Source organism: Fringilla coelebs, assembly GCF_963513975.1.
Source record: "Fringilla coelebs genome assembly, chromosome: 10".
Taxonomy (NCBI): domain Eukaryota; kingdom Metazoa; phylum Chordata; class Aves; order Passeriformes; family Fringillidae; genus Fringilla; species Fringilla coelebs.
Genome location: NC_140036.1, coordinates 18744213 through 18867025, shown reverse-complemented (window position 1 = coordinate 18867025; position 122813 = coordinate 18744213). Strand labels below are relative to the sequence as shown.

The 122813-nt window shown below is 39.6% G+C and overlaps 1 protein-coding gene across 3 annotated transcripts; it reads right to left on the bottom strand.

The window, feature by feature from the left end:
• Positions 1-7394: 7394 nt before the first annotated feature.
• PEX5L (peroxisomal biogenesis factor 5 like) lies at positions 7395-103346 on the bottom strand (the record flags this gene model as incomplete). Of its 3 annotated transcripts, none has more annotated exons than XM_084212107.1 (14): positions 7395-7599; positions 8216-8373; positions 8759-8924; positions 10237-10434; positions 11206-11276; positions 12051-12194; positions 13113-13229; positions 19589-19684; positions 24798-24894; positions 25402-25528; positions 26596-26805; positions 28599-28710; positions 39928-40032; positions 103326-103346. In XM_084212107.1, 14 exons carry the CDS (start codon positions 103344-103346, stop codon positions 7395-7397), a joined length of 1827 nt encoding a protein of 608 aa, XP_084068233.1. The 3 variants fall into 3 exon arrangements, with proteins under 3 accessions (XP_084068233.1, XP_084068235.1, XP_084068234.1); XM_084212109.1 differs by lacking the exon at positions 103326-103346 and adding an exon at positions 38563-38601 and having other exon boundaries at positions 39928-40011; XM_084212108.1 differs by lacking the exon at positions 26596-26805.
• Positions 103347-122813: the final 19467 nt, after the last annotated feature.

Here is a 122813-nt window from a genome sequence, read left to right as displayed (position 1 = left end):
CAGCAGTGCTGTGTTCCTGATCTGGAGCACATAACCAGAGGATTTTCCTGCTGCTGCTTTGGCAGTGCATTTCAGCACAAAGAACTAAACTAGCCTTAACATCTCCCAGCAAAACACACCAGTGTCAAGAGCCCATGGTTAACTTCGTCCTAACCTAAGGGTTGGTGTGGTTGTTGTGTCTGTTCCCTTTTGTTCCTTGATGGAAGGTTCTGGTTAAAGCCATAGGTTTTAGCCAGTTGTTTTTTTCTGACAGAGCTTTCCTTCTGCAGGCAAACCCTGGCTGTGTGTTCTGTTTGTATTTCTGGAGCAGCCTCCATGTCCATGGAGAGAATCCTGCTTTTTCCATGGCCCTGTGCTGTCACTGTCCCAGCCCCTCCTTGGCTGTCAGCTTTTCTGTCCACAGCAGCACACAGGAATTTTTATCCCTCGTGTCTGTGCTTCTGTTGGTGTCTCACAGCACAAGCACAGAGCAGGAATGACAGCAGCCTTGTCAGCACTTCCACCTCATCCCGTGAAGGACAGAACTGGAAAATGCTGAGAGCCAACTCCAACAGTGGTATGTGGGAAATTGCTTGAGTAGTGATTTCAGTCACTGCATGTTGGCTTTGCTTGTCATAAAGGTTGGTTTGGGATACTATTACTTCTGTTTTAATTATTGCACAGTCCTCAGGAAAAATTCTTGTCTACTTTTTTCCCATTTTCCTCATATGGTCTGTGTGTGCAGAACCCTTTGGGCCGGGCCTCAGCTGGTATAAATTCCAGTTGTAAGTATAATTGAGCAACATGTCAAAATAAAAATCAATTCTAAAAATAACTCTGCCTCAGAGAAACAAGGAATTTAGGAAAAATGATAACAAAAGCATATTCTGGACTTAACTTTTAAGCAAAGAAGCATGTTCAGATGGTAAAGAACAGAATAGAATAGAATAGAATAGAATAGAATAGAATGGAATGGAATGGAATGGAATGGAATGGAATAGAATAGAATAGAATAGAATAGAATAGAATAGAATAGAATAGAATAGAATAGAATAGAATAGAATAGAATAGAATACCTCATTGAAAAAATCCTTTCAGTTGGAGGCTTAGATCCCTCCTTTCAGTTTAAATAATTGAAGTCAAGAGCCTTTCAAGTTGAAAAGAGATTTTGAAATATTTGAAGCCACAGACAAATTTTATTTTTAAAACATATTTAAAAATCGCACAGTTATAAATACAATTAATAAATACAATTTAATATGTGGAAAAGAACCCAAGGAAGGCATGCTTCCATTACAGTACAAAAATACTACATTAAGTGTGGTGCTTTGCAAATAGTCATCTATGACCTTAATAAATTTAACACATCCAGTATGCACATCATTCTTTTTCGAGGAAATAGATTATTTTAAACAGCAGTGCAGGGAAACACCAAATTAAAGCATCAGTAAACTATAGTCTGTGTTTAATATTATACACAGCTGATAATGCACTAAGCATACAGAGGCAGAGTTACCTGCAGTAAGAAACTGACCTTGTACCCCGTATGTTCTTACATTCAGATTCTGAATCTGGGTCAGTGTGAGCCTTTGTAAGGGAATGTAAACATTCAGGTGTGGGGCTGAGCTCCCACCTGGGCAGTGCTGCCCAGCCCTGCCCTGCACTTCCCCACGGCCACCAGGAGTTCAGGGAGCTCTGCAGGGCTGTGCAGCAGCAGGGCTCTTCAGATGGCCCAGGTGAAAGTATCTGCCAACCCCAGGATCGCTTCTTTCCTCTATGTTGGCTTAAAAATAAAGCCAAAAGAACTGATGCAAGATTACAAAGGTTTTCAAACAGTTTACAGCATATAGAAGAAGCCACACAGAATGCCTCTCAAAACTATATAGTTTTATTTTACTCTAGATATGTTATACTCTGATATATAAAATATATTTATAAATTTTTTTTATTTTTCTGAATTTACAATAGCTTACTGATATTAAAAAGGCTATTTAAATTAAAGGTTCAGCCAATGTCAATGGCATTCTGTAAATGTAGAAGGGGAAAAGAGATCAAAGCACATCAAGTCTTGACCATGCAAGCTTGCTCAATGGGCTGTCACATATTGCAAGCATTTGTAAAGTTACAGCATATTTTAGGAAAATTTAGATTCCTTCTGTCTCTTTACCTTGCCTAATGCCTGCTACTTTGTGGGCTGAGCTCTGAAACTTCCCATGGATTCTCTGAGATGCCTGTTTTTCATTTTTCCTACCTTTGTTCAAAGAGTCAGTGATCTCTTCATGCATGGCACTCCTGTTCTCTGATTTATTTCACCAGTCCAAAAATCAGTAGAACCATAATGCAGGAATCTGATTCTAGCCTAGGTAAGGTTTGAATAGTAGATAATACTGTATTGCATATCCACCATTTTTTTTTCACAACGTGCAGTGCATTTTGTCTTACCATTTTTGTGAATACTTGGTATATTATTAACATTTATTACATAGATTCACTGTACAGACTGCTAAGCTGACAACACTGGTGACCAGAAATCACATTTTTTCAACTGTGCAGGTAATTCATGCGAAAATAACTAATATGTCTCGTTTTGCAGATGCAAGTTTGGGCAAAAGAGATCTACAACCAATTTATGCTCTGCTCCATTTCTCACTGCTCCAGCAGACAATGATTTAGGCCTCAGGCTCTGGCTGTGCCAGTCAGGACAGCAGTTGTTATTATTTCTGCCATGGAGGCCTGTGCTCTGTGGATGTTCCTAGGATACCTGGCTGCTCTGTGGTTGAGACTAGAGATGAAGATGTGAAAATCCAAACAACCCAGCTTCACTGTGAAAGCTGTGCAGATTTCGCTTTTTAATTCTTGAGAGGGTCCTGCTCTCAGGACTGAAAAGCAGGACTAAAACATGTCTGCAAAAGCTGTTATACAGATGTCTGTTATTAATTAAACACTTGCAGCAAACATGAAACCCACAACACAAAGTGAATTCTAAGGATGGGATTTTAAACGGGCTCTGTGTTTGGTCTGGCCTGTTCCAGGTAATATGAACAGCTCAGATTTGAGTCTGGCAGATGCAAAGGAGGTGTAAAATGTTCCACAGATGATAGGAATCAATAGTTTAAGAATACCCTATGAGTGAGCCTTCTGCATGCATTCTCTAAACACATGCTCAGGTAGCATTGCTGCATGCTGGGGGTTAATATTGCATAGTGGTTACTGGTTAATGCAGTTGCATGCAATATTGTCACATGAGGTTTTGTGTCATTTGAACCTCCCCCTCGATATTTTTACAAGTGCTGTGATTTGTCAGATCATAAGAAAACACCACTAGCTATAGGTATGTTTATGTGTGTGCCTAAAAGTCAGTTTGGTTCTTCAAGCTGACAGAAAGCAGTCTGTGGCCACAAGGCTCCTGTGGCCATCCCAGTTTAAAGAGGTCAGCAGCCATGAGCCTTTTGCCTCCATGGCAAAGCCTCCCTCCCTCAGCAGTGCTTGCAGTGCCTGTTCAGCACCTGCAGTGGTACCAGAGCCAGCCCTCTCCTGCAACACCTGCATGTGAACTGATCATGCAGAGTGCTGAGCACTCCTGTGCAGACTCCAGGCTTACAGGTTCAGCAGCTTGATGGATCAGGCTTCTAGGTCATAACTATTCCCAAAGGTTTGCAGAGGATAAGGACAGTCCCCAGCTGGGGCTAGGAAAACTTTTTTTTTAAATTGCATGAAATATAAAATAGAAAAAAAAAAGGTTCAAAAACTTGGAATCAGTTGCCTGGCAGTGATAAATCACCTCTGGAAAAAGAGAGGAGTAACGAGAAAGGGAAACAGGAGTAGGACATGGTGATACACCATTGCAGCACTCCAATTGGGCCTCACCTCACAGATGCTCTACAGCATCCTGAAATGTCTGAGTCCTCCTCTGCTGAAATCAGTAGTTTCTGTGTGGAACTGCTTCCCTAGACCTGAGCAACCTTGTGTTTGTGTCACATTCCTGCCCAGGGGAGGGGTGACCTGGCCCCTGCAGTGTGAGGCAGTGATTCTCCCCTGCTCCCAGGTAGTGCCAGGAATGCTGTTCCCCATCTTCCTTCCTTCCTTGCACACCTGAGCAAGTCAGGGATGGCAGGAGGCTTTGACTTGGTCGAGCTCCCAGGGAGTGCTGAGAACAGGACCCAGATTTGCTGTCTCTCACTCTCAGGCTCAATCTGCTACTGTTCAGCACCCGCCTTATTTATCTTTATCCTGCCTCATGCTTGGTTAGAAGCACAAGTAGATGAATTTTCTATTCAGGTTGTTAATATGCTGCAGCCTCCTCACATGTTTCCTCTTGCTGTTTCAGGCAAATATACAAACTTGTCCTGAATATTTAAGGAAAGCCAAGAGGAGGTCAGCTCAAAGCTGTATCTAATCCTGTCTGCTGCACTGACAGTGCTTGGCAGAGGGGGCTAAAGGAGGATGATAAAGCCCAGGATCCTAAGGAAGTGCCCAGAAGTCCCAAGAGTTGCCGGGCCTGACCTGTTAGAGTGAGGTGAGCTCAGTCTCCAGCCACTCCCCCACACTGACCAGTCCAGAGCTGTGTGAGATGTGTTACCATCCTCTGTCATCTGCCCTGCTTTAGCCTCTGTCAGTGGCACATCTTTGACTGGCCACAGGCTGGCTGCAACAGGAGAGAGCAGCTGGGATCATCTGCAAGGCTGTGCAGCTCCCTGGACAGGCTTTGGAGCCGTGTCCTGTAAGCAGAGCTGACATGGGCTGGGGGCTGAGCCTGCCTGGGAGGCCAGAGTCCAGCCCTGGTGAGTTGTCTCAAGGCTACACACACAGCTCCTGCCAGTCCCATGGGTGTGGACATATGTCAGCAGATCAATGTAGTTTTCAGCAGTGCATCCCAGGATAAACCAAAAGCTACCTGCTTAGTCTGTTCTTTTTGGAGAGGCTTGGACTTGCAGAACATTTTCCTAATGGTTTCTGTGTTACTCATCCACAGGCTGGAGGAGATGTTTAGTGAACTGCCACAAGAATCAAATACCCCTTGTCATTCTGACTCTGAGAATTACTTGTTGTTGTTTTAATTTCAAAAATACAAAAATAAAGTCCCTGAACAGCTAATTCCTCTGCATAAGCACTGATTATCCTACACCACAGCACAAAGGATATCCTAGAAGAACTTGTGTGATGGCAGGGCATCAAGCAAAACCTAAGCACATATGCCTTTGCTTTACAGCCTCTTCTCAAAGCTGCCTCCCTTCTCTCTTATCACTTCCCAGATTCAATTGCACTGCACCTTCTGCTCTGCCTTATCAATAAAGAGCTGTCATCACACATCGCTGTCAAAGCAAAAGAGCAAACTGTTGTCAGCAGATATGCACACAGCAGCCCACTTAGCCAAAGTGACATTCCCAGGCAGTCCCATCCTTAGAGGAAGCTGCAGGAATCAGTTATGAAACACCTGATAGGTAAACAGGAATATATGTGTAAACAAGGAATTAATACAGCACTCCTAAACATTTTTTGTTGCTGTTTCATCATTTCTGCTCAGTGGGAGAGAGTGAGGGGTAAGCCTTTTATTTTTCTAATGACAATTATTTTTATTTAACAACCTATAGATTGTGATTAGAGGCAGTGATTACACTGTCTTACATGGAATTTTCCTTTAAATGGTGGCTCAAAATAACAGGCAGCTGCAAGAAAGTTTAGGTTTGTACTGGTGAAACTGTCCAACTCCCACAGAGCATCTTTCTCCATGATCTGTGCAGTTGGATTTCTTTTTTTATCCTTCTGAGCTGGATTTTTCTTCTAATGTTGTTTATAGGAAATGTGCTATTTGTCCCACTTTAACACATTCCCATAGCTACTCTGCAAATTGATTTCCTGACCACGGATCAACACATCTAATAACACTTTTTATCTTTTGCTATTCAGGAAAAATATTTAAAATATCAGCAACTGAAAATCCCCTGATAAAAATTTCTCTTCCTTCTTTGATTGACACATTCACCCTGAGCTAAATGTGTTTGATTGTAGCTGAATCAATCCATTCACCAGGGATTGGTACTGCCCCAACCTTGCTCCCCATTCATCCAGCAGGGAAAATGAAAATAGTGTGTTTATACACACATTTGTGAGCAGCTACACATCCTGGTGTTATCTAAGGATTTTCTCTGGTATCCTGGAGGTCGTGGAGACTTTTGCTGCTGTTTGCCATGACAGCAGGATCAAGTCTTGATCTCAATCCTACAAGCATTGTACAGACCAATTTCTTTAGGGAAAGTTTTGCCTTGAGCATGGTCTGCAGGCAGTAACTCCTACAAATATTTTTCTTCATTTGCAATGAAGATCTGTAGCTCGTTATGTTCTGAAATGACATCATTTGCATACAACATGTATGTGCATGCACATGCATGTATATGTGCAGTACCTGATGGATGCATATAATACCCTTCTAGTTGTTAATGCAGTTTACACTGTATTTGCATTTTTAAACATAAAATTATTGATAACCCTCTCGTTACATTTCAGGAAATTATATTTGTTCCTCTCTGCCAACAAGGCCATCCTGTACATTCCACTGTTGGTGACTAAAACAAAAGCATAGCACTATTTTACAAAAAGAAAGATTAAAGTGCATTAAGTACACAGAAAGGTGCAGACCTTGCCGTGATCTCCTTCAGGCTGCCCCAGATCAAGGACAGCTGGTTTGAACAGCAACAATTCCAGTGCAAATTGCCTCTTCTGCTGGCAACACCTGGCTTCCCCAAATGTCCCTGGCCTCATCCCATGGCCCTGCATGGACTGTGTTCCTCCTGACATTGCACATGGCTTATGAGCCTGCAGAACTGGGCCAAAAATAATCCAGGTACCTTTGGGAGCAAAACATTGATTGCCAGCTAATAAATACATTCAAAACAAAACACATCCCTTTTACATGCATCTATTTTCAGAGCTGTGTTAAAAATGGACCTTGGGAAGATTTTTTCATCAAAGAAACCAAAGGATAAGGAATCCCCACCGTGGGGCAAAGTGGTGTCAGCATAGTGCAATGAGCTACTAAGCAGGTTCCTTGGATGCACTGCTTGCCATTCTAAGGTGCAATAACCATTATCTAGGTTTCTTCTTAAGATACTTTTCTTTTTATGGCTGTATGTATATGGAGAGATATAGCTTGCATGGGATGGAGATTCTTCAGAAATTGCTATTTCATCTAGTTCAGGGCTTTGTCCGATTAGCCACAGCTCATTTCAACCCTTTGACTTTGAATTTATTTACACTACTTTTGTGCTTTTGAACTTTCCCTTTATGGATAATGTTGGAAGGAATCCCCCTACTGATCTACAGTCATGATCTTTTGGAAAATGTGGTCATCTGGGGATGAGTAATAAAAAAGTTCTCTGTTTCCTAATACAATTTAATCGATTTGTGAATCCTTTTTATTACGGCTCTAGATTAAAAGCTCTTAAGAGAATGTCTAGATCACCCACATTGGCAGCTTGAAATAGTTCTGGCTGGTCCATCATAGACAGAGCAATCCGAAGTGCTGCCCAAATATTGCCTGATAGAGCAGGGTGGGGAACGTGCTGCTGATTCCTGCTTTTTCTTTGCAAACTGAGAGCAGTGAGGAAGTTGCTGACAGCCTCTCTGTAGGGAAAAAAAGAAAAAAGAAACAAGCATTTGCTTAACAACAACAGGCAAACTTTCTAAGGTTCCATGCCAGGCTTAAATACACAATTTTACAATGTAAAATAATACAATGTGTTGTTCTTGCTCGATTTTCATCAAGCAGGAGGGCGTGGCTTGGGGGGTAACACAAATCAGTCTACCCAAACATTTGGGGGTACTCTCCTCATTGCAGCAAAGCTTCCCTTCATCTTCTCTGTCTCAACCTGACAGATAGGACCCTGGAATATCACCTTCATTCCTGAAGGAGCTTTTTTGATGGCATGAACTGCTTGAAGCAGTTTAACTCAAGTTTCCCTTTAAAAGACAGGCTCTTACATTTTCTTTTACAAAGGCTCTTAAGAGCAGGACTATTTTAAGGGCAAGAACAATCCCACTGATTATAAGAGTACTTGCACTTAGAGCTACAAAACTGCTTTTCAGTCCTTTGTAAAAAGTTATGACAACATTTTACAATAGCTGAGATTATTAGCTATATTCTGATTATTTTTTTTCTTAGATGCCTCCAGCTTGAAAACGAATCTCCACATGGCAGTTGTGATGCCTGACTCTTTATTCACACATCTTTTATGCTCACCTGTATGCCCCCAGGTTGATGCAGCTTATCCCCAGGTTGTACCTGGACCTGATGAAGCCAGGCTGGAGTTCCAGAGCTCTTGTGTAGGCTTCCACAGCCTCTTCACTGCGGTCCCCGTTTGCCAGGGTTGCCCCAAGGCGGTTCCACAAGGTATAGTCCTGGGGAGAAAATGACTTTTCTACTGCAGGTGTCAAAAACCAGACATAATGTCTCATTTTTGCTTGCAAAGGAAAGAGGACTGCATAAAATAGTAGTATTGCATGTTAATTGACAAGGAATGGGAGGTTCTGACTCATGATCAAAGGCAATTTAATGTATTTAATACCATTAATCAGCACTCAGGTAGGAATTGGACATGCATAAATCTGCTTCAAAACAGAAGAATTATGATGTTAATAATGTTTTGTAATTAACATTTCTATTTTGGGTCTTAACATTTTAATGGCAGAAGTGGCATGTCATTAATAATAGTCTGATCCAGAGAGGAAAGAGGAAATGGCCTGTAAAGCTAAATTTAAAAAAATGTAAAAGTTTAAGATGTACCTCTGGTCGAACAGTCAAAGCAGCACTAAATGCATCTATTGCTCTGTTAAATTCTCCATTCAGGTGAAAAAGAACCCCAAGTCCTGTCTGCAGGTCGGGGTCTATCATATCACCATTCTGGTGAGCAGCCTCCAGGTACAAATCCTTTACTTCTTCAAGTAATGAGCTAGACAAGGGAGAAAAATAACTTTAAAGATCCATCATACAGTTATTTACAACAATTTCAACATTGATTGCATAGCCTGAAATTAAAATCTTTGTAGTGGATTGATCAGAAGTGTTATGTTCCTAAAATTTGTGAATGAGCTTCTTCATCATGGCAAAGGTTTACTTCAGAGTGCTGTTGTAAACTCAGGTCTGAAATAAAAAAAGTTCATCTGTGAAATGAGGTTGAAATACAGCTGCAAACCCAAGTGGAATGACATGAAGGTTTATAAAATCTATTCAAATTAAATGAGTTTCTCAGACATAAAACAGTTCTTTACTGGCAAAAATAGTTGTAGTTTTAAGAGGAATAGTTAAGGGACCAGCCAAGACCCTTGAAGAAAGATGCCAAAACATAGGACTTCTGTGCCCACTGTAGCTTCCTAAAACCTTTGCACTGACAGCACCAGTTGTCAACAGGATGAAGCCAAAGTAGAATAACACACTTAGCAATTAAGCAGAACCTGCATATTTTATTTTTACTCACATGAAATTATCTTGTCAACCCAGGACTTGTAAGTGATGAGGGTAAAACATAAGGCCTGTCTTCAAAATGACAAGCAGTGAGATAGCCTGAGTGTTTTGGTTCTCTAAATCATGTTTATGCCTTTAATGACTTTATTATGCATCTCACAGTCCAGAGGTACTTGTTTATTGTCCTCATGAAATCATGATGAAGGGCTGCCAAATCATGATTTTTTTTGTTATTTAAGATGGCCAAATAAATCAAATGGCTGTGCTGTCTCTTGGTTAGAACCACAACAGCTTTTAAACAAGCAGGTGCCACCTCCCAATATTCTCAGAGAACTCATGTTGCACTGCAAAATGGCTCATTCCTGGATTCTGTTGGGCTAGGATATGGGAAAACAGCAGGAACAGTGAACAGTAGGAAAAACACGCACACATAGAGCTGGGTAAAGGCTCAGTATGGATGTGGAAACAGCTGAAGGATGAGGGGGCAGGATGTGGGAATAGAAAGGCAGGAGACAGGGATGGAGGAAAGGGATGGGAGTTGAGGAGAAACATCCTTTTTAAGCTCTTTTTTTTTTTTTTGGCTATTTTGGCTTTTTTAACTTTCAGGGATGGCATAAAAGACAAAGCCTTCAGTCATTAAATCAAATGTTCTATGTTAGCTTCCCTCTCCTGCTATTAGAGACATGTTCTTCCATCACAGAAAACAGGCTGGACTTCTACAGAACAAGGGACACAGCAGCCACCATCAGTTCTAGGGCTCTCATTAGTATTTCCCCTTTGAGGATTTCCACTTCATTTACCTTTCATCTGCTGTCTTAGACATCCTCCTTGTAAGTGCTGGGGACCCTTTTTTGCTTCTCACTATGTACTTGTATTTTGGGTTTTGCTTTATCCAGTTTCTCAGGGCCTGATAGGCCTCTTGTTGATGGCCAGTGTTGGTGTAACTCACAGCCAGGGCCATCAGAGCTTTCAGGTTGTTTGGCTGCAGTTCCAAGCACCTAGGCAGAAAATAAAAAATATATTGAGATATTTCTGCAGCCAAGCACAATGTTTGAATTGTTCCAAAGTAATCCATGTGAAGAAAATCACAATCATCACTGTTACTCTTTTGAAAACTGGGGATGAGCAAGCTCTTAAATCAGGCCCCTCCTTGGGTTTCTATCCAGGTAAGCTAATAAGGGGCATATAAACAAGTTTGAGTATCCTTTGGTGAAAAAACTTCATGGTTATCAGTGCTGATGCAATTGAACATTGCTTCAAATGGAAATATAAAAACCCATTCCAGAAAGATAATAATAATAATGCTGATATTTTGGAGCTCACATTTTATGTAAAAGAATTCTGTGATCTTCACATCTCCATCAACCTAAAAGTGTTGGCAGTTTAGCATTCAGCAGCTGAAGGGAGCTCAGTCCAATTAAGAAAACCTCTTCATTAGAGGACAGACTACAGAAAATATGCCAAGTGGCTGGAATGTAAAAAAGGCACTTCATTTGCAGCATGCCTAACTCGTATTTATTAGGCAATGTAACTTTTCTTTTGTGCATGTATGCAAATTACTCCATGAAATATTTCAATTATTTAATAAAACAGAACTATTCATCACTAGTTATCCCTCTGAAGTCACTGGGAGTTTCTCTAGCTGTGTCAATGCTCTACTCTGCTAAATAAATGCTTCTCATTCCAAGGTAGGAATGACATTAAATACCCCCAGGTCTCCATTGCCCAACACTCATCAGAGCCCAGATTTAGGACTGATTTCCCTCTACCTTTGGAGGGCCACGATGGCTGCCTGCTCATTTTCATTTTCTGCCTGTGTTATACCCAGGAACTGCCAGGCCTGCAAAAATAATAACCATTTAGTTTGTTACATATATCCAACTGCAAACAGAGTTACAGCCAATATCACTGTTAAACACAGGGGTGAGGAAAAGCAGCAGATATGACCAGCACTAGGGGTATTCTGTCAGTGTATAATCACATGCTGATTTCTTAAATTTGAGTTACTGTACATTTTAAATTTTGCTACAATTTTATGGAAAATAGAGAAGAAGAATTATTTAGTTGCATATTATATATAGGAGGTTATTTTATATATATATTATATGTATATTATATATTAGGGGTTTCTAGGGAGCTTGGGATTCTCTGATTTTTTGAAGTATGCTGTTTAATTTAATGTAGGAGGAGATTCAAAGAGCCCTAGATACAGCATAAATATTTTTAACATTTCACAAAAAACAGACTTTAAATATAAACTAGTCAAAAACAGCACCATTGAAGAAATTTATATAACTTTAAAAATTTTTCAACAGTCTCATTAAATCAAAAATATCCATCTTTTGATAGCAGTGTTTACAAGAAAGTTTGAAAAAATCAGGATGTGAGGGGAAGGTTTGAAATATTTCAAACAACAATATTTCAAAACCAGATTCTCATCCTGTGAAGAACTCATTGTTATCTATTTAAAGACACACACTAATTCATAACCCTTGGAATCCAATGTTTCAGTCAGTCATGCCTGGGACAGGTTTGAGCCCAGAAATCATTCCCTCATTCCATGCTGCAGGGAGCTCCCTTTCCCTTTGCCAGGAGAAGGCACAGCAGGGAATACCTCAGCATCGTTGGGCTCTTGGAGAATTGCAGCCTCCAGGTATAAGATTGTAACAGGCAGGTCACCTTCTTTCATTTTTTTCAGTCCTTCCTCAAAAGCACCAGGCCAGTCTTTGAAGGGATTGTCAGTGTGGAAATAATAACCCTGGAGCAGAGAGATAATGGACCCGTGGTGAATGACAAGTTGCAGGGAATGACAAGTTAAAAAATGCAGTGACTCACTGTTTTCCAAATGGTGTAAACAACCTTTGCTCTGTGGAAATGGCACCAGCTCCCCCCGTGGAACTTCAATGACAAAAAGTGTAAAAAGTCACATCACCAGGCATTTATGTTTCTGCTCTTTATTTTTAATTTAGCTCTGAAGTTGTTCCTACTGGTGCTTATGCTGGGCTCTCCATCACAGTTAATGTCAACAACTCACAGTGCCAAAGAACAGAGCTGAACCTCTGAGCCCAGGACATCCAAAGAGGTGGTAAAGAACACCCCAAGGAGCTGAATCCCTGCAGTGCTCAGAACCTCACAGCTGCTCAGCTAAACTCCTGAAATCCTCAATTAATCTTCCAGAGACACAAGGGTGCTGAAAGCAGCTGAGTTCATTTTAGTATTCCTTTAAGTTTTGCCTTTTTCTCTCGTCACTGCAGTGTAAAGGGTGTGTGGTAATATCAGCTACATAATAGAAATCAAATTAAATATGGAGTGGAAGGAATGAAGAAAGGAGAAGGAATCTCCATAATTTCTGTCCTCAACAGTGTTTGAATGTGCCAGCCCAGGTATTTTTATTTGGTGCTTTTCCTTAAGTGCCTGTCTTCAAAAGTGCCCATAAATCCAGCAGCTGCTTTGTGATCATTTCAGCTGAATTTAGGCTGTGTACGAGCCTAAACATATTCTCACTCTGGCAAGGTCTTCTCCATCTGCCCCACCCACAGGCAATTAAAGAGGATGAGCTCTTTGGGGTACAATTATCTTCCATGTCCAAAGAGTTCCCTTGGGTTCCCTGGAAGAGCTGAGGCTCATCTCAAAGCTGCACAGGAGGGATGTTCTGCAATAAAAAACCTGGTGTTACCTTCTCGATGGTTGAGATGGTGACTTGCCCTGGTGCTTCCTGGTTCTCTGAAATCCAGTTTCTGCGAGCCATTTCTTCCCACTCTGCTTGCATTTTATCCCAAAACTCTGTGTCAGACTAGAAGAAAAGGAGGAAAAGAGAAAATGAACAACAAAAACTTGAAAATAAAGGTGTTTAAAAAAAAAAAAAAAACAAAAAACCTAACAACTTGAATGTCTTTCCACCAGTGGTCTGAGTGTCAATTTTGCTGAGCAGTATTAGTTCTATTAATAATCACATGGACTGAAATGCTACAGCTCCTGTTTGGAATTCCATATAATTAAATCTCATCTCGTATATTGGAATGCATTTTGTCAACAGACCACTCCTTATCTCAGAGGCAGTGTGTCCTGTTTGAAGCAGGATTTGCAGCAGCTTACACTGCATCTTATTGATGCTTACAGCAAATTGTTACATAAAATTTGAAGGCAATCAATGCTGTAAGTCCCTGGACAAAGAAAAGAAAGGGAAAAAAAAAAAAAGAAAAATCAACTAAATGCATATGCAAAAGAATAACAATAGATAAAACAGTTTGAAAGAGAGCAAGCATTGCTTACTTTGGTATATTCAGCATAATTTTCAGCTGTGAGAAAGAGAAATGCCAAGCTTAGACAGAGGGTGTTTGTGCAAGGGATGTAATACAAATTGGGCTTTTTGACATAGTGGAGAAATCTTAATACTGCATTGTATACTCTGCTGTGAGAGGAATCTACAAGAGATTATAGAATCATACAGTAAGATTAATATTCAGCTCAAAGATGAGGGAAAGATGCTCATACAAGGGAGGAGAAATTATGAGAAACAGACGAGATTTAGGACGACGAATGAGATTAGCAACGACCAGAAGGAGGGAACAACTGTGAGTACTAGGAAATGATGCCAAGAAACAGAAATAGAATTATAGAAGGGGAGAAGCCAAATTAAGGTGCTACTTTTTCAGCCTCCACACACTAGTCATGGGACTCTGAGAAGGAGATCCATAGCAGAGTATTTGCAGAGCACTGCCTTTCCAAAATTCTCCAGTTCCTACAAGGACATGGCCAGTGTTTCAGTGAGCTGACAGCACTGGGGGCACAGTTTCTCAGCTTATTTATATCAAAGACAACAGCACAAATAAATCAATTGAGATTTAGACAGAACCATTTGAGAGCAAGGTGATAATCAAAATTAATTGAAGGTTTTATGAACTGGTCCAGATAGTTTTGTGTGAGTCTTTGTTATAAGGCTGACAGCTTTGGTGCAGCTCCCCAGCCAGGCATGACTGGAAAAATAGAGCTTAAAATGTGATTGCATGGCTTGCTGCAAACCTCCTTAGGTGCTGGGGAAAAGAAAAGCATACTGTCCTCCATTCAGGAAGAAATTCAGGATTGTCTGAATCATGCAATTATTGGATCTGTGAAGGTATCTGCTATGTTCCTCTGTGGAAAAGGAAATAAACTGGGAATCATTCACTCTTGGAGAGGAGATTTCACTCCAGGCAATAGCAGTGAACTGCCCCTGACCCCTCTGTTATACCACTTCTGAATTTGCTCTCATTCCAGACTTGAAGAAAATACTTCCATATCAAGAGTTGTGAGATTGTACTGAAATGTCCATTTAGGGTTTGAAAAGGCTGGGAGCATGAATCAGATCCTCTTTAACTCTTAGCAGCCATGACCAGAGGCAACTGAACCCCCAAAAAGATCCTCTTCAACAGATGCCTCCATCAGCCTGAGATTTGTGCTTCTCATTCAGCCCAAATCTGCCCAGCACTGAAATAAAAATTATGTGATCGTGTTTTAACTAGAAGTAAATTTGAGATTCAGCATGAGGTAAAAATGTGAAAATTTCCCTTTCCTTCAGATTAAAATTAATACAGGTACTGAAAACAAATTAGTAATGGTCCTATTTAGCCAGATTAATGTATAGGAAGAATCATATTTATATCTATATATGATATTTATATTAGAATTTTTGCTTGCATTTTTCCCACAAAAATTCCTTATGAATCAATGGTGTGGAAACACCGAATCATATTTCTGCAGATAGTAAGCAAGTGGATTTAGATCTTAAATTCAAATTCTGCTGTTTAATTCTATATTTATAATTCTGACAGAAGTTCACTGTATTGGTACTCCATGTAAAAATCCAGTGAATTACTGTGCACTCAAGTAGCCACCCTGAATTTCCATTTACAGTCAAAGGAGGGGGGGAAATGCAATGAGACCAGCTTTGCTACAGTCTCTCTCAGCTCATCCTGCACTCCTTGGACACAGGGCCCAGAGTCACTTTGCAGTGATAAGGGGAGGTTTGGGCCAGGCTGCAGAATTTGAGGATGTTCAGCCCCAGGGGTTTCTGACACTGCCACAGCAAAGCTGCCCTGAGCACTTGGACCAGGCTCTGACCCAGTGCTGGTACCAAAGTCAACAGCAGAGCAGTTCAGTGTTCTTGAGGAAGAGAATTGTAAACATTACACACATTTAAATATTGGAAATATTACAGTCTTTGCTGGAGGCCTATTTCAGCTGCCACTAGTAGCATTTTTTTCATTGACTTCAGTGGCAGGAGGGTTAAATTAATATTGAGCCTTTCTGAAAACCTGGCTTTGGATCAAGGCTCCTAGGTCTAATTTTAGCTCTATTTGCTACACCACCAGTGCCAATTAACCTCATTTCAATGTTTCTGCCACCTTAAGGCTGGCAAAGTACTTTGGATAAACCAAGAGTTTTCAGCCCAGCTGAACACATTTAACACATTCTCAGATCATCTGCACCAGTTAAGAGGAATGACAACCAGGAAAAATGTTCATACCATCTGACTTCTTCCAAGCAGAAAATTCTGCATTTTGTCAAAGACGCTATTTTTACTCTTAGTATTTAAAAATATGCTGAAGCAGTTAAACAAATGGGAGGCAAAATATTCCCAGGCTCTTTATTTCCTATGATCCAATGAAAGGGGGCAGGGGAAGTATTTATAAATTTACCTATTGTCATAATTTCTAGAAATTTGCCTGTCCTGTATTGCCAAAAATGAATTTGAAATATTCCTCTGACCAATGCATGAGCAAGGTTCTGACATTGTTCTTTGAATCACTGCATTACCATACTCTTTGATGTGAAAAACACAGTAAATTAAACTTGTGTGCTTAACTGGGTAAAATTTCCTTAGCTGATATCTTCTTGAAACAAAATCTGAAAATTTTACTGAGGTTTAGAGGTAAAAAATGTTTATCAAGGCAAAGATTCCCACCATGTTTTGAAAGAGTATCAAATGAAATGCATCTGCATGACTCAAGTTCCTGGTTCCTAATTTAACAAATGGTTTGGCCAGTTTTAGGCCCATCCAAAGAAATGTCTAAATAGTGAGACAGAAATATTGTAGGTACAGAAAGGATCCAACCAGTACTCATGGGAACCACAAAGCTGATGGTCCTGGAATAATTCTTCCTAGGCTAGAACAAATTAATCCCATCTTTTTCCTCCTGTTGTCACATAATTTAGCTGTAATGTGCTCTGATGCTTCAAAGCAGTACATTATAAAGCAGATGGTTCATGTGACATTGTGTTGTAAATAAAATGATGCTGGGAAGGACAGCTCAAAATTTCCTATGCATAAGCTCACCAAACAGTGTGGCATCTGCAGTTTAATCAGAGAAATGTGGAAGAAGAAAATAGCAAACCAGCTTTTTTTCCATCTCTGAGACTTCATTTGGAAATTTTTGCACCTTCTTGCTTTTATTTTTATTTATTTTAACTCATCACCAGTAGGATGGTGGTTGATAATACAATTGTTTTAATGGAATAGAAGTACAGGATGGATCTGAATCCCCATCCTGGCATTTTAAAAAATTCAAAAGTACATATTTTTGGTGAAACAAAGCTAACTATCAGAAAGGTTATGTTAAAACATAGCTCTTATGGCAATTGGAAAATATTGAGACAAAAAAATCATGAGGCAAAAATTAAATCAAATTTCCAAAATAACAGAAAAGGTGGTAAGGTCTGCAAGTACCCAAACACTGCAAGGGAATCTGCACCCTCTCTAGTAAAAAAGCTATTTTACTCACCACTTATTCTTAAAAGATTCCCCAATGGCATAGACATCTTTAAACCTTCTTAAGAAAGAATTACTTCACAAATCTTCATTAATCTCAAAGTTTGATATCTTAAAACCATTCCCAAAGCACTGAGGTGAATACTGGGTGGAGGATAAAGTTTGGTGTCTTCATTTACTGAATTGTTAATTAATTCCTTTCGAACTAGGCCACCAAGAACCTCAGATTTACTTCCTTTTCTTGATCAGTTTTCTGACTAATCTTCCCACTTGGAGCTTTCCCAATCGAAGAATATTACACAGAAACACCCTAAGCCTAAAAAATGAATTTTTGACCTGTATCTATTCTCTGCCTAAGAAAGCACTAATCTTTTTCAGATGGGTTCCAATTTATTTCAATCACTCCAGCTTTCTTACTACTTCATTTTAGCTAGGATGAAAATTCAGCTCTTTTCAAATGCAAATCGAAGTAACTGCTCTGTAAGTTCTTGAAGATTCCTTTCCTTTACATTTTAACTACCTGGCCTAAGGTTCTATTTTAAGCTGAAAGAATAACTTAAGGCTGCCAGCTACTGTTGGGGAAACATTTAATTTGATTCTTTTTAATAGCCATTTTTGAGAGTATTTTAAAGTATTTTAACAACCTGGCTCTGTTTCCTCAGAATGACTTTTTTAGTCTGTAGGGTTTTGGGTTTTTTTTTACAATGTATTCTCCTCCTTACTTCACTCTGCACAGTAATTCAATAATGTCTTGTAATCTGTTGTTGGACTCAACTCATTTCTCTTACTGCTGAGTGTCTGGAAACTCCCCATCACACAGGTTTCTGGCAATTGCAAGAGTTCTGTCATCATTTGCTTAACCACCAGCACTGAGGTGTTCCACACGAGATTCCCTGTGCTGCCTTCCCTGGTCACAGCCCAGCACGTCCCACCCTGAGGATCAGCAAGTAGGAACATCTAAAGCATTTCCAGCAGTGGCAATTTGAAAGCAGTTCCCTCCTTTCCTGCCAGGAGCAAATGTGTGTGTGATGTGTGACACCAGAAACATCTCCTGTGCCCCACCAGTTGTTGATGAAGAATTTATTTGATCTGGAAAGAAAAAATGCCTTCTGTGCTTGGTTTATGAAAGAGCTAATTTACTGATTTTTTCCATTTTAGCCTTGTGTGCTGAGACCAGATTTTTTTGTGTGTGCAATAAAATCCCAAGAAATCATGGTAGAAACCCTGCATTTTACCATAGCACATAATGAAAAACCCCCCTACAAATCAGATTAATTACTTCAACAAGAAATTCTCTTTCTAGCTAGAAGTCAGTATCAGACTTAGCCATAGTTTTGTTTCTCATCAGCCAATATTTATCTAGAAAAGTTCAACTGTCAACACTGGAATTAAATGGTTCTATAACTTGAGTTAGAAGAGTATTAAAATACATTACTAAAATTTAAATCTAAACTCAAACATCCCTGAACTGTTCTAAATGGTTTGGAGACTAATGAGCCTGCAGTGCAAAAAATGCTAAAAATAACCAGTTTTGAGGAACTAGTTTCACAGCTTCATCCTCTGCACCCTAAGAACTCATTTCAGTGACTGTTACATAATTTAGCCTGAAATTCTGTCCTTGCTGGAATGGAGCTGTCTTGGCTCTTTGTGGTGATGGGATTTTGAAGAGCTGCCCATGGAATCCCTTGGAAGATAGTGAAGATAATGATGCTCCAGACCAATGCTTATATCTAATCTTTCATGGAGTTCTGCTAAAAAACCTGTGTTCTACTTTGTGTCTAGGCAGGATCAATTTGGACTAGTGGTATAGGACAACACTCAAGAGATGTTTTAGATGTTGGAAATGTAGATGTCAGTGAAAAAAACCCCCAGAAGTGCAATAGGAGAACTATCCAAATACCTCTAGCTTTTCAAATTGCCAGAAACAAGAATACTCCTGTGCTAAGCATTCTGCCACTGCTTGTAAAAATGTGAAAATGGTGCATGGTGCTTCTGCACAGCTCTGCTTTACAGCAGGTAATTTTGCTGTTCATCAGTGATTCTGAGCTCTGATTTCACAGGTAGACTTGGTTTGTGTCTGGGTGTAAAGAACTGATGGCACACAATCCCCTCTTTTCCTTGTGGTTTGGAATTAGCTACATTTATGGGGCATTTACCCATTTGCTCTGGCAATAAAAATCCAGCTTAAAAACTTGGTTCTCTCTGATGATTTTTAATAGCAAAGTCTTTTGGATTTCCTTTTTTTAAAGAGACAAGCTCCTCTTTTAAATTAATAGCCCCATGAATTGCATCTTTTCTCTGTTTTAAATAATCCAATTCCAACTCTCTCCTCTGCTTGTGCTGCAAGATAAAAAAGAAATCTGTAGAACATCAGCTGAAAATGAAAACAGTAAATGAACTAATACCTCAACAGCTGCCTTTGCTCTTTCAAATTCCTCCTCCAAGGAGTGATTTCTGGAGAGAAGAGGTGTTCCCCAACGCTGCTCCTTACTTGACCGTGCCTAAAAAATAAAAGAATTAATCAGAAAGGGATGATAGACCCTCTGTCACACTTCTGAGTTATTTCTTTGATTGTCTAGAGCCCCAAATGGCCTTTTTCTTGTGTAAAACTACTTCCTTCCCTGCATGAATTCCTCTGAATTCTCTTACAATGTAGCAGAGACCACTTCTCATGGGAAGCAGAGTAATTTATCTTTTCCAAATTTTTCATTTCACTCAAGATGTGTGAAAGATAAAGAGACATACAAGAAAGGGCAATGCAAGGGTTGGACTACAAAAGGAGAGAGCTGACTATTTTGTATAAGACTTTTACCTTCCTTGTTCCTTCTGCATTATGACTGTGGCAATGCTTTCCATTGACTATGAGCCAGAAAGAAAATATTTTTTTTTCCCCTGCACATTTTGTGGGTTTTTTTCAGGTTTTCTTTTGGGATCACATTGGAGAGTCAGGTTTGCCCTGGATACCACTAGAAGGGCAAATCCTTTTTACAGTCAGCATCTCTCTTATGTACCATACTATTGGTCAATCCCACTGGAAGCACTTAATAACTTTTTCCCTGTTCTTTGTCTAAAAAATGTCTTATTGTTTTTTTTTTTTTTTTTTAAAGAAGCACTGTACAAAGCCAAACAATATTTAAGGATGGCTGAAAAAGCACAAAGTGGCCTAATCTTGCTAAACAAGGCTCTGACTGCTAATCCCTTCCCTAGCGTTTGTCAAGAGGTTAAACTCATTAGCCACTTGTGTGCCCGTGCTTCCAATTGCATTAATATCCCTGATTATATTTCTGATGACTGTACTTGTAATATTAAATTTCTGTGAACCACACTGCTAAAAGACTAATTTTGATCACATCAGAATCATTGAGCTGTCTCTGCAAAAGTTGGAATGGGCTCTGCTGGGATGGAACATCTGACACTCATATGTCACGTGTGGTGTATGGTCAAACACATTTCTCTGTACACACATGGATTTTATCCTAGAAAGATGACATTCATTTGTCAAATGACCCCTAGGTTTTCTGTTTTTCTCCTGAGGCTTTGGTCTCTCAGTTAGAGAATGATGAGTGAAATGCACATTCAGTGGATGAAACACATAAGGTAAGAAAACAAGGATACAGCACAAATTCTGTGCAAAGCTCGTGGTGGTGCTGGGCACTGTGAGTGTTCTCCTGTGCTGGCCTCTGGACTCTGCTCTGACAGGAAACTCAGAGTGTGAGGGAATGTCCACACTGAGGATCTATTGCTTCTGCTTTCACATCTTCTACCTCTAGTCCATGTTTGGAAAATACTACTTTCCTTTGGTGAGGCCAGGAAGAGATTTCAGGCTGTCATTGAAAACAAATCAAAACCCATTCCAATACATAAAACAGTTTCTTTACTGATTAATAGAACTTAGGGCAGAAGAGATAACTGGTTCAGATAATTCATTTGTCAGTGGATCACATGATAGTCTTTGTCTCTCAACACCCATGGAATCAAAATTATGTTCTTCAGAGAATAAACTGAGGTTGGAATCAATTTCTTTGAGGAAGCTGCTTGGGTTTAATTTAAAGTTATCAAGAGACCTTAATGTCATCACTTTGTTTGCAATTTGTTTAACTGCCCTCTTTGTTTCTCTTATTAGTTTTAATTTCAGTTTCTCTCTATTACTTCTTTTTTTTCATACTTTTTAATACTCCTTATTTTCTCTATAGAAAGATACTATTGATTTTTTCAGGTTTTATTGATATAAAAGCATTAAAATATTAAATATTCTCAATATGAAGCCCTCAGATTTTAACCTTTTGTTATCACTTTTACTCTCCCTCTTAATTTTCTATAGCCATAGAGACAACCAAGTGAACCCTTTATTCCAGCACCTGTCTTTCTGCTTCTCTATGCAGAAAACAGGAGCTCTCCTGTCTCCCACTAATTATGTTTGCTTCTACAGACTCCTCTTCCCCCAGTACTGCACAGGGAACACTCCTGTTGTTTCAAACTGCCTTCCAGCACAGTGTTGTAAGCAGAGCCTGTGTTCTTGCTCTGCAATGTGTGATTTTCCAAGGGACTGTATTGCAATATGTATTTATACAGTTGCCTTGATCACCAGCTCCTTTTTACATATCCTTTATTTTCCTTTTCTTTTATTCCACTGTTGCATCAAATGGAAATTCTCTGAGGAATTTGCTTGCATGTTTATTTTCAGATCAATAAAACTGAAGAACATTGTTTATCTTTGGAATCCCAGAACAATCCCTATGTGATAACAATTCCTAGTAAATAACTACTGCTCCTGAGACCTCAGGTTGGCCAGCTTTAATCTGTTTAACAACTGCTTTATTCACATTGTGTCGTGCCAATTTTACAAGCAGAATATGACATATTAATTCCAAACTCTTGTAGAATACCACACATCAACATTTATCAACTCAACCTGTAATCCGATCAAGGAATTAAATTTGTTTTTCTTGACACAGGACTCCATTGATAGGCTCTAATTATGTTCCTGGCCTTTCCATTATTTATGACTTGGCTCCTGCAAACAGTTTGATTACTTCTGCTTTTTACACATTTGTTTCCAGTGACTGCCATTCCTTGGGTCAAGGACGATGCTGTAAATGAGGATGCTCAGACTGAGCTGTACTGCAGAAGGGCAGAGTGAGCTTCTAGGGGCAGCACAGAGGGGAAAGACAACAAGAATCACAGAGGTCCCCTCCTCATGCACATGGCACTTAGTCCCCACATCATCCCTAGAGAAACAGACTATCCCCTCCATTAAAATCCCCCTTTCCCCCAAACACTGTAAGACATCTCAGTACCAATAAAAGCATAAAAAGGATCTTTTCAGAATGGCAGATAAAAGAAAGAACAAGGATACTATGGGCCAATGCAGTTTAAGAGTTAATAATATATAAAATATGATGTGAGTAAATGCTGAGAAGCCAAATCCAGTCACAGCCACCAGTGACCACTGTCCTTTACAGCCTTCAAACAAATTTCTGCCTTGTAGTTCAAAGCTTGTCTTTTGGATTTTGTATTGGCACAAGTGCTGGTAAATAAAGGATTTTCTTAAGAAGATTGCATAATTTTAATGAAAATATGACCTAGTTACTTAGCATTTCACTTTGAGGAGCTAAATCTGACATGTCAAAGATGAGTGATGAGGCGATTGGGAAACTGCTGATGGAAAACTGCAGCAAGTTTGACAAGATGAAATCTTTAGGGTATGGCAGAATGTGTTGCATTTGCAGAGGTTACCCTTAAATGAGATAGACAAGACCTGTAGAGGACAAAGTATGGCAAACATATGCTTTGGTAAAAGCTCTAACGTGATTTCTCCCGCAAGCAGATTAAGAATTCGGACAAGACAGATGAGCCTGAGCGCTGGGAGCTGACAACTCTGACAGCCCAAGTACGAGCAGGATGATGCAGGCAGTGAACAAAACCACATTTCCCAGTCACCTACCTAGAATAAGAACACATTCTCACTTCAGGTCATTTCTCTGCATTATTAATTCAACATTTTGTTGCTCAAATGGACAACAGGTTTGAAACAAGCAGGTTACGACAACCCAAAACAAAACATGAAATGTACCAAGACAACAGATAAGAAATTTAGTCTCTGCTTTTTTTTTCAAGTTGGCTTATTCAGCTTCATGGTTTTTATTTTTTTTGGAGCCTCAACTGACTGAACTTAAACTGAATGAAAAAATGTGGATTTTTGCTTCTGCAGTTATTCTAGTGGAAGACAAAAAGGAAATAGACCTTACAAAGTAGAGGTACACTGCATTTGTAATTGCTTTTACAAAAGCCACAGCATTTAAATCCTGTTACTGTCTACCTGGCTTACAAAAATCTTGGTTGAGCACAAATGTCCTGGAATTTAGATCTGCTGGGCTGAGGAACAGCTTCCAAAAAGAGGGTCAGGGTGCTTCAATATGAGCTCAAAGCACATGAGAACACAGCATGCATTTCAAGTGGATGGCATTGTGTAATAGGTATTTTCCATTACTAAGATGTACAAATCTATTGTAGAGAAAGGCAAGATATCATGCATTACAACTAGTGTGAGGCTTTCCAGAGAGAGAAAAAAAAATCCCTGTTTGCACTGTAGAGATGGCAGGGAAGTAAAGAGCATGTTTTTGCCTAAGAAAAACCCCAAAATGGATCTGATAACTGGGTTCTGTTTCTACTTTCCGGAAAAAAAAAATACCAAAAAACCCAAAACGTGTATAATCTCAGGATACACATTTGGCAAGTAGTGCCTCATTTTTTCATTTTTCCATTTTCAAATGAGGCAATTATCTTTCATTAATTTCCAGATTTTCTATCTGACAGAAGGTTTTTGAAGTTCAGGCCTAAAAATAGCTGTGGGAGGTGAGAAAATTATTTTCAACTAAAAGCCAATCCACCAGAAAATTCTCTCTTCCTCCTTCCAGTGGCAATGGCTGAAGTCTTTCAGTTAGAAAGTAAGAAGCAGCAAAGAAGGTGTGTGAACAACCTGATCCACAAGAATACATAAACAAATATTTGTACCTGTCTGTGCATACATCCATGCAACCCTCAATAATCACTTCCAACAAGACCTCTCCAAGACACAATACAACAGTGGAATTGGGCAAATCTACAAACCTTTAGCCCAGAGCCCTCCGTATTAGAGTTCCTTTTCCAGCAGGAAAAAGTCCTGTGACCACACTGCTCCCCCACCTGTGGAGATAAACTGCTAATGAACATTGGTGCAATGATTGCTTCCTGCTTTCCTCAGCAATTTCCCAGATCTGGGGGTTCCTGCCTGACCAAGAGACCTAAAGATAGAATTTAACATGGGTAAGGAACCACTACAAGTCTGAATTTCAGAGCTGGAGGGAGAGGAGAAAAGATGGTGCTGTAAACTGTAGTTTGAAGTTTTTCCTTCTGTACAGGAAGGTCACAGTTCACTGCAGTATTAAACTCTGAATGTTTCAGGGGCTGACATATTCAATTTCATGACCTATTCATTTCAGAGGTGTGTGAAGATATTTTCCCTGATGATCCTGAAAATAGCCCTTGAACAGTTCTCCCAGAGTGTCAGTGGTTAGCCAGTAGGAAGTTCCTCCTTGCCTTTTTATGGTTAATAACTCTACCAAACCCTCTTACCTGTATTGCAGGTGCAAGCTCTAATTCTGATGCTGAATCAGAGTCCAAGGCACTCTTGACATTAGTCAGCTCAGACTGTGATCTGTTTTCTGTGGACCTAGAAATAATGCATTTACACACTCAGCACTAGGACACACTGCCCTGTGTCTTCAGGTTCACAAGCACACAATGATTAATCAGGTTATTTCCTTCAACTGAATTGTTTACCTTGCAGTTATCAAAATTGCCTGGACCTTTCTTTGTGTTCTCACTCTTCTATTTCATAGACAGGGAAACTGAGGCTAGTCAAAGACACAAGTCTGTGCCTCAGTCAGTGTCTAAAAATCAACCACCACAATAAAGGATTTCCCTGCATATCTCTGTAGAATTGTCACCACCATTTATTAAGTAATTGCACCTGCTACTTTCCACAACATTAAAAATTGCTGACAAAATGGCATTTTATTGTGCACTTGCTTGTGATACATTGTCCAAAATACGTGCTTGGACACATTTAATGTCATCATAACAGGTTTAATAATATGATTTGTTATCAAGCAAGCATCTCTGTAAATTAAGAAAGCTGGGCTGGAAATATTTTTTTAAGGAAAGCAAAAAGTTGTACCATAAAATCTCTTTTGATGGAGCTCTGGATGATGATGATGTTCTCTCTGCAGAAGGGTGAGCCTTGCTACTCCTGTCTCCATGAAAACTGACATCATCCCATTTCTCTATCTGTGTCTGAATATCAACTGAAAAACAAGAACAAATATGAATCTTTTAAAGAAACTACTGCTGAGAATTTTATCTCCTCTGTAAAATGCGTGTTACAGAGAAAATAACGCTACCAAAGCCTCTATTTTTATAAAGGTCCAACATAAAGAAATATTGTGCACCTTTCTAGTTGATATGGTGTGAAAATATTTGGAAATCCACAACATTTTTTAAAGTCTGTTAGTATTCATGGTCAGAATGTCAGTGTAATTCTTGACTTCAAATCAGTAATTTGTATGTAATTTAGACAAATTGTAAAAATGAAGATTCTTTTAGAGACTAACATGTAAAAATGACTATGTAGGCAACTGATATTTTTCAGTCATGTCAGACTCACTTTGCAAAGATCAGATGTTCAGCTCCTGTTTGAAGATAAAGGTCTCTAAAAGAATTTCTGTGATGATGAATGGAAAATTTGCTGCCTTGGTATAAATTACATTTACCTTGCAAATTTCTCAGTTGCACTGCAAGTAATTTAGTTTGGATGGAACTAAATCAAATTCACCTTTTCCAAAGCTTGTCAATAGATCAGTCTTGGCAGGAAATTGAGTTGTTTTGGGGATTTTTTTTTCAATCTGTATAAATAGATCTCTCTTGTCAAGAATGGATTTGTTTCTCTCCTATGCATAGATAAAGCAGTATTTACAAATATAAATGTGCATTTCTGACACCTGCAGTTCTGAAAATGACATCAGTATGGCTGTCTCTCCTTAGTGTCTTTTACCAAATCCTCATCACACCCCTACAGATTTTTCTACCATTTTACACACCCTGACTAAATTCCTTTTCCCAGAGAAATTTCAAAACTTTATTAGCACACTTAGTGTCAGCTTAATAGGTATAATGGCAGAGGCAAAATGTAAAATGTGTTCACTGTGTTTAAGGTTTGAAGTGCTTCAGGTAGTTATAATGGGGAGCAAAGGCTACACTGCTGAAATGGGGTGCAGCAAAAATTCTGGTATTGCTCATTATTTTGTGAAAGTAGCCAGGAGAAACTTGTGCTAAGCAGGGCAAGGGAGCACTGATAAAACAGCTACACTCTTACCTAAATCTAGAGAAGACTTGTCTGCAACTCTGGCAGCCTGGACTTTCTGCTCAGAATCCACACTGATCAGGTCAGGATTCTCTGTCTTCTTTCTGTGGGTTGAAGCTTTTATGCCTTCAGTTCTTGAAGGATTCTCTGATTTCTTTGCTTTGTTTTGGGTTTGTAAGACAGGTTCACTGAGATCCAAGAGATCCAGACCTGTTGATAATACTTAGAGACAAAATGTTAAAATTCAGTGTTTGAATTCAAATAGCTCACTTTTAAAGATTTGTTTTAACTGGGGATAAACCCTAATGATATGTTTGCATTTGGCCAGAGTGAGTGTGTATTTCCTGGCTAAAGATGATGACCAGTATATTAAAATCTGCCTGGGGATTTCAAGTGCTTAACTGAATGCAGTTTAGTGGATTTGTAAAAAAGGCTTTTCCTCTGAAAATCTTAAAGACATCTGAGGTCTTATGGCTGGGGCCTTCACAGGTTTTCCTCTTTTGTGAGGGTTCCCTTTTCAATTGAGCTTTTAGATAAGATTTGGTTCAATCTTAGATTTTTTAAGCCCTGGTAACAGCTGCTTAGGGCAGTGCTGTTGTGCCACAATCCATTTGGGAATAGCCCCTGGGGTGGACCTGGGTCAAAAAGGGAAGAAGATGCTTTTTAATGTTTTCTGCTGTTGTGGGTGTTTGTCCTTTTGGGCCATAAATACTGAATATAAAGTCTAATGCCATTTCTATTAAGGACTGTATCAGTATGAAAGAAATGTTCAGTTTCAGCTCTTCTTCTAAAATTTGCCTAAAGAGTAACAGTCACAATTCTTTAGCATGTAAAAGGTAGAAAAACTCCTTCTTTATCATATTACAGGGCAGGTGTTTTTGACAAATCAATTTGCATTACCTCTTGCAGTGCTTTATCTGTGTTCTTGGAAATCACTGAATTTCATCAGTCTTCATAGAATGTTTTTTTATTTTATTATTAAATAAATCTAATTCACACCCCCACCCCAATCTGATAGATATTTAAGGCAAGTGTAAAATTTAAAGGTAAATTTTAAAACAAACACCATTCTTAAACAATCTGAAATAGTTCTATTCATCCTTGTAATATCTTCAGCTCTATTAGGACTGAAAAATTGTTACTTACAATTGTTATGTAATTCAGTATTTTAGCATTTGTTATTACAGACACATTAATTAGATGTGCAGATAATCACTCAGCTGTCAATTATTCATTTAATAATTTGCATGGGTATAAATTTTAATTAAATGGCTTCTAACAAGCCAAGTCCTTTTCTGAGGCAGGAAGAGAGCCCAGTAGTGCTGTGCTGATATTATTGTCTCAGTTGATCTCTCAACAGCATTGATTACCTCTGCACAGATACCAAGTAGGAGTGGGTTGATTTCTAAAAATACTTCTAAATTACAATATACTTCAAATAGAATTCAGAATTCAGTATAATTCAGAAGGTTTTCAGGATTCACTCTTAGATGTTATTACCTTCTCTACCACCTCATTACAGCACAAAGGAGGTAAGAAATGTATTAGATCCTTTCACTAATAAAGTCTGAGCTCAGCCTGGTTAAAGTGTTCTGATACCTCCCCCCTTTTTCTCTCTAACAGCTCATCCAAGATTTCATTTTAAAAAAATCTTCCTAGAGTAAGGAATGAGTTTGATTAAAACCAGACTAAATGTGGGTTTTCCCATAGGTTAAAATTTTGCAAAACCAAATACAGAGAATTGATTCAGACTCATATGTACATCCTGTGAGACTTAAACAAATTGCATTAATTTCAGCCTCAAAGATCTGCTAGAATTGATGTGATTTGAATCACATCAGATTTCCCCTAAAATGTAATGAACAAAGTTTTTCTTCTAACAGGTCAGGCAATTGTAATTTAATACCAGCTTGTGATTTTGTGCATACAGTAACAAACAGAGAAATCACTTGACAAAAATTTGCCATAATTAAAATTATTTTTTCTAGCGAGGGATAATAAAAAATGTTGTTTACCTGCAGTATTTGATGTTACAGGCCTGGCAACAGCTTCTGGCTTAGTTTCACAGAGAAAGTCATCAATGGAGGGGCTCAGGAGGGGTCTGCTCTCCTGTTGCTCATTCACCAGCTAGCAACAAAGAACCCCAGGTCACAGAGTGTTCTTGGGATGCAGAATTTACAGAAATAAAACATATTCTCACAATATCATGTGCTTTATTTTTAATTGTGAGAGTAAGATATTGCAATTAGACGATGCACAAATAGCACTGGGATTAAAATAAAATAAGGTTTAGTTACTCTTTTGGGGCAAAATTATATTGCACTTTAACAAATCACACAAAAAAATAAAGCAGCAAGATGATTTTTCCTTAGCAGTTATTGCATACTATTGCTTACAGGGCTAAAGATACAGGGCCTGATGCAGCTCCCTTCAAATCCATGGTGAAGTTGCCCTTCTTTGTCAGCAGGATGATAAGCAGGGCTTTTTTTCTTTTTTGAAATGGCCTTTTTTCCCCCACAAGTAACATGCTTCCCCACAGAACCTCCACAATAGCATTTCATCTTGCAAATAAGCATTAGGCCACTAAACAATAACCTGCTGAGACAGGAAACACTTCTCTGCCATAAAATGATGTGTGGATGACAGTGGATGGAGCCTGGTGAGTGTATGAACTTCCTGCATGAGTTCTGACTGTGGGAGGACTCACAGAGTGCTTTTTTTTATGAGCAGTTTTCCATTTTTAATTGGATGAATGCACTGGTGTTCTGCCACCTGAGAGAAATGTCTGTATTACAGGCTACTTAATGTATCAGAATTAAAAAGATAAATCTGTACCAATCTCAGAAATAAAAGTCTCCTCTTTGCCATCTATCTCTGATTAGAGGATTAAGACCTAAGCTGAGCTGGAGAGATGTCTGATGGTGTGCCCAGCACTTACATTATCTTAGTATCTTAATTTCTTTATCTGAAAAAATGCTTTCCCGCTGTTGCTTTTGTCTAGAGGCCTTTCAGTTTTATTTTATCCTCTCAATCTTCTGCTTGAACTCTTTTTCCCTTGTTGAATTTTCAAAGTTTTCTCTCAGATATGTTAGAATTTTTTAATTTAGGATGCTAACATGGACTAAAACTGGCCAGAAAGGGTATTTACTCACTCTCATGTTTGTTAAATACTGGCTCTGAGCTACTCCAGCAGCAGGATTATCTCTAAAGTTATTACAACAAACCAGATTAGATTCACTGCTGTTGAGTACTTGATTTCTGTATTGCAAAGCTGCAGCAAAATATTGGAGCTATGGCAATAACAAGCCCACTATTTCAATGGATCAAACATTTAAACTGATATTAAACACTGACTTGCTGGGGTGCAAGTCTTGCAAAATGCATCTGCCCAGGACCTCAGAGTTCTGCACTGAAACACCATGGAAGTTTCCATGGAAGACAGAGGAGTGACTGCCTGCCCAGCTGAGTGCAGCACAACATGCAAATGTGGCAGTGATGCTGTCCCAAACTCCAGATGTGCCAAACTCAGACTGCAGATGCACCTCACAGGGAATGAATCATGGGGGGGTTTAACTCTGGGTTGCTGTCCCATTCAATGCACAGAATTCCTGCTTAACTTGGTAAATCTCAACACTTCTTTGGAAATTGCATTTTTATCAAATGCACACCTTTGATTTCCATTATCCCCTGGTCTACAAATTTACCTAATGATTATATTTAGGACTTAGCAGACCTACATTTTCTTTCTATGATTTGGTGAAAATTTTTACTCATGAATATTTTGAAAAACATGTGGATGCCTTAAAACTACTTTTAGTATTTTAAAATTTTATCCCAATATCAGCAAAAGATGCTTGTATATATATTTTTCTTTTTGCATTTACACAGCATAAAGAAAAGTCCTAGACCATTTGGAGAGGGACAGAAGGAAAGAAAGAAGAGGTTCTGTAGGAATCATGGAAAATATAAAAACTTAATGGGAAATACTCCATTTCTGTGTCTGTAAGACTATCAAAAGGTACATTATCACACAAGAGTCAGATGCTTATCAAGTTTTCCATTACATTCCATGGAAATTTTCTTCTATAGGAAAGAATGGGGGAAGGATGAAATGAATAAAGATTGTAAGAACCAAAGTCCCCAAGCTCACTCATTGCAGACAGTGAAGAATAGACAATCTGAAGACAGCTGGAAAGGCAGTTTATTGCCCAAACCTGCTGCAGAGGTCAGAGGGTAAACTCTGGGAAGACCAGAAATAATGTTAAGAATCAGAGTCATGGAGGGGAAGGAGATAAGACTTAATAAATAGCTGAATTTTACCAAGGTCTAACTGAAGTATGAGGTCTGACAATTTTTTTTTTTGCTTTTCAAAGATGGCTATCATGTCCTTAGTATTTTCTTTATTGTGTTCATTAGATTTATTACATTTTAAAGGAACACTATAAGAATTTGACTTACTTAGGCTAACAAAATGAAGATTGAGTAGGGCTGCAGTTATTCTTCATGCACACATAAAGGGGGAGTGGTCAGATGACACCGGAGGAGCAAAGTTATTTCAGCTATAGAGAAATGCTGGCCCAATAACAGAGTTCTAAACTGGGCAGGAGAATTTCTGGTCTGGGAATTAAAAGAGCTGAACTATCCCAGCAGTGAACTGTATGAACAGTATTTTTTTCTTACTGTAGGGGGACAAAATGCCCACCTATTTAAAATGGCTTTTGCCAAGCCTTCTACTTTGCTGTTTATGATGTGACTGTGACCCAGTGGACCCCTCCTAGTCCTGGGTCCTATGCTCCCATGGCTAAGGACCAGAAGCTGTAGGAATGTCTTATTGAAAGGTTTGTTCCTGTGAAAAATAATCTGCTTTCAACTCAAATATTTTTGTCAAAACAGATTGTAAAACCATGACCACATCTACTAGTTCTCAATAAACCCAAACTACCTATGTATAGCAATAGAAAATATTAGAAAATTACTATTTTGACATGAAGCAGACATCTAATGATGAATTAAGACTTAAGAAGTTAGAGTGCCATTTTTTCTGTAGAGAAGTGGGCAGTGGGGTAGGTTTCTGACATTACTCTGTAAGAAATGCCACTTGTTAAGCCCTTGCTCTCACACTTGGAATTTCATTTTGCTGCCTCATATACTGTACCAAATTTATCCCTTGCTTAATACTGCACAAGTTATTAAGAGTTATATCAGGCATGAATTTGGAGTTGTACATAAAAGATTTATGAGATGAAAACTATGATCTATATTAAACCAATAATTTATGGTTCTCAAGCACCTTTCAGGCTGAAAATCACAGAATGCCTTAAAACATTCATGAATCAAGCCTGGCACAGAGCTGAGGAGTATTATCTCTGTGCTGCAGATGAGGGGAGAAAGTGAAATTAGGGAAGTGACCCAGCATCCCTGGGTGTTGGGGAAGCAGCACTGGGGGCAGGAGCTGATCCCACACTGGATTTATGAGCCCAATATCTGCACACACACCAAGTGGTGCAGACTCAGCCTGGGAAATGGGGGTATCTCAGTACTAATTTAGCCAGTGGGGGCCATAAATTCTCATAATGTCTCTAGGAACTTAAATTCTCTCTGTAAGATTCACTTTAATTAAAGAAGAAGCCCACACACTCCTTTAATTGAAGGATATGTGAAATCTGTGGAGGCTGATATTTCCTACTACCAACACATCTGAAGACACTCATACATAGTACAAGTTACTCCTAAATTCAAATGAGTCTTCTGGGAACAGCGCAGCAGAAAAAGGTGGTTTTTCTACCCCAGTACTGCCACTGTAATTTTTCATTCCAAAAAGCATGAAAGTGGGGCTTTTGGGTGCATTGGGAGAGGTACTGAGAGAGTCAAAAGTGTCTGATATCAGCCCCACTGCTTCAAGATATGCAAAGCAAGGAGCATTTAGCAGTAACTAAGGTGTGGTCCCTCCCTCCCTTTTCATATTCTCTCTTATTGCCTTCCTGATCTTGATCTGTTTGCAGTGCACAAAGCATGCTGATTTGTTTCTTTTTTAAAATTTTACTAGGGCATAACATAATGCTAGTCTTTAAGATAAATTATTTAGACTCTAAATTGGGAGGGTTTCCAGTCAGGCTTGGGCAGCTAATTAGCACCTATGTTTTGAGCACAGAGTGAACTAGTTCTCTTAAATTAAGTGCCTAAATTCCCTCCATGTTCAATAGGGAGAGATAAATGCCTAGAAAAGCTACTCCAGAGGGAGTTTGTGCCTGCCCAATTTAGGCTGTCCCTCAGGAGGCTCTCAAAGGCACCTAGCTTTCCCCCTGCTATATATGGGATTTATTTTAGAAGGACTGGCTCAAAAAGCATCTAAAATTTAGATGTAATTTGCTACTGAAGTGAGTTGGATTGAATTTTGGATTGGATCCATTTTGTTGCCTGAGCCTGATTGAATTACTCATGGCACTAATTTAGGAAACCCCAAACTACTACTGGGCAATCCCCTGTGCAGTTCAGCACCAAAGCTGCTCCTGGGCACTGAGACTTTTTTCCTGTACTGCCCCCTCAGTGTGTGAGAGGGTGGCAGGGCTGCCTCAGGAACATGAGCTGCTCCAGAAGGCTCAGAGTGAAAATGAACATGGGACAAGGCAGGAAACACTGAACTCAGATTTTCTACTGGAAAAATGCTATATTTGAATTTTGCTCTGAGAAACTTGTCTGCTCTTTGGGTGACCCTGGATTGATTCCAGCAGCTTGTAAGTGTTATGCTTAGGCAGAGACACCAGTTAATTTCAATTGCTAATTATTTTTATGATGCACAGCAATGGTTTCCTGACAGACAGGTTCCCTGCACACACCTGGCACTTTGGTGGCACTCACTGGGGTAGGAGGAAAGAAATCAATTGATTGCTATACTCCCTGTCTCTTTCTGAACACTGATAAATAGGAACCCAAACTAAGAATGTAGGTTATTGTTTTCTAGAGCATAACTGGAAGCATTGGCCTGACAGTCATGTCTGGGGATCGTTATCTTGGCAGGATAAGAACTGGAAGAACTCCTTTCCTGGTTGCAGAGAGTGTTTGGAGAGGGAACTCCTGAAAAACTGATTAGTCTCCTGATAAAATTTAATTGCATGAGTTTTGTTTTTCTTTGGACATTTGAATTCATGTGCCAGCTGTGTTGTTTAAAACCTTGGTTTATGTTGCATCTCCATAAAGAGCAGTTGATTTTCTGGGTGACAACTCTCTGTGTCACACCAACACCCTGCCTGTGTCTCTATGTGCTGACCTGTGCAAGTTATGGTGTATTGTTGTAAAATTAAACATCTCACAGCTCAATATCTCCTTCCCTCTGCTCAACCTGGTCTGCTGAAAGGAGGCTTAACATGGCAGTTGTGTCTGGCTCCTGCATTTTGGCCTGGCTCCAGCTGAGCACTTAAACATGCCCTGCAAAACTCAAGGTTAAGCACGTGCTTAACTGTCCTGCTGGATCAGAGCCATGGGGGAGGAGGAGGAGGAAAGTCACTCTTGTCATATTTTAACTGTGACTGACAGTTTGGCCTTTACCCACACAGAAATGGGATTTATTGTAAATTTGCCTGCATGCTCCATGCACTTCTTTAAGTTAAAGGAAGCTGTTATCAAAAATGGAGTGCCTCTCCCTCTTGGGTGTTAGAAGATGTTATTTCTCATTTGGCCATGAGTTTTCTTTGTGGTGTTACCTGGTGATTTCTGTTTTAGCCTCTCCCCTGCCCTATATCATTATCTAGGCTGAAGATCTACAGCAGTGATCCAAAACAACACTTTGTCATCACCATAGATAATTTGAGATCCCTGCTGTATTTTTGCACATGGGCTGTAATTGCTTCAAAACCACACGGATTTTTTTTTTTTCTTATCCTCTCAGTGGATTTTTCTTCTCAAACAAAGTTCTGCAGCATATCTAGAGTTAGGCTGTGGTTTAGGATGTGTTATTGTGTCTGATCATAGGAACCAAATCATCAGCTCTTGTTAAATGGCCTTTCCCTGTCATGGCATGTCTGGTTGCTTTGGGGTGTTTTCAGCAGATTGGAGAGCTTGAAAGTCGGAAGCTGTTAGTGAATTGCAATTCAGAAGAGCAGTTTCACTGAAAAAAAAGCAAGTTCAGTGAATCTACAACTGTAGCACATGGTTTGCAACTCTTTAACAGGGCAGTATATTCACACTTGGAATTTCTGAAAAGTAACTCCTATTAATTAATATCAAAACCAGACCTAAACTTATGTATTATATTAGTCGCAAAAAAATTTTGTCCAATCTTTCTGTCCTTAAGGAATAGTAAGGAATTTTTCAGTTATGAAATGGTATGGTTAATTTTTTCACTTTATTAAAAAAATACACCATTAGTTCCCATGGTAGTTTCACACTAAAATTGTAATTTTGTGAAAAATGTATTTAATTTATGTGACAGAGAGATCTACATAACTTCAGGAAAGCAGCCAATTTATGACTCTTAAGGATATTGTCAAGGCAGTTTTATTGTACTCATGAGAATATTTCTGCTGAAATTATGCATATGTCCCTAAAAGCAGTAAATGCTGAGCAATATTTAACTTAGAGGTAAAGAATCAATTAATATTTGTACTGCTAAGCATGCATTTATTCATTTTTGTATTTCTTCTCTTGCTCTTCATGTATTTATCCTGTGCTAATAATAGATAAAAAAGGGTTATCAGAAGGATTGAGGATGTGTCCTCTGATAGAGTACTCAAAGCTTTTATAATAAATCAGATTTGAGATGTATAGAACATACTGCTAATAAATTTATCACTAATCCTTTAAAAATAATCCAAAAAATAGGATCTCAAGACTAGTTACCCTAAGATCAGTGAGGAAATTGCCACTGTTCTCAGAAGGCAGATTGGAATGTACAATGAATTCTTGCACTCCAGACTTTGATAATGGCAATAATTAAAACTGACATGATTTTTGCCTTTTTACCTGAAAATATTTCACTTGGTTAAAACAGAGTGAAATCTGGTTTAGGTTGGTGTAAAAGAGAAGGGAAGCTAATTGCATCCACAGGAACCTCCCACCATTCTGTTTTAATCTTATTGAGAACACATTTATGGAGTGGGCTGGAAGTCAGTGCAAGCCTAATGCTAAGAAGCTTAGAATGAACATGATTGATTCAAATGGGACTGTTAAGTTTATATGGAAAACTGTGATTATGCAATCAAATCCATGTAGTGAGCCTTTGATACACACATCACAAAATCTACTAACAACATTGGGAGCTGAATATTAGCTATCTTTAATCTGTTTCCTTTATAAAATTGAATGGAAGCATTTAAAAATCTCTTGTTAGAGACTTAAAAAAACCCCAAACAACCCACCAAAACCCACGGAAAAGCCCCAGAACAAAACAAATGTAAGGAAAGCCTAACAAAGCAAGCAAGAAAAGAAAACTAAACCTAAGCAGAAAGATACCACCACCACCAAAATAAGTAAATAAACACATACATACATATATACATACATACAAACATACAAAAAAGCAAATGAAAACCAAAACACCAAAACAGTGGAATTTAGGCAGTGGAAATGTTGGACTATTTTATTCACAAGCCCTTAAGCAAATATAAATGTGCTTAGATTAACTGAGTACTGGCATGCAAATGAAGTTCCCTTAAAAAAAATTATAGTTCCTACTTTGAATACTACCTAATACCTTATAGACCCTAAAAAAGCCTTAAGCATCTGGTGGAGTTAATTGGTGAGTAGCCATGAAACATCTTTTTCTGACATGTGCTGTAGCCTGCATTTTTTTACAGGGGAGGATGAATTTCAGCATGCTTCTTAAAATGTAATTCCAGCTTTTTAAATTTCTTCTTTCCAATTCAAATTCTAAACCCTTAATGTTTTGTGGGCTAACTTTTAAAAATTATAAGATCAAAACTGTGCTCTGAGCAATGACTGTATGGGTCCCATAAGTTCTAAGTAGGCAACTCCAATATTTTTCAGTTAAAAGCAGAAGTGGGGAATGGCTTTCAAGATAAACTTTGCTTTTCTTTCTCCTATTGGTGAAGTTTTCATGGACTCCCATTTCTGTTCTGTATAATTCCGGAGTATATTGGCCACAGGACTTTCATGGACATGAATTCCCCTGCTGCAGTTCTTCTTTCTTTCTGTTGGCTTTATAGGGATCCTACCATGAGTATCTTTCCAACCTGTGTACTCTAGTAAGGAACCTAAATTAGGTGTGATGGATCTGGGACAAATAACTCCAGTGACACTGTGAGATTTCTTTTGTTTCTGCTGGCAAAGCATTTAAGCATGAACTTTTTTACTGCTCAATAAAGCAGTTAATCATATTTTAAAGTATAAGTCTGGGTCGAAGTATGTGATTGAATCAGATCCTTTGAAGTTCACTGACCTGTAGTAAATTGGGAATTTCATAGCTGACTGCACAATTAAACTTTGACTTCAGGGCATATTTAGGTTTAAATTTCTCATTAGGAAGTAATTCTGAAGTAAGATTTTTTTCTCCTGACAAATGCAAAGAAGCTGTGAAGAGGTTAAACAAAAATTTTATTTTGCAATTAAAACCAAATTTATGCACGATTTTTCTCATTTATTTCTTTGCTTCTGGTAGAAGTAATTGGTTCATAGCTTAATATCCAGGTAATCATTGAACCTTCAGCAAGCTTTCTTACATGTTTTCTAGGTTCAATTCATATGAAAAAATTACCTTTTTTTCATTTGTCCCAGTCTCTTATGAATTATCTTTTAAAAGAGAAAGGGAGACAGCAACATGGATAGAGTTATATTCTACAAAATCCTATTAGAACTGAAAGATCACTCTCTTGATGCTTAAAGTATTAAATTTGGCAAATGCTGAATCCTTTTTCACACCAGTAAGTATGAAGAAAGTGACTTTTATAGAAGGTAATTGAGACTGGAAGACAGGATTACAAAAAATAGATCCTGAAAGGTCCATTCAATTACCAGGAATGCTCCTCTGCCTACTGTAGTACACTCATTACTGCTGGAATGGTGATTGAGATTCCCAGCTGCCATATACTGCCACAGCCCCACAGGAGTCTGCAGTACATTTTTGGTTCATGTTATTTGAAGATTTGCCTTCAGCTTTGATGATATAAAACCATATCTGATGGTATAAAATAATCTGTGAATTGGAAACATAACTTAAATTTAATTCACAGTACTTAACTCAAAAAATAGGTGCCATATTTTAAAGGCTGGGCTTTTGCTAGGAGCATTACAATAAAATGGGACTATTTATCTGTCTTGTTCTGTGCTGGATGTGTTTTTACCACTTTCCAGAGGAGCAGAGCAAAGGCACATATTTTAAATTGCAAATTCAGGGACGTATGTACATTATCAAAAGGCAGATTTAGAGACTCTTTTTTGTGTATCAGATTCCAATTATGCTTCCTGTGGAGTCTGTCTCTACAGTCAGACATCATTAATCCTCCATTCATCAAGGATTTTGGAAGTGGGAGATTTCACTTGTTTTTTCTCTTGGAAAAGACTGTGCTCTGTCTGGGCTTGATCTCTGCATTTCAGTTGCAGGTTTTTTGCTCAGGTAGCTGTAAGGTTGGAGCAGCATGGACACTTAATGCATTAAATGACTCCCTAAGACATGGACCTGCCCACCCTGGGTTTGGTGGGACCTTTGGAAAGACCAGGCTTTATTCTCCTGACCCATCTGGCTTGGGAAGTTTGCAGTCAGCCTGGAACTTGTTCCACCCCGTGAGCAGCAACCACATCCATCTGTTTCACCATGTAGGGAGCAGAGGCAGCCCCTGGGATGGGGATGGCAGAGCAGAGCGTGTTCCTGCGGGGATGGTGGGGATGGGGCTCACACGGACACACTGCAGCGACAGCATCTCAAACCAACACTTCAGCCACGGTCAGGGACAGACGATGGATGCAACGTGGTCGCACAGCTGCACATCACACACACACGATGCAGAGATGGCTATGGAAAATACTCACTTTTTCACTTGATTCTGCTTCCTTTTGGCTTCTGCACCCCTTTGGTGCATAGCAGGGAAGTAGGTATTTGTGTTTAGTGGAAGAAATTACACTGACTAACAGACACAAGCATTTTACTCATAAATTTATCATAGACTGTTGCTGAGGAGACTGACAGACAGCCACTACAAATGGTGTGTTCAACATCTAATGAACCCAGGCTGAACTCCTGGCCCTGTTGAAGCCAATGGAAGTTTTTGCATGTCAATCTTTTTTTGGGGTGCAGTGAAGGTTCAGAGGGGGCGGCATTTTATATGTGTTTCTAATTGTTAATCACTTAATGGAAAATTAGAAATGATGCTTTAAACAGAGCATCTTTTTCCTCTGTGCAATTTCTTCATAGACATTGGAGCTCACCATGAACAAAACCTGGTGTTCAACAGGGGCTGAGGAGGAGGTGCCAGACCTGGTTTCCAAATTAGTAGATGGTATTTCTAGAATGTGTATTAGTGCAGCATATCTGCGATGCTCTGCTAGAGAAGTACGTGCTGGTGTGTGTGCATCTCAGAACTTTCTGAAGTACAGCAGCTGTTATCCTAAATCATGAGAGGAATAAAACAGGACTGTGGATTTCGTTTAAGGCTTTCACGTAAAACCAGCTTCCAGCAATTTCCATTCCTGAAGAGCTGGAAGCATTTATGTGCAGTAAATATTGGCAGTAAACTAAATGCACTTGCCTGGGGAACAAATTCATGTGAGCAACATGAGGGAATAAAACCCACTAAAGAATCCACTCCGATAACAAGAGTGCTGTGGTTTACAGCAGTGTTCAGAAAGAAACTTTAAGAAACTAATGGAACCACCAAATGCTTGGTGGCTACTCCAAGGTACGGGTAAGGTTTAGTGTGGAGACTGACATCCTTCCCTTGACTGGAGATGTAGAAATGAAAGCAATGAGATGTGCCAAGTCACATATTCTGATGCAGACCAGGAGCAGAACCCCAGTGAGAGCTTAGGGATGGGATCTGAGATATCGGAGATGACACTACTGTGAACGGGTCGTTTCTTACTTTGCAAATGCACCGAATGAGAATATTTCATATATGAATTGCAAATGAGCATTTATGGCGTGACAGTTGATGGCATGAATTAGAACCGTGATTTTAAACTAGCTTTAAACAACTTTCTGATAACTGAACCGGGGGAAAAAAATACATTTTGGTTTAAATTTTCACGTCCAACCACCTACACCCCCAGTATTCACCCCCGGCTCTTTTCCCCCCTCAGCGAAGCAGCGGCACGCCACAGGCGCGGGTCGGGTCCCCCAGCGGGGCTGGGGACACACGCGGCGCCCGCGGCCCCCTCAGAGCCCCGCGCTCTGCCCACCTGGGATGCCACAGTGAGGAGGGGCTTTTCTTCTGCAGACTCCTCCCTCGGAATCTCCTTCATCACCATGGCCACAGCCTTATCGGCCGCCCTAGCGCCTTTGCCCTACAACAGCGAAACCAACAACGGCGCCAGGTCAGCAGCGGGCTCCGACCGCGCCCCCGCGCGCGCCCGGCCCAGCCCGGGGACGCCGCCCGCGCCTGCGCCTGGAAGCGAAGCTCGGTTGGAAGCAGAACACACACACACTGGTTAAAAATAGTAATAGTAATAATAATAATAATATAACAAATGGTCCATCAACCCAATGGTTAAGGAGGCGGCTGGGGTCTAGCCGTGGTCTGGTGGCTCGTTCGAGTTGCCCCAATGAAGCCAACAGGAATCCGGCACTGTCCTGCTGGGCCGAGGCCTGCTGGAATTCCCCCGTGCCAACCTTCCGCAGGGGAGGATTCCCAGAGCAGTAGGGGGTGGAGGATCAGCCCCTTGATTTAATTTTAGTTATCCAAGTTTATACCCAAAATACCTCTTTGTGGTTTTTTTCTGGGTTTTTTTTTTTTTCTTCTTAAAAATAGCGTCAAGCAGAGTTTTTAAATAAAGCGCAGTTCCTTGTTGTTCAGTGAGGCAAACTCTCCCTGAAATTTGAATGTATAATCTGGACCCACAGAGTTTATAGCTCTAGTAACATTTTAAAAAGCAATTTACATCATATAAACAGTCTGGGTTTTTGCTAACAGAACATACGGAGCCAAATTCTGCCATCGTAGGCATTGCTACAGCTCTCCCTAAAATGATCATTGTTGTAGAACTTACTGTAAGGATTTTTTTTTTTTTTAAGCTACACTTTTCTTCAACTTCTCTTAGCACGTTGTAAATATTCTGGAAAAGGTTAAGATATTTTAACATTATTTAATATAAATTAGCCAAACAAAAAGTGCACCAATATTACGTGCCATGCGTGTTTAATGCCATTCTTTTTATTTAATGAGAGTCTTTATCAACTTGAGTTCGCATGGGTTTCTGTATCTTGATCTTTGGTCTTATTTTGATCTCTGCCTCTTGCAAGTGACAGAGAAGGTTGGAGCTTACACATAAAGCATCACAGCAGAGCTGCCTTATGCCAGTGACCCTGGGCAGGTCCTCCTTATTATACTTTAAAAGCTCCCATCGATTTCCATGGAAGTTTTAGCTGTGCAAAGACTGCAGGATCTGGCTCCATAAAAGAGGTATTTTACACTGGACTTAAATATATTTAAATCCTTAAAAGTCTATTAACAGAAGGGGTTCTTTGCTACGACATCATACACAAGAATTGTCTTCACTAGCAGTGTATTCTGTGTCAAGTAAACCCCCACTATTGCTTATACCAAACTACAGATGGTTTCAGGAGCATTTCATCAATTGCAGGTAAAACCATTACGTACTATTGCAGGTTCTAAACGGGTTTTATTACTGGTCAGGTCAATATTAGATTAGCTTGCTTGTGCAACACATCACAGATACCCTACAGAGAGTTCTTTGCATGCTGCAAGAAATTCTCAGAGCAGAAGTGTCATAAATGATAAGCATGCTGGACTTGTGATGCCTTTGATATCCAAAGAACTGCAAAGTCATTGTAAAATTAAATATATTAAATTCAATGAGAATTACGTTTAATTGGTAAGCATATCAAAGGTTCTGGGCCAATTACGTGTTTGTTCATGATTCACATGACATATTCCAGGTCTATGAAGCTTGTTTCCAGTATGACACATGAGCTATCATTAGCTAGCACTAATAGCATGCTATTGGTCTTTATAAAATGTAGTCCTTTTGTGCTGAGTGCTAGAACAAAATCGTTTATCAGCTAGGAAGGATGCATTGGAAAGCATGCAGTGCTTTTTATTTCTTGCAGAGTAAAAACCCACCAAAGCAAAGGTCAGGTCACTTTTTTGAAGACAGAGCCACTTTTTCTTCAAGGTTTCACCTACTGCCTGAAAAGAGTCATGATACTCGTATTAGTGCCTGCTGTTCATCCTCCACACACGTAACTGCAAAGCCCTGGGAGTGGCTGACACCAAATATAAAATCTGTCTCACCAGTTTTAAGTGGCCATGCTACAATGGAGAAAAGCAACCCAAAGGATACCTCTGTGCTACTTTTAATGAGCAGACTTAGTTTATTTGCTGGGCAAAGCAAGTGGTTTGATGCTACCTTTTTTCCTCAAGTTAGATCTTTAATTTTCCTAAAAGAAAAACACACTTTCCTGTGTGTAACTCAGGTTATTTCTGGCTGTTAAGCCTATGCTGTGTGAAACATTTTGAAACTAGAAGTTGGTAACAATTTCTTGGATGCCAAAGAGAAATCCAATGCAGTGGAATAGCTTAAATTTCCAGATTCTGCTGGAGAGGTAGACAGGGGAGCAATTCACTGGAAAATGCAGCCTTTTATTCTGTTGACTAGAAATTAAATTGTTGTCCTATGTAAGGTAGGTAACCTTAAAAATTTTGGTCTCTCTTCCCTGCAGTGACCGCTGTGTAGTCAATTCTTGCCTATGAAGCCATTAGGCTGAGGAACTGGAGAGAAATAAAACCAGTTTTTCTGTGGTCAGGATGACCTTGTTACTGTTGTCAACTGCAGCTGAAATTAAAATCTCCAGCACATTTATCACAATAACTGTTGAAGAATTATTATTTTTAAGGTGCTATTTACTTAGCCTCTTTTGAGATTAAATGTTGTTTCTTAGCAAGCCAAAGTGCTATATAAATTTACCTGGCACAGCAGTTTATTGCTCAAACCCTGTAATTCTGTAGCAACTAATTTTAGACATGTCAGAACTTCAAAACAAACAGTTTGTTGGTACTGGAGATTTGCAAGATAAGTTTCTTTCTCATGTAAACTACAGTTTAACAATTTAGTAAATAAATTTCATCATTCTCTATTGGTTTGCAATACAGAAATGGAAACAATTGTGATGTGGAACATGACAACCCATGTGAAAATGATGACAAATATGAATTGATGTAGGAAAAAATGTATTATTTGTTTTAATGGAACATACTGCTTAAGAGAAACTGAGAAACATGCCATGTTTCAATATTTGATACATTAAAAAAAAGCAGCAGTTTCTTTAGGTAATATCTCCAAACCAAGATAAGGAGTAGAGTTCAGAGTATTCCCCTGATGCTAAATATTTATAACAGCATTGGGTTAATAACTTAATAACAATTTCTCCAAGCTTTTCCTTTGGGAACAGATAATGGGTAGTAATAGACATTTCCATAGGAGTATGCTGATTTAGCAGGATTTTGTAAGGAAATACTTTTATTCTGCTGCTGTTTCTGAATAGTTCCAAATTCAATTTTGTACAAGTCACACTATTTAGATGTGGTACTTAGTAATGAGTGTTTAATTAAATTACTGTAAGAGCATATTATTGTAAATTTCTAGTGCAGCATAAAGTTGATTTTTTAAAAGAAGTGATGCATATAGCTTTGTAACCATGCTCATCTAGGATAAAGCTTTAAGTACTTGGGAACAACAGATCACCTTCAGGTCCTGATGGGCAGATCAGAATGAACACATGCTCACACTTGAAACATTACTATTTAGTGCAATACTCTATAATTCTGGAATTATTTTCTTCATTACAGTGATTTGCAAATTTGTTCTTGCATATGAAAAGCCAAGAGACAGTGCCTTGGAAGTGTTTAACATTTTGACAACAGTATTTAAACTATAATGACTAATTTCAGAAATCTTTTGTTGTCATCTATGCAATAAAATGATTTTATCTAAAACCATTTCATAGTTATAAGTTTGCTTTTGACAAATATTTAAGGTACTTGAGTCCTAAATTCACTTTTCAGGAATATTTATAGCATCTGTTCTTGTGAGAAAGTGAGCAGAAAGAAATGATCAGATTTTCTTTTTTTTAGTATGCATACATGAAGAAAGTATTCCTTCATTACACAGACCTGTGTCTGTGTAATTTATTTTTCAAAGATCCTACCAAGCTGTTTCAGCTTTAATTGACACACTGCAATGAATCCCTGTTCACAGAAATCATCTCAGCACGGGCATGTTTAAGTTCAAGCTTCTGTAAAATAGAGGCTTTAAGACAGCTTTCCTTATAAAGAAATTTGATAGATAAAAAATTTATCTTCAGGCAGTGCTGGTACAGGTATGGCAGGATTACTGCTTTCATGGGCATCTCCCTTTTTGGCTGAGGAGAAACAGAATAACATTTGTAAATGTGATGCCAAAAAATATGGCCAGATGTCCTGACCTTTCCCACTGGGCTGTTGAATTGAAGTGTTTGAAAACAAACTAAAAACAAAACCCACCTGTTCAGGACATCTTGAAGTACTGGTCTGCACTTTAAATATCTTTAATAGGTTGAGAGGGCCTTTGTAAAGCAAACTTTATGACAGATGCATTAGTGAGAACTTGGAGTTTGAGGAGCTGTTGTCCTCCTGTGCAGGGAGAAAGAACAGGGAGAGCTGCTGAACGTGTTGAATCTGGGAGGCTTGGCTGCCCTCCAGATCCCCCAGCAGCTGATGTATGAGAGTACCAGCTAAGCAGCCTATTCCAAATGGCTTTATGCTCCACAAATCTTCCTGTTTTGTGCAACTTAAAAATAAAAATGAAGGGAAGAACTTGGCTTTATTTTTTTATATCGTGCAGCGCTAAGGTTTTTTACCTCTCAAAATGAGCTCACAGAGCTCTGCAATGGTACCATGGGAGTTCCAGGCTCCACAATACAACTGTGAGCTCTTGATTTACATAGGATCTGTTTATGACTTCAAATTTATCCCTTCTCAGGCTTTTTTTTTTCATGCTTTCCGCGTATGTCTTTCTTCTCATCTATTCTTTTCCACTTTTTTCTAGTGATGTTTTGTCTTGCATTTTATATATAATTAAAAAAAACGAGGAAACATATGGTGAGGCAGTTTTATGGACGAATACAAGATTGACATTTAAATAGAAAATTCTGTTTCATCAAATCTCGTGGTAATTTTTTTATTACAAGCCCAATAAAGTCAAGTATATATCTAAGATAAATGGGGGCAAAATTCCTTTAGGCAGTGCCCGGTTGGCCATGGTGAGGAAAACTGAACAAGCTCTCAGTCCTGAACTGGAAGCAGCATTGTCAGGGTTCAGACTGGGTTTCAGAACCTGAGCTACTATTTTGATATTGTATTTGGATTATTTGGAACCTCTTATCAAGCTCTCTGTTAGTGATTATCCAAACTCCTTTCACTCGTGACCTTCAGTAGTTCATTCTTACAAGATTATGATGAAATACAGATAGAGTTGGTTACAGACAAGGAAGCAGCTATAGGAAGACTTGCCCAAGAAGTAATTTATAGTAAAGCAGCTAAATCCATATTGGCTGAGTTCACAGTGTTCTACTCCTCTTTCATCCCTTTCCCCATCTTTTCATTCTTAAGTTGATGGAATAACAGATTTCAGAGTTAATATGGGAAGACTTTACTGCATTCAGGAAAAATGGCAAAGAAAGGGACAAAAGGTTATAAAAGGCAAACAGCATAAATATTCACATTTACCCTCTCTGGGTTGTGTCTTATACCCATTTAAATGTCAATAGGGTGTTTAAATTGAGTTCCAGTTTGAGAAGCATTTGCATGGAAATGGCACTGCAAGGTTTTCCGTTTATTGACTCTCAGTAAGCGTTGCATCACGTGTGCTCCCTTGAGAGGCTGTCTCAGTCTGAAGCCTATAGATTCATTCCTGGTGCCAAGTGGGACAGCTTCCAAAGCATCTCTGGTGGAAGCTCTGCAAGACCCATTTTGCTCTCAAGAACTTGTGCAAAGTTACTTGACTTAGCACATCTGAACACAAATTATGACTGGAAATTAATAAGCAATTCTTTCAAATCTAACTCATTCTCTATAAGCTTGTGTGATTCCTGCAGGCTGAGAGGAGGAGGAGGATAAATAAGGTTTTTTCCTCTCTTAAGTCAAAGAGTTTTATTTGGGGTATAATAGGGAATGCACAGTTTGAGATAACAACAAGATAACAACACTGTAATATTGGAACAATAATGATGATGATTTAACTGTAAATAGTAAATCCAGCTGGGAATGTAGGGCAGAGTTGGAAGAAGGAGGTCTGGGACAGGAACAATATTTAGAGGTTGTTTAAGGTTCTGCTCCTTTTATGAATGAGTTATATAATAAATCTCTTTGTGATAGAAGGCTTGGATGAGACGTTTTGCAGTCTTTTCTTTCTTTGCAATTGTCATCTTTTAATAAGACCATTGTGAAAATGTAGAAACTATTTTTTAGCACTTATTTGATTGACTTCTTAATAATTTGGAATTGCTTTACCAAAGGGATGAGTCCTTTGACTGCACAATGATATATGACTTCAAAATCTTAGGGAATAGCTGCAGGGTTTCTTTCATCACTGCTTAGTTTGTGTCAAGGAACTTTGTGAAATCACTGGGTTTAGCAACTGGCAATTTTAAATTTGTTTGGTAGTCTTCAGCAGAGAATTAATACTGAGGTATTTTCTCTCCCATAATTTGAGTTCCTTTTATGTTGCCTTCACTATCACGATCCCTAGTCATAACATACACATAGCAACAGAATTACTTGCTATTATTTGCTATATTGCTATGATGATGCCTGTGCTGAATTAGAATAAGAGATTCCTCTGGTACCAGTGCCAGTGAAATTCCAGGAGATCAGGTCACTTTCAAAACAAACAATTGTGACTAAAGTGCTGTCTGTTGTTTAAATGTTTGCTGCACACATGATGTGTAAGTGATGGATTTTGCTCCCTCATTTCCTCCCAGCACATGATGTATTGTTCTTTGAAGTGGTAGGGGTTCCTCACCTCCTGTTACACAATTTTCATGGCTTTGTTTCATGAAATATTGAGAGAACTCAGACTAACTCTGCAGTCTACTTAGGAAAAGCAATGAAATAAACTGAGAAGTGGTGGTATTTTATGTGGAAAAATCAGTAGCTTATCAGTGAGCACGAGTACAGGATATCTTTGTAGGAAATTCAGACTATAAAACATTGTTCCAAGTTAACTGGAACAGGCAAGCTTTTAAAAGGCAGCTGTTTATTTTACACTTTATGTGTAAAAGACAACTGGAAGTATAACTATTTCTGGAATATGATGCAAGTTATTTTTAAAAGAAAATTATGCAGGTTCTGATGTTTAAATACTATATCTGTGCTCGGCCAGCCTGGAACATAGAAGAAATATGCATTTTTTCCAGTGTTTGCAGACCTTGTTTTTCTTATTCCAGATATCATTATTAAATCCTGCATTTAATATTATATCATTATATAAACCTGTGTTTATATAAGCCAGAAAAAGAATTAGGTCCCATTAGCCCCATATTTTTGTTAGTGTAGACTTTTTCTAGTTTGGGTAGACACTCATCAGACATTTAGAGTGAGAAAAAGACAGGCAAAGGAATAAACATAATTTAAAAGATAAATAAATCTCTGACAGAGCTAGAAAAAAGATCTGAATACATAATAATCTGATCATATCCTACAGATACAATTCTATGAGAGTTTCAAGATGATTTTCAAGTCCTGAAACTGTGATTTTCTGCACAGAAAGGAACTGGTACTCCTCTAAATAATATAACAGAAATTTTTATCAAAACTGTTGGAGGGGCATAACAGTTGCCTGTTGTTTCGTCTTGTTTTACATTGCCAGATTAAGAATACAAATTAGGAAGGTATTGTTTAGCAAAGGAGTTATATTGAATGAGGGTGACTGTTCAGATGACCTGTTATAAAATTATGCATGCTGTTTTGAAAAATGAGGTATGTGTTTAAATAAGTGAATTGGTATATGTCTCTTGCTAGGTAACTAATCTCAGAACCATTTAAAAATAGTATTAGTTCTTAAATTACTTATTTTGATTGTTCTGGTTTTGTTTATGAAGGATGACAGCTTGGGCACTGAAGACAGTTTGTAATGTATTGTCACCACTATTACCTTTTATGGAAGATTAGGATGAAAATCTCAGGATTTGAGTTCTATAAATATTTGGTAAACATTATGTGATCAAAATTCATGTTCTCAGTTTAATGTTTTGATACAGATTCTTTCATGGTTTGTGTATAGCCATACAAGATTTAATTCTGTTTAGGATTTTTGTTTTTCTTTGTCTTGCTTGTTAAACACCTTGCTCAAAGGCTATTAAAAACAATGAAAGCTTTTATAAACATGAAAAGCTGAAATATATTTAATCCAAACATGATTCTACCATATAAAAGGATAGAAAAATGATGAGGCAGAGAATTAATGAAACAAAAAAGTATCAAAGGGGAGCTGGAAATTTGTGATTTGGTTTGTTTTGAAGCAGATTGATGCCACTTTCTCATCATCTGTGGTTAGACCAGTACATATTAAATAAGGAAAACATATCATACTGGATGGCAGGTTTGAAAACAACAGATCAGGATAGTTTATGATTGAAAAATACTTTTAGGACTTGTTTTCCTGACCTATATGAGTTCTCTTCAGCCAGGGTTCTAAATGCTGCCAGGATAAATTTAGCCCTTCCTGTAATACAAACACTTGATTCCTACCACAATATAAATTCTTGATACCCTTGAATTTATTATGTAATTTTTGCCACAACCTTAAGATTTGAGTCCTTTCTACAGTGAATGGTGTCAAAGTAGAACTCTTTTAGCACTTTGGTCATAAAGGGTCTTTATGCTGTATCCTTGACCCAAAATTCATTCCGAGTCTCTTGTGCTGAGTGTTCTTCGCCACAAAGGGTTCAGAACCTGAGTGTACTTACCTCCAGAATAAAACCCTATTTTTAACCTCTGTAGTAGAGTATATTTACCCTCCTTATTTTTATTCCCTAAAAAGAGTAAATTGTCACTTATCAGACAGTGGCAATAGCAGATGAGGAATTTGAATAACAGTGTGGCTGCAAAATAACTTCATGTGCCTGACCTAGACACGGCCTCTGCATGCACTTTCAGCTTCAGCATGATCTCATCTGATGTTCCAAAGTATGTTAATGCTGCAAATGCTGCAAATGCAGCATTAACAGCATCATATAAAAGCAGCATTAGCAGCATCATATAAACCTATTTAGAGAGGATTATGCTACTGTCCCTTCATTTACACAGTTTGGAAACCTTCAGGGAGAAATTCTTAAAATTGAGGTATTATGATTGAGCTCTTAAAAGATGTTCCTAATTCTCTGACGTGTACTGTTAGTGTGGAGAATGGATTTTTCTACTCTATTATTGCAAATACATTATAATTACAGACATGAAAATGAAAAAAAAAAACTATGTGCATTAGTAGATAATTACTTTGAGACCTAATCATAAGTTCAGCTGCCTTGGACAACTAAAACTTTGTTCTAAGCAAAGAATCATAGAAAGATTTGAGTTGGAAGGGATCTTAAAGACCATCTATTTCCAATTCCCTGCCATGGACAGGGACACCTTCTACTAGATCAGGTTGTTCAGAGTCCCATCTGGCCTGGTTATCTATTTTTACTGTTTTAAGATAATTTTTTAGCATAATGGGCCACATCAGTTACATTTGTATAAATCTTCTCTTTTGCATATATTTGCAAGTACTCTATACTCTTTTTTGCTTTGGTGGATTTAATTTCATTTTCATATCAATGACAGTAATTAGCACCTGGCCTGCTCTACAAGGAGCTGAAAGCAACATCTCTATTTCTGATAGCCAGCACATCACTGATATCAGATATTCTCTGTACTGTTCTGCTTGAATAGGCATTTACCCTCTCCTACCGAATTTTTTTCACCTATTTTATTTATTTTTGCATACTTATATGGTAAAAAGTATCTATTGAAGAAAAATCAAGAAAATTATGTACTTATTCACTCACTCTATACACACTTTTAAAATGTGTGTAAGAGCGTATAATGTTTATGAAGTGCAGTGTTTTGTGGTCCACTTGTGCTTAGGTTGGCAGGTTCCTCTCTGTTTTTGTTTCTGTAATTCAACAGTATCACAAAATTCAATTGTTAGCTATCAGTTTGAGGATGTCTGCAGTGTAATTAAAAAGGTGGTGAGTCCACACTTTTTACAGCAGCTTAGTTTGGCTGGTAATGGAGCAATTTTGTTTAATAAAAACTCTGTGGGTATCTACAACACGATATCCATGACCAAGTAGTAAAAGCAGCTGGTAACAGCAAATGGCTCTCATGGAGAAATTCTTAATGCTCAAAAGATCTTAATTAAGATTTCATATGCAAAACAATTGCTAAATCATCAGTTATATTTTCCAAGAAGCTTCCATTGCGATTACTTTCTTAGGATGTAAATGATTCTGCTTGTATTTCAGAACCAGGTTCTGGCAGATACAAAACCCCGTGGAGGTACAGTTGGTCCAGTTAATGGATTGTGCCTCTTCAGCTGGGATGTCAAATCTAGCACCAGTCTGTCCTGTGTACTTAAAGCTAAACTGAATCTCCCCTACACCCCAGGGCACAGTAACCTAATGCTGTGGAGGTTAAGCAGCCTGACAATAACACGACAGCTATTGTCAGAAATATTTCTCCTCAGAGGTTCCATAAAAAAAATAAATCTGTCTCAATTGTGCAGTCCTGTACTCTGCTGGTGTTTCCTTCCACAAGATCACATTCATTTACCACAGACCGTTCTTGAACATCAAAATCGATCTTGCTCAAGTGAAAGAGCAGGGATGAGTTAACCATCTTCTGAATGGCTTGCAGGCATCTCAATAAATGTGCTTTTATCAGAGAATTAGGCTTGTAGCTGAGGGAAAGGGGTGCAGCAGCTCACTCATGTCTCACTGTACCAAGGACCAGCCCAGGATGTGGCTGACAAACCCCTGGAGAGGGGTCGGGTGTTTCTGGCACCCTGGGGTGGGTGAGGTGTAGAGGATAAATTTTGGAGCTTCAAACATACATATTTGTATGAAATATGTTTATATATATGTATAGAATATGTTTTTATATATAAATATTTGCTTTTTACTCACTGAGGAGAGCAACTGAGCTAGCACAGGGAAAGAAAGGTCGTTTTGCTGTTGTAGTGCTGCAGTAATTCACTATCCTGTCTCTTTTTGTATTTAGGAACAGAGAGTGGCCTTAGATAGCTTCTCTAATGACAGCATTATGACTGACTGAAATCAATCTGTCAGCCAGTACTCTGGATTTTGTATTCACTGAAATACTCTGCTGCTTCATTTCGCCCTGAAAATCTTGTAAATAAGGAAGTTTTAGCCCAACTTCACTCTTTCCCATTAAGCATGAGACACTTCATATTAATGAAACTGCAGTGAAAGGAAATTATATGAAAGATGGCATTGTCAACTCAGATAGTTAAAAATTGCTTGAATAAATACACAGGCATATGCTTAGACTGGCAAGGACTGGAAGTTTTTTTTCAGCCCAGATAGCACAAGCATAATTGAGGAATAAAAGAAGCTGCCGCAGATGGTGATAGCAGTGAGAGGCCCAGTGACATGTGCTTCGACTCCAAGTTTGCTACAGGGGAGTTACTGAGGTAGGATAACACACCAGAGCTACTGCCAGAATCTCAGGCTCCAAGAAACATGCTTATCAGCTAATTAGAGTTGCATATTCATGAAGAGAGTGAATCGGATCCGTCCTTCCTATGGGGAGGTTCAGGAGTTGAAAAGAGAAGTGAGAAACGTGTGTCTGTCCCAGGAGATCAGTGCCAAAGAGCATCTGGCAAAGATGAGAGAAGGAGGATTTCCAAGAGAGAGGCAACCTGTGGTACTGGCACTGTGTAGGCACTGCCTGGGCAGGGGGAGGAAGAATTACCTAAAACGGTGTCAGTTGCCCAGTAGGATCGGAAAACACCGGTGCTTCCCTGGAAGGGGGGGAGGGAGGGAGGAAAGGTGTCACCTGGGTCATAAGGTGGCCTTGTTTGAAACCCTGACAAGCTGTGGTTGGTCTAAAAGCTGAGCTAAGAGTGTCCACAGCAAGACCAGGATTTTTTTTTTCCCCTCCTGTATCACACCCTAACATGAAGTGCCTGTGGAGTCAGTGGCAACTGCAAAAAATTCCAGCAGCTGATTCCTGGTCAGTGAAGTGGAAAGGATAGCTTGGAGCAGCTTTCACACACTCCTTTCTGAATTGCACTCTCCACTCACCGGCTGCACTTGAGTTTTTACGCACATTTTGCCTCATTTCATTAATAAAATAAGTTTTTTGGTCAGTAACAGTGCCAGTGGTTGGAGAGAGTTTGGCTATGGTAGACTGAGAACTTTTACCTCAGTACATGAAAGACCATCTCCTTTCAAATATTACCATGTTATCCTGAAAGTATTCGAAAAAAACCCTCTCGTTTTCATGCTCCTGTTCCCTGAATAATTGAGGAATATTTCCCCATATACCTGCTGAGGCTGTTTCTATTTTCTATTTTTTTGTGTTGGTGTTTTTCTTAAATGTTGACCTTTTATTTCTCTGTTGTCTGTGACCATATTATTAACTGTGCATTATTTCCATATACAGGCTTTACATTTTTTTTTGCACTCTGAAAATATCCTTACATAACCAAAGGCTGTGAGTTTCTAGAAACTCACTTAAAAATCTGCTTGCAAATGTAGAAATAGGCATGTTCCCCACACAAAGATAGCTGGAAATCAATTGTCAATTAAAACAAGGCATTGTCTTCTGTGCAAATGTGAGCTCTTTAAGAGTAAATGCAGACAAGAGACACAGACAATGAATGCATCAAGTGCTTGCATTTGGGTAAATTGGAAATTTCAGTCTGAATTTTGCTGGTTCATTTATGAACCCAAAGCTCTGAGCGCGATTGGTTTTCTGTGCACAAGAGAAGGATCAAGAACAAAAGATGGTCTTTTGTTTATCTTGTAGCTGCCTAATTTAGAGCTGCTATTACTGAGCATGGTTTGTTTAGACTATATCAAGTTAGCCATTTAACTCTAATGAGGAGTATTACAGATATCACCAGATCAGCAAATTACAGATGACATTTTCAATTGTTACAAATACTGTGGGAGCCACAAGAAGGAGGACTTTCTTCCCAAAGTTTTTTTTTGTACCATTGAGTAAGTGGCTTTAAATTTCTGGAGTGTGTGCTACCATGTGATATAGTAATTCTTAGTAATTCCCAGCTTTTGAGGTTAGGATATGCTTTGTGCTCACATTAGCTGGCCTCATATATTACAGGTAGAAAAAGCCTTTCTTTGTTTTGTACATCACTTGTATCTTGCAGGGAATATCCTCTAAGAGAGATATATATAAAAATATAATTTTTGTGGAATTTGTATGATTCTCCTTGTGAAGTGCTCTGGTGCAGCTCTTAAATCACAGGAACATCTTTGTCTCTCTGACCTTTCAGCTTGGAGAAAACCAAGCTCAGATGGAGACACTGATTTGCTCCCTCCACCTTCCTCATGAGATACATCCCCAAAAACCATTCTGCTGTTCACATCAACGTGTCAGCACTTCACTTCTGCACTGGGAGTAGATGGTGCTGCATACTCCCACAGGCAGGGATTTCAGCAGCCTGGAGAAAGGATCTCAACTGATCTGGAGGAGAATGTTTTATTTTGGGAAACTGCTACCTTTCTTCTCCTGGGTTCACACTTCAGGGCAGGTGTGATGTTGTGCTGAGAGCATTTCATGAATTTTCAGTTTGCATCTCCCTTCAGTGTCCTTAGGATTCTCTGCTGGACGCCCTCTATTTTTATTTTGCTGCTACTTTTCTGGTCTCTGTAGTGCAGCCCAAAAGGCAGCAGAGCCCCTGCTATCACAGGAGTGTTCTGTTCAATGTAGTAGTTGAACTCCAGATAATCACTTGCTGTCTGCTTCAAGTATGATTTCTATAAATCCTCCTAGGAGATAATCTATAAAATAGCAATGAAGGCTGGTTTTTGATCCTTAATTTTACTTTGCAATAAATCTATCAACACTTGAAATTCATCCTCTGAGAATTACATGTTCAGTGAGTCAGAAATGCTGTTACAAAACTAAAATGAGATATTTCTGTTTCACTTTGTGACTACCAGGATGTTTGCCCTGATGTCTATTGCCCCTATTCTGTTTCTTATACAGAATATCATACCTAAAAACAATAGGTACTCTTTGTATAGGGGGATGGGAAGTATTCTCTATTCAAACTGCTGTGTTGGAGTTGCACTGTGGACCAATAAATCTCAGCTGTGGCCTCTCAGGGACACATATCCTGCTGCAGAAGCTATTGTACAGTGTTGACATTTCTCCTACCATGTTTATATATTGATTTAATATCATGATTTAGAAAAATATACGAGAGTGGTCTGGAATAATAATCACCTTACAAGATGTTCTGAATAAAGCAGTGTTGAAACATGGATTTATCAGGAGAACTGCTGGAACTTTTGCTCATTTGGCACCAGCACCAGTGTAAATGCTATGACAATATCCTTGTAAATGTTCCTATCCAGACTGCATCTGCCTGTTCTGGCTTCTGAGTCTTTGGCTCATTGTCTGACTGGAAAAATCACAATTAAAAAAATGGATTTTTGACCCAGAGCTAAAGTGACTATTGATGAAACACAAAATTATGAAAGTAGTTAGCTCTGAATCACATGGGATGTTTTACTAAGTCCAAGTTATCCTGTTACAGAAGTGACAGAAAAATATCGAGCTCAGAAAGAAATCAGAAACTGAATGTTTGGAACTGATATCTATAAATGTTTTCCACAGAAGACTGTCACCAAAAGCTGGAGATGTTATAAACCTAATATGTGCTAAACCTAATATGTGCTGTATTTTTCCTGAAAAATCTCTGTTCATCAAATGTTTATTAAAATTGTAGTTATGCTGAACAAGCCCTCTCAGTGAAATGAAATATGGACATTTAAAACAAACTTATATATATTCAACCAAAAGGACTTTTTTGGTTTGTTGGGGTTTTTTTTTTAACAATGCCACTTCAGTGTTTGCTGCATTAGATGCATCTTTCTTCCTTTGCTGGCTTGCTGCTTCTATGGATGATTTCCAAACTAAAAACTTTTATCTCCTTTCTCAGTTGCTCATTTTGTAAAAACGACCTAAAGTTGGCAGCAAGTGGCATAAAACCATCAGGACTAGATGGATGTAAAGGAATTTCTGAATTTTATGGCAACGTTCAGAGCTCAACAGGAAATCTTGCAATGCAGTTGTCATCTCTACAGTAGAACAGAACAACTTTTGAGAGCTTGATGTTTTTCTCCCTGGGGTCCTGATGGGGGATGGATGTGAGGAAACACATCTACAAAGGACTGTTAGCTTCTTGAAAGTTATTCAGAACAGTGAAGGTCAGAGCCAATACAGCAGCATACTGCCTAAGAGGATTCCAGTGTGAAAGACAAATGGAAAGAAATCAGGGAATGTGGCACAAAGAGTAATGAATAAGCACAGCTGTCCATCATCACTTTAAAGAGAAAATATTTTTCCACAGCATTTTATTTTTTGAACTAATTTCAGCTATTAATGTGAAATCAAAGATTAGACTGTCCTTTTTGCAATAACTGTGTCTGTAGTCTTCTTTCACGTATAAAATGATTGAAAAAGGAGTGAAGAGCCACAAGCGTCATAGAGATGCCTTGTATCATCTAGGATGCTGGGAAATTATAATGTAAAATAAGCTATAAAAAAATAATAGCATTTTTGCTCAGAGAAATCCAGAACAGTATCTGTTACTCTCTGGCATTCAGTTATCAACTAGAAATTATCAAAATGGCCAGAAGCCGGTTTAAAACACTCCAGATTCTCCTATTGTGAGGTTTTATACTGCTGCCTATCCACAGCTGGTACTGCTGTTTTACAAGCCCCTGAGAACATGAATATGGTGTTTTCTGGAAGTATTTCCTAAGTCTGAGTAATGCAATTACAGAACCAGAAACTATACCCTGGGTTGCAGTTGTAGTTACATGTGACTCTCGCATAACGATAAAAGCTTGTCTAAGATATAACAGCCTATTTTGATGTGTGTAAGGACTAAATCTCATACATTTAAACCCTAAATATAACTCCCTGTCTGTAGCTAGGGATGGGACACAGGCCAGCCTTGTTATCTGCCCTCAGAGCATTAACCTGCAGGCATTTAGGCACTGGTTGTGGTTTGACACTGTAAGAAGTTAAATGCTCCCAATCCCATTGCCTCCTCCAGCTATAAGGAGGGCTCAGTAAATCCCCTAAGCAGGAATTACATTTAGCAAAATAAGTCCTCCTTCTCTTGTTTTAATCACTTGAGTTCCTGAATTAGTGGGAGCATTCAGAATCCATTAAAAGTAAACATTGAAAAGCAGCCTGAAGTTTGTATTCAGTTAGCACAAACTCATTTGTGACTGAAACTTCCAACTTCAGGCTTTGCTTGGTTCCCAGTGGCAAATGAAGCTCATAATTGTATTGTGAATGATGGGGAAATATGCTAATGAAACATCTGGAATATTTAGGACTGGGAGAGCCTGGAGGTAGCACCAGTCAGTGTGCACAGCTGCAGCAAGCCAGAGCTCCTGGGTGGTAAATACTCCTTATCAGTTCTTTGTATAGGTTTAAAAAAAAAAAAAAAGAGTTGTTGATGAAGTTCACAATCCTATTATCAGTTTGCCCGCATCTCCTTGTTCCAAATGCCATCAGGGATTGTGTGTACTTACAGAGAAGTGCTCGTCTCCTGGTTTCAGGAGAACAGAGACAGCTGTGAAAACTGCCAATGTCAGACAGAGGAAGAGAGAACAGAGATAATGGAAAATGTCAGAAGTGAAGAGGAGGAGAAGACTGGTGAGATCATCAGCCCTCATGAAGTATGTCATGTCAAAGGTGGCTGACATGATGGAGTGAGATAACAAGCCCACACCACACACTGAAAATTTCTCTGCGTATATACTCGCAAATCTGCAGCACAATTTTACTCATTTTTGAAACATTTTTTGTAGAATGCCTGGAGTTGGAAGGGACCTTAAGGATTATCTAATTCCAACCCTTCTGCCATGAGCCAGCATGGCACCCACTAGCTCAGGTTAGCCAGGGTCCCATCCAGTCTGGCCTTCAACACCTGCAAGGATGGGGCATCCACAGCTTCTCTGGGCAGCCACTGTCTCACCACCCTCTGAGCAAAGAATTTCCCGCACTCCCAAGCCTTTCTCTGCAGAGCTGTCCTCAATGTTTGTGATTAAAGGCTCAGAGGGGAAAAAACCACTTTTCCCATGGACTTTATCAGTCTAAACTTTCCAAAGACTCTGCCACAGAACTTGCAGCATAGAGAGTTTGAAAGGCATTGAGAGTAACCAAGAGCCTACAACAAGTGAAGGTCAGTAAATATAGCTGTGTTATGAGGAATTCATCATGGCAGTGCACTTCTACTTTTATTTACAATTACAGGTAGTGATTAAACCTGTGGATTTCAGAACTCAAGTTAGGGCAGTCTGACAGCAGCTGTGAAATTGGAATACCAGCACAGCACATTGCTCTAATTTAGCACCTCACACTTGCAACTTGTCCTGTGGACTTAATTTGAGGGAAGGTGAAATAGAGCTGGACTAGTTCCATGTGTAGCTGCATTTGCCTCTGTTTCCCTGGTGTGATCTGTTTGGCAAGAATGTGTTTTTAATAACTAGTAATTCTGTTAAAGTGGATAGGTAATTGACATATGCTTGGGCAATTTGTATTTTGTCTCCTAGTCCACGTGTTGTCTTTTTTAGTCTTTCTTATGTTATTTTTGGTTGTATTTTTGTATTTTCAGGGAGGTAAATCTCCTATGTTTGGCAGTCTTACGAGACATATGCAAGGATATGCAGTTGTGCTCCATCAGGACCCTGTCACAAGGGAGGAGGGATGGTGTTTTTTCCCAACCATCCAAGAATTATAATGGCTAAAGGTACCTTTGGAAGTTCTCCTATCAGTTCATTCTCAATAGAAGATTTGCTGTCATTTGCTAAAGTTCAAAAACATCTTGTGTCCAGTCTTTGGCAGTTTCTGGACTACAAATGAACCTGAACTTCCACTTTGGGAAAGTTCAGATTGGTAGTAAACAGTGAAAACTGATTGTCCTAAACTCCAGAGCTACATAGTACAAATATGAGCTGCAGTAATCCTACAGCTCTGCATCTCCATGCACTGCACGTGGTAAGAAAATATTGTCTCCAGCTGCTGCCTGCAAAAGACTTTCTATTCTGAGGCACAACATTCCTCTGTAGGGATACATTAGCTGAATTTATATATATAGCCTGTCAGAAGTCATAATCTAGAGAATTAAGCTTTTAAACATTTGTGAACTACCTTGTATAATGAACTTCTTATCCTGCTTAAATTATTGAAAAGACTCAGTGAAGTGAGACACTTAATTTTTCTAGAGTGAAATCTTTTTAAAAGACCAGTTAGGGAAAAAATTCAGTATCTGCAGAAACATGAATCTCAGTTTCAAAGCTTCCAGCTATTGCAGGACTGTATTTCACATGCACACATTTGCAATAAATCACATTATCCATCATACTTTCCTAAAGGTACACAAGGCTGTAAACAGGTATGAAAACTTCAACTGGAAAGTTCTATTCTTTGCAAAATTTTGCAGGATTCGTGCTGCCATGTTATTTTACCCATTGCACATGTAAATACCAAATAGAGACAAGTTGCACAGGGCAACCTCCCTTCTTGAGGCTAAAGGTCTACCACGTAATCAAATATAGCAGTAAAAATTCCAGTAAAAACTGGAATTGAATTATTAACCTCTAGAGTTCTAAATAAGCCTTAAAAGTAGTCTGTGGAGGTTTAGTCTCTGCCATCTCCCTTACAGTAGATTTCCAGCTCTCAGCATGCAGTCTGGCAGCAGTAAGTGCTCTATGGCTGGGAGCAGCTGTTCATGATGATATGCAGCAGCTGAAAAAACCCCACTGAGAATGCCAAAACACAAAGTTTTAAAATCTACTCTAGAAACATCTCTCCAACCCCCCCTTCCCCTAAAGGCCAATTTATTTTCAAAAACTTAAGTCAATTTTGGATGAAAAAAACACATATCAAAAAGTGGAGAGTTTTCTGCTTGTTTTGGGGTTGGTTTCCCTATCTCCTCTCCTTTTTTTCTTCTATCTATATCTTTGCACCTTCTGAAACTAATCAGATGCCTTGGCACACCAGATTGTGTGACTCCTCAGCCTTACATATGTTATAAATTCAGGATCTTCTTTCTGAAAGGCTGGGGTGTGATGGGATGTCTCCTGAGAGTCTGCCACACCTGGAAGGCCACGTGCATCCTTCCTCCTAATTCTGTCCTGGCAATTTTTCAATATGCCTCTCTTGGAGCTGGTAGCTCTCAGGTGTCAGATAGATCTTTGTCAGGAAAATGTACTTGTGCTTTTGTTGCAGTGTCTTTTTGACCAGTTTGGAGCACTTGTGATTCTATATCCTCCTCTTGGAAAATGTAGGAGGACTTTGACATTCTTACAGAAGCCAGGGTTGTTGATGGATGGGTTGAAGTCAGTGTTTCTTGTAGATGCATGCAGCTCCTGTGTCCATGAGTGACACTGAAAGACAACCCTGTGCTGTCCTCAGGCCACCCTGTCACTGTCACCACTGCCCAGTGTGGATTCTGGGAATGGCTGCAGCCTTGTCTTCTCCATCCCCTTCCTGGGAGGTGAGTTGGGAAAACTCCAGCTACTAGTGCAAGCAAGAGGAGCACAAATAATGTTTCTTTTTACTGTCCTCTGCTCTTAACACATTCTCTGTAATTCTCACCTCCCTGCTAATGCTGTGATCAGGCACTGTGGTCAGAGGAAATAAGGGGCACCACAGCATGGGGCAGGAATTGAGTCAGTGGAAGAGCTACTCATAGGACTATTTAGGAGCTTTCTTCAAAGGAGCTACTAAATCTGCTTTGCCATAGGGAGCCCTTTGGTGCCCAGATGCAGCTAAAGAGTTTCATCTTTTTTAAAGTCTTGGTGTAGATCCACAGAAAGAGCTGAGGAGGTGGCCCAGAGAGCTCTGCCAGGGTGCAGCTTTCCACTGGGAGTGTTTGTAAGCAATATTGCTGCTGGTATATAGCTATGGTTTGTGGGCACAAAATCTTCCTGTGGTTAACTCAAGTGCTGTACTCTGATCCTAACGTCTCCTTCGAGTCTGCTTTAACTCATTTGCACTAAAACTAACAGATGACCTTTACCAGATGTGTACCTGACCATACCTGGCATTGAATCTTTGCATTTTGCTTATTGATTTCATAGCATTTAATGAAAAATGTGTTCTAAGCTATTGCAAAATTGTCACAGTAAATGATGGATCTATGGATTTTTAAAAAACATCTTGTCCATTTCTTTTTATTCTGACTTGGCTGTATTTCTGTCATAAAAATACTTTTAAAATGGTATTTTTTTAATAGAGCACTAATGAAATCTGCAGGCAGCATCAGAAAGCCTGTTGATCCCTTGTCACTGGGTCCCACAATACTGGCTGATTATAATTTTCTTTTTATGTCAGAGAATGTATTTCAGTGGAAGCACTCCAAACTTAAACTAACTTGAGAGTTTTAATTAAATGCCATTTGCATTTGGCTGCTGCTGTCTGTGTGGGGAAGAGTGGGATGACACGGCTTCTTGGTTCCTTTAGCTGTGCTGGGGTGCTGCTGAATGAAGCTTCCTTTTTGCCTACTCCAGGATGGAAGACATAGCAAAATACTTGTTCTTTTATTGTAACTGTTCATTCCTGCTGTCAGTGGGATACGTGGGACCTGCATCACGTGAGAGGCAGGGAATCATTCATATTTAGGAAGAATGTTGTTAATACTTATCCCAGGAGCCTGAATGCATTTCCCAGATAAAGCCTATGATTAGATCAGTCACCAGATATCAAAAATAAAAAGGTTGTCAATGCTTTTTTGCACTTGTTATAAGTTCAATTAATTTCTGTGTCCTACAAGGGATATTATCATATGTGACTCTATGTAAGATTATCTCCTGCAGATTTATAGAGTCTTTGTACGACATAAATAAAAAATACTTTCTTTGGTAGGGCTAAGGGGTTTGCACCAGGTGATCCCCAGAGGCCCTTCCAAACAAAATTATTCTGTGATTCTATTCTATTATCCTGAATTTAATCTTTGTTTCCTTTTAGATGAAAAACTTTTATATTTCACTAGCAGGCCCAAGGTGAGGGGGCACAGCCACCCATGGTGTGAGTCATGCAGTACCTGGCTGAGAACTCAGGGACTGTGTTTACCAAGCTGCCTGAGGTTCCTGTTCTGCAGATGCCATCTGGCAAATTGCTTTCTTACAAATAGTGGGAGTATTTAATCTCCAGTGTGTCATATAAAGTATATCCTGCGTGATAATCCTGAAGACACTTGCTGCAGCACACGGGGTCCTGACCCAGGGAAAAGCAGCTGTGAGGGAATGTGAGTGAGCTGGGAATTTGGAGACACTGGAACTGATAGAGTGAGTAATTACTGATCTGGAAGGGAAGGGTGTGAAGCCTGCTGCTTCATCCCTGCTGCTGAACTCCAATGCAAAAATCCAGCCTGTTCAGCACAGGGAGGTGCAAGTCCCAGCAGGATGTCAGGGTTTCCCCTCCTCTTGCTCACCCTCCTGCTCTGGTCAGGACCCTTTTGGTCCAGGAAGCAGGACCCCAGGAACAGCCCTCCAGGAATGCTCAATTGCAGATGCCATCACTGGATCAGCTCCTCTTCCCTCTCTGTCACTTTGATTAATTTTTGCTAGGATGTTCTGCAGCCTCAAAGCTGATGATTTAAGATTAGCCTGGGTCAAAGAAACAAAAGTCTCTGATACATTTCAAGACTGATGGATAGGAGCAGTCCTCTGGTGCAGAGAACGCAGTGCCTCATTAGGACATTTGCAGAGGAAAGAAATGTTACATTCTGTGTTTGTTACACAAGGCAATGATCTTTAAAATTATAAACTGTTTGTTTCAGTATGAAGAGAAAATGACTCTGTTTAATAGTTGCTCTCCACTGATATTCTCATTAAAAGAGGGATATCACCCTCTAAAGGGTAAAAAATGTCAGAATAATGAGGAATGTGCTGAACAGACAATGGGAGCTTTTTGCTGGCTAGGTACTAACTGGTGAAAATGCAAATGCCTGACCTTTAGATTTCTGTTGGGAGTTTTGAAATGTGTCTTTGTTTTGAAAAGTGAAATTGTTACAGGGTTTTTGATGGAATTGATAAACTATAATGGCTGTAGAGACAAAAGCATGACATCCGTGAAACAAAGGTAAAAATTAGGCTGCTGAAGAAATATATTTGGTTTCTATGTTTTGTCAGAAGACTATAAACAAGAAATAATCATAAATGGTATTGGTCCCTCTCCAATAATTTCATTTTACTGATCTTTCAAAAGCTGTATTAAAGCTTCGGTTGTTATCACCCATCAGAAACATTTAAAAGTGCAGGTAAACTCTGAATTCTTCCTCTAAAATAATTGAACCCTACAGAATTGCTATGTTCAGGAGGATGATTCCACTGAAGATTATTGTCTCCTAGGAGATAATGATCATCTTCATTTTCACGCTTCTAGAAAATTCTCAGTACCCTACGGAATCACTGAACTAAGAAATTAATTTCTGTTGCTTGTATGAGAACAATAATGTCTCTAGACTCACTGTTTTCAAATAGCCCTTTGAGTACTGATGTTTCTATCAATTTGATTTTTTCACAGGTAAAATTCTAACAAGAAAAATGGCCACGTGCTTCCAGTTCTTGGTGTTCATCTTTTCTTGAGTTGGAGTTGATTTAAACCATAAATTCTTCATGCAGGTGCACATCATTTGGTGTAAGTTATCACAGAAATACTGTAACAGATCCATGCTCACCAAATTTTCTTGTTATAAGAATCTACCCAGTTCCTCTATACATGGAGCAGCCAGGTTCTGTCTCGCCTAAATTTCATGTTCATTCCACTCATATTAACAGTGAAATAGGCACTGGCCCCTGTTTGCATCCCAGCTTGAAATCCATGGTGAGGCATAACATAAAAATAACCAAACTTCAATGTTAGGCTGCAAATTTTGGGTAATCTTTTGACTTAGTAGTGTGTCACTCACATAACCACTGAGGTGAAATAAATCTTCAAATAAAGAAAGCATGCCTAAAAGGCTAACAGCTTGGAGTGTAAACCTTTTCCTCCAGTGAGTATTTGACATAAATAATGAATCATGAACTACTTTATAAGTGGTGCTAGAGATGGGTTGAGTATTCAGTCTGTCCTTCTTGAGAAGTCACATGTGAACAGTTCTTCATTTTCAATTCCAGACTTTTTATTCAGAATTACTGAAGGGATTCTCATGTAAACAAATTTCAGTCTACTGAAGAATTACAAACGTGATTTCAGCATTCAGCTCCTGTGTGATTTGTTCCTCTCAGGATGTGGTGTTGGCTCTCTCTGATTTGTGGTTGGATGAATGCAGCTCTAGCAAAGCCTGGAGAAATGTTATCAGAGCTATAAACATTTTTAAAAAGCTGATAGAAGAAGGCTGGCTGAGTAAGGGATCTTTACATATTCTCTTCTGGGTTTCCTGAGCTGAACTTTGCTAGAGGCATTGTTACAAGGAGAAAATATCCTGTATAATATTTAATGTGGTGAAATTTAAAGCATATGTATGCGTATGCATTTCTGTGTCAGGACTTAAGCCTCAGGCATTGAGGACACTTCTTCAAGCCCTTCTGTTAAATCCATTAAGCATTAGCCTCTGCAGTGCTCTGCTAATCATCACCAAGTTTTGTAAGCTAAAGGTGATAAAACATGAAGGAGGAAAGAGTTTGCCAAGCAAATAAATTTAACTCTGTGCATATAACTCACATTATCGTGTCACAGATACTGGTATTGTTCTGGAATTGTGCTGCCTATGCTCAGACACTTTGGGTATGAATGTTACTTTGTTTTGTCTTGGGACAAAATGTAGGGAGTAGGGAAATGATATTTACAGGATATATTTACAATGATATTTAACAGGATAAGATATGGTTGATGATGTTGCCAAAAGCTGAGAGAAGGAGATGTGCTAGGATGTATGTGGTGAAATTTAAAATTTACGGTGAGAAACTAATTCTCCTTGCCTGTGTATACTGTTAATCTCTCCTTGAATTTATCTCCTTAGAAGGTTTATGAAACAATTTGTTTACTGATTTGCTTAATGCAAATTTCTGAGCTTTCATGTTTTTTCTTCCCTAAACTGGTGCAGTACTTAAAGGGTGAGTGGGGCTCAGGATTGGTGCAACTGTTTTCATATGAACAGATGAACTCTTTTAAAACACCATTTTTTTTCTTTCATTTCCAAGGATGGGGGGTTTTTTCCCACCTATGTAAAATATTTTGAGTATTTGCTACTGTCCAATCTGTAGAAGATTGAAATTTTATTTAAACTGAATAGTTTGGATATCTGATCTCTCCTTGAAGGCTTTTGTACACACAGCCAGCTTGTGCAGAATTGTTCTAAAACCAGTTCTATTGGAAATCAGATAGAGATTTTTTTGGGGGGGAGGAAATGACAAAAAATAATACATGTTTCTTGAATTCTTCCTGCATTTCTCCTACCAAAGGTACTGAACTTTCATAAACTCATTGTGAGGGAATTGCTGTATTAATTACTGAAATTTAGCAGACTCTGAAATGTGATTTAGGTCCTGGATTGCATTACAATACAAGTGTTACTAGGTGGATTGGCATCCAAACAATTTCTAGCAATTTACTAGAAAACTTCTCAATCTTATTCCTTTGAAAGCTTTAAGTCAGAGAAGCTTTTGAGTGGCAGATGCCTTAAAATTTTGAGAATTTTGAGAAAAATGTGCAGGAAAGAGTTTCTGTTGGTTTAAATATGAGTGTTTATTGACTACATGAGCAGTTTTAGGTCTGTGTTTCCATTTGCACGTGCAATGCCAAAACCATTCATGCTTTGGTAGGTAAAATGAGATCAGGTAAGCCCACGAAACCAGGCTGCACCGTCCCCTTTGAGATGACAAAGTTATTTGCAGATGCTTCATGAAGCAATACATTGTTTATTACCTTCTGTTTTTATAGACCTTTTTATGTTCTTCCTGTTTTTCTGCTGAGAAAATGATGTTATTCCAAGACTTGTCATCTTCCTGAAGACTATTCAGCCGATTTTGTATGACTTGAAATAGGACTGGCAATGAATAGCATTGCCCAAGATGCAGAAACCATTTTCTGAGAAATTTATCCGGGACAGGGCACACTGTATTCAAAGAGAAACCTCAGGAAACCTTCACTACAGAAGACCTGGATGGTTCTACTTCAGAAATGTAGCCCCCAAGCAAATGAGCAAATAAGATTGCTAGAGGAGGATTGTTAGACATAAAGCTGCTGAGTAAGTATGATTTATTGCAGTACTTTGTTTCCCAGATTTGAATGTTGTTTTTAATTTTGTGTTTTATGGAATACCACTCACATATTTTTGTTTGAATAAATCAGGACAAGCCCTAGTGAGGTTTTTATTGCTTCTAAAGATGTTTTATGAGTGAGGTTATTCTTGTGATCACCTTTCTGTTACTTGTGTTTATCACTGCAGTATGTGAATGCTTCACAAATATTTATCTTTGCATTCCCTTACCAGGTCTGTCTGGGCCCTGACAAGGACAGCATTAACCCTGCCTGTGTCAGCACATGGATGCTGGCACTGGAAGTCATCCTGCCTGGGCACTGGAAATCACACAAACTGAATTTTAATGCTCTGGCCTGCACTATCTGGCACTTCTGAAATCCAGTGCTGCCTGCTCAAACACAGATTTCTGAATTCACAGCATAGCCAAGAGGCAGAGACAGCCTGCACAAAGATATTTAGATAAATACTCAAGTCTTTAGCAGCCTGGAATGACTCAGTGAGTAGTTGCATTTTTGAAGCATCTGAGTTTACCAAAGCTGCCAGAATCCTCAGCATTATTTGATGCATTGCAAAGCATTTTACCTTATGTTACTTATTCCGCCCCTATCTAATATATTTTTATGTTGTTTTTTATTTTTGTGCACTTGGTAGATGTATCTTGGGCATCTGGGAAAAAGAGTCCTTGATTGTTACTACCTGAAATAACTCCAATAGAAACATCTTGCAATTTATAGCACTTTTTAGCTTGTATTTCCTTACTTACAGGTGAATGCAGAAAATAGGGGAGATCTTTTGACACTTTGGGCATCAACATTTCTGCTGGAGGAGGAAATACAGAGTATCCTAGAACTGGCCATGCAGTACTGTTTAAATACTGGAGGCTTTGACTATCTTTGAACTTATAAATAGTTATGGAAAGCATTTTAATATCATACTTTAGTGTCTAGAAACAGTGCAGAAACAAGTTCCTGTAGAAGTTCTGTCTTCCTTGCAAGTGCAAAATGAAATTCTTTTATGCTGTGACTGAGCATATCCCAAATAATTTTAAGCTACTGATTGATTTTCTCTTGCTTCCTGTAGGCTCTTTGGTTTAATAAAGGGTTTGAGCAGTGGAATGCAGAGCAACTGATTTTATCCTGTGATTAATCTCATATGTGACAGTTGAGCGATACTTCTGGCTTTTTTCCCCCCATATTTTTCCCACAAAAACCTTTCATTTATTCATAGCTGTCTCATAAATGACTGCACAGATGACTGGATGCTGTTTCTAATATTCCTTCTTCCACAGTGTGGCCAATAAATCCAGTGGGAATTACAGGCAGCTTCCTTTACAAATGTTTCTAAAATAACTCGATCGACAGCTGTTCCTGCACCCTGTGACACCTCTGGACAACAATCCACTTGAAGTGCACACCTTCAGTGCCATCCACAAGGATCTGAAGAGACAGAGCAGTGCATGCCCTGTTCTGCAGGCACAGGAGCAGAGGGATTGATTTTCTAAAGGTCAAGTAAGTGCATGGCAAGGCAGGGGTTTGAATATTTTTCTCCAGCTCATGAGCTCGCTTTCTAAACAATGAATTGTTTCCCTGGGTGGGAAGTGTGGGCACTGTTTGTAAATAATTTTCACTTGTAGATGTGTGTTTCTAGTGGAGGTTGGAACCTTTGCAGAGGGAATTTAAGCCTAAACACTGTGACATTGCTTTTGTTAACTGCATTTCAATTCTCTCTAGATATCATCCACGGATTTTCCTTCATTGTGAATTTTCCCTCTCTCTGAGCCACAGGTAGAAAACCACTGGTGTGGACTAAGAATAAAGGTGGTATTTTTGTCTCTGTTTTGTATTTTGCTACCTCTGCCTGGATGGCTCTGTAGTTGCTTGGACATTGTGGATCATTGCCCCTGGCTCATGTGCTCCTTCACAATAAATGGTTACTTAAAACATTACCTTTACTACCCTTATGGTAGAGTTTAATTCCTTGCAATTTTTTAGTTAAATTTGACCACTACTGCACAGCAAGAAATGAGATGAGGTCTTCTCCAGTAAAATGTCTGTCTTTGAGAGTAACTATCTGCCATCTGATCAGAAACCACACTGCTTCCTGTAACTTCACACTTACTCATCTTTACAGAATCAACCCACTGAAAACTGACAGGAGAATTTGGGGTAGTTTTAATTAGTGATAGAAAAAACTTTCTTAGGATCTACTAATTGCATAATCTGGAGGTGTGCAACAGTCACCTGTCTTGCACACAAGAATTTCCACCAGTTCACCACTTTAAAGCCTTCACTTGCTTGCTTTTTGTGCTCTCAGAGATCTTGTTTGGGCTAAGTTTCCTAACTGGAACCACATGAACTCAGCACCAAGCAAGTGAAAAACCAAGCAAATTTTTCCTACTTTTCTGCTCACCTTCCTCTGATTGCTCCTTCTGTCACTCTCCTGCTCCAGGCTGTGGCAGACTTGTGAACCAGACATGAGGCAGGAGGACAGAGCTGGAGAAAATCAGCAGCAAGGAGATGTCCAAAGATAAAGTACAAACCTAATTTCAATCAAAACCAGGCTGTCTGTTTCTTGTAAAAAGAATGGATATACATAATCTGCATAACCTTCATAAATCTTCATTTACCCACAACTTAATTCTGAGAGGAACAATGCTTAAATCAATGTGATTAGGTTCAGCTCCTGGCTCTGCTAAAATCTTTTTGTGAAACTTTGCCCAGATTTTTATTGTTTCCATTTGTCACCACTAAATGCACAGTGGTAACTATTTGCCCATTTACAAAGTAAGAATAAAAATTTCAAAAGTGGCAGACTTTTTGGCAGTGGACATTTCATTTAAAACACAATTCCTGTTAGATTTTTCCCAACATTTTCATTACCAAAAGATGCAGATAAGAAGCTTTTGATATTTTCAAAGTTACTTACAAAGAGTAGGTTGCTGATCCTAAATAAACTTGGGAAGGTAGTAGTTTGGTGGTTCTCTGACTACTGCAAAGCCTCATCGTTAGGCACTTAATGAAGTGGGACTAAGACTCAGACAAAAATAAATTGCTTGAGCTGTAGGAAAACAGTCCATGTCTGCTTGTCTGCCCCAGGGATCAATACTGGATGAACACTGTTAAACATCTCCATTAATGACCTGCCTGATGGGCCACGGTGAGCCCAGCAGGGCTGCAGACACTGAACTGGGAGTGGCTGGGTCACCAAATGGTTGTGCTGCTGTTTAGAGGGATCTCAGGAAAATGGGAAAATGGGAAAATGGGCTCCTGAGCTCAACAGAGTCCTGGACCTGGTGAGGAATGACCCCTGGCACCAGTACAGGCCATGGGTGTCTGGATAGAAAGGAGCTTGGCAGAAAAGAGCCTGGGGCTCCTGGTGGGCACCAAACTGAGTCCAGAAAAGGGCAGTGAGGATGATGAAGGGAACTGGAGAATCTTAAATATGGGGGATGTCAGAGAGAGCACCAGAACAGCTTGCCTAGAGAGGCTGTGGACTCTCCATCCTTGGAGATACTCAAAATCCCAATGGACACTATCCTTGGCAACTTGCTTTTGTTAACTCTTCTCCTAGCAGAGATCTACACACTCTCTAGAGGTTCCTCCAACATCAACATGATCCTGTAGAAGTGATAAAAAAAGACTGAAGCAACTGGGGCTGGTTTCTACTTGGTGCAGTCTAGGAGAGTGAATCCTTGTAGCCTGGTGTGTTAACTCACTCATGGCAGTTTCCTGTCTAAGCCCACAGTGTCCTTAATCATACAGCAAATTTTGACAGGTTTATGTAAAGTCTTTGATGTGAGAATATGTTTTTTATTTGTGGGGAATATGGCTCTAAACCCTCCCTGAGCCATTCATTTACACTTCCTCATGAACTCACAGATCTTGTTGCGATGTGCAGGTCCAAATCTCCGTGTACTCTCACATTTATTTTGAAAATAGGCATGTTAGCTTTGAAAAGTTTAAGTTTCTATATTTTTATACACAGTGTTAGCATATTTGTGTGTGAACAGTGGTAGACATGCCGAGCTTAATGTGTGAGTGTGACCTCTGGGGCGTTCTGCTTTGGCAGGATGCTTCTCCCTGCTGGAATGCTTAATCCAGCAATGTTTGCCAAGCGAGTTGAGAGGCTTGGATGGGAGGTGAAACAAAGGTGCAAAGTATTACAGTTACATGATATTTACTCTCAAGCTAAAGGGCTCTGAACAGGAGAACCCAAGGGATCTTTTTTATGACAAAAGTAACGTTTCATTCCAGGGTTTTTGCTAAGCTCACACATCTCATATCTGAGCACTTTGCAGGCCTTGCTGGTATAATTGCATCTGCAGGTGATGAAAAGAAACAACTTTTCCTGCTGAGAATATCACAAACAGATGCTGAATTCACAGTAGATTACAATACATTGAGCATTTGCAGTTTTTACCAAAGAGGACATGAAATTGTTGAGACTACACACTATTATGCTGGAGAAAGCATAGCACAAATACATATTTTCCACAGTTGTGGAATTTTTTATTCTAAGCCAGGTGAAGTCTGCATACTAAAATATATCCACTCTGCTAAGAAAAAAATTTTTATATATAGATATATATAATACACCAAACTGTCTAATTTACATTAATTTTCAGCCAAATGATTGTTTATGTGAATTCTCCTAATGCATATAGTGCAAAGTTTGGTCATACAGCATTGTCCATGAGGATTTAGCTTGGAGCAGTTGAAACTGAGAGAACAGTTTGGCAACAAAAGAGAAAACTTTGTACTCCAATCCTAATTAAAGCTGTCGATGTCAGATTCAAATGCTGCCTTTTTTTTGATTCACATTAAGGCTAGTTATTGATTTCAGCACAAGGAAAGAGAAGAACAGCAAAGGCAGCATTAAAGGAGATGTCTGCTGCACACGTGCAGGTGTCTGGTCAGGAATTGAACAGTGTAGGGGCTGGAAGCTTTGGATCTTGGTACCATGGGCAGGGTCAGAAAAGCACAGATTGAAGCTGAAAGACAGTGGGTGATGATGATGAGACACAAATGGCTGAAAAATGTTTAAAGAGAAATATCCAAAAGCCACACTGATTTATCTGTGCTCAGCTTGTACTAGTAGAAACTGTTCTGCATATTACATACAAATCTCAACATGCATGCTTCCTGTATTACAATAAATCTGATACAGCTTTCCACAGCATGGTAATTTGCATTTATTGGCATTCCTGTCCCCTTCAACAAGGGGTGCCTTGCTTTATGTACCCATCACAAGAAAGAGGTGAGAACTTGAAAGACTGTTCTAGATTAAAGCCCAGTATAAATTAACTTGCTCAAAGACACCACCAGTCACCTGCTTCTTGCAGCTTTCATTAAGAAGCAGATCCCTCTTTGGAATGCATGTTTGGTAACAGCTAATTAGTTTATGTAGCTAATATTTTACACAGTCTTTCAGGTTATGAAGATAACTAAACAGGATGAATAAGAAAAAAATCTACATCTCCCTGATAATAATCAGTCCCCAGATATTTTTCCATCTTAATGCACAATGAGACATCTTTCAAAGCCAAATGCTGTTGGAACAGCTGAGGGAAGCTGCAGAAAAGCCTAGAATAGTGATTCACATCTGTGTGCTTTGGACTTAAGTACAGAAGGGCTGCTTACTGTAAGGGGCTTTTCAGTGCTGGAATTGGGGGCTAGGAGAGATCAGGGGGAAAGAATGATCCAGGCAATTCCAGGGAGGGAAGAAGTAACCTGATTAATCTGTCCTGTTGGGTCAAGGCAGGAATGAATGCTGCATTCACCTCTGTGAAGGCAATTCTCAGCTGGGTGAGATGTTGATATGGAAAAGCCCATTTACAGTGCAAAAGATCAGAAAGGATTTTTTCAGCTTGCTGTTACTTGGATTTATGTGGCACCAGTCAGGTTTCCATGAACATTCTCACTGTCAAAATATTTTGTTCCTTTAGTAACTCTCTCTTCAGTCACTAAGTTTAAAAGTACTTCCACTCTTGGTTTTAAAAGAAATTAAGTTCTGTTTTTTCAGTGTGCTTTATTTGTATTACCATGTGAAGCAAAATCAAATCAGCTTAAACATGGCTCTTTTTTAAGAACATATGTGGTAACAAATAAATAATTCTTTATATGTGCTCAAGCACTCTAGGAGTATGTTTGTGGCTCCCTTTGCACACACAATTATTTTCAATATGAGGAGTTTTATACTTTCAAATTCCTAAGGGATTCCTAGTTGCAGGTCTGTATCTTCTGAAAATTTGCTCTCTGAAAAGAACATTGCACATTTAGATGCAATGTTGTCCTAAAGTGGCACTGAAAGTCAAGAATTCCTGATTTCTTTAGGAATTCAAACCAACTCATTAAAAATAATGAGATAGTAAAAATAAAACTGTCAATTATTCTGCTTGCTTTGTGACTTGTTAAGTCTACATTTTAAAGTTCCTCTCCACAACCAAGAAAAGCGAAACACATTTTTCCAGAATCAAAAGACTTGTGACTCTAGAGGCTGGCTGTTTAAAAAAGAACAGAATGAGACCAAAAAGCAAATTGGTGAAAATGAAAAAGGATGCAATAACATTAAAAATGAAAATTATGGAAGAAAGCTCCTTTGTGTGGCATGGATGGAAGTCAGCTGGCATTCATTGTGTGTGGATATTTTGTTTATTAAGCCAGGAGCACGTGTACAGGAAGGGGACAACTGATGCAGATGAGGAAGTGACAGTTGTGTGTAAAAATGTGCATTCAATTTGTGTTTTATTGAATGCTGTCAGTAGATGGCTTGGTGAATGGCAAAGCATCTGTCTTTTGAAACAGAATTAAATCCTCACTCAGATTTCCATCTCAGATTTGTTCTCTTGATAATAAGCTGTTCTGTGGATGTGACATCATCCATTGAAACCGCTCAGAACATCACACAATTATTAATATATTATCACTAAATTGATAGTGAATGGTTTTCCAAGTCATAAAATGACGGACCAGATCCTTTCACATCAAAAAGGATGTAAAATAGATAATTATTTGGAATGAATTGGCAAAATGATTTTGTTCTGCACTTTGTGTGTTAAACACTGACAAATGAGGGCAATTAATACAGTACTAAAGTCCAGAGTGTGCAACTTACAGCACAAAATGCTAAAAGAAATTCTTCTCCTTGGTACAGCTGCTTTTCAGTCACTCTCAGGTATTAGGACCCACCTGTGTGCATTTCAGCCAAAATTCCAACAAAATTTCTACTCAAGTCATGTAAGATCTAATTTTAATTTCTCTAAACAAATGCTGTCTTGCCCAAAGAGCTTCTAAATGAGGTAAAGGCTCTTTGTTTCAGAGGGTTTGGGGTTTTTTTGATGGAGAAAGGAGGTCCTACAGTAAAATTAATTATTTTGCAGTTTCTCGATTACCTAAGTTTTACTTCTGGACATTCCCATCTTGATAGGTCTCATTCTGCATCTGTAAAATTAACAAATAAATATTCCTGTGTCTCTTTTGCCTGCTTGGTTTAATCTGGGAGGCGTTTGGGGAGCATATCATGTTCACACAACATCCTTCTGTTTCACCCAGGAGTGCACAGTTAGAGTAATCACCCTTTGCCCCATTCTGTCCATTTCCCAAAATTATTTAATCTTCCTCACCCCATCAGAGTGCTCACATGCCAAACTGTGGGACACCCTGGGGTAGTGGAAGCCATTCTTACTACTTTTTTTATTGAAGCAACTCTAATTTGTATGGAATAAATGTTTTTCAGTGGACTGTAGAAAGCCCTGTGTATGAATATAGAGAAAACCTAGTGGGAGAAAAACGAAGAGGAGAGGGTTTCAGACCCTTGCTTTACTGAACACTTCATTTTTAATTTTCAAATAACCAGCAAAAGAAAGACTAAAACTGGGGTGTTTTTCTGCCCAGCATAACTACTTTGGCCTCTGGGTTATATCCAAGTTTGCTTTTATCCCTCTTCTGACTGGTGCTATGAATATTTCATCAGCTCCATGCCGTGGAGCAGATTGGGCAGGAAGGAATGAAAATTCCATTAATACAGCAGATTGTCCTACATCTGCTGGCCTGGGGACACCTTGAAGATGGCAGGTGTGGTTGTGGATTCCACAGACACCCTCTGGAAGAGGGGAGGTCTCCCCTGGAGCCTGAGGAGTGCTGGAGAGGGCACTGCTGCTCCTCTGTAGCTTGGGAGGGGACCTTGGGCCACCTCAGTTTGACAGGGACTTGTTGGGTCTTGGACTCCCAGGAAGGGGGTCAGAAGAAATCTTTCCTGTTTCTCAGTAATAAGCCAACCCTGCCTTTTCTGAGCAGTGGATTTCCTGAGCAGCTCCAGCTCTGAATGACTGTGAATGGTGATTTCAGGCATGCATTCACCTCAGGTGTCTGGGGCACAGCTTGAGCTGAGGATTTCAGGGCACAGTGCAACACTTCTGTGTTAGATGATGCCCTGTTCAGCACCACTGTGCCTCTGTGCTCCTCCTGCCCTGACCAGGTGCTTCATGGAAAGATTAGAATCCTAATCAGCAAGTGTTTTCCAAAGAGTAAATCCCTTTCCTTTTTTTCCTTTTTTTTTTCTCAGCTTAAAGCATTGCTTTATCCACAATAATTTTCAGAATATTCACAATAATAAAATAAAATGGTTCCTGAAATGATCAAAATCACTGCCAATAGTACATGGAGCAAACAAGCTGTGCTTTTAATGATGCAATTTGAAAAGCACATGCCAAAACACAAATGAAATGCCTCAGTAAAGATCACACCAGTTAGGGTGGCAGAGCTCAGCACTGTTGGATGAAAGGCTGTAAATAAAGAGCTCTGACTTCTGTCTTGTTAACAGCACTTCACCTGACCTTCTGCAGTGCTGGAGCTGCACAGCAACAGTGCAGGTACAGTAAAGAACTATTTTGGCCCTCTTGTACAGAGATAATTCAAAGCAAAGAGAAGTAAAAGCACAAAAGCAGAGGATGTACAGAAACATCCTTTGTTTCTTTTAGCTCAGAGGCAAACCAGGAATCCCACTAGGTGTACAACAGCAGGGGCAGAGAAGAGCTGGGATGTGTGGCCACACCCATTGCTGATCCTGTTTTATAGAAAACCCAGATAAGACCAGACCTGTCTGAGCTGAGTGAACCTGCCTCTGCTCCCATCTGGATGCAATGTTGTTCTTTCTCCTTGGAAGCCTCTAGAGGCACTTGGGATGCGCTGCCTCCTCCCTCGGCACTTCAGGCAGTGTCTCATTACAAGGTGATAAATAACTCGCCTGCGGTTTCTGCAGCTCGCTAATACCAGGGACAGAAATAAAACCAGCCAGAACTCTTCTCCCTATTCATTTTCAACTTAATGAATAGTGAATGGAAATATTTCCTATTAATGAACTTTGATGGAAGCTGAAGCCTGGACAGGATGGAAAGGAAATAGAGAACAGTGTCACCCTCTGTACACAGTGACACATCCTCCCAAGTCATCCTGAAATTGTCAGCTTTGATGCTCCTTTGGATCCCTCCTTTCACCTGCATCATGTTCTTCTTCTGCAGCCTTGTGTGCTTAGGATGATCTTTGTGAGACAGGTTGCAAAGTTTCTTGCCTTTCTCAGCCTAAATGCCACTTTCATGGTGCTGCTTTCAGGAAGGAGTTATCTCGCAGCAGGGTCAGAAAGAATTAAAAGACAGCAAAGTCTTGTGTTTGATGGAGATGAATGAAAACATTGTGCTGGTGCAATAATCAGTGCTGCACTTAATTTGCTTTCTGTAGTTTGTCTAATAAATACCTGGTTCTTTGGACTCACATCTAGTTTGATGTAAATTAATTAGGATAATTTTGACTGACACTGCTGCCTTGCTTTTCTGCTGACTTCTAAAAAATTGTTTATTTTTGCTTAGATGTTCAGTTATGTTTTGCTGTGGAAAAATCTAATTGTCAGCTATTAGTGGCACTGCCAGGAATCACCATGGAGGCTGGTCTCCACTTATTAATGGGATTGCTATCTGGTATTTTCTCTACTCTCATCATTTTTCTCTCCTCTCATCAATTTGTAAGTCTTTCTTTACACCTCTTGGCTTTCAGGCAATCTGCCTTTATTCCTCTCCTGACCTTTCCCTACTGGCCTCAGCAGTTTCTCTCTATTCTTCCTTGGCTCCTTCCCCTTCTCCTCATTTTAAGTGCATGCTCTCTGTCACTATTTGATCTCTCAGTAGTGATGTTCTTTTATTCCCTGCACTTTGTTTCTCAGTCTGGCACAGTCACACCAGCAGTCCAGGCTTGGGTATCTCCCACCTGCTGTTCCCACAGCCTTTTCCTGACAGGATCTGCAAGAGGAGCAGGACCATGCAAGGCAATGGGATTTCACTGGGGTTTTTTTGTGTTCAGTAAAAACACATACTGGCAACAGAATCTTTGCTGTTGCATGGAAACTTCAGAGTAAACATTGCTTTTCTAAGAGTTACCACTCCCAGCAACAGCCACAGCCAGCTCTTGGAGGAGAGGAGAATGGGAGGGGCTGGAACAAATCTTGTTCTTTTCCTCCCAGTATCTTGACCAAGGAATTTCATTTGGCTTTACATGGAAATTTGAAATTTCAGAATAAATGAAAAACACTTTCAAAATGCCCCTCTTCTTACTCATTTCCACACTTATATCATAACAGCATTGTTATCAATGTAATAAGATTAAACTGAAATTGCCTCTATTGACTTAGATATTGCTGAAGAAAGCAGCTTGTACCCAAAAGCATACTTGCTTTTTTCAAGCTGTATCAGCTAATCTAATAAAAGATACCATTTTCAAAAAACTCTCTTTGCTTATGCCCATTCCTCATATCCTCCTAAATCAATAAATAAAGTTAAGGGTATCTAAAAATAAACCAGGCTTGTTTTGTGGCAGGTTCCCAGGCACACCATGCAAAATACCTTAAGAATCTGGCTATACATCTGCTCAGCACTATTTCATCTGGGAGACAACTGCTAGGAAGAAAACCAAGGCAGAGTCAAGGACCTGTATTTTTTTTTTTTCCCAGAATGTAATTTTCTCACTTTGCATAAAAGACTTATTTATGTACAGACAGTGAATCCTAGAGCCATGTGAAATGGCATGGTAAATTGTTTACTGATTCCTTCCCTAAGAGCATAACTGTTTAGAGCAGTACAATTTCACACACCACCTGATACTGCAGATGTATTTCATTCTTGTAGGCTTGATTGGTACTGAACATTTCAGTATTGCTGTAAATAAATGAACTACATGGCAGGTAAAGAGATTACAAGCACATTTCTTCAGTGTAAGCTGGAGGCTTTCAAGCAAACATCTCTGAATGATGTGTTGACTAATGCACAGTCCTGCAGTTAGTAAGGCACTATTCCCTTGAACTGCATACAATGCAATGAAAATATTCATACTTGTATCTAACCCTTCACTCCTCATCTGAACATGTAGGATTCTGAGATGTGGTTATAACCTTACAAATGCTCATTCTGTAATTATTTGCATGGAAAAGAAATCACAAACTCACAATTTTTTGCTCTTTTTTTCCCCCTCTCTCCCTTCTTCAGCTTCTTAAGTGGAACCTTCTAAGGGAATGTCAGAAATGTTATAAGTCCTGGAAATGGTTCATCCCCAACTGTTCATTTAGTGCCCATTATTTGAAATCAAAGCACTTCCAGGTTACCACAGTAAATGTGAGCCCAGTGTGGTATTGGGGATGCTCCTAAACACCAGGAACTGCAAAGTGCTTCAGAAACCTGAAATTTCTTTGGGTCATGTACTGACTGCCTTGTGGAGCATGAGAAATGCCCATCAAATCACACTGACAGATCCTTGGCAGAACATATCTTAGAATATATTCTTTTATTGAACCTCCCTAGCAGGCATTGTCCTGTTCCAGAGATGTTGATTGTTATACAGATGGAGTATTGTCCTTACATGTAGTGTTTGAGGTTCTGAAATTCTTACTTTTTCTTCACTAGTTGGTACTTAGAACTCACAACTAGATTCATTATTTGAGTGCAATTGGTGAGGATTTAAACCAATGAATGAGGACTTTTTCATTTTGCATTGACCACTGGAGCCACTTGGTTACTATGAATTAAAAGAGAAATCTCCCTTTATCCTCCAAAAAATCCTGAAACACTCTTTCCCCTAACAATAATTCAGCTAAAAGACAAAAAACCTTTTACAAAACAGTCTGCTTCTTGAAGTTGCTTGTGCTTTTTTTCCTTTGCACAGTTCTGAGATAACCAAACCCCTCTGAGAAGGCAGGTTAGCAACTCCCCACATGAAGGGAAATCTTCTGTCTTTAATCCTCCTCGCCTATGTAAAAAGTAGTCAACCTGGGGGGAAAACAATATGCCTTTACTGGTGTCAGAACCAATCATTTACAGTAGTGCTTGAAGATTGGGCTGCATTTTCAGTTTTCTCCACCAGCACTCTGACTTCTGTGAAGTAGAATGAGCTCAGTTGGGGAAAACATATGTTTAGAAAGTGTCAACTGAGCCTTTTTTCTTTCAAATCTATCTCAGTGTACAGTAGGAGGAGAAACTTTTCCCTAAAATGAGATAAAAAGAGTATTTACATTGATATTGTAATTAAAATTATAGCTTTCCCAATTTCTCTGTGAGAAACTATCTGGAACCCTCTGGAAAGTGTTCCCCTACATATAAAATATTAAGCTGATGCAAATCAAGCATTATATGAATATGAAGTGAGCCTTTGATGACTCCTCTGTGAGAGCTTTCTGTGCTATTGCTCTCAGATTGTGCTTCACTTTAATATAAATGATGGCAAAGTGCTGTCGTGGGTTGTACCCAGTGTCTTCAGAATCTAGGATATTACCATTAAATAAATGTGCATAATCTGTTTTCTATGGTAAGAATAAGCTACATTAATCAACTGAGTTGTTGAAAATTTGGGCTGATTTGAGTCTGACCTATACCCAGCAGCTGGACTGAGGTCACTGCACTTTACCTGTTTTGTGGGATTTCTGCCAGACTAGGGAGCAAAAAACTCTGATAGCTCTTCCCTGGCACATGGCCTGGAAACCTGTTGTGCTGTCAAACATAACACAGGCACAGTTTGGGGAGGGGAAAGCCCAAACTACCGGTGCCTCTGCTCGAGCTTCCCCTCTGCTCCCTGCCCTTGGATCCAACAAGCACAAGGCAAGAAGGAAATTCATGGAAAATCATGGAAAGCCATGAGCAGGGGCAGCCCTTGTGCTGCAAAGCAGCAGTTCTCATTCTGTCATTGGCAGCAGTGGTCAGATCTCAGCATCCTCAGGAATTCACCCTTTGTCCTGCTCACCCCTCTGTGATTTGCACTCGTGAAGCAGCAGCTCACCAGCCCCTGCTGCACATCCAAAATCTGATGTTCCCATTTAACCAGCAAGGCACATGGGCTTCTTTGCATAAACATTGTTAGGTGCTTGTATGCACTTACAAGGCAATAATCTGACTGCAGCTATTATCCAATTAAACTGACAGAACATGACAGGAATAATAATATTAGTGTAATGACTCTGAGGGAGAAGGTGTTAGTTAAACACTGTCTGTGCCCCAAATACTTTTAAAACTTCAAGAGTTAAGGAGATTTTAATTTTATGTTTATTTTAGGAATTACTTGGTACTGTAAGGTGTAAGTCAGACACCACTGTTAGAGTTTGCAAACACAGATGAAGTCTCGAAATCAAAATGATGCAAAATAAGTCCTGATCAAAGTGATTTTTTTTACTTTTATCTTTTTTTTTGCGATTCCAAAAGTGAGTTTTGATCAAGACCAAATGATCAAATAACACAGATTCTGATCCATTCCTATGGCATGAGCTGATACTAATTATGGCATTTGTGACATTTATGTAAGAGTGGAGCTCACAGTTGTGTAAGGGCCAGGTTGATTGGCAGTGTGGCATCTGAGATTTTATTTTTATTGCTGTGCTGAGCAGGCCAATTTGAAAGGCAATTGGGTTTGTACTGGGCATCCAATTTAGAAATTGTGCTGGAGAGGAAACCAATTGAGAAACCCCAGTTAGGTGACTGTGTTTGGGAAGAATGTAAAGAGAAAGGACTTCCCTCTGATTTCTCTGGTCCTCTGTAACACAGCACATCTGGTCCACAGGCTCTTGATCAGTGGATAAATCCTGATCTTATCTGGGAGCTCCCACCTCCTTCACACCCTCTGCCTGTGCCTGTGGTGCTGCTGCACAGCCCTGCTCCCATAATGAACCACCCAAACTCCTCCTGATCTACAAAGATTCATCTGCTTCTAGGACTCTACAGCTGCTTTTGTCCTTGTGTGAGACTCTCCCTCCTCAGGACCTCAAGCCCATCCCTGACTCTGAATTTTAGGATTTGGAACACAGCCTAAACAGTAACAAGGGTGGTGCAGGCTTTCCAAAATATCACTCTTGGAGCTCTCAAAAGCAGCCATGCACTGAGGATGGACTCATGACTAAAGAAAATACAAGTGCTCCTTTATGTATTTAGGATTTCTCTCATCTTAGATGAGTTGTCTGTGCAGAGATTGTCTCTGATACATGGTCCAGTAGAATGTCTTGAAAAATTTGCATAAATATTAAATAAGCAGCTCGATGATATGTAGTAAACGACTATTTGAGGGAACAAAGCCTCAATGTGATGGATTTTCTGGCTCACAGTGACAGATCTGATGTCATGCTCTATGCTGGAGTAGTTACATTACTTCATGCTGCTGGCACTGAGAGATCCCAAGCACTTCCATCAGTAGGGAAGACAGGAATAGCTTTGAGAGCAGCAATGTTCCCTACAATGTTAAATTAGATTGGACCCCTTGGACAGCTGTTTCTTTTGTTTGTCTCTTTGTTTTTAGGAGACAACTGGGTAGATCTTATGATTATCTGATTATTAAGAGTGAGATTCAGTCTTGCAGGGAGGTAATCTTAAAGAAGTTTTGTTTGTTGGTAACAGGAGCTGGGCACAGAAAGCAGAAGCTGATGCTGACTAGTAGTGTCTCTAGTTGACTGGTATAACTTAAGCAGATATTTTGAGACATAAAATCACTGTAGTATCAGTGTTTTTGTTGGGAATATCAATATCAATCATATCAATATTACGTAGGGAATAAACCCTCCCTGTGTCCTAGTCTGAGGAAAAGGTATGTCAAATAAATTCTTAGTGACAAATCTGCAACAAGCACTAGACTGCCTCTGATTTTTCCAGACAGCATCACTTATTTCTTTTGACAAAAGAAACTGCTGAGAATGGCTAAGACAGCAAAACATACATATCACCCAGAGACATCAGCACAGTCTACCTGCCCTCTGCTGACTGCTTGTTTTCACATAATTCTGCATATTTTTGCATAATGGGCACGCTATAATTTCTGAGTACATTTTCAGTTTAGAGATTTTAAAGCAAACCTTCTTTCTCTCACCTATGAAAAGCTTCTTCCAAAGTTGTCATTACCATGAAATTAGTGCTGGGTTATCCAATTAGGAATAACTAATTAGGCAAAGCAGGTAACAGTGCTAAAAACACCCCAGCCATGTGCATTTGAAGTGAATGATGCATCCTGTTTGGCTGGGAATGCACTGGGAAATGCAGCAGCTTGTCTGTCTCTTGTTTCTGTCAAGAGTGCTTGGCTTTCTGAAAGATGTATTCTGAACAGATTCCCTTGGTCTCAGCTGAGGAACTGGAGTCTCATTCTTTGCTTTGTGCTGCTGCCACTGGAAGTGGTCACTGTCCTCTGCCACCTTCTGAATCCTGCCTGGGAATTGCTTGGAAGACTGCAAGCTAACAGAGGCTGAAAGCCTGTCAGGGACCATTATGGCAGCCCAGCAGAGATTATTACAGCCCAGCATCCAGGCCCTTCCCCTGACCTCCTACCAGCATAAATAAATCCTGTAGGGCAACAGCATTTAGCCTAATTTCTCAGACTTTGTGCTCAGGATTACTGCCTGGAGGTTGTTAGTCATGTATGAGTTATTATTTTAAAAAGAGGCTAGATTTTGAAAAATGAAGCTTGAAAGCTCTTTGAGGCTACTTTAATATAACTGCTTCCTAAACCTGAGAGGTGGGAAAACACTGCATGCCATGCTGCTTTCTGTGCTCACAGCTCAGGATTGCTCTCCATGACTTGGTGTTTTTGAACCACTTTGAAAGCAGACAGACAATGTGTTTCAGGAAGATTTATGGTACAATTGCAGAATACTGGAGCATCAGAATGAGGAGGCAGCAATGTTAGGATTTGCAATGGAAAATGGAGCTTGTACATTTGATCAAATTGCTGACCACAAACTGGTTTTTGTTCCAAAAGCAGGAATTTGTCAGATGGTTTCCTCATGGGGGACTGCTGGAGTTTTCAGCCTCACTCACACATGGCATGGGCTTTCTGGAATTTCAAGTGCCATGTTTCCTTCAGGCACTGGTGTTTGGAAGAGGGAAGGGACAGACTGGAGGAGAAAGGCAGCATTACTGAGTGGGATTCTGGAGCCAGTGGATGGCTGTTTGTAGGACCCAGCAACAGGCACTTCACTGGTGCAGTAAGGGGAATAGTCTGCACAGGGAGCCTGCTGATTTCCAAGGCACCTAGGGAGCTAATTTAGGTACTGAAAGTTAGGTCTACAAGTTCTGATGTGTTTTACCTCTCAGTCTGCTGTGTAGAACTGAAAAGTGACTTTCTTCTGTAGCTTTTACCATTTAGAAGATGGAGGTAAAACTACTGACCTGATTTCCAAAGACATTCTGGAAATAAGTGAGAACTGTTTAAGATGCTCTACTGAGAAAGCCTCCCATGTGTCAGGAGGGCAGCAGGCACAACACCTGTCCCTGCAGCACCTCAGTGACCCTGGGCATTGCACACACACCTGGGCTCCCCCCTCTGCCACTCACTCCTTATTCCCATCAGCATTTTAAGGCTCTTTCACCACTGTCACACCTGCCCTTCTCTGCCTGTGTATGAATGGGAAGCTGTGTGTGTTTAGTGAGTATTTTTGGATTTTTTTCCTAAGTTATCACAGTGATAAATAGAGGAATTAAAGGCACTCATATTTATAACATACCCATGGACCAACAAAACCAGAGAGCTGTTTCTTCTTTCTCCTGATCCAAGGGCCTGAGTCCCAAAACACCTTGGAGGAGACCACAGGATAGTGTAGAGAGGCCATCTCTCTGCAAATCTATCAGCTGTGGTGAAATTATGCAATAATTTTCCTATTATTTGCAATGTAGCTCGAGGCTCCCCATGTATTTTTCAAAAGACACCAAATCTTTGGTGATTTTAATTTTTGTTGTATGTATGTGTGGAAAACAAGCAAGTCTACTGGTGAGTGCCTGCAAACCTGGGAATAATGGAGTTAGAGACATTCCCTCTGCAGCTTTCTCAAGCTAATGGCTCACCCTAACTTTCATTTTTTCTCTCTCAGTATCTCTTTGCTCACTACTGCCAGCCAGAAAAACAGGCTGAAGCTCACTAAGATGAAGTAGCTGGGTCACTGCAGAAAGTGCTGATGTGAGCTGTTTCTTAACAGGTTGAGCTGTTATTTTCCCACATAACCCTCTGAATGTGCTGAAACAATAGATTTTTTTTAGTCTGGGAATGTATGCATCTTGGACTAAAGTTATGAATGTGCCAAATAACTTTTAATGGTGCAGGATTTAGTATTTCCTGTCCCATGCCTTAAAAACTAAATAACTTGCTATATTGTAGTATCTAATTCCCACTATTTTGAGATATTATTTCAGGTTATATCACAAGATCTAAGAGAAGAACTTGACAGGCATCAGTGAATTTAACCACATGATTGCTCTCTCTCAGATGGGTTGGTACTGTCCCTGAGGTTTTTTATAAAGAGAGGAAATAAGGCACAGAGAACAGGGGATTGTATTTACAGGCACAGTGAACCTTGTGTCCAGTGAGACTCACTCTTCAAACACCTTGAGATCCCAATAAAAGATCTTTGGTGTATGCCAAGCTGACAGCACACCAATAAATATTGGTATGAAATGCTGATTTACTGTTGATTTGCCAGCTCTGTGGTCTGTAGGGGGTAACTTTCAGCATGACACTAAAAGTTCATGTTCACAGCAGAGGGGTTGATAAGAAACTATTAAAGTTCATCCACAGAGAAGAATAACTTTTAGAATTGTTTTGGAGATGATATTCTGGTGTTTGCTGGTAGTTTTGGATTGGTATCATAGATTTCCTTTAATTTTACTTTTCTGGTTATGTATGCAAAAGTACATATATAAATAAAAGCTTGCTTTTCCAAAATGCACTTAGAATTTTAGCCTTAGTGATTAACTCTAGTGAAGATACAGCTATTGATTTTCTGGGGACAAGAGTACTCTTATTATGTAGAGGTTGCAGTCCTACAAATTTTCATAACAACACAAAATACTTTTCCATTATAGGCCTGGTAGGAAGGGAGAATGGAAATTTTTTGCAGTCTCTTTCTGTGACCTTCCAAATGATTCTGTTTAATCCTGCATTTATCTGTCTGAAGCATTAGTCATACAGGTAGCCTATTTAGGAAAGTTCTTTACTACTTCTAGATACAAATGACCTAAACTTCATGTGGAAACAGATTTTGATTGATTTCTCTAGTTCACTCTTAAATCTACCATTGGAGCTCAGTCACAAAGGTAAAGCCACATTTCCCAAGTACCTATGGCTATAGAGCTGAGTATGTTCAGAAGCACTCAGGGTGGAAAAGGCTCCTTGCACAAACACCTTTATCTTCCCAGTTCTACATGAAAACTTTACTCTTTAAATACATTTCATATTTTATATAAAGTGAGAAAACTTTCAAGGCACTTGCACTTCAGATTGCTGCACTGATAAAACAGAAAGGGATTTATTTTAAGAAGTTTCAGAAGGGTGCAGCCTCTGCAGTGTGAACTGCAGCAGTTGTGGCCTTGCCCACTCATTGCCACGAGCTCCATGTGCAGATGGATGCCAAGAGCAGAAAGTTCCCCCAGCTGCAGGCTGGCACAGAGAGCTCAGGGCTGGATTGTTTCACAAAATGCTTGTCTTCCTTCTGGCATCTGCCCATTCTAATTTTTCCTTAGTGCTATAAGCACAATATACACAGGATCCACAGCTTCAAGTGAAAAGATAAAAGGCTGTGTCTCATGGCAGGGTGTTCGAGCTGTTTTGTTGGAACCATTGGAAATTTGTTATTTCTTCCCACGGCGTAGTTGCTGTTTGATGTATTGGTAAGTCTGAACTCCAGCTCACAGCCACTCCATACAAAAAGCACTTTGGACACTATTTTTTTTGTGGGAGGAGAGGGAGTGGAAGTGGAGTATAAGTGTTTAAAAGAACATGTACTGTTGCTCAGTAAAGTGAGTTTTTTAAGAACATCTGTGTTTTGTTAACTCGCACACAGCCGTGAGCAGTTAGCTCTGAGGTACAGGGGGAGCCTGGCAGAATCCAGTCTGACACACTGGGAATCACAAACACCTCACAGGCTGTCTGGGTTACTAACAGATCCCATTCAGTTCCTGTGAAAACTCTTCAGTATAACCTGCTATGCTGAGCTGTCAAAATGTTATTTAAATAGCACGGATGGATGGCATGTAGGAGACAGGCCTCCCTTAAGCAAAACACCTGGCACTCAGTAGCTATTGATAAGGCTTTTATTTTATCATCTGGTATTTTTAAACTGTAATTTCACCCCTAATTGTATTAAAATTCAGCTTTACAAGAAGATTATCTTTCCCAGGGAATTTCCAGGTAACAAGTGACGCTGCTCTCCACATGGAGCTGTTGCTGTGACCCCCAGCTGGAGCTGTCACAGGGCAGGACACAGCCTGACCCACACTGGGACACCCTGGGAGGAGCTGTGCTGCCAAAGCAAAGGCTCAAGCACCAAGGAGCTCCTCCATCAGCTTCCCACAATGGCCCAACAGGCACAGAAGGAACAACATTTCTGCTGAGTACTCAGGGCACCCAGGTGAATCTTAAATCAGCTCAGTGTGGCATTAATGCCACATCCCAGTGGGTCCAGTCTGCCCTGTCAGAGAACTGTCCAGAATTCCTGTCTGGGGCTTCTCTGCTGGCGTTCCCAGCTGAGGGGATCCGGTGGATTTGCTCACACAGTGAGCAGAATGATGTGTCTTGATTAAGGCTCATTTGAATAGCTTTGTTTTGAGTAAATACAGCTGCAAGGGAAAGGTGCAGGCACACAGTCTTGTCGGTGGATTATTAAGTACCAACTTTTGCTGCTGGATAAATACAAATAAAATACTTAGGAGAAAAAAAAATTGTTGGTCAAAATGTTAGAAATTCAAGGTAAGGCACAGATTTAGCTATGTCAGGCTGACAGCATCCAGGCAGAGATTCATTTCACTCTGCTGAGCCTCTTCTAAGTAAAACAAGTAGGCTTTACTTCATAAACAAGTGGATTCATCTACTGAGTCTCTGAAAAGGAATTTTTTTTTGCCTTTATATTGTCATGAAGATAGAATAAAAACATCCCTTAAGTCCTAATCTGGCATTAAAAAGATATGGTAGATGTATTTCAGTTTGAATTAATGATACTGAATAATTTCTGTGAAAGGAAGTGACTATCTTACTGTCTGAAATATATAAGCTGCTGAAATTCAATATTTCTTAGCTTATTTGTCCAGATAAATATTCAACATTTAGTAATGTACTTTTCAGGCAAGGTCACTCTATTTCTTTTTTATGTGTACACAAAACATTTCCAAATCAGTGCACTGCATTTTGGTATTAGTCTCACAGAAATTACTACTATTTATGCCAAGAAATGAGAAGGGAATTAACCCAAGAAACTGGTGTCTTGGTGGAGTTAACAAGATAGAAATGAATCCAGAGAAAGCAACTGGAAAGCATGAAATAGTTTTAAGTGCTGGTTATCATAAAGAAAGCAGGGTGATATTATATGTAATTTCCACTGAACAGGGAAATGATAACTTGGTAGTGGAGTCAATGCTTCTGCTATTCTGACCTGTGTTTATCATTACCTTGAATTACCAGCACAGGGCAATTTCCCCTTTCAGTCTCCCTCTGGTCTTTTCTTGGCTTCTAACATTCTCCTGGAGAGAGGATTGTCTCCAACTGTAGTCTGTTCAGTGTCTTTAAATATTGATTATTCTTCTTCCCAAATCAGGACACATGCTAACCTATTTCTTTCACTGACAAGTACAAACTTCCTTGTCTTCTTCTTCCATTCTTAGGGTGGGTAAAAATGGTTCTTCCATGTTTTGCAACTGGTTGAATAACCTTATTACCTTCCATGCATAAGAGAGGAGTTTCTTTTCTGCAGCCTTGTCCACATCACTGTGAGAACTGTTTCCAGGCTTAGAGACTGTCACTCCCTGTTGTGTTAATTGGACTGTAAAACCCCTCATTGGCAAGAACTTTCTGAGAAAATGCTAAAATAGATGGATGATCAAACACCTCAGAGGAGGTAAGACTACCTTTTGCCTACTGCAATATAGAGACACACACTCCTGATATAGATGTGAATAGATTTTATATTTTCTCTGCAGAAAAAAATATAAAATCTATTCACATCTACATCAATATAACATGACCCAGCTGTTTTCTAAGAGTTGATCTGAATTCCCTCCCACAAGACTAGAGGTGAAATCCTGGTTCCTCCAGAGGCAATGGGCACTTTTACACTGTAAGATCATTTTGTGCCATGTACAGCAGGAGGCTGCTGATGCCTTGAGGGTTTTTCCTCCAACTCCTCCAAGTGCCACTTTCAACCGCTGTAAGTGAACTGGAAACTGAGTGGGAACAACAAGACTCTTTTGACTGATTCTTTGTGTGCTTGTTTACACAGCTCCTGAGTCAGCAGCATGCTTCATGGCTATAAATGTAATTTCAAGCCTTTTCATTCCAATACAGCTTACCTGAGAATTCTAAAACTATTATCTGCTTTGTTATATTACTCTAAGGTAGTTTCTAATGTATTTTGTGTGTGTACAAAACAAATATTTTGTTGATGCTGAGAATATTTTGAAGAGTCTGGAGAATCACTGCAGGAGTATCCTGAGCAAGTGACAGCGGATTTTTGCATCACTTAAATCTTTAAGCTTAAAATAAATGCTTTTCCAGAGCATGTGCTGTTCCCATTCAAATGATGATCTTGAAGATCAATTGTGCCAAGTGTGTGAAGTCCATCAGCCTGTATTACGTTACAGTTCATATGACAGGTCAATAAATGGATCCTCCCAGCCTCAAAATCTGTCAAGGTGTTGGAAAACAATTTTTTTTTTTTTTTGTACTTCGAGTGTGGTTCAAATGTCAAAAACGTTTGCTGGTTTTGCTATTAGTTATGCACCTCAGTGTATGTTTACAGCCTTTTAATCAGTACAATGTCATAGTTCAATGGAGCTTCTGCCTAGTTTTGTCTGCAGCTGCCCACCATACATTTGTATATAGGTGAAAACTTAAAATAGTAAAAATTTTGGGATTATCAGCTGAATTTTTCATTTTTCCAGGAGGTTGAGGTTCTAAAGTAGCTAATATGTCTTCATTTCCCTTAAAGCTGTTGTTAAATTGGATTAGAATTTAATTTGGAGCTCTTTTGTGTTTTCTCCTTTGGGACCAACCATATGGAAAATCATAAAATAAAATACCTTGCTTGCAGCACTGAAATAACTTTCAATAAAAAGGAAAGTATTGAAGCAACTTTACTAAGTGACTAGGATTGTTCAAATTAATTAAAAATGATATCTAAATGAAATTTTAGAAGTGGCTGTCTAGACCTACTGAAAAATAACACGTTAAGTGAAGCTCTACCTCTCAGCAGAGTAAAGCAGAGTACCACTCTGATCAAAGAACAGTTAATTCATTCATTCTTCTACATGTCAATTTATTGACTAGAAAAGAAAGCCCTCCATGAGGATGAATGGTATGAAAAGGAAAATACTAAGCAAGAATCTTTTTTTTTTTTTTTTTTTGTAATGAGCAGAAATTTGCAGTGAGAGAAACTTGGGTTTGCTCTAGAGAATAAACCACAAGTAAACAGGAAGTGGTGGCTGAGGGCTGGTTTATGGCACCCTTACTCCAAGAAAAATCTTACTCCATTAGCAGCACCATTAAATCCAGCAGTGCTACTTGTACAAAAAGCTCATTTTTGTTCCTTTGAGTTGTCACAATCTGACGCTACAGGAATAGTTTGTAAGACAGCCATGAAATGTTTTTCCATCGCTGCTCATCTGCACATTCATAATACATCAGAAATACCTTTTTTTTTTTAGCTCTGTATCTATTCTTGGCTAGGAGATTTTGATAAAGAATTCACACAACATCCTGCATCTCTGATGTTTTGTTCCTACCGCTCCCCAACTGTATCTGTCTGCGTGTCCCATTTCGTTATGTACATCTAAGCACCAACGTGGTCAAAAGGTTAATACGTTGCAGGGGAGGAGGAAAGGGTTCCCAAAAGGTTATGAGCATCCCTAAGGACTTCACAGCAGCCATGATACTTATATTCCTTTTAGATGGTAATATCTGGCAACACACTGGCATGCTTAAAGTATTATATATGCAATTTATATTCCCCTAGTTCGCTCTCAAAGCCTCGCTGTTCTGAAGCAATCTACTGCTTGGTGACAGAAGATCCAGATCTCGCTGTTCAGCCTCTGAGTGTTTGGAAATGACCCTCTTTTTTCAAAGGTGAGAAAACATTCTGATTCCTGCCCCTTACGGTCTCTCCTGCGAGCCGCCCGTTCCTGACTCCCTTTCGCATTCAGCCTCTTCAACACAAAACACAAAATCCTCTTCACAATTTTCCCCCCCCCCAAACTTACCTTGCAGTATTTTGGCAGCATATTAGCTTGCACTGGACTTTCTTCCCTGGAGCCTGGCATCAGAGTCCAAATGAGGTCATTAATCTAAAGGAGTGGTCTCATGCTAGCCCTGGTTCCGGAGGGCGCCGCGCTCGGTCCCGTTCCAGGGAGCTCTGCAGCCCAGGCTGAGCCAGGCTCAGGCTCCCACAGCAGGACTGCTAATGGTCAGGAGTGCACAGCTTGAGCACTGCTGTGTCAGTAGCAGGAAGCTTTTACCGTGCCTGGGTTCCTGTCAGTGCTACTAATTCAATCACTTACATATGCAATAAATTCACATGAAAAATTAACAAACACCTAGCCAGCAGCAGTGCCCTCTGTTCATTCCCTTTTTCCTAAAAAAGCAATGTAGCTTTTTCTTAAAATGATTGGATTTAATGGTTTCTTTATTTCAGCATTTTGTGAAAAAAATTTCTTCATTCCTAAAGAGCTTCTCCATATTAATCCATGACATTATTTTATTTAGCTTTTATTATTGATATCTTCTATCAGGGTCTCTTCTAATCACATCTGTATCATCCCTTGAACTAAAAGGGACTGTGCAGATGTCAGGGTGGGGTATAGCTCAGCAGCTTGCAGTGATCTATTCCACTCAAGATCTATTTGATTTGATTCTATTTTCCATCTCTAAGATCCACTACAGATAATTTTTGGTATCATTAGTAGTAATAGCTCTAAAGGCAGTGCAGCCTAAAGAGGAAGAAGGAACTCGGGACTCCTTTCTCCTTCTAAAGAAAAATCCCTAGGGAACTGAGGTCCAAGTACCACATCTTTCCTTATTACCTTTTTTGAGAGATTGTTGATGCTCCCTGGAGAGCTGGGATTCTACAAGCAGTAGCCTACAGCTCACACAGTCTAATGACAAGAACTCAGCTCAGAACTGAGAACAACTTAAAGCAAAACCGTGGTCTTTAACAGCAGGTTTTGTTGAAACTGTCATTCCTAACACAGCTTGAGAAAAGAGGGTGAAGTGAATGTACACATCCCCTGCCCATGGGGCAGGCTGAGATTTATACCAGCTGTTAAAGCAGCTGGTGACCACAGTGATATTCAGGATGCCTTTGGCATATTCCTCCTGCCATAGAAGTGCTCCAGCACCTGGGGCCATGTGTGTCAACTGCCTGGCCCCTCTCACAGCTGCTTTTTTGACACTGTAATAAACTGAAAATCACATGGGCAAGGATGTGTCTCAAGTAATAAAAAGGAATTAATCTTAAATTCCAGTGTCCGCTAAAGTGTCTCCTCTGAATGTAGATATGGAGATTAAAATATCTTAATTCTCTAGAAAATGCCCCTTCCTGAGGCCTTTAACTCCTTCAGCAGGTCAGTCTTGGACAAAGGTTGTCTCACTTCTTCAAAGTTTCTGGTTGATATGTGTGCTAATTATCATGCTAAGATCCCTTCCCTGCTCCAAGTAGTGTGCTCTGCTGGTCCTGGCAGTCCCCCCCTTTCTGGCCTTTTTCTTAGAGCTACTCAAACTGGTTCTACTGCTTTGTATGAACTCTTCTGCTTCATACCTTTTCACAACTCTGCATCTTGAAAAGCCACTTTGAATATCTAGATCAGTACAGAAGTCGTTTTTTGCAATATATCAATACCAGCCTGTTCCTTGTCCTCTTATAATTATTATGCATTATTAGACTTAGAAAGCCACCCTCAAACCAAATCACCTTATTTTGGAAAACAATGCTAGGGGCAATACATTGTCATTTTTTCTGCATTATATATGAAAAACGGAGAAACCAGAATAATCTTTCACTGTAAGCAACAGCAAATCCAGCAAGGTCAGCTTGTTCCTGAAGACTCTGCTGGTGTGGCCCAGTGTGGCAAACTGATCTGTAATATTTTGTAAAATATTTGCAGTTCTTTGATATGTGAGTATTTAATTGTCAGGTAAGTGGGAATGAGAATCCAGACATCTTCTCTATGGTTTCAAAATAAAACATACACTAGAATGTTTTATGTAAGTTTTTACCTGTAGATGAATGTAAATGTTTCTACTGCACTCCTTGCAGACTGCTCTCCAAAAAAATGTGCAGTTGGTAGCAACTACCTTCTTGTCTGAAATGCTAGATGGGATTTGAATTTTTAGAACTGTTTTAGCAAGAAAGACCAGAAAAAAAAGACAGCCTGTTGGCATTGATATACTGAAAGCACCATGCAGACACCATAGTTGAAAACAAAGTTGGTTGTTTATTGTGTTCTAGTGTAAGCCAAGAATTCTATTTCCTTGTGAACAGACCTGTATAAAAGCCACTAAAAATCTTATTAGCCCTGTGTTTCGTATTTGCAGATATGGGAACCCTTTGTACACAGGTTTCAGCCATTTGCTAAATTCAGGTTTGATATTTATGGTCTCTCTAGCCTGTGTCTATCATGTCTGGTTGGCCACATCAGAAGGGTCCACTCTCTAATTCTCCAAATGACACATAGGATGGAATTCAAGCATGTTTTTGTACATGAAGGAATGGTAAATACTTGCTTGTAAATTCACATGAAATTGCCTTGCTTGGTGCTTAGCAAATATACAGAATCTACATGCAACAATCTGAATATACAGTTTTTCTGTGATGATTAATGAGTCTGAGTTAATTATTTGGAGTTTTACTCAAATTTTTATTTCTGGTATTTGTCAGTGACTACTCGAGAAAAGGGCAGTGAAATTTGCTTTTTCTTTGACAACTATAAAACACTTTGGAAAAAAATATTCATTGTTTTGTGTAATTGGCAGGAAAAAATACTCATTCCCCTGCTCAGTAAATTTAGCGATATGCTTTTGCACATCTTTGTCTAGCCAATATCCAGTGATCTCACCTATTTGGAAACTTTTTTGCTGGTGTGAGTCTTGAAACTCTAAAATCTGAGTAGGAGAGTGATGCTCAGTACACTACAGCACAGAATGACCAAGAGCTGCAAGGCTGCAGTGATATTATCAGATTGTGATGGAGTGTTCAGGGACATCTGTCTCCCTGATGCATTGTGGGATGCAAATCACAGATATGAGATGGGACAGGAACTCCAGAAATCAGATCCTGAGATACTTTTATGAGCCTGAATCAATCCAGAAGTAATTTTCTGACTCAGTGCAGGGATGGAGCACTAAGACGTGGCTTTGTGATCCCTTCCAAAAGAACAGTCCAAAGTGAGTTCAGCAGATGTTCCTGACTAGGACTGCAAACCAGAAAACAGAGTTCCCTTATTGAAGACCACATGCTCTAAATAATAACCAATGCATTTGTTTCTGGAGCTCAGGAGAGGAAAGTGAGCTGGTGGTAGTACAGAAAAAGAGCTTAGTCCTGACTCAGCCAACGTCAGGGGAAATATCCCTGCTGGTTCTGATGGGTTCTAGTTTATATCCTCGTGCACACAAAATTTGGTTATTATTGAAATACATTTATGCTTCCTGTTACACAATGTTGACACAGCTGGGGATTTCCAGCCCTCAGTGCCCGCATGAATATGAGGCAGTGAAAGGCTTCAATGTCTCTAACATGAGCCATTGAGTTTAGCTGTATGGGGGAAATACATTTCCTCTGATTGTAAAGGTTTTAGATGAAGCAAAAACATGAGTTCAGCAGAGTGGGAGACTTGATAAGAAAGCTGGCAGAGAGAATATTCAAACTTTAGAGCTCAGCTCTACTCAAAATAATGTTTTGGACTTGGCAAAGTGGTACAAATTTGTCACTGCCTGTGTGGGTCTCTTAGCAGGAGGTTACTCAAACTGTGAATACAGTCAAACCTTCCACAGCTGTAACAGGACTACTTTTGACTTCTTGATGTTGAGTATTTCGGTTTTTCTGAACCAGACTCGGGGTGTGTTTCTGCTGAAATCACAGAAATTTGAGAATGCAATTTCTGAAAGACTTCTGAAGAGGACTTCAGAGGGGCAGTGGAGAAGGGACCCCATTCATTTGTATAAATATCTAAAGGGAGGGGGTCAAGAGGATGCACCAGGCTCTTCTGATGTTGCCAAACAACAGAACAAGAGGCAATGAGCAGAAATGGATGCACAGGAAGTTCCACCTAAACATGAGAAAGAAATTTCTTTCTTTTCTGTGCATTGGAACAGATTGCCCAGAGAGGATGTGGAGTCTCCCTCACTGGAGACACCCCAGAACAACTGCACACAATCCTGTACCACGTGCTCTGGACAACCCTGCTGGACCTGAGAAGCAGGACCAGGTGATCCACTGTGGTCCACTCCCACCAGAACCACTCTGGGATTCTGTTAAGACAAGGAAGGTGCTGTTCCTTCCTTGGGGCTTCAATCTTCTGTCTCATAGGCAGCATGTCATACCAAATCTCTCAGAAACTGACTCTGTTTCATCTTAAAAGTAATTTGGTTTTTTTGCTTCCACTATTCCAGTTGGAAGGCTACTGGAAGTCTTGATTGCTCTAATGATCAGAAACTTTCTTCTAATTTCCAACCTAAATTTATTCACAGCTGGTTAATATCCATTTGTTTCTGTGCCAGTTTTGTTCTTAGCTAATTTAGTTTTTTCCATATCTGGTGTTTATCTCCCTGATGCATTTACATGCTGTGATTATGGTCCTGCTGAGCTGTCATTCTGCTCAATGAAATAAGCCAAAATCTTTTGGTCTCTTCTTGCAAGACAGACTTTCCCTTCTCCTTGATCATCCTTCTTTGGAGCTGTTTCCATGCCTCTCTTCTGTACAAGATTCTCAACTGAAAATCTGCTACTGGCATTGTCAACTGGCACTGATATTTTCCTGACTATTCTGGAAAAAACTCTTCTAAAACTAGATCTGCATCTGTCTTTTTTATGGATGTATTTTATCGACAACCTGCAGTCATTATGTGTGTGCAAGTCGTTCTTCTCAGTAATTTCTAAATGATAGTCCATGGCTTAGGCTAGGCTTTCTGTTATTGATGATAGTGTTAAATGAAATTGCACTTTTATTGCTGGAGTACAGACAGGTCCCTCTGTGTGGTGACTGGAGCTCAGCAGTACTGAATGTTTCCCAATATTGACAATCTTTTCCAGCATGAGTAATCAACAAATGCAGTCACCATCTTCCTGCTTCTTGTGTGTTTGTGGAGGAAACATCAGAAACAACCACTTCCAACAGTGATCCACAAAATCCTTCCCTCTTAAACCTTCCTCAGTCTGACAGTCCTTCCTTCAGTGCTCTATTTTTCACTTCCCCATGAATGAGTTTCCTGCCTTCTTCACAGATTTACTGCTATTCTTTACTTTCTCCAACTTCAATAATGATTTCCTTTGTAACACTGCAAAAAAAGCTTACCAAAGATCATATAGATCATGCCAGTTATACTTCCCTTGCCTAAAACCCCAGCTATGATGACAGAAAATGCTGTCAGGTTAGTCTGACATTATGTCTTCCTGACAAATTCAATTTTTTTTTTTTTTTTGGTCTAGGTTTGTTTAGTTTTCCTTGAAATCTGTTCCCTAAAACCCTGAAGATTACAGATAGCCATATGGATATCTGGGCTGCTGTCTTACCATTTTTCTCACCTTATCTTAAATCTGGTATACTTTCTGTTGTTCTGTTCACATTTCTAACTAGACTATAACATATTTTGTACCAAGTCTCCCATTGAATATAACACATTTGTAATAGCTGAAGAATTCATACCCTCTTCAACATTTTGGTTTTGCACCATAAATTAGGTTATCCATAATGCAGATGCCACTTTGAGTATGTTTTACTTCTACTCCCCCTTTTTCATGAGATAACCAAAAAACTTCCAATAATTGTTTTCATATACTTTAATATATTTCTAAGACCTAAATAAGCTTTACTTTAGGCAACTTCTACTTTTTCTTTCTGCCTATGAGGGGCTATCTTCATCCTCTGTGTGCTCTTCATACTCTGTGTTAAGGCATAACCTCAACAATATAAAAATTGAAAATATTAGTTGTGAAGCTTCTTAAAAAATTTTTGCTCATTTTCTGGTCCAGGTTCTTAATATAACCAACACCTTTGTTTTTCTGCCTTTCCTGAACAGCAAGTAATCCTTTTTTTGTGAATATTACATGGATTATTGTTTTTTCACAATTTCCATGTAGTATCTACCTGTCTTCTAATAATTATGATTTCTTTTCTTTGCACAGGTTCAGGCAATCCTATGCATCTCTTCCAGCTGTATATAACTTATCAATGTTGTGTACCTTACCTGGATTGGGTAGAGTGGCAATATCAACTGTTCAGAACAAAACCACCAGTCACTTATTTCCTAGTTTCCATACTTTTGCATTGTTTTCTCTGTTGTTCATCATCATTTCCCCCCTTTCTTTTATTATACATTCTTTCTTGTGTTCCTTTTTCAAAGCCTTCTTTAAATTGTCCTGGTTCTTAAAAGGAGTGTTAGACAACAAATAGCAAGAAATGAAAGATGTCATCTACATCTCAAGCCTGCAACTGGAAAATTATATTCCTTGTTAAACTCCCATGAATGACAGCAGAAATAACCTGTCACTTTGATGAGACACATGTCAAGTTGTATTTTTTATTTTATTAATAATTTCTGCCACATTTCTGTCATTACTCCTGTAACAATGGTGTCCAAGGCAATATTGAGGACTAAGGCCATCTCCTACCTAGCATAAATAATATTAATCTGTTCTTTGGTTTAAAATATTAATTTAAAAAAAAAAAAATGAGCTTTAAGAGATTCTGAAAGATTACTAACATATCAAAATGTGATGTTTACTCTCAGTTTTACATAATAGTCAGAAATAATCAAAAAGCTTCTATTTATTGTAATCCTTGTTTATTCCTACATTAATATTAGCAAAATTGACCACAGGAAATTCTGTGAAGTTAAACTCTAACATTCAACATGGCTTATTGAGAACCACATTTCGGTATTTCAGGCTAAGCTTAAATGGGCAAGTATTTCCCCTCAACTGATTTTTAATTAACAGTGAATAAGAGTTCCTGGACCTTTTATTGATACATCTATTGATACATCTTTTATATCAATAAAAGTCAGAAAATGCTGAATTTGAAAAGGCATTTTGTGACAGCTTTCCTACCCCTATCCAGGAAATGCTGTATTCACTACTTGACACTCTAGCTCTGGAACCTGATTGGTGACATTGGGAAGACAGAAATTAACATGAAAAAGGACATGGAAGCAAATTACTGCATTTTTTTACAACAGTGTAATTTCAAATTAGATACACTGATATAAAGGTTAAGATACAGCTGGCTCTAATGTTGGTGAGGCAAATTTCAAAGTTTGTTTCCTTAGCTTTTGAAAACTATTAAAGTCTATAAAGCCACATGATTGATAGTAAATGCATGTCAAAATAATTCTGAAGGTCTCATTTTTAAATGTCAATGGACAAGAGCATCTGAATTCCTTTTATGTATCTCATAACAGCAAACGAAGTCAAAATGTAATCAAGGAAGGTAATTTGCCTAAATTCATTGCACTGCACTTTCCTTATCACACATGCTTTTGTTGTTGTTCTAAATGCATAGATGCTATTCTGTTCTAAATGCATATTTTACTAAAAAATGCTGTCCAAAAGTGTTGGTAACTTGTATTCAACATCCATATTGGGGTAAGAGGTGTAAAAAGGAAATGATATGAAATGAAAATGAACACAAAGGAACCAGAAGACAGCAGGCTGCTCTAAGACAAGTGAACATGAAGCAGTAGAGTGTTTCACATTTTTTAAAGAAACTCATAAACACTTTATTTAGTGTGGCTCTTTTCCCCTAGGGATTGCCAAAATAGAGAAGCATGTGAGAAAAGTGAGTTTATGTGCACAGGTCTACCCTGCAAATGCTGTAGATAAAATTCAGGTGTTTTTTTTAAAGCTGGCTCCTTCCCTTCTGATGGCAGTCCCCCATTGCTTCCTAATCCTCAGAGTTTGTGAAGAGGGAGCTCTGCTGGTGAGAGATTTTCCAGCACCAGTTCCCCTCCCTGTATCATGGGAGTGGAGCCCTGCTCAGTGAGCAGCACCTGGCTCTGGAACATTTCTGTTCTGTGCCCCAGTGGTGCCCAGAGGGGACTCAGCCCCTGCTGCAGGCAGCAGCCATGGGTGGGTGAGCTGCCTGCCCTGCCCTGGGATGAAAGCCTCCAAACTCCAGCAAGGAGGAGAAAATCAGCAAACAGGACAGTGAGAGGAGCAGCAGTGGCAAATCTGAGGCCATGGAGAAGCAGAGAAGAAAACTTATTGCTTACATCTACTATGACAACCTAAAGAAGTTTGGCCCAAAATGGTTTTTTTTGAGAGGAACTGCAGCAATGCTGACACATGATTAATTGTGCAAACTTTGGGAAAATCACATTCAGGGGCTAACATTAAACTTTGGGTTGTGATTTGCATTTTTGGGCATGGGTAAACTGATGAGACATGGATTTTTTTCTTCCATTGCGTATAACGCGTTTCACTTACTTGATATTTTAGAATTTATTGTATTTATATGCAAATAAACCACTGGAAGTAAAACTAATGTACCAATGACTCAGAACTTCGAAAGCCTGAGAGCAGAGCAATGAAATGTAAGACTGTTTATAATAATCCTAACCTGGCAGAAAACTTTGCTGAATTTGGTCTTTATGATCCTTAGGCATTTTATTAGAAATATTACTGGACAATGATGAAAATCCATAGCTACAGAAAGTCACCTCCCAGTTTACATGCCATGACACTGATTTGGAGGACAAGTGTTTCAGTTTTGCATCACCTGTTTCTGAAACAGACTGTGCAAAATTAGATTCTGTGATACAAACAACTAGTACTTTGTGTGCAGGGTATATTAATTCCAAGTACTATTTCAATGCTTTTACCTTTTTCATTTTCAACATGTGCAAAAAGAGTAGCAAATTAACCTGGATAGAGGATTTTAAATGGACCCGGTTTTTACATCAACGCCCTTTTTTTTTTAAAGCTTGCTTAGAAACAAGATTATTATAAATTACAAAATAATCTAAAGCTGAGTTATGAGACTGCATTTCCTAAAGTCTAAATTTCTAGACGAATTCATTTTTTCATCCTTTCGTGCCCATTGCTCTATATGAACAATTCATCCTGATGCAGCTGGTGGACTTTATCCCAACTTTTTATCCTCCTCCTTTGCATTGTAAATTGTGACAATAGTGGTAGATTAAAAAAATAAAGTACAGCATGGTTCTTGAATAAACAGTGTCTCTTTGGTGAAAGTTATATACTGGGTTTAGACTAACATTTATATTAATACATGACAGGAAATACGTAGGGGCTGTTGTTTTTCTATTTTTTAAAATGAATTTAATTCCAGAATAGAGGAGTGGGTCCTTAGTTAGTTAGTTAAAGTTCTTCCTAATTTACATCCAGTAAAAATACAGCATAAGCCAAGAATTTCTGAGCCTTTGCAAGATTAGGCTCTTGTAAAACTGCTCAACAGCTTCAAGGAATGCTTCCTCTACCAGCATTGCAAATGCTCACAATTTTTAGTTTCCGTCTGTGCCTTTACCAAATGCAATTTATCATCTACTTTCTTTGAATTAACTTCATTCTATGAAAGTGAGCTCATTAGTTTTACCTTTTTTCAATTTACAAGCAGTTCATAATCTGCTGTTCAAAACCTGGTAGGACTGCTACTGAAATACTGGAAAATATCAAGGCAAAATGGAAAACATACCACCATAAAGACTGCCCTAGTGTTGTGAGTACCTTTAGGAAAGAGTTGTAATATTAAAATATTATCAGTTTATCATAATGTAATTTTACCTAGGATAGAAGTTATGATTCATAGGCACCACTATAGATCAGTTAAGATTCCAGCCATGTGCTCAGATTTTTAAAATTTTGTAGCTTAAAGTTATTAAGTTTATGTTGATATTAACAGCCAAGCAGAGATTCAACTTAGCATTGAATTGAATTTTACATTGTGCATATTCTTTGTGGGCCATTTTGTTAATGTAAAAAGGCACATTACTTATTCTTTTATTCATAACTGTTTAATAGCTTGGGGTTTATTTATTTTAGGTATAGCAGTGTCACCAACACTATTACATTATTTTTAACAGGTTTCCAAGTAAACCAAAATAGGATTTGCATCTGCAGTTCATATTGAGACTGTTCTGCTTCCCTTTCCTCAGTGAGTTAGCTGTGTCTTATATGTTGAGAAATCAGTGCAAAAATGCCTTTTATAAAATATTTAGCAATACTTTTCATGCCCACTAAAACCTGTGAAGCCCTTGAGGCTCCAACTTGCAAGAATTTTCATGTACACGTACTTATTTTTTTGTAGACCCTCTATGGTCATACAGATGTGTGTTTGACAAATTGAAATGAAATGGGAATGATTAATATGGATCATTTTGTGTAAATAGGAAATGCCAATGGCACACTCCTAAATATCACAACACAAGAATTAAGGGCATGAAGCTGATTGCCTCTGCAATTAAAAGTTTAGGAGACAAACTATCTGATCTGGAACTTGGCCAAGGCATCTTGACTAACGAGCCTGCTCCTGCAAAAAAGTGCCAGAGGAACTCTGATACCCCTGTGTGGTCAAGATTTCTGCTTTGTCTAAATTAAGCCATCTCAGAACACAACACTGCCATATATATAATCCCATGCCAACATTTGGCAAAGCACTTCTTCTGTTCAAGCATTTGTGCTGGGGAAGGCAGACTAAATACAGCATCAGGGCAAACAGTTTTGAAAGCACATATTTTGAATTTCATAGGAAGCCAAATGCTGTGCAAATCCCGTTCTGTAACTGAAAATTGCCCCCTGTTCATTTATAGTACTTTCATAGAAGTCAACAGGAGGACTGGTACCAGGGCTATAATATGCTGTAAAAACTTTAAAACATCTCATAGTTGGTTGTTAAAATGACAGCAATTTGAGAGCAGTGATTGGGGGTTGAACTCAGCTTGTGTTCTGCTTCCATCTGGTCTGCTACTGTTCTGTTGAAGATGGAAAACCACACACACAGGATTGCACACATTATCCTAAGAGACAAATACTGTCTTCCACCTGTACAGCTTAGCATTTAGACTCGGCTCTTCTGCCTTTTCTGCGAATCCCAGGGTGTGCTCCTGTATCCATCAGGTTCCATCCTGTCAGAGCCTACATCTACTGAATTAAACAGGACTCCTTACATAACACTTGTGGACAAACATCCCATGCACCTCATCTGAAGTTCTCTTTCTCAGGCAGAACTGCTACTGCTGGGGCTCAGGAGGGGCAGCTGCTGCCTCAGGACCCTGGCAGTCCCTGTGGTCACTGTGCAAACCTGACCAGCAAACACTGAGAAACCAAAGGCTTCATTTCATGAGGATGGTGAGACAGCTTTGAAAGAGCTCCTGTGGCACTGCACTTCTCTGCATCCTAGTGCTGCTCATGGTGCTGGCTCTGTAGAAGGCTACTTCACCTCTCTCCTGGTGTTTCACCTGAAAGCATGTGCTGCACGAGGCAAAAGCAAATCCTACAGAAAGGCACCTGGAAATCTGAAGGCAGGACATACCTTCCTGTTAGATGTTTTAAATTGCCTTTGGACCTCTTTAGTATTCCTGTGTTGTGAGGCTTCACTTAGAAACCAATAAGAAGTAAATCTAAACCTAGGTCTTTGGAATAAACAAAGTGATTTTCTGGCTTTTGGTAAAAAAAACCCAACAAACAAACCAAAAACCTAATCTGTGCTATAAACAAAAAAATTAAGATGAGATACACACATTTTGGCCTGATGTGGTAAAGTGCTTTCGGTGGTGGACTTCAGCAGAGCTTAAATGCAAAGTATATTTCATCTACACTTGCACAATTTACTGAGCTTAGTCAGAAATTTCCCACTGAAGCTGATAATGATTGATGCCTCTCCAAGATAGGTGAAATCCCAGTCTCTGTGATTATGCTTATTACCTTGTTACGGTTGTTAAGGTTCTCCCCTTTTAGAAGTATTCCAAGAATTAGCAGAGTTACAGCAGGTTATTAGTGAAACATGTTCTCTCCAAGCATCTTTTAAAATAAGGGGACTATGGGATTAATTCTGCAGATTTTACTTTTATATCTGAGAACAGAACAGTAGGAAAAAAGGAAATGATTACTGGAATTCTAAATCAGATCCAACATTTGACCCCGATAACGTCAGGAGAGCGATTGCTCTAAGGCGTGTAGGATCAGGTGTTAGACACTGGCCCATCATTTTGCATTTGGATGTACCCAGTGCAGTTTACCCAGGTAAACACTACCTTCTCTTCAAGAAGTGTAAGTTCTATTAAGGGTTCAGTGCTTTAAAAATCAGATCATTTTTGCTTAGGAGCCCAGGGTGCTGACCTATGTGTCTGACTTGATCCACCCAAACTGGGATGGGTTTATGGTTCACCCTATTTTAGATTAAAAGGTAATTGGAAATAGCTCTTCCTAAATTAGTAAAAGTCATAGAAGTCTTGGAAAGTAAAAAAGAATCCATAATGCTTAAAATGTGCTGAAATTTTTCTTTTGTTTTTGTTTTTTTTTTTTTTACATGTACTTGTATGGTAACATGGTTTAATCAACGTTACAGTAGATCATCTCATTGCAAAGAAATTAGCTTTTTATTGTCTTTGCCTGACTCACTTAAATGCTCTAATTAAGGATATACTAAACATGAAAATCTCTCCTAAGGCTTTAAGCTTAGTTGTTATCTGAAGCTCATTAATGCTTCCTGTTAGGACAAAAATATATTCAAAAGTTTGGATGATGAACTGAGGTGGGCTTTTGTTTTTAAAAATTATAAGTGTATTCAACAGGAATGGAATTTTTACTTCAGCATGCCTTTTAAGAGAATTTGGTTATTATTTATTTATATTTGAGCTAGAAAAATAAAAGTATTTTGAAAGAAAAAATTTAAGTACACCAGTCACAACATATTTGCATGTTTTGACCTTATTTCCTATTGCAAGTTTGACTTCAATCTTTGAATGACTCAGAAAATTTACAGTGCTGTGAGACACCTCAAGATTCCATTAGATTCCCTTTAATAAGGTGCTGTAGGTCTGTTGAAATCTTGCAAGATGTCACTCACAGCAAAGAACTTCTGATTTCTTAAGGATGTAAATACCTATTTGGCAACGTCCCATTCAGCAGCATTATTTATAGGATTGGTTTTGTGCTTTAACCTTATTATCAGAAATAAATGGTAACACGCATACTCCCTCCATTGATTATATCTCCTGTTAAAACCTGTTTGCTCTCCTGTTACAAGCAGTGTTATGTCACATTATTTATCACTGCTGCGACCAGATAACACAAACATGAAAGAGTAACCGGTGTCATTCAGCTCCGGAAGGCAGTGCTGGATCAGAGTCCTGCCTTAACTCATCTGTATCGTGCACAACCCGGGCTCTGACACTCCTGCTGTCCCCCAAGACCACTCAGCCGGGGTTTAAATGCTGTGCAAACCAAACACAAGTGGTCAGCTCACACCTCCTGAGGCTGCAGTTCCCTCTGAACAGCCTCGGTGCTAACACCACACACAAGGCTGGTGCGCGATAAAAGCATTTGATTGCTCCTGGCAGTGAACACCGTGCCAGATCGGGTCAAAGCAAAGGAACAAATTTGGGAGATCAATGAAAACCCTTACTCCACTTTGACACTTCCTCCTTCAAAACAGACTTGGCTTTCCAAAGAAGAGCCATGTGAAGGAGAGCAGGAGTCAAGGTTAAAGCCATCAGGTCCAAGGCAGTAGAATGTTTTTATCAGGGAGGGGTGTATCCTGCCAAGGCAACGTAGATCAGTAGGATCATCAGACAAGATTTCTGCCTAAAATCTTGAAGTCTCTTCGCCATATGCTTGAATTCATTCTACAAAGTCATTCCGTGGCTTAGCAAAATTAATCCTCATCCCGTGTCGGGAGGGAGGAATAGAAATCCATCCCCTTTAAACACAACACACTGAGCAAATTGACAGTTTGAGTGTGTTGTGAAACCTTTGCAGATTTTGCAAAGCAAGTGCTCTGTCTTTTCCCTTATTGTTTGCCCTTCACTTGACATACAGGAAGAGATGCATCAAGAGGATGGCAGGAGACATGTGTCACTTAAAGCATGCCATAACAATGTTTGTCCTGGAATACTCCCTTGAATCTGTTTGAACAAGCAGGCATCACACATGGAAAAATACACACAGAACTTCACCTAGTTACAAAGTTGACAGAACCCCCGTGCCATCCTCCCCCGCCGAGCAGCGCCAGCCCCGGGCACGCCGCTCCCTTCGGCCCCGAGCCGGAGCGCCACGGTCACACCGCACCAGGTCACTTGTTGCACAGTGCCGGGGTGGCATCTCCCCTCCGCTCAGCCCACCGAAACTTCCCGGAGCCGCGTTCCGCGGAGCCCGCCCGGAGCTGCCCGTGCGCGGCCGCTTACCTGCATGTGTCCCTGGTACATCCTGCCGCGGCCGCCCGGCTGCCCTCAGGCCGGCAGTGGGCTGTGCGCTGCGCGGGGGCACTGCTCCGGCCGCTCCACTACAAGAAAGAAGAAAAAAAAAAAAAAAAAAAGGGGGAAAAAAGCAAAAAGGGGAAAAAAAAAAAAAAGCCTAACCCTGAACGAGCTATTTTTGGCTTAATAGCAAAATTTGTCCTGGCAGCTGCTGTAGTGGTTTCAGTACCCCAGAGCTGTTCGGCGCCCTCCTCTCGCCTCGCCGCCCGTGAGTCCCCCCGCCAGGCGGTGCCGGCGCTGCCCAGGGCAGTGCTCGGGGGTGCTGGGCAGGCGGGCGGACCCGGGCAGGGCTGCGGGCGGCCGGGCGGGGAGAGCCGCGGGGCGGGGCGGAGCGGGGCCGCCGCTGCTGCCGGGCCTCGCCCGCCCGCCCGCGCCGCGCCTCGTCCCGCTGCAGCCGCCCCGGCCTGGCGGCCCCGGCCCCGGCCGCCCTCCCCCGCCTCCCGCCGGCAGCCCCGGCCTCCTTCCCGCCCCCCTTCCCTCCTCCTCCTTCCTTCTCTCCTCCCTTCTTCCCTCCCTCTCTCCCTCCGCAGGGGGAGCGCGCAGCATCCAGGGAACGCGCGGAGCCCCGCGGCCATCGGGCGGAGCCCGCCGGGGTCCCGCCGGAGCCGCGCTGCCCCGGCCCCACTGCCCCGCCAGGGCCGGCGGCTCCCGCTGCAGTCATCGAAAGGAAAAAAAAATACAAAACAACGCGAAAAAAAACCCACAAAAAACCTGCTAAGCATAACAGCAAAAATCGGAGCGTCCCGGAGGCAGGACCCGGCAAAACCTGGCTGTGGCTCACGGAGCCCCGCGGTCGCGAGTTTCGCTCCCCGTGTGGAAGCGGAGGGGGCGCGCAGAGAGCGGCCCCGGCGCGGGCGCATCCCGGGAATGGTCGCTGCCCGCGGAGCGGGAGCGGCAGCGCCGCGCTCCCGGCCGCGATTAACCGGGTTTCAGCAAAAGGACCGGGCCCTACCTTGTGCTCTGCGTATGAAGAGCGAACGTGATCTCTTGTGATTCCCAGAAAATGTCAGGAGACTCTTGTTCTGTCTTGGTAGTATCGCTTAGTAGCGTTTTTCAAGGCTTGCCAAAGACGCTGTTATATAGGCAAAAATCTGGCACCGGCCCGTACGTGCAAAATTCTGACCTTGTAAACTGGCACAACAGGCCTGGCTAAATCCTGAAGGAGACACCTGCATCATCTTGGATCCAGCTTTTTTCTCTACTTCGCCACCTCAAACCTGAAACTCCCCATCTGCTAAAAGGAGCAGCTGCTTCAATTTCATCGTAAATTTCTGTCCTACCTAGTGTGTCTATATTCAGTAGCACAGAAAACCTCCAGCGCCTGGAATTTGCTAGATTGTGTAATTTCTTGGCTCTGAGCTCTCAAGTTTCACTATTAAACTACACAAAACTTTATGATGCTTTTGATAGACCAGGGCAATCCAACCTTAAATGTGCTCCTGTACTAGAGCAATGCAAAATAGATTTCTTATTCCTAAAAGCAGCACATTTGTATCATCACAGCTCTCATTTCAGCTGACTAAAAAAGCCTTTTTGAAGTGTTCCCATTCAGCTAAAAAAATGGCTTTTTGCAGAACATGAGTTCGTAAAGTCTTCAGTGATGGCATAAGCAAAATCTATCCAATTATTTTTTTCACTTAGGCTTAAGAGTTTTATCTTTTAGATAAATAGCAAAAGTGACAGTTCTCTTACATCCAGTGAATACGTATCCAGCTCACTGAGATTTTCAGAGCAGCCGAGGAGTCTAGCCATGTATTGGTGACAAAAGGAAAAAAGAAATGAATATTTTTTTGTCTAAATCCCTTAAGCTGCTTTGAAAACCTCAATTAGGAGCTGATGAGCTTAAAATACGTCTTTGGGATTGTCCATACATGTTAGACATATATTACTGTAAAACTTCACAAAGGGTGACTGCACTTAGAGAGGTGAAAATATCAAATTTGAATTACCATGGTTTCACTTAAAATACATGATATGGAGAGCAGATTTTCCAGATCTTAAGATTTGGCTGCCTTTGTGCTCAATTTATAAGTTTAGATCCAGGTGAAAACAACCAAGTGCTATTTAAACGTGGAGCCTTGATGTCTTTGCTGTTTGTTGAGATTTATTAGACTCTTAAGCTTTTAGTAATCTTGAAGGTGCAATTTTTCACTCTGACTACAGTAGATCCAGAGTGTCCACTCCTGTGTCAGTGTGCAGGTTTTCTGTAGTAGCTGAATGTTTCGAAGGCACTTGAAAATATCTTTTTCTTACTGTTTTTTTATTGCTATTGTTGTTTTAAGTCTGAGGCTCTTGTGTTTTTCTCGGGGGGAAAACTGGGGGAAATTTGTCAATGCCAGTGTGTAGCAATATCTCCTTTCTCTACATCTAAGTATATGCATTGTGATTTAAATTTTTTCTGCAGGGTATGAAAACCACACTTTTAGAAGAAGAATTGTTAATTTAGCAATGGTTATTCTTGCTATGTTATTTGTGAGTGCAGGACAAACATTGGTAGAATTTGTCAACATCCAAATGCTGGAGATTAATAGTGGAGTGTGTTACAGGCATTTTTGCTAATGCATCTGAAGCAGAATTTGTTGCACAATTTGTTGATGCAATGGCACGTTGATGTCACATTTTGGCAGGATTTGAGTGATCCTGTAAAGCCAGATAGATCCAGCTTTTGCCTTTTTCCCTAGCAAGGGCTAAATCACTTGGCAGTGGCCGGGGAGGAAGCTGGGAGAGCAGCAGTCAGTGCAGAGCAGAGATGGAGGGAGAGCTGTGCAGGGGCAGAGGGGCTGCCAGGGGCTCCTCCTGCTTCAGGAGCTGATCCTCAAATATTGTTTAGCCCAAGGCACACTCACAAGAGCTCTGCTTCCACAGGTGTACACTCTGCCTCTGCTCTCACTCTTCACAAGAAGCCTCAGTGAGATTGTTTCTCTCTCCATCTAGTCCTAACCTGCAATCAGTGTATGATCCTCATGGCTCAGTTACGCTGCAACTTAAAAAATGCAGTGCAGGGTGCCACAGAAAGCATTGATGTGTAACTCTGTACCGTGCATATAAAGGCAAGTTCTTTACAGCTTAGAAGCAGGTGAGTGCCAGGATCCATAATCTTCTCTGACTCTGCTCTGTTTATGAATGTGGAAATGTGTTTTGTTGCAGGGCATAGCTAATGGCACAAGGTTCACTTGCTTAAAATGCTTTGAAAACATTTTTCTTTTGTGTTCCCTTTTGGTCTGTCTCTGTGGCTGCATTAATATTTGAACCAGTGATGTCTGTGTGCTATGATCTCTCTAAGCTTTGTTGTTTGTTATGGCAAAAATGGAAAAAAATCATGGTAGAGAATATGAAAGTCATAATGTTTGTTAAGAAAAAGAAAAGTCACCATATGGCTTAACAGATTTTAATTAACATTAAATTGCCAGGGGAAGTTTTGAGAGAAGTCAAATAAAAATCCTTTATTTTACAAATAAATGCTCAGATTTTGTTTTGGAATACATTGCTGGGGCAATTGGGACTATTGGGAAGCCTGAAGACAGTAATAGGAGGGCATTCTCAGAAACACAAAGTGCACAAGGTGATTTTGGAGAGGCTGGCAGCTACCTAGTTACTGTCAAAACCCTGACACTTAACTACCCCTGGGAGGTGGCAGAGATTTCATTCCCTTAGACCTTACTGATATTTCTGTCATCCTGTAAACCTAAAACACTCTTAAATCACTGATGGGAAACTGCACACAACCATTTCTATAGATTCCAAGTTAAGAACACTTATTCTAACATTCTTCATTAACACAGTGATGGGAATGGCAGGGTCTGGGATTTCCACTCCAAGAAACCACATGGCAAGGGTAAGTCCTGATTTTTATTAGGAAAATCTTAAACATGAGCAGATAAACAGGCCCGCACACTTCATGTAGAAAAGTGAAAACATCCTCCATGTGTTGTGTGCAAAGAAATGTTCAACGGGAGAGTTTGAAATGAAAATTGAGGGGGATGAGTTGTAGCCCTGGAGACTTGGAGGGGCCACTTTGGGGAATTTGTGCCTCTGGATGCCCAGCAGGCTGCTGTACCCATCACTCAAGGGTGCTTCTCAGATCCCTCTGAATCTCTGGTGGTTCTCAGGTGTGACAGCAGGCTGTGTTGCCAGCAACCAACAATAGCACATGTTTGGTCATAAAGACACAGATTTGCTGCTTTTTTGAATAATAGATTAATGTTCTGGTGCATATATGTTATATAAAACATCAGTCTATTAGCTCATGTAACCATGGAGATAAGTAATTTGCATACATGGAAACTCTTTGGGATAATTTATGCCTAGTGCCTGTACTTTATTAAGAAATAGATCTTTACAAATATTATTATTAATATTTTTGTTAATGCTGTTCTCTGCTAACTGAGAATAATCAGCCTAATTTGTGAAAACGTGGAGCTGATTAAAAATTAACTACTGAAAACACCCTAGCATATTCTTAGACTCAAGTGAGGTTGCAAAAAACTGTCAGAATTAATGTATTAATAGTGTTAAACTTTATCAATAACATACAATTAGGATTTGTGATAGTGTTAGTTCTGACAGATTATAATTACACTTTATACTCTGTTTTCTAGTGGCAGTTATAAGGTATGAAAGGTACAACCACACATTAGTGAAAGTGCTAATTATGTGTATTTACACATTCCCTTCCTGTGCTAATGTGTTTATATATGTTTAGGGAATACATATAAAAAGATTTTTGAGATCCTTTATGTGCTTTAATGAATAATAAACGTGAACAAGACACAATCCAAAATTAATTTTAAAATTCATTTTAAAATTCTAAAAGTTTTGCTAATGATGCATATACAATGTTTAATTAAAAAGACTCGGTGTAGAAACCACCAGCCACAGTAACCAATGGCAATGAGGGTGCAGATAGTGCAAGTAGAATACTAACAGTGTAATGCTCCATTAGGTTGGAGTCACACCACTTTTATTCACCTGCAGCTCTGTATCTGTTAGTAAACACCAGCCTAGAACTTAGCAGAATGAAGAACAATCTCACACCATTACAGATTGTAACCAGCATGATTACAGGTTCCCAGTCCCGTTTCAGTGGGAATTTCTGTTGCTGTGTTTATGTGCAGCCTGTCCCTTGGTGCCCCAGTTTTGGTGTGGGTGGCCCTGGGGGAGCAGCCCAGCTCTGTCCTGGCCAGCTCTCCTTGTGGCACGTGTTGGAGCAAGGTTATTGCTCCACAGAATCACAGAATAATTCTGGTTGGAAGGGATCTCTGGAGGTATGCAGTCCACCCTGGTGCCAAAGCATGGTCACCTGCAGCAGGTGACACAGGAACGTGTCCAGGTGGGTTTGGGATGTCTCCAGAGAGGGAGACTCAGTGCCCTCCCTGTGCAGCCCATCCCAGTGCTGTGCAGCCTCAAGGTGAAGCTCTTCCTCATGTGAAGGTGGAAGTTCTGGTTTAGTTCATACTTAGTCTGTGCTTTCCTGCCCATAACTTTAACAAGTGCTGTGGAGAAATTGTGAACTTTCTTGGGAGAGGTGAACTCTGAGTGGGTTTGCACTGAGCTCGCCTTTCCCGCTTGTAATGAGCTCAGCAGGAGCTGGTGCTGCAATGTGCAGCCACTGAGAGAGGATGCAAGCCATGGCCAGAGAGTACCACATCATCCACATCAAATCAGCAAAGCAAGAGAACAGGAAATTACCTCCCAGAGGGTCTGTCCTGCCTTCACCCCGCCTGGTTGTGTTTCTTAGCACCATAGTTACTGTTGTTTGTGCAGCCACACTGCCAGCTCCTAGCACAGGAGGTTTGCTTTGTTTGCAGAGGAGCTGGTTTGGATGTGCAGTGATGCTGTTCTCCACACAGAAATGCCTCATGCAGAAAGAATCTGCCAGTCTAGACAGAGGAAAGAGGAGGAAGCATGGCTTTCCACTCTCACCTGATTGCAGGCCCCAAGAAAGCTCCATGCCAATGGCCAAACAGCCATTGCTCTTAAGTTTTCCAGAATTTGGAGCCCAGTGTGTGTCTGCTGAAGTCAACACAACCCTTTCACTGACTCCATCAAACAGAGTGCATGGATGGGGGCCTCAGCTGCACAACTGCTGCAGACTTGTAACCCAGCATTCCTCATTTCTGAACTAGGAGAAGGTTTCATGGAAGATTTAGAACCCCCAGAGACGTGCTGGTCCTGCAGCTGCTGTGACTGCAGAGCAGCACAAATGTGTTGGGGTTGATTCTGCAACACCATTGAAAGTCTCACAGTGTGGGAAGTCCCCAACCCAACAGATAATCAGCTCCAGTTCTTAACTATCCTACTCTTTGAATTTTTACTATTGACCTTACCTAAACATGCATTGATGAAATTTATGCCCTTTGTTCTGTTTGCTTTGGACAAAATTGATGTGAAGAAGGATATATTCCATTTTCTTTTGTGGCTGCTCTGTACACATTTTAAGAAAATTATTGCATCTTCCTGTAATTTTCTCTTTTCTAAAAGAGTAAGCAATTCCAGTTCTTTAAACCTTGTCACACAGGTTGGGTTTTCTAGATCTGATCATCTATTTTGTTACTTCTCTTGGACTGGTTTACTTTAGTAATGACCCAAACTGGACAAGTACCAGAAGAAATTCTTCATGTGTGTTACCTGCACTATTTTTGTCTCTACATCTCTCTGTGGTGTTGCAACACCAGGATCCTGTTGAGTGATGTTAAGCTTGTGATCCTGTTGCCTCTGGTGATATTACTGAACCATTTTCTTAGCCACTGTGGTTTTTGTGGCTGATTAGTCCTACCTAACTTTAGAATTTTGCTGCTGTACTTAACCACTTCTATTCTGCTTCTTCAAAACCATTTTCCACCTTTATTTAGATGTTTTTAAATTTTGAGCGCATCCTTGTCTTATTCTCTTAAGCTTTTTCTAGATTTATGTTCCCTGTAAATTTAACTAATTTGCCTTCTATTCCTTTAGCCAAATCATTAATCAGAATTCTGGATTACATGCTGAAATGCCACTCAGGAAAACCCTTTACTCTGACAGTGAATCATCAGTAACTATTTTCTGAGTAAAGCTGAGAAATCATGTAAGTGGGATTTTTCTAGACTATATTTTTTTTCCCCAGCTCTTTATGAGTAGATTGTAAAGTTCTTATTAAATAAACCTGCTTTGTTTTGCCTGCCTGTAATACCTGTGGCAGTACTGTAGAGAAAAATCAGTCTGCAATGCTGATTACTCGTCCCTTATTTTCATCTAGGTATTAAAACAATCTCTTTGTTACAGTATTTCTGCTGTAACTAGAAATAAGCTTCCTAGCTCTTTTTGCCCTATTTTTAATGATAAGCACTGTGTTTGTACCTCTTTGTAAGTTCTGTTTAATGCTTCTGAGATTGCTTCTATTTATGCTCAGAGTATCTGAGGGCAATTTTGATCAGGTGGAATATTCTGAAGACGACTCACTTGCCTAAATACTTTCAAGTCTGTGTTTTCCCATCACTACTGTTGGGTCTGTCGTGCTTCCCATTACACCTGACCATCTTAGGTAATTGAAATCTACCTTTTTTTCAGATACCAGTAGGATTTTAGTTTCATATAGCTCATTGGATGTTCCAAAACACGTTTTGGAAGCTGCATAAGTATTCAGGCATTTATCTACTCCAGGCTCCTGGTGTCTGTGCTGGATGGGTGACAGGATCCAGCCTGGCTGTGATTGCACCTACCTTTGGTATACCTGCACTGCATTGCCATTACATAAATGAGTGCAATTTCAGCACATAAATTTACCCTAAATTAGGAAAAATTGCTTAGGTAGAAAACTTATAGAGTTCATGAAAGTCTGGCTTAAATGGTTGAGTATTGCTAAAAATGCTTCTGCTGTACTAGTACCTAAAACATGCTGGCCATGAAATGAAAGGAAGATTTGAAAGGATTTTCTTCTGATCATTTTTTCCTTGAGTACAAAAAGTCTCTTCAGATCTCAAAGTGAAAATTTGGGTCTAATTAGATTTTATCCACTAGTGACTGCTGGTGATATGGATGAGACATAGTTCTCTTACTATATTAAACTGCTTTTCCGTTTGTTGTACTTAACAAACCCTCAGAAATTACTGGATTCATCAGAGCATCCATTTAGAGCATGGTTACTGACATAAGGGACTTCCTGGCAGCAAAAGGTTTAATGTTGCCATATAAATTCATGGTAGGCAGCATGAAAAAGATATGAGAGTACTTTGTTCCTCAGATCCTGCTCAATATAAAAGAAATAAATATTTTTATTGAAGTAGGAATATTCTTACTCACTGGAGAGGTACTGCAACACAGAGGAGCTGGAAAACCCCAATACCTGGGTCTTAAGAATTGTCTTTAAACCACAGATCTCGAGGATTTGGGGTGTAAGTGCTGTAATCAGCATTTTGTGCAGGCAGAGAAAGAGATTGGGAAATTCCATCACTGACTGAGGAGGTTGTTAAACAGCTCAGAAAGTTGAGACTTTTTATGATCAGCAGTGCCAAAAACATTCATCAGGGAGTATTCAAGGAACTGCTTAAGAATGTCTCTGGACTGTTAATGTTGGTTTTTATTAATTGATACAGCACTGGGAAGGCAAATACTGTGCCAGAATTTTAAATAGGATGGCTTCATAATTACAGGCCTTTCAGCCTGGTGCCAATCTCTGGCAAAATAATGGAAGGCTGATATGGGATATTATTAGCAAAATAATCAGGAATAATGTAATATATGGCAGTTCTTATTGGTTTATGGAAAATATATCTTGTTGGACTAACTCAATAACTTTCTTCTGATATATGAGGTTTGGTTGATGAATGTTCTGGTGCTGAGGTAATGGACTTTCTTGGGGCATTTGTCATGGTACCACACAACCTTTGATTAAGGAATGAGAATAATGCAAATTAAACTGGGCAACATATTACAAAGACCTAAAACTGCTTATCTGGTAGTCTTACTATGCAAAGTGGGAATTATTATCTAATAGGCTCCCTTAGGGATTGTTGGGTCATGCTCTGTTTCCCATTTCTTTTAAAGACTAGGAAATTATTTTAAAAATAATTAATGGTAAATTTATGTAGATAGAATAAATTTTGGGCCTTTGGAAATAAATTTAGTATATGAAGTGATTAATAAATCATATACACTTCAGTAAAACTGAAAGCAGACCCCTGTCCTTTGAAGGGCAAGGGACTGGACTTTGATGATCTTTATGGATCCCTTCCAACTCAGGCCATTACATGGACCTGTGATTCTAAATTATTATTGCAGGATGAATGACTGACCTGTGAAATAATAACTGAAAGGAATGTGGGGGATCATGATAGATAATTGGGGGAATATAGGGCTTGACTGTCCCACCAAAGGCCTAGAGGTGGCCCAAAGAGAACCTTCCAGCAGTGCTGATGGAGCATCTGTGATGTGTAACTTCCCCAACAGCTGAGTCCATGTGAAGATACAGATTCACATGTCAGACAGGAATAAAGAGTTGGTGAAGGCTCAGAGAATGATTCTTTGCAGCAAGATACTCAAGGACTTCAACCTGTTTAGTTTAAGCAGAGGTAATTTGTCCCAGCCTGTGTCTGTATGAGGCACAGAATACAGGGCTGAAAAGCTTCACCCTAGCAGTTATAAGGAAATAAAATGGTGTTAAGTTGGAAGTTAGGCAAAGTTAGACTCTAGGTGCAAATTTCTGTAATAATGGTAATAAAGCATTCAAATTATTTTTAAAGGATCGTTGTAGGTCCTGGAATTTTTAAAATCAAGATTCCTTGGGTTTTATTTTTTCTGGAAAATATATTCTACTTCAAGCAGGAATTGATTTAGACTGAACCTGTAGCTGTGTTATGGGAACACCGTGCCATGTTGTTGATCACTGTGTTATTGATCATTGTTAGAACTGTTTTTAGAATTTCTAAACTGATTTACTCGAGCCTGGGACCCTGACAGATAGTACCAGTTCCTACTGATTCCCAGCCTAGGGTGTTCTCCTCTATACCACACAACTTCCTACTCATTAAGAGACAGGCTGGAATTTCTTCAATATACGGTTTTTACACGTGCATGAATGTGAGAGTCCTGCTCCCATGCTCGGTGGGGGAGGTGGAAGGGAGCTCCTTCCCCATCTGTGCACCCTGCCCAGGAGCAGCTCTCAAGCTGTGCTTTGTGCTGGGTGAGTGCAGCCTTGTGGACACCCCAGCCAGGGCCAAGCTGCACCTCAGTCTGTGGCCTCTAGACAGCTGATGTCACTCTGGGAAGGCTCTTCTTGGAAGCCAGGGCTGATCTCCCACGTACATCCCATATCAGATGAAGAATGTGCTTTCCTCAGTTCCCTTGGAGCCACCAAAGCTTTTTTCATTACAATTTTTGGCTTTCCTCTACTGCACTGGCTCCCAAGTCATTACTTTCCTCTGCTGAGCAGGAAGTTTGTGTTTCAGATGCTTCTTTTTCATAATGCATGTTCCATTTCAACCTCTAACAATATTTTTTATTAATGATGGATCTTTCTTTTTTTCTCCCCCCCCTTTTTTTTTTTTTTACTGAAATAACTTTTTTGGTAAAATAGTTCCTATCACACAGATCAGGAATTGTTTGCTGACAGACAGAAAAGGTGTACTGCCTAAAAGGGAGGATATAGGGAAACACTTCTGAGACCTGTTTTTGTGGGATCCTGAGTGTGTGTCTGTCCCTGAAATTTTTCAGTCCAGCTGGGCCAGTTCCAGAGTGATTCACCCCTAAAGTCATTTGGTATTCTTTATGTTTGATGTGGTGCCATGTGGAGAGGCAGCCCAGGGATCTCTGTATTTTACAGCATTTCTCAGCAAGAGAGGCAGCCATGCAGAGAAGTGTGTACATCAGCTCGTGGAGGGGAGAGCAGATCCTCATTTGATTCCAGCACGGGCTGGTGGAGGGAGCTGGGGGACACCTGCCAAGGGAAAAGCTGCTGGGTCACCACTCATGGTAATGCACCAGCTTCAGTTCATCTTTTCTTCTGCTGTTACAAAAATGGCAAGACAGGATTAATAGCAAGGAAGTAACTTTTAAATAGCAGGAGTTTGTAAATGTCAGACTCAGCGTGTCAGACCGGTGTGCCACAAACAAATTGTGCTGCTTTTTTCTTTCTGGTTTCCTTGTCATTCACAAATAACCTTTGTCATTCACAAATAATCCTGTGTTTGAGGCTCATTACTTAATGGTCCTAGGCATATTCATAACAGATATTGATTTCGACTACAGAGAGGGGAAAAAAGGCATCTTTTTTTCAGTTGCTAACAAAATATTAGCATATTGGGATGTGTAGATGGTAGCAGACAAAATTTGGCTGGGGTTCTTTGACAAAGAGAGAAAAAAAAGCTCACTCTGGATTTTAAAGTTCTTTATAAAGAACATGCATCAGCAGCAATCAGGTCTAACAGGCTGAGATAGGGTGAGAATATTCATTTGCATCTCATGCTTATGTGAGAAATATCTCTGTAAAACAAGTGATTAAAGTGCACCACTGGGCTCTGAAGTCTGTCTTTTGAAAAACTGATTCTTTGAAAGCTGCCTTCTAGTTTGTCAGTGCCAGGGAAACTGGTTTCATTTTAGGAATTCTCTCATATCTATATGATAAGATTCCAATGCAGGAGAAATATTTTTCCTTTGACTTTGGGCCAGTTTGACTACCTGTCCTGATTGTGAAGAACAGAATAGAAGCCCCACTGGGATAAGAAGAAGTTATTTTCAAAGCAAATGTGACTGATCCAATAACACAAGACTCAGAGAAAGACATGAGATTTGCACTTACAGATCTCTTGGCGCTTTTGTAAATCTAATCCCAAAAAATAAACCCTTCTCATTACAACCAGCTATGTAAGAGAGTTCCTGCACAGCTGTGCAACTGAATAAAGCATAAAAATAAAGCTTTACAGGACAGTTGTCACAAGTTTTAATTGTTCACTTTTTGTTGACTTTTAAATAATTTTTTCATAATTTTCAAAAAGAAGCACTTCCTCATTTTGTGAGGGATGTTACCTGGTCATGTAAACTGAGGGCTCAGATCAGGAATTTATCTAAACTTTCCTGGCACCACTTCTCTTTAAACTTGTCACTAGCACAGCCTCCCTCCTTCTGCTTTCTCCGTTGCAATTGTGTCATTAGCTGCACATGTCCCTGGGCCAGCAGAGAGTTATAAACTCTGATAAAAAGCTGTTACTGACAGCTCATCTTAAGTGGGGATTTGAGATTCAGGAAGCAGCATGAGCAGATGTGATTAGGAAAAAACAAAAAACCCAATGACTAACAGATACAAAAGCACAGAGCTATAACTATAAATACAAACAAATCATTGTGCTGGGCTCGTTTTCACCATGACAGACAACCTTTCACTACAACAATACATAGGCAGCAATAAAAGCTGGAAAATCCTGGAGCAGATCCTCAGCAGGGATAAATTCCCCCAGCTCCATGACAACAGCATTGTGATAATTTATACCTGACAAAGGCTTGCTCTTTACAGAACAACTCCACCTCTTTCAGAGTGGAATTCATCTTTTTGCAGAGAGGTATTTACCTTCCCTGGTGTAGGCTTAGCAAGTAAATCCTGCATGAGGGGTTGGAAGGCAAATAGATCTTGTGCTGCTTTGCTGCATCAGAGTATTTCACCTGCTGTGTTGTTGCATTGTTCAGATGAACAATTTGGCCTCCAAAGAATTCCTAATAGGAAAGGCTTTGCTAACTAATGTCAGAGTCAGCTGGTGTCCCTTGAGATGCTGTAATTAAGATACAGCAGATGTTGAAACTCTTCTTCAGAAGGTACCAGTGATTAAGATATCATGTGTAGCAGACATATGCATTTGCTTAGATACAAGGGAGAAAATAGGGATTAAGTGAGATCCCTGTTTCATGAGGCAGGGAGGAAGGTGCAGTGTGTGCTGGGAGATTTGTTTGGACAAGCTCATGGCAAAAGAATCCACTTGGGAGGTGTCTGGCTGCTGAGGAGCACAAACGCTGCTGGCGTGGGGAAGCTGGAGGGCACGTGGAGAATTTGTACTTTGGCAGAAGAACTCCTTGATAGGTCCAAGGAGGAGACAACAGCCTAATTTTTTTAATGCATCCCCCTTCACTCACTTTATTTGGAGTACTGCATATCATCCTGCTTTGCCCTGTAACCAAATGGATGGATGGAGGCACTTTGGAGAAAAGTTTGGGGCTTGTCTTTCTCTGCTTTGGAAGCTCTTGTCCTTCTCTGACGTATGGAGTGACTTCATCTGAATTTTGCTTTGTTTTCTGTATTACTGTTTGTCTGCTGTTTCCTTTTGCTAAAGATACCTTGCCCAGTGTGTGTCTACTCCTTGTGACAGGGTGTTTCTAACTGATGTGCTAAAAATCCTTCCAGAAGCTGATTCTGGAATACTGATGCTCCAGTCTCAGTGCCTCTTCATAAATCAGATCAAGGAAATTGCTGCTTAAGCACTGTTTATGCAAACTTTGGTTCAGAAACTGACTGGTGTTTCCATTTAGGATTCAGAAAATGCCCTTCAGCTGTACAATATTGAAGTCTTTGCTCCAATCATGGATAAAGAGACTTTAATGTGTTCAATTAAAGCTTCACAATTCTTCTAGTGGTAACAGATTGTGCTATCACCCTAAAGAACTGTGAGGTGAGTTAATAGTGATCAAAATATCTACTGTGCCTGCATCTCAATTTCCTTACATTACTGGCATGTTGGCTCTGCTGTCTTGCTTAAATTCCAGGTTAAAAAAAAATTATGTTCTGCCCACCTTAATTGTAGCTCCTTCCAAAGCACTCAGCATTTCTTCAGCTCCCCTACTTATCCTTTATTTCTGCTCCAACCTGTTGAGCAGTTACTGGAGCTGTCAGGCTATGGAGCTCTGGGCATGATTCCTACACACAATCTACAAGTTCATTTCCACAGCACTTTCTTAGGAGAAAAGGCAACACAGGAGTTCTTTCTTTCCAATACAGCCGTACAGTTTCAGATAAAAATATGAAGAGCTAAGGCCAGATAAGTGAATGTTCCTGGGAGCTGTGTTGGCACTGTGCATTTGGTATGCTTTTATACCTGTGTCATTTGCACTAGAGAAATGAAAATATTTCCAGAGCTAAAAACATTTTAAAAACTGAAAAAACCACCTGTAATCTCTTTAAAGTGTGAACTGCAGTTCAACCGAGGTGTCACTCTTCTGTTCTAACTAAAAAAGCAAAAATTCTTTCAGTTTTTGTAACATTTTTTGCTTAAGCACTGCAAAACCTTTTAGAAGTTTTGGAAGTTATGGATTATCATTATCTTCATTTGAGAGGGGAATGTACTGAATCTCAGAGGAAAGTTAAATGAATTGGAAACTTTGAAGTACTGACAACTTCAGTTTGGAAATAATCTTCTTTCTGAAATGTAAAATCATTCATCATTGAAGCAAAACTGCTCCTACAATATGACTTTGTATTTCTGAAAGGGAGTCAGAAGAGTGTTTATATAGGCCTAAAACTACCAAAATATCTTAGGTATGGCTGAAGCCATTTCTTTGGCCTGGGAAGTGATCACTTAATCACTTCCTGCAATCAACAGTTACAAACAATTCTTACTTGGCCACACTGTAGAAACAGAGCTGTTAATAAAAATAAAAGATGATTGACTTCTTCCTTTAAAAACATGAGCAGAGGTAAGTTGAGTCAGTATTGTTACCTCTTCAGACCTTTTTTCCTTTGGTTTTGGGGTTTTTTTTAAACCAGATTAGCATAATAGGTTTCTGACCTATAACTAAATCTCTTAATCTGGAGGGAAACGTTTATGGTTTTGTTTGCCCAAAAATGCAAGGCCTGATGACTGACAGAAGAAATACATCTTACCTCAAACCAAAGATACTTCTTGGTTTAGTCAGGAACCTAACAGAGGAGTAAAAATGTTGAATTTTAGCTTCAACATCAAGTAAACTGCATTTATTCCTCCATCAACTTTGAATTTTTAAATCTTAGTTGCAAAGGGAAGGAAACAGTTGGGGAGACAAGACTGTATTTCCAGAACAGACTTTTCTTCATCTTTGCTCTGTGGCCATGGACTTCCTCTGTAGCCATAACGCTGTCACAAAGTGAATTTCTTCTCATAGACCTCTTTGTTCTCTTCTTGTCCATGTTTTAGCTTTATTCACTCTATTAGCATGCTACAAAAATTCACATCAACAAGTGGTTCTTCTCTAAGGTGCCACAAGGTCCTGCTGGGGTCACCAAGCAAAGCTGACATTGAGATATGAATGGTCTTTGTTGGAGAAAAATAGGGAAAAGAAAATACCATAATGTGGTTATCTAATTGAGTGATGAGGTTCATGCAGTGCTGTGCAACTGAACCAGATGTTTCAGAAGAAAACAATTCTTTCTCCAGAAAGAAGAGCACAATTGCATCATATCTGAGAATAAATGTGGGAGGTTGGGAAATTTCCTTTCCTTCTTATTAGTAACACTTGCCTGTTCTATAAACTTGAAACTCCCTTTCTCAGAGGGCCTTGATGTGCCTTTGAATTTGACCCCTGTTTTGGACCTCAGGAAAAGTTGGCACACCTGAAAGCCCCTCTAGTTCTGGCAGCTACTCTCCTTGGTCTGAGAAAAAGAGCCAGCTCTGTCTCTCATCCTAGATGATTGTTGCTGTAACAGCATTTCCCACTGGTTTGTCTGTTTTAATGCTGAGAAATTCAAGTACGTGGGTTTTCCACATCTCAGAAGTCACAAAACTGGAGCTCATTAAAAAACTGAAGTGGTTAAACAAAGAGCAAGGCAGTTTAGAAAGCTGGTCAAGGGTTTAACTGCTGTTGTCACAGGATGAACTGTTCGTGAACAAATGTAAAAAGAAGGGTAAAAATCAATTCTGCGTGTTCGTGCAATTCTTCATCGTGTTCATTGGCACATCAGGAACTTTAATGAGACGTCTCTGGCACTCAGACATGGATGGAATGAACAAGTTTAAAGAGCTATAAGTTATATTTATAGACCCATCATTCAATAAGCCAGATATCCAGTGTGTGCTGGTGAGTTCCACTTAAAAGAACAAAGCAATTCAACGTGATGCTCTGCAGTGCAGCTTTGGGTCGTGGTCGCTTTTCAAGCCCTTTAAATTCAGATTTCAGGGAAGAGCTGTAAGGACAAACCAGCATCCAAACACATGTTAGAGATGGGTACCAAAATGTGGTGGGAACATCAGCTCTGCAGTGTTGGAAGAGTGGAAATCATGGAAAGGAGATGGATTGGGGCTCTATGGTAACAAATAAAGCCTGAGTTGTGCTGGGCTTGTTGGCCAGCAGTGGGCTGGGGTGGGCTGTTGACTTTCCTACTGGTTGTTCTGTGATGTAACATTCCAGAACATTTCACAGCAGAAGAATCCTTTTGATCATAAATCCTGAGTTTTTCTGAGCAGGGACCTGGAACATTTGCTGTTTTGTGAAGAATGAGGAACACATGGTTCTTTGTAAATAATAAATGATAAAAATAAAGCATGAGTAACCGTGCTGTGAAAAGAGAGCAGCAAATGCATTGAGAAATATCAACTGCAGGACCAGAATTACCTAATGAGCTATAATGTATTATTTGTCATTTAACTTTAGAGTTTTAACTCCTAAACTGTACTTAATTACTAAACTAAGGGCTTCTACAAAATTGGTTTCTAAAGAAATTAAAGTATGGAACTTCAGATGGGATTTGTCAAAACCTAGAAACAATTAGAAAGAGGGTAATGAGAAAAATACAAAATGTGATAAAATACAGTTTGAACAAAAGAACAAAGTTTGAGTTCTGTCTGCTTACAGCTTATCAGTAAAAAAAATGAATTTTGTGGGATGTGGACTGCTCAGATAATCTTCTGAGTAATACTGAATATCTCTGTCTTAGCACATGCATTTAATAAAACTTTTTCCACAGAGTAAAATGATGTTTTGAGCTGTTGTTAGGGCTTGCCAAGGGTGGCATAGGGATGAGAATAGAATATGTTTAGTCAAAACATATTTTATAAATATAATTTTTAATTTTGTTTTATTCTTTAAATTAAGAAATTAACTTTATAAAGTATTTTCTGGCAGGTAAGGCTTATGTGACAGCAGAATCATGAGAAATTTTTACATGTTAAGGATATATTCCAGTCAAAGTCATACAGTTCAGGAATCGTAATGTTTAAAATTTTATCTCTGAAATAAAACTATTTTTGTGTTTGAGGATTTTAATTTTTTTGATTCTTCCCAAAGAGCAGAGTTTTCTGTAGAACTGGCTTCTTTTATTGCAACTTCAAAATGAAATTCAGAGACTCCTGGCCTGTAAATATTTTATATAACCTTAGGACAGAACTGATCCTGCCCATGAATACCAAATACACCACTTACTTCTTTCAGTAGTCACATTAACCATTTTTTGCTTCCCATGATGGTATGAAATATATATTTTCAGGATCATATTATAATAATGTCATGATAAAAAAATTATTGATTTCTTAGAAGAATCTCTTTGCTATAATAAATCTAGCTTGCTTTTCCAAGTCCAGCTCTGAGCTGCAGGCTCTGAGTGATCCCTGGAGGCACAGAGCTGCAGAGACACTGCTGTGATAGACTTTCAGGTGTCCCTTCAGTGTCTCCACTCTTTATTTCCCTGTATTTTAGAAAAATAGCTCAGGAACTCAACAGAATGAATATGGCTTCCTGCTCTATCTGACCTAATCTGTCTTACCTCAAGTGAGCTCCACATGCATCCTTTTATTATTGTTTTCTTCACCAGAAAGAAAATTTAGTTTTTATTATTCTGCCACATCCTATTGGTACTTTACCTATTTATCTTCAAAATCTGGAGACCCGTGAGTCCCATGTGTAGCAAGATGTCATCTCTGGCTGTAAATCAATCAATCATCTATTATCTATCTATCTATCTATCTATCTATCTATCTATCTATCTATCTATCTATCCATCCATCCATCCATCCATCCATCCATCCATCCATCCATCCATGAAAAGAGGAGAGAATGGGTAAAGAAGAGATTTGCATTGGAAATAATAATTTTTTTTGGTGACAAACTTCAGCACATTCTTTATAGGCAAATCTACCCCATTAAATCTTGACAGAGGGACGTGTCAGCAGAATTTCCTGTAAGTGATACCCACAAAGTGATCCCTACTGCAGGCACCCCATAGCACCTGACTATTTTGAAGGCAGGGAACAGTGCAGTGATGCTCTTTTCCCTGTAGAAGTTCCCTGTGCAAGTTTTGGAGCAACATCTTTGGGAATATTGCCAGCAAATTCACTATATTTGTATGCTCCTACAAGACCATAGTAATGGGAGAGAGCTGCTTTGTTCCATGAAAAGTACTTCCAGGTAATGGCTTCACTCTCAGTGACAGGCAGTAGTGATGATCCAGAATTAATTCTCAGGACTGTAATTTTTCTTTTTTTTTTTTCTTTTTTTTTTTTTGCAACAATTATCTGGAGTCTGCAGAATTCCTCACTGAGGGTTGGAACCAGAAAAAGCAGAGTTGACTAATGGAGCAGTGTGTGAGTGATATAGAGGTCACCTACCCATGGAGAACTAGAAAATGGTGCTCCTCATTCTTTAACAGCCCAGCATTTTAGAGAGGAGACAAGTATTTTTCCACCAGACTATATTTAATATTCCAGAGCATGACTTTTTACTCTGAGTTTGAAATGTCTGACTATGGGAGGTATTTAGGTATTTCAGTGTCTCCCACCTAAAACTGGGAGGACAGAGAATGTGCGAACCCCTTGGCAGCTGCTGCCATCTGACAGGAGGGTGCTTGACTTGGGTGTGTGATGGTCAGGGTAGAGATGAGCAGTGTCAGACAGTGAAATGGGCCTGAAAAGTGATGGCCTTGATTTTCAGTCCAGTCCTTGCCCCCAGCTTTTTTTTTTTTTTTTCTATTTCATTTTAACAATTTTATTTTTTATTTTGACCATTTATTTTACCCACGGAGCCAGGATACGGCTCTTCACTGCTGGGAAAACTGGCAGGAGAGACCCTAAAATCTTAAATAGAAAGTTGCCTTGGACTGTAGGAAAGTTTTAAGGCTGTATCTAGATGTGCTGGTGGATTTTAAAAAGCTTAATGAGCAAGAATCACCACAACAGCTATTTCAGTCTTAGACAGGCTTGCTCTTTACACCTTGCAGCCCCAGAGCTGAACCCAAAAAAGCTGTTTGCATGTTCCAGGCAGGAAACACATTTCACCTTGGTGATGAGGTGAAAGGCTGTGCTTTTTGTCTGTTTCTCTGATTTTCTGCTGCAAGGGGATGAGTCCTGGTATGCACATGGCTCTAGCAGTGTCCCTCCCAGTCCCCAGCTTGGTGATGATTGGTGGTAATTCCCATGCTAAGGAAATGAGTAATAAAAAACAGGCTGAAAAAGGTAAATGAAATAAAAAATTTTATCTTCAGAGCATTTCTAGCCAAAAGAA